General features: G+C 48.4%; 1 protein-coding gene across 3 annotated transcripts; it reads left to right on the top strand.

The window, feature by feature from the left end:
- Positions 1-41,481: 41,481 nt before the first annotated feature.
- Positions 41,482-137,422, top strand: TCF20 (transcription factor 20). 3 transcript variants are annotated; one of them, XM_082849707.1, is made up of 6 exons: positions 41,682-41,754; positions 84,231-85,896; positions 87,037-89,957; positions 122,165-122,258; positions 130,133-130,182; positions 137,218-137,422. In XM_082849707.1, the coding sequence occupies exons 2-6, from the start codon at positions 84,267-84,269 to the stop codon at positions 137,233-137,235; spliced, it is 4,713 nt and encodes a 1,570-aa protein (XP_082705833.1). In that variant the 5' UTR covers positions 41,682-41,754; positions 84,231-84,266; the 3' UTR covers positions 137,236-137,422. The 3 variants fall into 3 exon arrangements, with proteins under 3 accessions (XP_082705832.1, XP_082705833.1, XP_082705831.1); XM_082849706.1 differs by having other exon boundaries at positions 41,482-41,754; positions 84,231-89,957; XM_082849705.1 differs by lacking the exons at positions 130,133-130,182; positions 137,218-137,422 and adding an exon at positions 124,141-124,363 and having other exon boundaries at positions 84,231-89,957.
- Positions 137,423-142,353: the final 4,931 nt, after the last annotated feature.

Raw genomic sequence — 142,353 nt, 5'->3', positions numbered from 1 at the left:
CGGCAGCAGTGGGGTTGGAGTCGGGCCACGCACCAGGAAGCCCACCCACATCCCAGCAGCCACCTCTAGTCATTGCAGACCTACCAAGTGCCAGGCACCGAAGATGCTCTGGGCACCACCCACAGGGGGGCATTATCACCTGCACTCCCAGGTGGGGAAGCTGAGGCCCAGAGAAGTTAAGAGGCTTGTCCAGGGGCCATATGTGGTGGTGGTATGAGCCAGGCAGGGGAGCCAGGAAGTTTGCAAGAACCTGGTTTTCCTGAACATTCCTGGACAGGGACTGATGACCCACACCTGACACCCGTCCCCAAATCCAGCTGTCCTCCGGGCACCTTTCCCCTGAGCTATGTGGACATGTGCTCGGAGGCCCGGGCGTTGGGCTGTGGGGCAGGGGTATGGGGAGCTTGGAGGCCAGGAGCTAGGCACCCCATGCCCTCACGTCCTGCTCAGACATGGGGAGGGGAAGGAGATGCTCCGTGAGCTTCCGGCGATCTGTGGCCGCCTGGCTTTTCATGGCCGGGGTGACCGTTTACATCTTTCACATGAGGAGCCCGAGGCTCAGAGCAGGGATGGGAGGAGTGGGGCTTCACAGCAATGGTGGCTGAGCCAGGGCAGCCATGGGCTGTCTGTCCCCATGGTGTACAGTGGGGGATGGTAATGAGGATGGTGGTGGCCGTGAACGTGGGCTGTCATCTTGGGCTTCGGTCTTGACACTTGTTTTGCCAGGGCAAGGAGAGGGGATTCCAGAATTGAAGGTCCCTCAACCCCGGGTCCCCTGCGCCCACCTTCACGGCTCCCTTCGTGGATTCTTCTAAGGCCTGGGGCCCCACTTGGCCTGGCTTTGTCAGACCCCCATTTATAAGGTCAAATCCAGCCAAGGGATTCGCCTCTTCTGCGCCCATTAGGATCCCATTCCCAGCAAGTTTGGCCAGAGCAGGTGGGGCCATGGCTGAGTGTGCTGTCCTGGTGCCAGACAGGCAGCCTACTGACCGGCAGGAAACAGCCAGTGGTGGAGTCCTTGATCCTTTAAGCCCCAGTCACCTGCTTCTTCATTCATTCTTGATGGGCACCTCCTAGATATCTGAGATTCTCCATTTTCTCTACGGCCCCTGTGCCTGGTATATTGCCAGCCATATAGTGCACACCCTGTAAATTACTGCCCATCTCTACAAGGTGATTTCAAAATCCTAGGAAGGTCTTTCCCCAACCTTCAGTGTCTTCCTCCCTTGTCTGTGCCAGTTGGCAGAAATTTTACCGTTAATGATTCATCCCTTGGGCATAACTATTGCCCTGTCCAAGTTCCTCTTCTAAAATGCAGAGCCTCAGTACCCACTTCAGGGAGGAGACCCTTTTTGAGTCCCAGTTTCTGGGTAACCCATGTGCCTAGGAGGCTAACACCGTCTTGACTGTACAGGGCTGCGGCTCAGGGGGTTACAAGAGAAACGGGGAAAAGAGGCAGAGTCAGGAGGACAGGTGGCAGGTTCTGTGCACCTGCACTGTGCCTGGGATTACATCTCCTTGCTCTTACCTGACACCACAGCCCTGGGCTGAAGGTGTTTTTGTTCCTGTTTTGCAGGGGAGGAGGCTGAGGCCCCCCGCAGGTTCCTCAGCTGGACTTGGGTCCGTGTGGCTCCCCTCCACGCCCTTTACTGCGCCTCCCTCCTGCCCAAGACATTGTGGGGCACTGGCAGGGCACCACGGGCAGCTCCTCTGGGCTCGCAGCTGCCGAAGGAGGGCCCGATCCTCCTGGCCTCGTAGTGAAAGGCAGTCACTCCAGAATCTGGTTTGAGCCTGGCAGCCACCCTCTGAGGCAGAAACATTCCCATTTGTCTGATGAGGAAACAGGTACGCAGAGGCCCGGGACCTCAGGCATGGCCCTCCAGCGACGGGGTGTGAGAGCCAGAGCACCCATTCGTACACTGCACCACCCGCTGCCTCCCCCCACCCCCTGCATCGGGGGGTGAGGGGCTCAGGGCTGGTGTTGGTGCCAGGAGATGAAGCATTCAGACAGACCCCTTCGGTCTCCCTGACCACAGGCCCAGTTGCTGTCCCTGCGGGGCCTCCGGCGTGGCGCCAACTACAGGTCGGGGAGCCGGCCTGCTGGTTCTGGGGCGGCAGCACAGCCCGACCACCTTCCCCGCTGCTCCCCGTCTTCTCGCCCTCCGTGTCCACTGTCCTGAGGGGAGCGGACGCTGCTCTGGCCGGCCCTTGGTCAGCTGTGCAGCTCCTAACTGGTCCACCCTCCAGGCTGTATTTCCTCAAGTACTGATGAGCCACTGTCACCCAAGGCACAGCCGGAGCTGAGCTAAACTCCAGACGGAGCGGGTCTCCACCCCATCAATCTGCCCATGGCCACTCTGCTGGGGAGGAGAGGGCGGGCCTGTGGGCTGGGCGGTGGGAGGTTCCGGGCTCCCGGTGTGGGAGTGTCTCAAACCACAGATCTACCTGTTGGGGCTGACTCCTTGCTCCCTGTCCAGGAACTTGCAGGGTAACCAGGACCTGGCAATCTTCCATTCTCAGGCTCCCAGCCTGGCTACCCATTGCCTGAGGGATAAAATCCACACTGCTCACCTCAGCCCCCAGGCCCTGCCCCTCCGGACCCCATTGCCACCCGGTGCCGCATTGTCATGTTCCAGCCATGCAGGCCACCGCTTCCTCCTGCAGGCCACACTCCTTCCCACCCCAGGACCTTGCCCATGCTGTTCAGTCTGCCTAGGATGTTGTCTTCACGCTCTGTCTGCTAACGCCCTGTTGTTAAGGTCTGGCTGAAACACCACTTCCTCAGAGCTCCCACCTACACCAGGCTGGATTTCTGTTATTGTCAGTGGTCTCATAGCACCACTTACCTCTCCAGCTGAACCCTCCAGGCAGCTGGAATCAATGAATTATTTATGAGAATCCCTGTTACTGTCTTGTCTTCCTCCACTGGAACATCAGCTCTGTGGCCCTAGGACCACATTCGTCTTGTTTTCCGAAGTATCCCCAGTACCTGGCACGTAGTAAGCCCTCAGCAAATGTTTCGTGAATGAATATCAGGTGACTGCCATAGCCCTACTTAAAAAATTTGTTTCCTATGGCCGCTAGGATAAAGTCCACACTCCTCAGTGTGGCATTTGAGGCCTGTGGGCTCCAACTGAAGCAGTTCTCTCTGCCTGGAGTTTTCTCCTTGTCTGTGCCCTTCTTGGAAAACTCCTATGCATCCTTCAAAACCTCAATAGGTACTGTTTTTTCTGTGAAGCCTTCCTGGCTGCTCCAGGCAGAGTTGTTCTGCCCTTTGATCCAGCAGCAGCTGGGCACAGGTCTTGTGCAGGGCACTGGGGAGACAGGGCTGGGAGGGATGGAGATTAGGATCAGTGAGGAGTTAGCTCTATGGACTGCAGCCTCAGAGCATCCTGATGGTGATAAAAGCCAGGCACTATTCCAAGCAATTGTCTTATGCTTTTCTTATTTCATCTTCACCACCACACTGTGAGGTGCCAGTATTACCCCATTTTACAGATGAGGACAGCAAGGCTCAGAGAGGTGACAGAACTTGCAGCTAATTCATGAAAAGTTGGACTTGAACTCAAAGCTGCATTCCTTGTCACTTGCTGCTCTGCTTCCACTGAGGGGAATGTGAAGGGCTGTAAGAATGTAGAGGAGCCCCCTCCTCCCGTGTCTGTGGGCCAGGGCCACAGAAGGTTTCACAGAGGAAAAACTGTCTATGGTGAGCGTAGAAGGAAGAGCACACGTTCTTCCAGGCAAAGAGGGTACTGCGGGCAAAGGTGTAGAGGGACGGGTAGGGTTAGGGTTGTACCGGAGGTGTAGGGGTGGGAACTCCTGAACGTGGGGAGGCCCGGGAGCCTGGGGGCTGCTGGGAGCAGGGAGAAGGGGAATGATAAGGATGGAGGCTGGGGAAGTGGGCAGGCCAGAGCAGGGAGGACCAGGACACGGGTGCTTGCAGAGGGCCTGGGTGATGGATCGGAGCTCCTGGCATGTGGTCTGTTGCTGTGGTCCTGGCATGTGGCCACTGTGGGCTCTGGTTTCTGGCAGCTTCCAGGCTCACAGTCCTTTGTTTCTGCTTGTCCGGCCTCTACCCTGTTCCCTCCAGGCTGACAGGGCAGGTGGGGGCCCCTGGGGATTGTTTGCTGTCTATACATCCTTGAGAGAGAACGGGAGAAGGAGCCAGTGGCTGTCACGCAGCATCTGCTGGGCCCCACTTCACCTGTCTTCTCATTTACGTGATGGTCACGTGCTGCCTGCTCCCCCCAGTCCAGTCTTGGGCCGCCTCTCTGAGGTCCATGGTCCATGCTTCTGACATGGCCTCCCACGCCAGTGGTCTGGGCCACCTGGCCTCTCCAGTGTGTCCTGTCACTCCTCTACCCAGGCTGCAGGCACCAGTGTCCACCCTGGGTACAAGTGGGCAGCCCCAGCCCATTTCATCCTCACCTCTGCCCAGCAAGGCAGGTGTTACCGTCCCCATTTTCACAGAGCTGGAAACTGAGGCTCAGAGAGGTTAAGTAACAGTGTGTGATCACCCAGCCAGTGAGGTGGAGCCAGGATTTGGACCCAGGTCTGACTGACTTCACGGTCCTGCTTCTTCCCGAGTGGCCCTGCCCTGCCCAGGGGAGCCCTCCCCCAGCCCCACCTCATCTCTGCTCACCCAAATCCAACCATCCTTCAAGGCCTTGCTTGGAAGGACCAGACTCAGTTCTGGCCTGTGGCTGGGGTTCAGTGTTCTTCCCTCCATTCTCTCCTTCATTCATTCCTGGATGCTATGTGCCCGCCCTCCACTTCAGGCACCCTCTGGGCACTGGGGGTCCTATATAGAGGTCAAAGCCCAGACTCTGTGGTTAGATTTCATGGCTTCGTTGTGGGACCTCTAATAAACCACCCCTCTGAACATCAGTTTCTTCATCTGTGAAATGGGGGTGACATTAGTGCTCACCCCCTAGGTTGTTGGTAGGATTGAGTCTCTGTGTGTAAAGTGCTGAGAACAGTACCTGGCACATAGCGGGCCCTCTGTCCATGTTACATGTTGCTATCTCCAATCCCAGTTTTCATGGGCCCCCTCCTCCAGGAAGCATCCCTATATCCTCCAGGTTGGTGAGCACCTCCCTCCTTTGAGCTCTGGCTCACTCGCTTCCTGTCCCAGTTGAGATGAGATCTGAGGGTCAGGTGGGTCCCCTGCTTGACTGTAGGCACCTTGGGGGCTGGGGCTGCCCGCACCATAGCCCCCTCACCCCACCCCAGCTACCAGACCAGGGTTCTGCACATAATAGACACTTAATACATGTTTACGGAATTGAATTAACGATAAAACGAGATAATGGCCTGGAAGGAGCCTGAGTTGTTAGGAGGGAATACACAGCATAAAAACCAGGCATATTTTTTTAAGCAGATTAATCTGGTCTTAACTCATTCTAATAGCCTGCACCCCTATTGGCCAAGGCCATTATAATAATATACGGCCAGGGCCGTGGAGCTGGGAGATAGTGCCTCAAAGTTTGCCTTCTGAAGGGTATCACAGCAGGCTGCCTCCTGGCTCTCAGAGCTAGAGCCCAGGGAGGCTGAGTGACTTGCCTGGAGTCACACGGTTGGAGAGGGGAGGATGAGAGGAGACTCAGGCTCAGAGAGGTCGTGGGGCTTACCCTAGGATGCACAGCCAACGAGGATGAGCTGGCAGAGGAGGCCTGGTCTTCCTCTGGGGTGGTTGCATTCTGCTGTGTTTGATGCTTGGTGCCAGGAGTGGAGCTCCCAGGTTCTTATGTCAGGGGGCTCTTCACCCATGTGAACCATCATCCTCACAGTTAGGAAGTCAAGTTTAGTGCCTCCAAATGCATAAACCCTAGAGGAGGGGAGATGAAGCTCGTATCAGTCATTCACACCTTAGTCTGAATTCATATGCTGATGAGGGCTGAGATCTGAGGGAGATCTGTGGGCTGTTGGAAGGGAGAAAAGGTCTGACTCCTGTCAGATTAGGTGGGGCAGTGGGACCTAGACCAGTGGCTCTGAAGTCATCCTTCTGAGTTGTCCACTGCCCTAGCCCTGGATACAGAAAGCAGGCCAGGATCAGGGAACTTGGCTTGATTATGGAAGGAGAAGGTTGGGGTGGTGACAAGGCAGGGAGGGAGGATGGCCGTGATTTGACAATTCCGTGCCCCTCGTCAGATGCAAGTCGTGGCTACTGCAGTGGGTGTCCTGTCCAACTGTCCTCCCTCAGCTCATCTCAGGAGCTGCCCTCTGCTGTCAGCAGAGTCCCACTGTTGCCACCAAATGGCTTGGGTTGGCACCCAGCCCTGGCTCTCCCTCGTCCTCAGCCTCGGACAAGTGTTGGTCTCTGAGCTTCCGTTTCCTGGTCTGTGAAATGGCCACAGTGGGTTCATCCCAGTGGCATTACGGACTCAGTAGGTAGAGACACCCAGCACAGCCCCAGGCATGGGTGAAGCCCCATCAGCGCCATTTCCCTGATTCTCCCACTGGCCTACGAAGAACCCAGCACCCGGGGGTGGAGAGGGGGGTGTACTTTTAATCCATGGGGCTCCATGGGTCACAACGGAGGCCCACCGACTGCCTGTTGGTAAAGGGGGCAAGGAAGTTTCTCTCAGCTGGAGGTTTCCTCAGTTCGGAGGTTCCCAGGGGGTGCTGTATAAGCTTGGGGTCCCCTAGCAATCCACCCCCCATTGCTTCCCACCTGCCTTCTAGCAGGCAGACAAGGTCCTCAGCTGCTGGCCCAGCCGGGCAGGGCGGCTGCTGCTTTAATCAGCCATTGCGCCACTTTCCTTGGAAGGAGAAATTGCAGGTGGCAACTCGTAATTTCCCAGGCTTCTCCCTTTCATTAATTTCTCCCTGCAAAATGGAGGCTTTCCGCTGAGCCGGGGAATTGGCGGCCGTGCGCAGCATCTCCTGGCCAGCCGAGCTCTCTCCTCGAGGCGGGTGGGGGTGGCTGTAGGGGCCGCAGCAGCCACTGTGTTCACGTTGTTCGCTCTGCCGCCTCGCAGAGGCCAGAGGTTGGTCCCACGTTCAGGTTGTCTTGCCGCGAGCCCCACTAGGTCTGGAAAATCGCTTGGGTCGCCCTGCACTTGCTGCTCCATCGCCAGCGGGGAAGGGGGGTGGAGGCCGGGATCTGAGGGGTCTGAGTGGACCGTGAGGGGGCAGAGGCCCCTGAGCCCCCAGGGGCACCCCTGCCTCTGCGTTTGATTTCTGATGGGATGAGTGTGGGGCAGCCAGTGCCTCGAGCATCCCTCCTGAGAGGCTCTTCCTGCCTTCCAGCATTTGAGCGCCTCTGAGGGCCAGGCCCCATGTGGGGTGGACGTGGGGAGGCAGATGAAGGGCAGACATCACCTGGTCCTCAGAGAGCTCCGGCCATGGGGAGGCAGATGACATGCCAGCGATGACACCTGGCCAAGGGTCATTGTCAGACCAAAGGGATGAAGACCAGAGAATGGGGAGGCCAGGGTCTGGAAGGATGGATGGGAGGGGCGCGGGGACAGGACAGAGATTCCCCAGCTCTGGGACAACATGTGCCGAGGAACTGGGCTTCGTCCATCCTTTCATCCCACAGATGTCAGTTAAACAGCTGCTGGGGAAATAATGACATGGACTTGAGGGCAAGCCAGGTGTCCATCCCGGGCAAGGAGTTTGGTCTCTCCTGGGAGCTGGGGGAGGCTTGGTTTGATGTACAGTGTAGAGAGACTGATGGGATGGCCAGTGTGGAGAGTGTCTGGGAGGGGGACATAGGAAGACCAGGGAGAATGCTGTGGGTTGAGGGGGTGGGGTGCCCCAGGTAGATGACAGTGCTGTTTCTTTCTTTCTTCTTTTTTTTTTTTTAATAAATCTACTCATTTGTTTATTTATTTTTGGCTGTGTTGGGTCTTTGTTGCTGCGCGCGGGCTTTCTCTAGTTGCAGCGAGCGGGGGCTACTCTTCGTTGCGGTGCGTGGACTTCTCATTGCGGTGGCTTCTCTTGTTGTGGAGCACGGGCTCTAGGCGCGTGGGCTCAGTAGTTGTGGCTCGCGGGCTCTAGAGCGCAGGCTCCGTAGTTGTGGCGCACGGGCTTAGTTGCTCCGCGGCATGTGGGATCTTCCCGGACCAGGGCTCAAACACGTGTCCCCTGCATTGGCAGGCGGATTCTTAACCACTGCACCACCAGGGAAGTCCTGACAGTGCCATTTCTTGAGAAGGAGGCAGGGAGATACAGGGGAGGGAGGAGGGGTGTGGTCCTCATCAGGAGGAAGGGGTCAGCCACTACCTAGTATGAATTAGGGAATTGGCCGAGCTCATTAACTAAAACTCACCCACAGCCTTAGGGCCCAGGAGACAGCGCTGGAGGAGCAGGGCTGATATTTGCTCTGGTTGTGTTTTAGGACCCAGAGGGTGTGCAGTAAAGGTCCTGCTGTCTCTCCCTCCCTACTGGGCGACCAGGGAAAGGGTTTATTGTGTGCCCAGAGCTCCCCAGGGGCTGTGCCTCATCTGTAGGTCTCTGGGCCTCTCTGAACTTATTTCCTTGGTTTGGAAAGGGCACAAGCCATGGAGACAAACCCTAGGGCATGGGGCCGCTGGTAGAAGCTATACAGGTTAGCTGGAGACTCCGGGGACTCGGCCTGGAAGAGGGTCCAGTGCCTGCCCCCACTGTATAGGACATGGTGTCAGCTTCTCTGGGGAGACTGACACCTGGTTCACATCCCACCAAGACCACCCTGAAGCGAGGGTGTTCCTCAGTGGAAATCTTGTGCCTCGCTATGGAAGGATGGACACTGGGCAGCCCCAATGTGCAGCTGCTTGCCACCCTGGGCAAGTCACCCAAGTCCTGTGCCTCAGTTTCCCCAGCTGTGAGATGCTTCTGCCCACCTCACAGTCTTGCTATGACACTGAAATGTTCATCCAAGTGCCTACCTGGCATAGGCCTGGGCCGCAGCCAGCCTGAGCTGTGATGTGCTGATTACAGTAGATACGGGTTGATCTGTAGCTGTCCCTCGCCCCCAGCGCTTGCAGTGGGGCCAGGGGAGATCTCAGAGGGCATCATGGACATAAAGGCAACCAGCTTTGTGAGCCAAGGGGGCGGTGAGAAGGGAGGGCTCGGGGGAGCACTGTGGGTGGTGCTGGCCAGGTAGGCACCCAGGACCCAGGGTGAGATGTGACCCTCCCCCCGCCACAAAGTCCAGGGCTCTCTCCCCGCCAAGCTCCTGAGCCAGCCACCCCAGCACCCACCTGGAAGCCTGCTGCCACCTGCCCCTGCCCAGCCTCCCCAGTTCTGGAGGCATCACGGCGTTGGACTCTACCTGCCTCTCCCCCAGCCTGTGTTCTGGTTACGGAATTCCTGGGCGGGAATCTAGCACAGCTTTGATCTTTTCCGAGGGAGGGAGGAATGGGCAGCTGAGGCCAGCGGGAGCTGACTGTATATTTTCTTCCGTAATGGGGTATTAAGTAGACAATCCAGATGGGGATCTTGGGCAGGAGGGGGTGGCTGCAGCCTGCTTTTTATCAGCCTGAAATATGGCCCCATCTCTGCCAAACCTCAAAGGACGCTACCTTGGGGCTGGCCGGGAACCAGCTTTGATGTTCTAGCGGCAGGGGGACTGGGCAGATCTTCCTTGGCACAGAGGGGGCTGGGGCCTTGGTCCCCGTTGGGCTGGAATGTGGCCCCTGAGGGAGAGGGGCCCCCTCTTCACATTCTTCTCCCTTCCTTCCCTCCCCCTCTGCTTCCCCTTTGTCCTTTCCCCCGCCCCCCTCCCCCCTTTTCCCTTCTCTTGCCTCTCCCTCCCCCTCTGCTTTCCCTCACGCCCTCCTCCCCCTCCTCTTCCTCCTCCTTTGGCCTGAGCCAGTTCGGAGCTGTGCACACCTCCCATCCACAGGCCAACCCCCTGGCATCCGTGAGGGTCCCCTCAGTGACTTTGTGGAAATGGCACAGGCCTCGGAGACCAGCCAGGGTGCGAGTCCCGCTTCCTCCCTCACCAGGAGGCTGATAAGGGGAGAAGGTGGTTAAAGGTGTAGACTGGGGCCACACAACCTGGGATTGAATCCCAGTGCCCTTGCTTGTCAGGCAAGTAAGTTACCTAAATTCTCTGTGCATCCAGGTCCCCGTCTGGAAAATGGGGACACAGTAATAGCTGCCTAAGGGGTTGTGGTGAAAGTAACGTGAGTCAAAATGCAAGGTGCTCGGGTCTCTGCTGTGTGTTGGCTGTAAGTCACTGCTTCACTGTGACTGAGGGGAGTAGCTGGACCTCTCTGGGCCTCAGTTTCCTCCTCTGTACAATGGTATGAATAACATACTCCCCACCCACTCCCTCATAGGATGGGGTGGTGAGGAGAAAAAGGATCATGTGTTCCAGGACTTAGCACATGGGGGTTTCCATGAATAATTCACCCCAGTGTTTAGGAACCTCCTACTGTGTGCAGGGCTGGAGGCTGCGGTTAAGCCAGGTGGGGCCTCAGCGCTGGAGCAGGAGGGCTTCTACCCAGTGAAGAAGTCATTCCGGAGCTGCCAGGCAGGAGGGGGCTGTGTGCTCCGTAGGTTGAGGATGGTGGAGAGGTGCCCTGGGAGAGGCTGTCTGGGCCAGGACCACCAGCAGTGCCAATTTCTTTCCTTTTCCCTTTTCTTCCTTTCCTTCTTCACGCTCCCACCCCCAGCGTGAGACATCCAGGAATCCCACTAATGAAGGATCAGGGTACAGAGGGTTGGCACCTGGCTCTGCCTCTCATTGGCTGGTGACCTTGGTAAAGCATCCTCTCCTTGCCTTGTTTTCTTCATCTGTAAAAGGGGGGTCGTTGGTGGCTGGCAGGTGGGGTGGGAGCTCTTTGAGTACAGAGATTGGTCTCCTGAGCTCCGCCTTCCCCGGGGCTGGGCACATGTCAGCCCCCGCTCCCAGCCGTCCGCGGATTGTCCAGGATTGAGGGGAAAGCCGCCCACCCTCTGGATGCTCTCTGAGGCTTTGTCCCAGAGCAGCCCCTCTGCTGGGGCCCTTCTGCCCTGTCCTTGTCCCTTCCAGAGACCCTGACTGTGGTCTCTGCCAGCCGCAGTGCCTGTCCTAACGCTGGTGTGGGAGCCCCGCCTCAGTTTCCCCATTTGGAGAACAGGGCTCATAACACCTTGTAGTGTTGTTATTGGTGGCATCAAGGCTCCTGCTCAGTGAGGGCTACCCTCCAACTCCCCCCAAGCACTGACCCCTTTCCCCACTGTCCCCTTAGCTGCCCCTGGATGCCGGCTCCGGGGTCAGGGGCCAGTGCCATGCTAGGTCTATTGTAGGGGTTCTCTCGAGCCCCCCAGTAGCTCCTCTCCTGGGGCTCAGGTTGAGGGACCTGCAGAGGTCATCCAGCTGTCTGGGCCCGGACTTTGAGCCCGTCAGTCTGAGTCCTGCTCACACCAGCCCGTGTGGCTGCCCAGCCAAAAGGCCGTGTGCACTAGAAAGTTTTCTTAACTGGAAGTGAAGTCTGTCCGCAGGAACAGCTGCCCATCTGCTCGGGTTCTACAGATAGAAACCCCGTGATGGCCTTCAGGGGGCCAAGGCATGCGGCCAGGTCCCCTCACCCTGCAAGCATCAGCTGTCCTGCTCCCTCCCGCACTCCCCCCATTGCCTTTGGAATAAAGTCAGGAAGCTATGTCACCTCAGCCTACTGAGCCACGTCTACTACTGACACTTGGAAAAGCCCTGCTTCTTCTCATCTCTGGGTCTGTGCACCTGCCGCTCCCTCGGCCCTCTCCTTGCAGGTGGGCTTCTATGCCAGGTGGGCTCCGAGTCGCCTGCCCGCCCAGTCCAGGCCTCACCACAGCCCTCTCACCCTGCAGTGGTGTCTGTGGTGTTCACGCGGCTTCCCCCACCACCTGAGGGCCGGCACCCGTTTGACTGCCTCTCCTCCGTCTGCCTGGGGCCTGGCGCAGAGTCAGTGTGCAGTGAATACTTGTGGAAGGAACAAGTGGAGGAACGAAGGACTTCCGTGGCAGCGAGGATCTAAGCTAACCTCCCAGTGTCCTCAAGAGAGATCTCCTGAGCTCCTGAGTGTGGTTTCTGAGGCTCCCACATCCACCTCCCACCCAGCCTTACCTCTAGACGCCAACAGCCCTTTACACTCAGCCCCCCATCACCTTCTGCCTGGAGTTCTTAGTCGCCTGCCCTGGACCTTCCTTTGGAGAGACCCCCCCCGCCCCCAGTCACCACTCCACAGAGGTAGCTGCTGCCTCCTTGGAAGCCCAGCCTCTCCGTCCCAACCATAGTCCCCCGTCCTGGCCTTATTTGTGGGGTGGGAGTGGACAGCAGAATGAATAACTGAGTGAATTAATAACAATGCAGCTGAGCCTGGGGCCTTAGGGAGTGAAGGAGTTGGCCGATGGGTCAGGACGGAATGTGAGAAGTGGGCAGGGAGAGCAGGCCGAGTGGAGGCCAAGGGGCAGGTCTGGGGGAGATGAGTGGTGGGCGCATTGGGCCCCGGCTGGACGCGGACGGGGGGTGGGGTTCCGACACCATCCCCTGCCCAAGGCTTTCCCTATCAGCCACAGCCCTGTGTGCCCCTCGGGCTCCGGGACCCTCGCCTGTCTGCCTGACCTGGAGGCTCCAGCCTGACCTCGACAAGCCCCTTCTTCTCTCTGGGCCTCAGGTGTCCTCACCTGGGATACAAGTGGTTTGGAGCCCAGCAGACTGGGGTCATGAACCCCGGTCAGCACTTGCCCTATTTGGCCCACGTGGTGTTCGTTTTTTCTTTCTCTTTCTTTCTCTCTCTCTCTCCAATATTAAAAAGAGGAAGCCTTCACCTAAAAAATCCGGATTTCCGGCTTCTCTGGATAACTGGGCTGGCCCTGCCACCGGCCTCCCACCAGCGGGCTCGGCGTCGCTGGGTGGCCCTGGCCCTCGGCCACCTGCCCAGCGGCTGACCAGAGGCCCCTTCTGCCCCGACAGCCTCCTTGGAGGGAAAGGTTTCAAAACCTGCTTTGAGACAAAGCTCTCGGACTGCACCCCCCACCCCCCAATATTCCAGGCAATCTGCCTCGTTTTAAAATTCCTTCAGCAGCCCCAGGCCCAGCGGCTTCTCCCAGCGAAGGAACGAGAGGAACGAGGCCGAGCACGTGACTGAGCTCTGCGGCTGGGAAGGCTTTGATGTTGCGGGATTTCAGACGCCCCTCCTCCCTCCCCCTCCCCCCTCCCCGGCCCTCCCCTCCTTCTCCTGGCCCCTTCCCCTCCTTCCCCTCCTTTCTCTCCTCCCCTCCCCCTTCACTTTTCCCTCCTACCCCTTTCTCTCCTCTCCCCTCCCCCCTCCTCCCCTACTTCCTCCCCGCCTTTCTCTACTCCCCTTCCTCCCTTCCTCTCCCTCCTCCCCGTTCCCCTCCACTTCCTCTCCTCTACGTTCTCTCTTCCCCACTCCTCCCCCTCCAGGTGCCTGCTAATTGCTTTCCTTTCCTGACATTACAGACCTGGCCAGTCACCCCAGAGGTTGAAGTTTTGGGGAGGGGGCTGCCTTGCCGGGGAGAGGCGCAGCGGGGTTGGAGAGTTGCTGGCTGGGGAAAGGGAGAAGAACCCCTGACCAATGAGGGTAGTGTCCACTGTGGAGGAGTGACCCCCCTCGTCCTGTGCCCCAGTCCTACCTGTCCCTGAGTGACCCACCACTGCCAGCATCTTTTATTCACGAGGTCTTGAGGCCAAGATTGCCCAGTTCAGGGCTGCAGCCTTTTTGTCCTGGCGGGAAACTGGGGCCTGGGGCCTTGGAGGCCCCCTGTCAGGACGGAGGGGAGAGGGGAGAGAGTGGACTGGCAGGGAGTGATTTGGGCGGGGGGGAAATAAGCAATATAGGAGTGCGCAGTGCAGAGAGCAGACGGGGTGCAGGTGGGAGGCGGGTGTGAGAGGCAATCAGGGAAGGCTGTGAATGCCCAGAGGGGGCTGGAGGGAGGGGAGGGGCAGAGCTGGGAAGGAGCCCTCCCCCTTCCTGCCTGCCCTCTCCTGCCCAGTGGATGCTCTCTGGGATCCCCAGTTGGTTGCCATCTGCCCACCACCCCTTCCTGTCTCCCCAAGCCTTCTAAAGGCTGACTCCCCAGGGCCCATATCCAGATTTGTCTGGTGGCCTCATAGAGCCCCCTCCATTTTTCTCCCCGTCCCCAGAGGGCAGGGGTGGCTGTGATTCCCCCCCACCCCAACCCGGGTTATTCACTGCCCAGTGCACTGGGCCGCGGTCACAGGCTGAGGACGCAGGAGCGGGGGCCTCCTCTAGGCCGACTGGCAACTGGGATGAAGTCCAGGGTGCTGGGCTAGCTGCTTCCAGACTGGCCTGAGGAGGGTGATCTGTGGGGGGGGAGGGACATCCACCAGCCGGCCCCCAGGCTTTGGTCTGTCCCTGCTCCACTTTCTGTGGTTAAATTTGTCCTCCTGGCAGGCGAGTCCGTTAAAGGCAAGTGCAGAGACGAAGCAATTAGGGCAAAACTGTAATTGTGCCAGCAGGCCGGTAGGCCTACTGTGTGCCCAGTGCGTCCCAGGGGCAGTGAGGGGGTCGTGTGTCCTGCTCCACCGCGGCACAGTTGAGGAGCCCAGGCTCAGAGAGGTGCCAAGACTTGCACAGTCACACAGCCGAGCCGGAGACCAGACCCTCGTCTGCCATCCCCACCCCCACCCCGGATCAGGGTGCCTTCTGCTGCCCGGGTGTCTGGCAGGAGGGCACAGAGCAGGCTTCTGTGATGCCACTGGGACTTTGGGCATTTCTCACCAGCTCTCCCATTGTGGAGTCACCAGGAGTGCTCCTGGCATCTGCCGGGTTTCCCTCCTCGAAACCTCAGTCAGTGACGCTGGGGCTGGCTCCTGCCTCTGGGTCCCACTGGGTGCCCCCGGCCACAGTCAGCTTGTCAGGCTGACTGCCCGTGTGCCGATCCTTACCTACCCTCTCTCCAGAGGACCTCTGCCCACCCGGAGGGTCATCCTTCGCAGTCCTTCCTCTGCTCCCCTCAGCCTCTCGGAGGAGTTGCTCTGGGAGCTGAGCAGTGGCTCTGAGCGGAAGGGCGTGGCCCTCCCTGGGTTAGGGTATCTGGTGATAGGTGTGCCAGGTTTGCACCCTGATTAGCTGTGTGGCCTAGGGTAAGGCACTGTCTCTCTCTGGGCATGTGGGAAACGGGGACGATGGCAATATCGTCTTTCCCATGGGCTTGTTTTGAATTGAACGAGAAGAGAGACGGTAAAAAAAAAAAAAAAAGCCCCCAGCACTTTGTACAGATGTGAGCAGCTGGGCTGAGTGGTTGCCTTTGCACCCTCAGTGCCCAGCCCTGAACCTGGCACACACTCACCACTGACTGCTCTGTGCCCTTTCTATGAGACCTTGAACTAGGAATGGTGGGCCCTACTTGATGGTCCCCAGCTGCTGGGGGGACAGAGGATCTGGGCCGAGAGACCAGAGAGATCACACAAGATGTGTCTGCACATGTTTGTCTAAATCCGTTAGCCTGTTATCCTCTGGCCACTTTTTCCCGAGTTTACCCTCTTGGGGTGGGGAGAGGCTGATCCTCAGGGCCCTGGCTTGGTGGACTTCCACCGTTGGCCCTGGGAACTGCCCCTCCCCAGCGCCCATTCCCTCTAGCCAGCCGTGGCCGTGGAGGGTGCCCTGGAGGCTGGGAGGGGGAGGTGGAGGCAGGTTGTCAGAGACTCCGATGAGATGGGTTTCCTCATCCCGGGGCTCACTCCTCCTCGTTTTGCTGCTCGATGGACATGACCATCCCCCAGGCTGTACTTAGGGAACACATCCTCTGCCCAGTCCTGATTTTCTGTCTTCAGCCCCTGGTCAGCTGTACAGAGTGGTCCCCTCTCTGATGGTGCCCATTTCACAGATGGGTGGCTTCCTTGCCAAAGGTCACCCAGCTGGACAGTCCAGTGTGGGCATCTAGGCCTGCCTGAGCCAGTGGAGTGGAGGGGTTGGGGCACGGGTTCTGGAGCCTGAGTTTAAATTCCGAGTACACCCCCAGCTTGCTGTGTGGTTCTGGGTGAGTTGCTGCACCTCTCTGAGTTCAGTTGCCACGTCGGCGGAGGGGATAATAATAGCATCTCCCTTTGGGAGGAGTCAGTGCAGTCACACATAAAACACCTGGCACAGAGTAAGTGCTTGCTAAATGTCAGCTGTAGTTGTTGCTGTTTTTATTATTATTTGACTTGAAAATTCCCTCTGCTCCACGTGCTACTTCCACAATAGTGAAAAGCTGAGCTGAGTAAATGCAAACGAGTCCTCTTGGGTCCCCACCCGGCGACATTACGTCCCGAGCCCTGCTTGGGGCTGGCAGCCACAGGGGCCCCTTGTAGCTGTAGCAGTGAGAAGCTTGGCCCTGTCCCGGTAGCCTGGCCAGGGCCCCGTTCAGGGGCGGGGGTCTCGGCCCTGCCTGGCCTGCCTCCTGGCTGACAGCTCGGGTACTGTGAGCTGGCTGCCAGCCAAGCTGCCTCCTCTCCCGGCTGGCTGGCGGCCCGGGCCTGATGCCAGGGGGCCGGCTGGTGGGCAGCAGCTCGAACGCCGCAGGGCTGTGATCCCAGCCAGGAGGCTCCAGGCAGGGCTGGGTGTTGGGGCCTCCAGCCACTGCACACAGCCCTTGGGAGCCAGGCACAGCTGCGGCGGCTCTCAGCACCGCCCCCGAAGTTGGTGCCTCCGAAGAGCTGAGAAGAGCCGATTCACAGAAGCAGCAGCGAAAAGAGCACAGCCGGGCAATGGGTTCACAGAACAGCGGCAAGCCTCTCTGGCAACCTCCGTTTCCTCATCTAGAAAAAGGAGCCAGTTGCACCTCCATGGCCTGTCTCACAGGGTCAGTCAGCTGACAAGCACTCACCGATGCGCACACGTCTAGGGCTTGTGCCGGGGCCAAAGGATGCAGCATCCAGTTAGCTGAGGCCTGGCGGGGAGAGGATGGGCTGATGGTGATGGTGACGATGGTTCTAGGCAACACCACGCACTCACCAGGCACTTACCTCTACAAATAGAGGACTTACCCCTTTTATAGATGAGGGAACAGATTCAGAGATGTTCATACAGCTAATAAGTGACCGAAGCGGGATTTGAACCCCAGCCAGAGGGCTTCAGAGTCACCCTCTCAAGGATGCCTAGGGTCTGAGTGTGGAGGGAGGCCTGTACCGTGTGGGGAGCTGGTCACTCTGCCTGGGTCACGGGAAGGCTGCCCAGAGGAGGGGATAGACGTGGGGCTGGGGCCGGAGGCTGCACAACATTTCTTTCGGCAGGTGCTCAGGGCCTTTGACAGAGAAGGACGAGGTAGGGAGTTCAAGGAAGGTTTATCCGAGACAGGGACCTTTGGGCTGTGACCTGAATGACATGAGGCAGTTGTGTAAAAATGTAAGGGGGGACCGTCCCAGGGAGAGGGAACAGTGAGGTGGGAACAGGCTCGGCAAGTCGGAAGGCGTAGAAGGAAGGCCCCTGGCTTGGGAGTGTGGAGTGGGCAGGAGCCGCAGAGGGCGGGGCAGGGCGGGCTTTGGGGTTGTGCTGGGACAGAGGCAGCCATGCAAGTCCCTTCAGGTGTTATTATCAGAGAGGGAGTGCTCAGGCCGGGGGTGGGAGGCTTGGCTTGGGTACTAGGCTGTGCCACACCCTCGCCTTTCCCTCTCTCCATCGTCTCCCTCGGTGGCAGCGGGGGTTCCTCGTGGGGGTCCCTGAGCCCCCTTGCCCCGTAACTGGTGATGTTCTTCTCCCGCCTTTAGGTCCTGCATGGGTCCCCCTGGGCAGCCTCTAGCCAGCCAGCTCCTGGCTTTGCTGTGCCCATGGCCCAGCCCATCTTACTGCACAGAAGCCACTGCGCACCGTTAGACCTTTCCTGAGGATCATCCCTGTGCCCCCAGACCCTCCAGCCACTCCCCTGGCTTGTGTTTCCTTCTGCAGGCCGCCAGACACTCTGCCTGTCACCAAGTATAGCTGGACAGTCCGGGCTTGGCTGTGTGACCTTGTGGTTGGCTGTGAGGCTTAAGCGAGATAATCTTCGTCAGGTCCCTGCCAGGAAACTAGCCTTGCCTCCGTCAGTGGCCGCTGTTGCAGAGAGATGAATCCTAAATCCTTGTGGCCGCCAGACCCAGCACCCTGGACAGCTGCCCTCTCCCTGGGTTGGAAGGGAAGCTGCTTCCCTGCCTCCGCCTCTCCGACCTCCATCAGCCTCCCCTGGCCTCCCTCCCGCTCCCGGAGTCTTTAGTCTTCGGCACAGTCTGGTAATTAAAAACCTTCAAGGGGGACTTTATTGAGTTAGCATTAGTTATTTTGTCAGGCTGGGAGAGCGAGAGAATTATCTGCCCTCCGGGAGAGGGGGCTGGGGCGGGGGCCGTGGGCTGAGATTGGCAGGTGCCTGCCTGTGCCGTGAGCACAGTGCATGTGCTCCCTTAATGCGCTGCACTGCAGGCTCTGCGTGCAGGAGGCTAGCAGGGGTGATTCCCCACCAGGAGGCTCATCCTGCGGGGATGTTCCCACTTCCCAGCCCCTTCCTCACTTCCACGCTAGAGCTGATATGCTCCTGGCTTTCAGAACAAGCCCCCGCCAGAGCCCAGGATGGCTGCAGGCTCGGGGATGCAGGCGGTGCGGGCTCTTTTCTTCCTGAGCTGGGGTTTGGGGCCAAGCTAAGCCTTTTGCCTCCCTAGCCTGGCCCTCAGGCTGGGGTTGGCCAGTGGGCTGGGTTTTGGCGCCTCAGGCCTCCCTGCCACCCCTTTGCAAAGCCTGAAAGCGCCCACTTAGAGAATCAGGCAAGGAACACCTGGGACTTGGAGCTCCGTGACGTTGGGCAAGCCCCCTCACCTGCCTGCCCTCAGTTTCCCACCTGTAAAATTAGAATAGTAGTTCCTCCCTCTCCAGGCTGTCACGAACCATAAAGGAGGTCAATGTGAATTCCCTTGTCCAGGAGAGGACCTGTTTTTATTTCTCTGGGTCTCTTTAAATGCCCAGCCCTAGGGAAGCAGCCGACATTTACCCCCTCTATTTGTCATTCACTTTCAAACAACTAATCACTCGGAATCTTCACGATAACTTCGATAACTTCGCAAGATAGGTGTGGCCGGTCCATGTTTCAGATGCACAAACTAAGGCTTAGAGCCAAGAGGTGGTTTGCTCAGTCTCAGCCAGGAGTGGGGAAGGCTGGGCCTGGACCCGGGTCTTTCCCTGGTTGGAGGAGCCGGGAGCCAACACTTGATACTGTTGAATCTCTTGGGGGTTGGTACCCAGGAAGGACACCTGTCAGCCTCCTCCAGGAACTTGGGCCTGACCAGGAGGCCTCCTGTGAGGGGACTGGGCCCCTGGTTCACCCAGGCTTCATGCCCTATCCCCTGCCTTGCTTTAGAGCTGAATCTAGGGAGAGCCCAGAGCCTGACTCCCTGGTCCATCTGCCCTGCCTGCAGGGACCCAGCACCTGAGACCCAGGCCCTGCCACTCATAGTGGTCAGTGCCACATGGGACGTGGTATGTGGGACTGGAGCCCAGGGGCATGCCAAGCACATGTCTGTCATTCCGTTGGACTTTCCTGGGATTGGGCCTTCACTGGGTTTGGCCAGGCATAAGGTACCCTGGAGGCAGGAGATAGGGGTGCAGAGAATGGGGAGGGGCTGGCCTGGAATGGGCCTGGGAGGGAGGTGAGGGCTGAGAGTTGAACCTGAACCCAGTCTCCCACGAAGTCATGGGGCCCTGTGTCTCACGTGTATGGAGCTTTGGAGCTCACACAGGCTTCCTTGCCCTCTAGGCTGCTGCCAAATGCCCCCTTCTCCAGGCAGCTTTCTGGGATTTTCCCAGGGTAACTTGCTGCCCACCTTCCTGGGGTCCCATGGTCCACCTTGGTTACAGTTAACAGGCTGGGATGTTATCTCCTTGAGGGCAGGGCTGGGACCTGGCTTGCCCCCAAGTCTCGGAGTATCTACTGGGTCCCAGCTAAGTCCCAGCCCTGCCTTGGATTTCTCAAAAGTGAGTCCAAGGCATGGGACTGGTGCTTCGGGACTGTAAGCGCAGGAGCTGGGCAGGAAGCTGTCATTCTACTGCAACCTGGCCTCTGTGTGCATGTTCTGATCGGGAAAGCGGGGCCTGGGGGACAGGACAGTGCACACACAGGCCCACACGTAAGAGCCATAAAAAGCTGCCTCCTGCTGCCTGTGGGACCTGAGTGAGCTCCCTCCTTGTAATCCCACCCTGTGAGATTATCTGCAGAGAGCCCGGCATGTAGGAGGGCCCTGAGTGTTCATTTCCATCCGTGCTTTCTCTCCCAGCCTCGTTTCCTTATCTGAGAAATGGGTGAGAGACCCCTTGGTTCTCTAATGCTCATGAGGCTTATGTGAGGGGTAGTGTGTGAGGGGTGCCGGGCACCTGCTCAGGTCAGGCACCTCGTGTTCACAGGGGAATGGGGGGTGACTGGTGGCCCTCAGGCTGGACAGGAGCTGGCTGCTGTGGGGGAGGCCCGGGGCTTGGACTCCATCCCTCACCTCTGTGTGTTTCTGTTCTTTTGTTTTTAATATTTATTTATTTATTCTTTGGCCACACCACGTGGCCTACAGGATCCTAGCTCCCTGACCAGGGATTGAACCTGGGTGCAGAGTCCCAACCACTGGACTACCAGGGAATTCCCACCTCTGTGGTTTAAACCTTGATTCTCTTAACCTGTCTGTGCCAGAAAGGAATTGGGTTGAGCCCCAAACCCTCACGTAGGCCCCTTTTGCTCACCTCGTTAGGCTGGACCCACCTTTTTGGGTATTCTTACAGGCCCTGCCTCCCAGTCAGATCACTGGACCAGGAGTCAGGAGACCCGGCTTCAAGAGGCCCCCTCCTCAGCCCTCCGTGGCCCAGGGCCCTGCCCTTGCCTGGCCTGGGCCAGCCTAGACAACCTAGTAGGTACTGGTTCAGCCCACCTGGATCCACGCCAGGCCTGGGGCCCTGCCCAGCCCAGTACACCATCCCACTGACAGCCACACCCCTCCTGTTCTCATCTGACTCCTCACACAGAGGCCGCCTTCACTGTACCACTCACAGAAACCACTCTCAGCCCGATCTGTCCACTCTGGTCCAGACTCCAGTGCAGGGATCCCTTCCCCACCCACTTTCTCCTCAATGATTGCCTCCTCTGGGAAGCCCTCTCTAACCCCAAGGCCATGGGGGAAAGCCCCTTCCCCCACGGTTCAGACTGGAGTGTGGTCACTGGTTTACTTTTCTTTCCTCCCACCAGACTGTGTAACTCCTTAAGCAACACAACCTTGTGCAGTTCTGGATCCTTGGGCCTGGTATAGAGTAGGTGCTCAATAAATGCTTTTGCTTGTTGGCCAGGATGTGGGAGCAGGAAGGACCCTAAAGTTCATTTCAGAAAAGAGGAGATGGAGCCCTGGAGAGGGGAGGGACGGGGGTGTGGAGTGAGGCTGTGCCCTGGAGAGGAGAGGGCACTGGCTTTGAATTCTGACAGCCTGGGGACCCATCTGGCTGGGCCATTGACTTCACCTCTCCGTGCCTCAGGTTCCTTAGTTGTGAACTGGAGTATTAAAGTTGCTTCCCATGGTTGTACTGAGTTTGAACCAGGATAAGGTAAGAGGGGTGTTTTGCAAAGCCCCTGAGGGTGCGACTCTTCCCAGCGGTGTTCTAGGAGTCAGGGTGGGCAGGAGGCGTGCTCCCAGGGCCTGTGTGCAGGGGAGCTCTTGTTTTTCTTGAATTGCTGGGCGCTCCCTGAAGACAGGCCAGTGTCTCTGTCCCCAGACCCAGCAGCATACGCTTCGACCAGAGCCAGTGGGCTCGGGACAGAGGTGTGGTCCGTCTCCTCAGGGACCCTCCAGAAGCTAGACACTGTCCCCGCCACCCTTTCCTGGGCCCCTCTTATTAGTGGCCACACTATGGGGAGAGGGTCCCCTCCTTGTGCTAGGCAAGGGTCAGGTGTTGCCGGCAGCGGAGGCCTGCCCCCTCCAGGCCGGGACAGGCCCACAGCAGAGCCCAACTTCCTTCACCTGAGTCCCTTCCACACCCACGGTTTTATATTTTGAGCAGATGAAAGACTTTCATTCCTTTTTTTGTGTGTTCTTTTTTTTTTTTTTGGCTGGGATTAGCTGGTCCCTAGCTGCCCGTTTCCTCAAAGCTCTGTTGTGTTGAGAGGACATCAGAGGACTCATGCTTTGTGGCTTCTCAGGGGACCTGAGCCTCCTGCAGGTCCTGGGGCAGGGGGCTTGGGGGCAAAACTGGGAGAAAAGACAGGGTGAGCGGGGCGACCCTCACTGCAGGCATGAGCCACCTCCAGCCCTGCGGTGGCGCAGGTTAAAATGTAAGCCAGGCCTTGGGGCCACCGCTTACCACCGGGCAGCCCCCAGCCCCCGGGGAGGGTTTCTGACCTGGGCACTGCCTCCTGCCGGCCCCCTGTCCCCCTGCCCGGCCCCCTGATCCCCGAACAGCAGCCGGCCATGCAGGGGGCGCATGCGTGCGGCGAGAGTGAGCCGGCGGTGGAGAATTAATATTCCTGGAACATCGCCCCGGCCGCCTGCACACGCCGAGGAGAATATTATGGCGATTAGCGGTGGGAGTTCGGCCTGCACACAGTATCTGGATGGAGAATTTGGTGTGATTAATCTGGCGCTAAGTAGCAGCCTCCGGGGTCCGCGGGGCTCTGGCATGTTTGGAATGGGAAAAAAGCTCGGGAGTGCAGAGATTCTTTGGGGGACTCTCTGGGGGTCTGCCAGGGTGGCAGTTGTGCCCAGGGCAGGCTGCAGGCCCCTCATGGCCCCCGGGGGGGACAAATCACCCTTCATTTGTGGCCATCAGCAGACTGCCAGCAGATAAAAGTGTGCTTGGTTCAGAATCTCAGGCCACCCCAGACGTTTCTTTCCTTTTAGCCTCCTGCGTTGTGTCACAGACCCATGTTCGAGTTGTGGCTTCAGTGCACTTCACACCACCTTTCTGGGCCTCGGTTTCTTCATCTGCAAAATGGGATGCGTGATTCTTGTCCTGCCATCTCAGGGAAGAATAATCACTATTATTCCCGTTTTATGGAAGAGGAAACTGAGGCTGGGAGCCTTTGCACAGCCAGGACGTGGCTATTATGCAGATGTTGGGGATTATTATTAATAATTCTACTAATAACCTGATTTCAGTAGCCACCCAGTTCCTCTCGCTTTGTCTCTGCTTTGGGGCAATGGCGGATGATGTTCAGAACGTCTCAATGTGTTGGGGGAGGAGTGGCGGGGAGAGAGTACTTCCCTTACAGATTTGACTCTATAGCCCCATCTGTAGAATGGGTATTAAAATACCTCACCTCCCTGAAGTGGATTTCTGTTTTAAGATATGTCGTTCTGGGGCTGTTTAGTGGAGGTGAGATGAAGGTGGTGGTGGTGGTGTGGGTTGGGGGAACGCCTGCCGGCCCTTCGTCCTGTCCTTGGCACCAATCTTGCAGCCTTGTCAGATGGAAGCACCGAATGCCAGGGCTGGAAGGGAGCTCCTGCTCTTGCTTCTCAGTGTTTTCACTTCAAGGAAGAGGAAACTGGAGGCTCAGAGAAGGCACAAGGCCTGCCCAAGGCTGCACTGAAGTGGCCATGTTGAGGGCGGACCACAGTCTTTGGAACCAGCCAGGCCTGGTTTGTGTTGACTTTGGGAAAGTCTTCCTTCTTCTGTTTCCTCCTCTGGGGAGTGGGACAGTCATGCCAGCCTTTCAGGTAGAACAGTGTAGTGGGCCTGGAGCAGAGCAGGCAGTCTGGTATTAGCAGGAGAAGGTCTGGGTCTTCTGGGAGCCCCGAAGGCTATCTGAAAGGGTACCCAGTGCATGCGACTGGGCTGCGTCCTCCTTGCCCAGGGGGCTGGACTTGTGGAAAGCTCTTGTGGTGGCAAAACTCAACCATTAAACTTTTTCGCTCGACTGCTTCAAGCCCCGTGTACTATTTCCAAATCTGATTTGCAGGATCTTTTTTTTTTTTCCCCCTGGGCCAGTGAGGCCTCGGACATCCATGCAATTCACCATTCTACCCAGAAATTGATACTGGATCAATCGTCTTCACTCCCACTTTCCTAAGCAAGCGACATAATGGCTTTTAAAAGGGGGGTTGGTTTGTGGTTTCCCAGCAATAGAGCGGTCTGTGGTCTTGAGCAGCTAAATTTGAGACCAGGCTTTTCAGGAGGACGGTTTTTAGTGAGCTCTGAGATGGCTGGGCACAGTACAAGGCAGCGTGGGTCACAGAGAGGCGGGCAGGGCTCCGTGGGGTTGGCTGTGCATTCACTGCTGATTCTTGAGTGCCTGGAACAGTAGGAGCTCAAATAAATACTGCTTGAATGAGTGCATGCATGCCTGATTGGGTGGATGGGTGCACGCATGCACGATGGGACGGATGCATGCTATGATGAGAGCAGTCGGGTGTATTGGTTAAGTGCCCAGATTCTGGGGCTGGATACCCTGGGGTTGAATCCTGGCTCTGCTCTTTATTGGCGGTGTGATTTTGGGCAACTCAGTTGAGTTCCCTAGGCCTCAGTTTGCTCCTCTGTAAAATGGGGGGTAATGGTAGACCCTTACCAGAGGGTTGTCGTGGGGCTCAAATGAGTTCATCTTCCTAAGAAGCTAAGACACAGGTGCACACAATAAGCACTACGTAAGTACCATTAACTTGTCTTTGCCGTTACCATTAAAAGAATTCTGACCTAGGGGTTATGAGACTAAGCGTAGGCAGGTAGGTCCCTGCCACTGACCTACATGTGACCTTGGTCAAGTCCCTTCTTCTCTCTGGGCCTCAGTTTCCCCATCTGTAGAGTGATTGGGGCAGATGATTCCAGCATCCCACCCAGCTCAGTTATTCTGGTCTCTGTGTTGTTGGCCTGTATCCATGACAACATGCCCAGCACAGAGGCTTGGTGCTCATGGAGCCCTCCAGCTCAGCCGCTGTGCTACCAAAACCCCATGTTCCCAAACAGAGGCGACAGTGCCCCCTCTACCTTCTGAGTTGCTGTGTTGAAATGTGCTTTGCCTTTGGGGGGTTGGGTGCCCCAACTCTTCTGTCCATGCACTTACTCCTTCCTCCCTTCCCCTGAACCTTCCTGACCCAGCTCACACACCTCCTCCTCCAGGAAGCCTTTCCTGGTGCCTCCCCCAGCTGCCATCCCTTCTAAGCCTCTTCTCTGCATCTGTTGCTCCCTACTTGGTGATCCCACCTCATCCATGTTGAGATATTTGTGAAAAGTTACTGAATAACTGTCCATGTGTGTCCATAGTTTGAGGGGACTGAAGGGAACCCGTATTTATTCTGTATCTACTAAGTGGCCGGTAGGCTCACTCATATTCCTTGTCTGCAGTTTGCCACTCAAAAACTCAGCGAAATAAGGAGCGTTAGTTACATTCCTTCAAGAGTGGGAAGTTGAGGCTCACTGAGGTTGTGTCAGAGCCCAGTCTGTGTTCTTCCAAAGTCCACTTCCTTCCCACTTCCACCACGTCTCTCTCAGACTCCCCTCTGTTGTCTGTGGCACCTCGCAGGCCCAGATCACATAAGGTAATAATGATGGCATCTAACACGGATCTGGCCCCTGCTACGAGTCTGCACTGGTCTAAGCATTTTGCATCCCTTCTCTCATGTAACCTCACAACAACCTTATAAGGCAGGTTCTGTTCTTATACCCATTTTACAGGTGGAGCATAAGAGCCTCAGAGAAGTTAAGTAACTTGCCCACAGTCACACAGGAAGGAAGTGGTGAAGCCAAGATTTAAAACCAGGTGCCTGCCGAACTGAATTAAAGTTCTGCAATTCACTGTGTCAACCAACCTTGCTTGGTTTCCTCGGTGCATATTTCTTGAATGCCCACTGTGTGCAGGCACTGTGCCAGGGGTCAGAAGACAAAGCAGGCCCATCTCCTTGGCTGGTTTAGCAGCCTGGCTGGGGAGGCAGGCAGGTGAACAGGCAGGCACAGTTCTGCTGGATCTGGTGAGGGTCTGCACTGTGCTGAGACCCTCTCAATAGCACTGCTGTTCTTGCCCACATTTCACAAAGGAGGAAACAGACTTAGAGGGGTCAGGTGGCTTGTCCAGGGTCACACGGTGAGTGAGTTGGGAAGCCAGGATTGGAACCCGAGCAGTCTGCCTTGGAGCCCCCATCCCTTTCCACCACTTCCTGCTGCCTCCCGGGACACTCAGTAGGAGCTGTGATGGGGGATAAACATGGAAAGCCGCATCTCACTTGGACCTGGGGGTCAGGAGATGCTTCTCGGAGGAAGTGATGTTTCAGTCGAGACCCTCATGTAGCCAGGGAACGGGTGACAGTGGGGTGAGGTGTTCCGAGCAGCGGAACGGCAGGTGCGAAGGCCTGGAGACCAGAGGGAGCGTGGTTTGTTTAGGGAACTGAATGGAGGTGTTTCTTCTGGGCTTCCTCGCTGGTGTTTGCGCCTGTGCGCACATCTTTTGTGCCTAGGGTCAGTTTACTACAAGGCTTTACTGAGTGCCTGGTGTGGATTTTGCACCATGTCAGGTCCTGGTGGGGGAAGGACCGGTGCAAAGCATGGCCGGAGTCCTGAGAACTGAGGTGGGAACGTTAGCTCCAGGCTTTGGGGAAAGCCTGGGAGAAAGGGAAGTACTTTCCAGACCCTGGGAGCAGCCCGGTCTCCTGGCCTCTAACCCTGACATCCTGGACGTGGGAAGGGTGAAATGAGATAGCTGGAGTCTGGCGCTTAGTAGACCCTCGCCCAATGCCAGGCCCAGGAGCTCAGATGAAGTTGTGAGCCGAATTAGGGGCAGCCTGTGTTCAGCAGCCCAGGTGCTCCGTGGTGCCAGGGAAGAGGGTGCTGCGGTGGGATTGCCACACCGGGGCCTGGCGGGGCCTGGGTTGGGCTGGGGTCTTGAGCTAAAGGGAACACAGTAGAGCGGGTTGTGTGGTGTCTCATCTGAGGGCAGAGGCTAGACTACGCATGGTTTACTTAAAGCAAGTGGGCATCGGGGATGGTCTGCGCAGCTGTAGAGTAGGAGGCTCAGGCCGAGGGCACTACAGGGCCAAGGATCTGGCCGTGGTCTGGAGTCCAGGCACTGGACACCTGGGTCTCTGTTTCGTTTCGTCCCACCATGTATGGGGCCTCAGTTTCCCCACCTTGACATGGGGCTTTGGCGCCTACCTCTTAGGCATTGCCACGGAGTAAGAGGGGGAGCATGAATGCCCGGTGCTGGGACTGCACGTAGCAGTAGGTGCTCAGTCCACTGAACTGGTGCTGCTAGCCACATGCTGAGGGCAGGCTGCCTGCTGCTGCCACCCCTGGAGATGGGATTTGGGGTGATGGGGACTGCTGCATTCTGCCTACCCCTACTGAAGCCCAACTTTGCTGGGGGGTGGCCTAGGCTGAGTAATCAAATCCAAGGCCTTGATCCTGCAGCCGGTGAAAGGCTTCAAAAAGCCCCGAAGCTGCCTGGCTGGCCCTTCAGGCTCTGGGCCCCCTTGCTGGCTGTGACTGGCCCTATCCCACCCTCTTTGCCACCTGCCTCAAATCCCAGCTCATTTTCCTTCTGCACTGCCTTGGGGAGGCCCTTCCTTCGCTGAGCCACACCAGGTGTTTGCAATCACCGCCCAAGATGCTGGATGCGAATTCCCGCACACAGTAGGCGCTCCACGACCCGTCACACTGGCCTTGACCCACTGGGCTCCAAGAACAGCAGTGAGCTGTGATTCTTGCCTGTGGTGGGCGATCGGCCCTTTTAAGCCATTCACTCGGGGGCCAATTATAGACACATAATCGCCCCTATCTATAGAGATAAAACATATTCTTCAGAGATGAGCCACCCGCCCCTCCCCTGCCCCCCGCCCCCCACGCTGGCACGCGCTCTCTGCATTTGAGGGCGATGGAGGAATCTGTGCTCCCCTCCTTCCTCCATCCATCCCCTCCTCCCCGCTGCTCCTCCATCTCCGCCCTGCAGAGGTGAGATCTGGCAGGGGCCGTGATGTCAGAGGCTCGGCTGATGTCACCGCCCCGGCCCTGTGACTTCACTTGCCGGCTCGGGCAGGAGGAGCCGCGAGGAGGCTGAGAGACGAGAAACTGCCCCCTTTCCTTTTCCTTCTCCTTTTTCCCTTTCCCCTCCTCCCTAGCCTCACTCGGGAGTTGTTTTCCTCCGGCCGGTCGCCCTGGGCTGTTGGAGGGGTCTGGAGCAAGTGCCAGGAAGGATGCTGCTGCAAAGGTAACGCAGCATGCGCCGTGTCTCTCCCTCCGGTCACGAAAGTTTGCTCTGGCGTGCGAGGCGTGCCGGCTGGGCGCTCCGCCGTGCCACGCTGCCCGGCCCGAGGCTCCCGGGGAGGGGCGGGCGGGGGCGGGCGGGGGCCTCCCGGGCGGCCTTCACTGCCTTGTCCCCATCAAAGGCCGCAGCTGCTCGAGCGAGCGGCTGCAGCTTTGAAACTGCCATAAAGAGCGATGGAGGGAGGGGAGCGCGGGGGATGTTCAGAGCGGTGCCCGGGAGGGTGGCCGGGAGAGGAGGGGGGAGAGACGGCTGCTCTGGGAGCGCGGCGGCCGGGGCGTGAAGGGCAGGGCCCCGGGTCAGAGTCCCAGGGGCTGAGTCACTCTCGCTGCCCCCCGTCCCCTGAGGTCCAGCCAGCTTCCGTGGCTGGGACCCTGGCAGTGAGGGTGCAGAGGCGGCCGGGGGTGGCCAGGGGCTGGCTTCTCCCCCCACCATTATTTCCAGGCTTATTCTTCCACCTCCAGCAGGCCATTTGTCAGCGGAGATTCGGGACAAAGGAGGGGGCAGTGGGTGGTCTGCTGCAAGTTGGGCGAGGGGCACGGAGCGCGGGCCAGAGAGAAACGCCAGCAATTAAGAGGCAGATCGAGGGCTTTGCTCATTCAGGCTGTCGAGGGAGCCGTCATTTTGTGTTAGCGTGCGTGTCTGAGGTGGGAGGAGGAAGAGAGGGGAGAGTGACAGGAGAAGGATTATGACATTGTGTTGTCTCTGTTTGTGGTAAATGCAAATTTGGCACCAGCAGCTTCCCGGGAAAAGCAGCAGCAAGTAACCCAGGCCAAGGCCTTGGCCCAAACCCGCTGAGGGAGCCCATGTGGGGCGGTTTGGGGTTTTGTTTTTTTTCCTCCCTTTTTTCTGTCTGGTGTGTGCTTTTTCCATTTATTTTTACAGTGAAGTGCTGGAGACAGACAGGCCAGCATGGCGGGGAGGAGCTGGTCCTCCCTCCTCTCTGGCACACCAGCCCCCTCCTCACTCTGCAGGAAGCCCAGGCTGCTCTCCTGACCCCCAGCCATTGCCCCATCTTGGCTGCCTCCCTGCAAGGTCTCTCCATCCCCAGCCAGGGTCACTGTCATTCTCTTAGCCTGGGCGGCCTGAGGTCTCAGAAGGCTACTTCTGCCCACAGCTGCTTCCCAAGGGTAACCAGAGACAGAGAGCCAGGGACTGAGGCTCAGATGGGGTTCGAAGATACAAGGCCAGAGATGGGCCTGCCCCCAGCTGCAGGAGGGTGGCAACGGGTTCTGTGGCCGGGCTGGTGTTGGCAAGGTGTCCCAGGACCTTGTCTCCTCTGACGGGCACATGAGGGCAGAGAGCTTGAGCCTGACCTGGGCTGGGAAGCAACCACAGCTCTAGGCTCTGGGCTGCAGCGGGGCTCAGGCAGGAGCAGTGGCATGTACAGAGGTGGTCAGTTTCTAGAGGAAGTCTCCAGAGAACACAGACAGTGGGGCTTTAGTAGGGCCAGGCCATAGCTCAGGCCCCAGCAGGGATGGAGACATCTGAGATGAGAAGCCGAGGCAGCCCACCTCAGATGGAGGGTCAGGGGAAGGCCCTCTGGGTCCAGCCTGTCACACACTAGGCCTCAGGCTGTAGCCCTCATTCTAGCCCTCCTTCCGCAGCAGCTGGTTCCTCACCTGGACCTCACCGCCTCCTTTGCCTGGTCAAGTCCTTTTGGATTCAGTTAGCCTCCTCCAGGAAGCCTTCCCTGCCCTCAACCTGGATAGTCTGGGGGCCTGCGCCCTGCCCATCCCCATGTCCCCTCTCACAGTGCTGTGAGAGGTGTGGTCACTGTCAGGCTCTTGGGTACAGGATTTTTAAGGCATCCTTCTCGGTGTTCCCAGCACCCGCCCAGAGCTGAGTACAGAGGGAGTGTGTGCCTGGAAGCTAGGGGAGCAGATCCAGACCCGTTGATACCCCAGGAAGGTGGGCCACCAGGATGGAACAGTCACCCTGCCTCACACCCTGGAAGGGGTGATGGGCTCACTTCCTTTGGGCAAACCCACCGGAAGGGGAATTTTCCCCCACAAAGCCTGACATGTAGGGACAAGCCACAGCTATGCCTGTGACCGGGACATCTGCCCCAAGCAGGAGAGCCTCATGTGGCTAATGTCCCTTTGGAAACTGCTGGCGGGCTCGCTCATCTACCCCAGCATTTCCTTCAGGTCCTGGGCCCACAAGCCAACCTTCATAGAGGAGCCAGGGAGCTGTGTGTGAGGAGCACCTGGCCTTCGCCTGCGGGGCTCTGGTGCCCCATGGAGCCTCCTTCATCAGATGGAAAAGGAAGGAACAGTGGATAGACTCTCCTCAAGGCCAAGATGCTGGGTCCGTTCCAGGCCTGGGCTTGAGACCCTTCTCTCAGAGGTGTTGGGAGTACCAGTCGAGGTTCCAAGTGGCCGGTCAGCTCATTTCACCCAGCCCAGGCTCACAGAGCCTGCCCACTTGGAGCCGTGTGCCCACCCTCCTGGCATACATAGATGGAAGAAGCACAGCAAGCCCCTTCCCTCTGTATGCCCCCAATTTGATGGACCCCAGGAGCTGTGGAGTCAGCCCTCAGTTGCAGTCTTCCCTGGCCACTTTCTAGCTATATGACCTTAGGCAAGTTACTTAATCTCTCAGGGATGCAGTTCTAAAAGGCAGTGACCTGGTAGTAGTAAACTCTATCTGCAGGCTTGTTGTAGGGACTAAGGAGACTGCAGGTGCAGCACCTGTATACAGCAGGTGCTCAATTAATGGCAACTGTGGTTATGAGGGAGCTGGCTATGCCAGCACCGTAGAGGCACAACAAAAAAAGTTTTCCCTGGGGTACCCTTGTGAATTCTGACAGGTCAATCAAGAGCGGCTTCAGAGAGGAGGTGGCATTTGAATGTCTTGGAGGATGAGTAGGAGTTTGCCAGGCTAAGGCAGGGGAGGGTGTACCACCAGAAGGAAGGGTAAGAGCAGAGAGCTGCAGGTGTAACAGGCCAGTCACCTTGAGTGGCTGAAGCCCAGGAAGGGGAAAGGGGAGAGGGAACACTTTCTCTCGGCAGTGGGAGCCAGTTCTGGAAGAAGGGAGGGCCTGACTTGATGAGAGTGGGCAGGTTGCACACAAAGCTGGCTTGTTCTAGCTCCTCTCAGGGTGGCCTTGTGCTGTTGGGATTCCTGAACAGCCTGGGAATTTAAGAACCAGCCTGGGTCTCCTTTTAATTTGGAGTCTCAGGACTTCTGGCATCCAGGGCCAGCCCAGGCCCCGCTCTGAGACGGGGCCAACATTGCTGGGGAATCAGAGTAGATGCCTGGTCCCCAACTTGGGTGAGGGTTCCTGGAGCAGCTTCTCTTGCCTGGGACCCTGACGTGACTGGAAGCTCCTGCAAGAGATGAGGGCCGCTACTCCCCCCAGTTCATAGCGGGAGCCAGGCTGCCTGGGTTCAACCCTGGCTGTGCCATTTACCAGCTGTGTTGCCTCAGGCAACTCACCTGCCCTCTCTGAGCCTTGGTTTCCTGGGGTACTAATAGTAACTAAGTCACAGGGCTGTGGTGAAGATGAGGCGAGATAACTCTCACAAAGCAGTCGGCCCAGAGCCTGGCTCCCGGAGAGCACTCAACAACTGTTAGCTCAAAGAAAAGTCAGTGCAGGAGAGTGAAGGCTCTAGCATCTAGTGTCTGTGGGCCAGGATAATCATGCCTAGTAATAATAGCTAACATTGGGAACTCCCTGGCGGTCCAGTGGCTAGGAGTCTGTGCTTTCACTGCCGAGGGCCCCGGGTTCGATCCCTGGTTGAGGAATGAAGATCCCACAAGACGCCTGGCGCGGCCAAAAAAAAAAAAGCTGACATTTATGAGCACTTACTGCGAGTCAGGCAGGCTCTAATTGCACAACTACGTAGTAGCTTATTGAGTACAGTCTCCCCTCACTCTGCCTAACGTGTGAGGGTGGGGGGTGGGGGGTAGGGCACCCCAGAAGCCAAAAGCATGCAGGGAAGAGCCTCAGATATTTGGTGTTTTCTGCGCGAGGCTAAACGGACACCCTTGGTAACATGGGCAAGACAGAGGGAATTGGACGACGGCTGGGCTGTGAGGCATGAGGACCACAAGGGCCCGCCCACCACTGCAAATGGGCCACCTGGGACTGGACACCCCTCACATGTGGCAGAGCCTCAGATGTACCGTGGGGCCCTGGACCAGTCACGGCCCCACCCTGGGCCTTAGTTTTCCTATCTGCTTGATGGGGGATTGGGCTCGCTCACCTCTCTCAGCTGCTGTAAGGGGTGGCAATTCTCTCGTCTCTCGGATTTTCTTGGATGGCTTCCGTGTAGGTTGTGACTTGGGCGGTCACATCTGTCCATTGATTTTTCTGGAAAGGATGCTTTCTTCCCTTTTATTCTGCAGTCAGCCCACAGTTGAACAACTTCGATGTCTGGCCTTCCCACTGTTCCTCCTGTCCCCACCAGCACACCTCACCTGGGCTGGGGAAGGGGGCCGAGAGGGTCCAGCAAGATAGTAGTGGCTCCCAGGAGGGCACAGGACTCCCCCAACACCACTCGATGTGCACCATTTGGGGAGAGCCTTGGGAGTGGGCGGATACAGGACTCGGTAGCCAAATCCAGCCCACACCTGGCAGTGTGACGCTGAGTTGCGTGGAAGACCCAAACGTTTCATTTACCCTCCCTTCTCTCCTCCACTCATGCTTCAGAGTCAGACAGACCGCTCATTCCTTGTTCCACTGTGCTGTGCTGGGTGATCGATGCTGGGTGCCTGTGGGCACCGTATTTCCCTGAGCCTGCCTGCTCACAGGACGAGTGATTCCCCCTCAAGGGGTATCTGAGGCCAGAATAATTGGAACCAGCACTTAGGTGTGAGGTCATGGATTAAGCACTTGGGTGGATGCAGCCCTCTGTGGCGGGCGATGTTAATGTCCCCATTCTGCAGGTGAAAAAGCTGAGGCTCCAGAGCTTACAGAGCCTTCTCAAGGTAGCATCGCCCTCTGCCCTCCCTTTCTTTTTTTTTTTTTTGGTATGCAGGCCTCTCACCGTTGTGGCCTCTCCCGTTGCGGAGCACAGGCTCCGGACGCGCAGGCTCAGCGGCCATGGCTCACGGGCCCAGCCGCTCCGCGGCATGTGGGATCTTCCCGGACCGGGGCACGAACCCGCGTCCCCTGCATCAGCAGGCGGACTCTCAACCACTGCGCCACCAGGGAAGCCCCCTCCCTTTCTTTTGTACACCCCACCTACTACCAAAAAGGAGCTGGGGCGGGAGCCCATAGGTGGCAGGATAGGTAAAGGGAGCCCAGAGACCACGGGGTGACGGGCAGGGGAGGCTGGGGAGATGGGGTAGTTACCATGCCAGCTTGTCACTGCTCGCCCACACAGGATATATGGGGAATGGGAATAGCGGTCATCAAGTGTGCGCAGGAGGGGCACCCCACATGGTCGCGGTCCTTGAGAATGCACAGGTTTCTGCCCACCTTCACTCAGCCAGGGCATGGGGTTGCTTAAAGGCTTCAAATCCCAGCTCTGCCACTCACTGGCTCTGTGATCCCAGGCTAATTAGCTATTGCTCTGAGCCTCAGTTTCCACACATATAAATAGGGATAATTGGCGTACTCACCTCATAGCCTTGTTGTGAGGATGACCTGAGTTAATGCGGGTAACTCACTTAGCATGGTTCCTGGCACACGTGAGAGCCGTAGGAGTGTTCTCTATTGTTATCCCTCAAATCAGCTCAGGTTCCCCTGGAGAACACTCAGAGTCTCCTGAGCACCTGCTTTGTGCCAGCACCAAGCCCAGGGAGCCAAGGATTCATCACTCAGGCCCCTCCCGTGCCCTGGGCTAAGCCACCAGCCTCAGGGCCTGGGGCTGAGTGTGCAGATTTGACATGCAGGGGGAACGGCCTGTGAGAATTGGTGTGTTGGCTCCCACTGCTGGCTGACAGACATCCTGATGAAATATGTCACTTTAAAACATTTTTAAAAGAAATTTCCGGAAAGCTCTCTTAACCCCATGGGAGCCATAAGTAGCCTGAACTGGTGTCAGGTTCTAGTCTTGGCTTTGAGATGACTTGCCAGAGACCCTCCCTTGTCTGGGCCTCAGTTTCCTCATCTGTAAAACAGGGCAGCAACTGTATCCACCCGAGAGGGTTGACCCTGTGTGAGGCTGCTTGTGAAATGTGCTTTGTAAACTCGAAAGCACCTTAACAGTTGTTGGGATTTTTTGGTTCTGTTTCTGGTCATTCAGGACACGGTCACGGGCAGATGCCTGTGCGGTGTCATGCTGGCCCCGGGCGCAGGCATCCATGGGATGCCGGCTCTACTATCAAGGGCTCCCTGAGTAGTGACCTCACTAAAACCCTTGAATTTTGTGATTTCCAGAGAACGTGGAAGGCCCCCCAGGCAGCCTGGCCTCTTCCGGGGGAAATGCTGGTAAGTGTCTTGTCTTATCTGTTAGTTCGTTCCACAAATGTTTCTGGAGCAGCTCCACGTGCTGAGGATGACGCGGGAGAACCGGAGTTCAGCCCTGCCCTCGAGAGCTCAGTCCAGGAGGAGGGGTTTGAAAACTTCACCCCCAAACAACCAGACAGCCAAGGTTCAGGGGTGGCTGGACGCAAAGCCTAGGCTTTTCAGGAGACACTCAGCCACGGGGCAGGATCATTTATAAATGAATATTGACTATTTTCTCTGCTCAGAATCCTTCAGTAGTTCCCCCTTTTGCCTTTGGGATAAAGTCCCCAAGCCTTTCGTGGTCTGCACTGTCTCACTCCAACTGCATCTCCAGCTTACTCATTTCATTGAAATCGCACTGGCCTCCTTTCCATTCCTGGAAATCTACTCGCTCCCTCCTGCCTTAGGGCTGTTGCCTGTGCTGTGCCCACTGCCTGGAGCTCTCTTCCAACCTCATCACGTGGCAACTTCCTATCTGTCCTTCAGGTCTCAGCTCAAATGTCCTGGATCCCCAAGACCCAGGGTCCCATTATACACCCTCTGAGCACCTGCCCACTTGCTTACTAATGTGTTTCATGGCTGTTACCAAATGATTATTTATGTGATCATTTGTTTGCTCTAATGGTTCTATGGCACTGTAAGCTCCATGATAACAGGGACCCTTGGGCTCAATGCCTGGCATATGGTAGGGGCTCAATCAATGTTTGTGGAGTGAATTTATGATGAGTATTAAGGTAAGGCTTCGTGGAGGCGGTGGCATTTGAGTAAGACTTGAAAGAGGGTGTAATTTCACGCTGTAGGGAAGAGAGAAGGGCTTCCTGCTTTGGGTAGCAGACAGGCACATGGTAGGGACACAGCCCATTTGGTTTGGCAAAGAAGCAGAAAGGGACGTGTGAGAGAAGCTTGGAGAGGTGGCTGGGGCCAGGCGAGGGCTTTGTGTTCCAGGTGGATGAGAATTAACTTGAATTCTGAAGCTCCTTGGGGCCCACCAACAACCTCTGAGCCAGGGGTAGTAGGGTCAAAGCTGGCTTCTGGAAACTGTAATGAGTTTGCTGCAGGGATGGGTGGGCCGGGAGAAGAGGCTGCAATCAACAAGACCAGTTGGGAGTTGGAGAATCCATTGACTCTGCTGCTTTCTGTTTCCCCGGAATCACACATGGGCCTTGGAGTTATCCTGTGAGCTCCCGGGGAGATGCAGGGCAGTGATGAGGAACCTCACAGGGCATGACTGCTTCCAGAAGACAATCACCTTGGTGGCAGGGGAGCCATTCTTGAATCCCTGGAGGGAGAGATGGAGTGGAGGGGACATTGATGTCCACACTTGTCACACCTGTGTCCTGGTGCTTTCCCTGTGGCCCAGGAATTGTGACACTGAGGCGCCAGCCTGTGGCAGACGATGAGCAGCAGCATTTCCCTCAAAGCCCAGCAAACAAGACCCACCTCCGCGCATCCCACGGGGGTGCAGCTGTTGTGGTCAGAAGAGCCAGAATTCTCAAGAAGGACCTGGGGACGAGTCTCAGATCTACCACTTAGCAGCTGTGTGCCTCTGGGCATCTTGTTAGCAATTCTGGGCTTCAGTTTCTTTAGCTGTGAAGTGGGGGCTACTTGGGTGTTGTGAAGGTTAAGTGTGAGGACACACACGGAGCCCCAAGCTCAGGGAACACTGGAGGCGCAGGAAGTAGTGGCTGTATTATGGCCACATTTTTCTCCACGGTTTGAATTCTTCACAGGAAGCTGGGGTTTCAGGCTTAAAATGAAGAGCATGTCAACAAAGCAGGACGGAACAAAGTCTTTTCCCAGCATGCCTCAGCATGCAGCACTGCCTTCCCGTGGAGCCCAACAGTGATGGGGCTAAAAGTCTTGAGCTTTCAAGCAGAAATAATCCCAATGGAAAGGAGCCTCCCTATTGTTCTCTTGTGATAAAGCGATGCAGGGGCTCTGCAGCCTGACCTGCCTGGTTGCAGATTCCAACTCTGCCTAGCTGTTCGGTGACTCAGTTTCCTCATCTGCAGAATGAGGTAATAATAGGACCCACCTCGGAGAGCTGTTGTAAGGACTAAGCAAGTTAGAGCAGGTGAAGTGCTTAGACATGGCTTTGTCACTGCTATTGTTAGATCGTTCCATCTTCACTTGAACACTCTGCAGTGCTGTAAGTGACTCAGTGGGGGCTCGGGGGCCAGAAGCCTGAGTTCAAACCAGCTCTGCTGCTTGCTCGCTGTGTGACCTCCGGCAAGTCTCTTAACCTCTCTGTGTGTCCATTTCCTGCTCTGCACAATGAAGATGACAATCCCTGCCTCCCACTGTTGTTGGGAGCAGTGAATGGGGTCAGCCAGGTAAGGGACCCGACTTCCTGGAGGCAAGCAGACCACTCGGCCCCTCCTCCCACGCATTCCAATTTCCAGATGAAGAAATTGAGACTCAGAGCCATTGGATGATTTGCTAAAGGACACAGATCAGTGAGACCAGGCTACACTCCCAGCTCCGTGACCTGTGCTGGGCCACCATGCCAGGGACTTCCCAGGGAGACTTGAGGCACTAGTGGCAGGAGTGTTGAGTGGGCTGAAGGGTGAGCTTCTGTGAGGCCAGGCAGCAGGGGCCTCCCGTTGCTCAGCTGCATCTCCTCCAGTGTCCCGAGTGTGCTGATGCATCCTGCTGCTGTCGGTTAGGCCTGGGTCTTCCAGGCATGGGGTCTGCGGGTCCAACGCCTGCAAACTGCCCAGTCTCCAGGGCTTTACCATGTTACCTGTGGGGAGAGACTGGTGCCGACCCTGCTGTCCCCTCAAGTCTGTTTCCCTATCCACCTGCAAACTTTGGGACCCACCAACTGTCTGTGTCCATCCATCTTTCCAGTGTTTACCCAGTGCTGGGAAACTTGGTGGTTAAGAGTGCAACCTCTAAAGACCTGGGTTCAAATCCCAGCTTGGCCTCTTCTATGCTGTGTGACTTGGGACAAGTTGTTCAACTCTCTGCCCCTTAGTCGTCCCGTTTGTAAAGTGGGGATGAGAACAGTACCAACCTCATGATGTCGCTACAGACACAGTGCCTGTTCCCAGTAAGCTTGGATTCCTCTGGGCTGTATCGTCATTATTCATGTTATCATGTTTATGGTTATGGTGCCTTACCCTGCAGAGGATGCCAGAGACCCGAGGGAAGCAGGGGTGTCTGCCCTGTGAATACTCACGGTCCTGTGGGAGAGGCAGACACAGGCACAGGCAGCCCAGTGTGACCAGTGAGAGCTGAGGAGGAGGGAGCCACGACTTGGGGCCTGGAGGAATGAGGTGGAAGGCAGGGTTGAGGGGCAGATCTCCTGAGCAGAGGTCACTGTGAGACCCTGTGGAACCAGTTCATGCCAAGTGGGTCACAGATACAAGGCCCTGTAGGACCCCACCTCTGCAGCCTCATATCTCGTTCCCCTAGCCCTGCGCTGCACACAGCCCTCCTGGGACCTGCAGTGGCTGTCCCCACGTGGTTAAGGCTTGGTATTCCCGGACTCTCTATTTGGAGCCTTCCCCACCCCCTTAGCCTTAGAGCCTGCCCTGCCCTTGCCCCAGAAAGACTTATTCTGAGGCCCTGTGTTCCCTCCATCAGGGTTTACAGCCCAGCACACAGCAGGTGCTCTGTGTGGAATGAAGGCCACCCTTAGGTTTGTGCTTTGCGTGGGAAAAGTGCCTGGCTTGGGACAGGCTCTGCCGGACGCTTTGGGGGGTTCCCCACTCTGTTAAGCAGAGGCTTTTTCTGGTAACTTGTCTCCTGGAGGATTGTGAGCACGAGTTCAGGAGGCCTCCCTCCTGGCGTGCTAGAGTTAGCAGGAGGCCCCTCCTACGAGGAAGGAGAGCTGGGGCCACTGAAGGATAAAGGTGAGGGCGGTACTTGTGCTCAAGAGAGCCAGCGAGTGAGAGGAAGGACATCCGCCTGCCGCTGAAGGCACCGACAGCCCAGCTCACTTCGCACAAGTCACTGATCTGCCGAGCAGGGCCAGTCTCCTCAATCAATCCATGCTGACAGATGGTAGCGGAATCAGTGACCTAGAGGCAGAAGGCTCCATTTGTAATCCCGGAGTGGCCCAGGCGCCTGGAGGAGGGCAGAGGAGTTTGTAATAAAGGGAGTGACACAGGGTTTCCAAAAGCCATCTCGGAGCTGGAGGAGGAGGGAAAGGATTAATTTTGCTTCTGGAATTGAAAACACTGATTCAATTCAATATATTTTTTGAGTGGACTGGACTAGAAGAGAGAGAGAGAAGAAAAACAAAAACAAAAAAACCCCCAACTAATCTACTGTCCTTTCCATAAACTGTGGTAGGAAAAACAGGATTCTCTTGGGATTGACATATATACACTAATATGTATAAAATGGATAACTAATAAGAACCTGCTGTATTAAAAAATAAAATTGTAAAATTCAAAAAAAAAAAAGAAAAACAGGATTCTCACAGATGAGACAGTGAGAGAACAATAGAAGACACTAATGTGATCAAAGAGGAGGGAGCTCCCAGCTATTGTGCTCTGGCCATTATGGGATCTTGAGCAGTGACTTAACCTCTCTGAACCTCAGTCTGCTTGTATGTCGACATCATAGAACTGTAGCTATTGCTAATGTGTGCCTGGTACTGTACTGACTTTTTTATACATTTCTCTTTAGATTCCCAAAATACCTTATGGGTGAGGTCATATTATCCCCATTTTACAGCTGAGGAAACCAAATTTCAGAGAGGTGAAGTAACTAGTCCAGGGCCACACAGCCCAAGCGTAACTCAAATCTATCTGTTGGTCATAATGCCCACACATGTTCTTTTTCCAAATGGTACTGAAAGGGAAAGTGGCTGTTAGGGGTGAAGAGGTCCAGGCTGGTCTGGCCCTAGGACTGGGGAGGTTTCCAGGTGGAGGTTAACTAGCCATTGTTCCGGCAGGGTCCAAAGGGGTGGGGAGGGGGCTGTAGGGTCAGTCTCAGGACAGGAGGCAGGAACAAACAAGAGCCTGGACTTCAGTTATCTGTCTGCATTCCTTCCCTTCTGCATGAGGCTTTGCATGGCTTGTCACCATCCATTTCAGGTTCTGGTTCCCTAGTCTGAGACCCGAATGAGCTGAGGAAGAAGGGAAAGGAAGGGAAGAACGATGGGGCAGGAGACTCTAAGGAAATGGGCTTCCCTTTTCTTCATGAAGTCTCTCAAGAAATTGAGGGTGCTCCCAACACCAAGTGGAAGCTCTCATGCATCTTTCTGTGTTTGTCCAGAAAACATGGGTCTGTGCTGAGAGTTCCCTCTTTCCCTCTGTAGCTCTGACTCAAGCAGAAGCCAGCACTGGCCTTTTGGGTCTTGGTGCCAAAGAATTTGAAAATGAAACTCATAGAACAATGGGAACAGCCAGAGGGCAGGGCTTGGCGGCCTGTTCAGCTCTGCCCCGGAAGAGACCAGAAGAGACCGGCACCCTGCCTGGCATGCAGGAGGTGCTGGGGAATCAAGTCTCCAGGAATAGACCTGACCCACATTGGAGCCGGCCCCCACTTTGTGTGATTGGACAGAAGCCAGGAGAAACCACTGCCTTCCCCCGCCACATCCTCCTGGGGTGCCAGAACCAACTCAGGCCTTACCTTAGATCCCTTTGCTGGGGGCAGGTGCTGCCACAGCCAGGACCCTCTTTGCGTGGCCCAAGGCAAGGCAAAGCGTTAATGTCTCTGTCTAGGTGGGGTGAGAGGTGAAAGGGTAGAGCCAGGCCCTGGGGAGCTATGGACCTCAGATATACTGAAACTGGGCCCCCAGGCCACACCTGGTTCCTATCAGCCTCCACCTGCTACCCTCTTCTTCCAATTCCAATTTACTTTCAAGTTGGGTTGCTTCAGGAAAGGAAGCCACATACTCCCTTAACATCTAAGGCAGATGGGGTCTAATTTAGAATCAGTAATTTTAGTCAACGTCAGGGACATCCAGTCCACACTCTTCTCCTTCCCATTGTACCAACGGTAAACTGAGGCCCGGAGTGGGGAGAGAATTTGGCCAGGGCTCTGGGTGAGCCAGAGGGAGGATCACAGACACTCCAAGTACAACCTAGCCTCACTGGTCGTCTCACTTTTGATAGCAGTGGGTCAGGCCGCACAAACATCTCTGGTTGTTTTACAGCCGAGATTTTCTTTAAAAAAAAAAAAAGAAAAAAAATGTCAACCATTCCTTTGCTCCATAAAACATACATGAGATTTGCAAAAGAAGGCTGGGAACGGCCCGAGGCCTTGGCACCGCAAATCCTCCACCTTATCTCCAAATTAATTCTGGACCCTGGGTCCAGTCAGCCAGGCATGGCAGCTTTTTAATGCCGCCTCAGGCGAAGGCGGCTGGCGTTTGGTGAGCGTCTATTTTACACGTGAGGTTGGTGGGCCTCCCCACTCCTTGCTTGTATTGTGGAGGAAACTGAGTCCCAAGAGGGCCCAAGTCATTCATCCAAGGACACGGGGCGCCAAGGGGCGGAGGCGTTGAGGGCACTAGGCCTCAGGGCCGGGTGGGCGCTAGGCGGGCAGGAGCCGGCACCACTAAGCGGGTTACGGGGAGGAGAGTGGGCCCTCGCCCGCGGGCTCCCCAAGGCTGACAGAGATGCGATTCTGGCTTTGGCGGCTCCAGGGAACTCTAGAAATCCCAAGGAGAGATTCCGGGCCACCAACTCCCCAGAAAGTTGGCTCGCGGCCACTCCCAGGACGGCCGGGAGCTGCGGGCCAAGATGGCACTGATCGAGCGGCGAGACGCGCGCGACATCCCCCCCGGCCGCCGAGGGGACACCCGCGCGACCCCGGCCGCGGGGCGGATGTCTCCTGCGGGCCGGCGTGCACAGGCCTCGGCGCCGCCGCACGCGGGTGGGCACGCGCGCGCCCGCCGGCCCCGCCCCCTGCCGCCCCGCCCCCGCCGCGCGCCCTCCCGCCCGCCCGCGCGCCGCGGCCCGGAGCTTCTCGATTGGCCGCGAACCGTCACCTGACGCTCTGTTATTTCCTGTGTGTTGGGAGAATGGAGAGAAAAAACCCCGAGCCGAGCCGCTTTCGGCCCCTGCGAGGCGGCCGCGGCCTCCGCCAGGAGAGCCCGCCCTGAGGCGCGCCTGACCAGGGAGCGAGCGCGCGGGCCGGAGCGAGCCTCCAGGGGCCGCGGCCCCGGCCCGCCCCGCCGCCGGCCCCGGCGCCCGAGCTGGAGGCGGCGGAGGCTCCCCCACCCCCACCCCGCGCAGCGCCGTCCGCCGCCGCTCCCTCCCCTCCCGCCCCCGGCCGAGGCCGAGGGACCGGGCGGGGGGCTCCCACAGGTAACCGCTGCCCGGGCCTGAGGGGGAGGGGCAGAGGTCAGGGTTGAGGAGCTAGGGCCAGGCCGGGTGTCTGGCCTCTGGGGCTGGGGGCAGAGGTCTTTGCCCGGCCCGACCTGGGAGTGCTGAGCCCCAGGACTCCGAGGCCGGGACTCGGGTTGCTGAGGCGACTGTCCCTGCCCGGCCCGACCCGGGAGTGCAGAGAGGAGCGGCCTGCCCTGGCCTCGGGGCGTTGAGGGGAGAGGGTCCGGCCTGGCATCAGGGTGCTGAGGGGTCTCGGGCCGGCCTGGGAGTCTGGCCGGGCTTGGGCACCGGTCCTGGCCTGAGGGTGCCGGGGGAAGGTACCTGCTCGTCGCGGCCTCGGGTGCAAAGGCGGCGGATGTGAGCGGGCGGTGCCCGGGGATCGGCGGGGTCAGCGCTGCCCGCCCCGGGGTCCCTGGCAGCCCCGGGTATCCCGCGGCTCTCGCCGCTTCGCAGGGGGCGAGGCGGGCGGGCTGAGGGCCGGGCTTGGGGAGGGGCCGGGCGGGCTAGCGGGCGGGAGCGGAGCTGGGGCGCCGGAGCGCGCCCCTGCCACGGGAGGGCCGGGGGCCCGTTTATTGCCATGTGAACACCTGAAGCCATGTGGACGCGGCTGCTTCTCGCCTGTTGGGGGCGGAGGGCAGGTACCGGCTGGCAGGGCGCAAGGTCCCGGCCCTGGGGGCGGGGAGTGGAGCGCGGGACACACTTCCTGCGTGGGGTTTTCTCCCCCTCCCCCGCCGCGGTGAGCAGGGCGGGGTGTTTGATCCGGTGGTCCCCGTGTGCGAGCAAACGCTCTTCTGGGGGCCCGGTGGTGCTCTAGGCTTCTCGTCTTTTTTGGGGTGGGGGAAAGTGGTGGTGGAAGGAGAGTGGCCAATGCGGCCCAGCCCGCTCTGTCAGCGGCGGGAGGTGGAACATCTCTCGTGCGCCTGGATGGGAGTGGAATTTACTGAGTTGCGGGGGGCGGGCGGTGCAGAGGAGGGGCCAACTTCCTGGGCCCGTGGGTGGGGATTATTGCCTGTTTTTGTGGTTGTGGATACTAGCACTGTCTGCAACCCTTTAGTTTGCCCTTAGGGAACAGATAGAAATTGGGATTTCCCCCCCCCTTTCCTCTTTGCTTTTTTTCCCCCTCGAAGATTAGATGACTCTGATAAATGCTGTAAAATGGATGGAATTTTCGAGCTATTATCTAACAGACAGATCTTTGAATGATAATTGGACCCTTATGTTAACTGCCTCAGTGAGGAGCTTTATAAAACGTCTTAAATGGGGTGGCAGCTTGGTGAAGTGGGAAACTGCACTGAAGTTCGACTTGGAGGTCCAGGAATCTACTTCTAGCTTTACCACCAAATAAACTGTAACCTTGGCCAAGTTACCTACCTCCCCAAGGCTCCAGTTTTTTCATCCATTCAGTGAAGACTCTCCTTCAGGTCAAACATTACAGGGGTTTTAGGTAGTCCCCCCCCCCCGCCCGCCCCCATCTGTGCTTTTGTTTTAGTCATAGGCGACTTCCTGAGAAATGCAGGCTGTCCCTTACCTGGCTTTTAAAAGCCTGTCTCACTTTTTAGTTTTCAGCGTGTTCCTTCTCCAACAGAGTGTAAGACTTGGTCGGTGTGCAGTTTTTCCTCAAATTCCAGATGCTGGTCTGTGTTTCTCAGAAATATTCTGGCCTATGCTGAATGTGCCTTGTATTTTTTCTCTTTGCAAGAAGGAGTTATCAGGAAAAAGGTTTTTCAGAGAACATCGGACTCCTTGGAGTTGTGGCTAATGTGTGTTTGGGTCTGTGTGTGTTGGTTGGCTCCTAGGAGTTCCAAGATCTTTCTCTGCAGGGTGCTGTGGAGAGATCTTATTTAAAGTTCTTTCAAGGGATGTTTGGTGTTTGGCTAACTTCTGAAGTTTCCAGCTTTAGTATTCTCAGAGTAGGGACAAAGTGGAATTCCATAATATCGCCTGTGAAGTGGTGTGCTAGTGGAGTTAACTGTCACCTCAGGGTGCGCTAATTATTTGCATCCCCATCCCCAGTTTATTCCTTAATGGGAGCTGGACGTTTCCTCTCAGATGCTGAAGAGCCCCAGTCAGTTTCACTGATTTTATGGTGTGTGAGGGCCTTAGGCCCTGCGTTTGACTGGTTAGTTCTTCTGGACCGACCTCAGATGTTGGTCTTGCTTGTCTTAAATTTCTAGTACTGGGATGCTTGAAGGACATGTGCCTAATGTGGTGTAATATGTCTTTCTTGGACCTCTTTTTTATTCATTCAGTGCAAACAGTTTCAAAAAGGGTCACAGCATTGGGAGGGATGCTCATAATGCTGACTTTGGAGACGCCTTGGTAGACTTTTTCTTGTATGTTAACATCAGGCCTGTCACATAGGTAGACACTTTTATATGACTATAAAGATTGAGCATTTGGAATTTCCAAAACTAAACAATTTATTCTATGTTGGTATTTGAATTATGACCTTGTGTTTTACGTGGCCTTTTTAAAACCTTATAGTTACTTAAATTGTGAACAGTTACCACACGTTAATTTACATTTTTGTTGTAACTTATGTGAGGAAAAAGTTTATAAAACTCTTACAGAGGTAAAAGTTTGTTTGTGTTTACGTATGTGAGATAAGGTTGCCAAGGTGGTAAGATGTCAGGAGATGTGGGTTTTAGGTTCTGCAACCTTTTTTTTTTTTTTTTTTTTTAACCTTCATAAAATGTAATGAATGTAGACCAAGAAGTTAGGTTTGGACTTCTGGTGAGTTCAACCTTCTCTTCAGAAAGAGAGGAAAGGTTGCTAACATTCGTTTTAAAAAACAAAACCAGAAACACCTCAGAATGCTAGGTTCTGTCCGAGCTATTTTAACTTACCTTGCAAAATCCACCCAGCAGACCTGAGAGATATATCACCTCTCCTTTTCCTGAGAGGTCATAGAGCTAATGAGAGTCAGGGTTTGATTGTGACCGTCCTCCCCTTGGCTCCAGAGTCTTTACTAGGTCTGTTATAGCTCACTGCCAGCTCAAGACACAAATCAGCCAGTGGTAGGTTGGCTTTGGAATACAAATTTCCTGCTGTGTCCCCCTTCTTTTTTTTTTTAAGTTATAATGAATCTGAAATCTGGACTCGGGCAAAATACTGGAAAGGATGGTTTTTGTGACTGTGCCATATAGTTTAGTGACCCCTGGGAGTTTTCTAAAATTTCACTTTCCCTGTACCTGGCCAATTTTGCCAGTGCACCTGAGATTTAATCTAAAAACTTCTCTTTCATACCCAATTCTGTCGTTCTATCTTGAGCTGAAAACTTCTATCAGATCAAAGAGTGATAGGATAGGTAAGGGGCTATCTCTTTTCCTGTCTGTGTTACTACTGGTTTACAATGCACAGGAATCATTATCTGGTGCCTGCTCTCAGTTTGACCAGATGGGACTCAAAAGATATATTTACAAAAGACAACCCTTTCCCCAGTATGCCTTAAGCTCTCTTCCTCACGGGGGCTTATGTTCAAGGCACCTTAGTGTTCGTTAGATCTGTCTGGGGCTTCTGACTCGGCTGCCTTCATTTTCTTTTTGTGGAGGTGAGAGTAACAAAATAAAGCAAAACAATAAAACCCTATTTATATTGGAGCAATACTGTACATAAAAATCATACATTTGAAATATAGTGAAATCAAGGCTTTTATAGAGCATGATTTGGTCACATTGCACTTAGACTGAATAGTTTTTTTATATTATTAGGTAGCTTTGAAAGTTCTCTTAATACCTATGGTACATGCAGTATGGATGGAAAGATTCTCTTGGCAACAAACACAATCAGTACTTTCTGCATTAGAGCTGTGTTTGCTTTGTACGTAATGTGCATGACCCAGCAGGAAGAAGAACTATAAAGTGACTTATTGGTGTATCTGTGGCTTGTTATCTGATGCTTCATTGTGGGGAAGAAAGAGAAAACATTAGCTACAGGGGAAAATATCCTTGTTGCAGTCTGCATATGTAAGCTGTTCTGTGGGAAAGGGTGGAAGTTCACTGGAACACTTGAACATCATCCTGATTGGAAGGTGGTTACCATGTTTGAACATCACATCTGTAAACATGGATTAAGGTCCTCTGTTCTAATTTTCATTAACAAGCTTTTGTAGGCACTGTTCTAAACATGGTAGATGCAGTGGTGAGCAAGGTAGAGAAGGAGCCTGCTCTGGAGAGGGATTGTAGACAGTAAGTAAGAGTGTCTGGCGGTGATAATAGCTATGAAGAGAATAAGAAGACAATATGATAGTGACTTGAGGGATACTGCTTCAGAGTGGTCATGAAGATGTACCCTCTTATGAAGTGTTTTCTGCCAGCAGGGCAGTCAATCTTGATCTGTGGGATGGATGAAAATGGCGTTAAACAAAGTAAATAATTTCCTTTAGTCCTGAGCATCTTGAGAAGTTAATCCAAAGAGTAGAAGTGGGTTGGTTGAAGTCTTCCCTCTGTTTATATCTATGCTTTGTGAATGGGGACCTGGCTCAAAAGAACTTAAGAGGGGTCATTAGTGGTACCTTATAAAGGGTAAGAAAAAGGAACGTGTCTGCTTTATTAAAATTGTTCTCATAAAAAAGAGATGTGTAGGGAATTCCCTGGCGGTCCAGTGGTTAGGACTGCATGCTTCTACTGCAGGGGGCACCGGTTCAATCCCTGGTTGGAGAACTATGATCCCACAAGCCACGCGTGGGGCCAAAAAAAAAAAAAGCCAGAGATCTGTTATTGAGTTGATGAGTGCTAGGCATTATTAGAAACATCGTTTCATTATGTTTATGTTTCTTTGTTGAGGAGTTGGATTGGGGTGTTACAATCATTGTACTTTGTTAAAGCTTCAAATGAAGCCAGCAAAAGTTAGTGATATCTGTATGCAGGACACTCTACTAGGTATTGCTTCAGATGGAGGATCCCAGGTGACCTTGGGTTGGGGAGGGAGTTGCTGGGGGGAGCCCCGGTGGCTGAGAGTGGGGGCTCTGGCAGGAGAGGAAACAGCGCAGGTCAGACAGGCTTCGTAATCCACAGCCAGGAGGGTTCGTCCTCCGCACTTTTCCCAGCCAGCCAGTGGCATCCTACATACCTTCAACCACCCTTTCTGTGCTCTCTGGTAGAGTTATATAGAGAACTGAAAGAAACCTAGTCTGGCACTTTACAACTTCTTTTACAACTCAGGAAAGATGCCAAGAAGGTGGTGACTTGCCCAGAGTTATGCGGCTTTACACTGACAGTCAAGGCTAGGACCCTGTTCTTTGCCAGCGAGGCTAGTGTTCTTTCCACCGTAGCCCATGCTCTGACCAGAGGGTTGATAGTTAACAGTTGCTCCTGAATAGAAAAAGAAAGGAAGCTTCTGGGTGCTAATGTATGCATTTAGGAAACCTGTGTAGTTGCAATCTTAAGAAGTCAGGGAAAAGACAGTACATCAATCTTGAAAGCAGAGTACTACTGTTAACTTTTCACAAAGTTATGTAATATTGGTTTCTTTGGACCCCCTGAGATACAGTCTCACCCTGATTATATCTTGGTCCACAATGGACGACATGGAGAAGCTCTTTGCCACATTCAGCATTAGTTGTGAAGTTCAAATTAGGCCCTTTAGATGTAGGGAGAAATTTCTGGTATGTGGCTAAAATTGAGTTCTAGAACTGAAAAGAGGTAAGGCCCTAGCAGTCCTAAGTTTTTCACCTCTAGACCTCAAGTTTCAGGGAAGGTTTCACTTCTACATTTAGAAGCGTCCTAAGATAAAGCATTACTTTGGGAGTCCGGAGATTGTTCACTGTGCCTGACAAGAGTAGGGATTCTTGGGGCTTCCCTGGTGGCGCAGTGGTTGGGAGTCCGCCTGCCGATGCAGGGGACACGGGTTCGTGCCCCGGTCCGGGAGGATCCCACATGCCATGGAGCGGCTGGGCCCGTGAGCCATGGCCACTGGGCCTGCGCGTCCGGAGCCTGTGCTCTGCAACGGGAGAGGCCACAACAATGAGAGGCCTGCATACTGCAAAAAAAAAAAAAAAGTAGGGATTCTTGAGCAGGACTACTTCCCTGGACATTTTCCTGACTTAGTACTCTGGTGGGTCAGTTACCTGGGGACAGGTTTGTATCCCTTTGACAGTAATATGAGAGGACATTCTTGCAATAGAAAGTCCATGTGATGGGAAGTTCATGGAGACAGCAGAGCATATGAAGGAGGATGTGTGGCCTCAGTCTGGCTCCATCACTTATTAGCAGTGAGTGACCTTGGGCATTTTGCTTGAGCCACAGTTTCCTTGTCTGTAAAATGGAGATATATCTTCCTCAGGGCTGGTGAGAAAAGGAACTAAAATAGGAAAAGTATATAGTGGAGTGCACCACCTATAGGTGACACTCAGTGAATGTTAGTGTAGTTGTCCATTAAACAAACATTCCACGTTGTACCGTGTACCAATATACGGTCTAGAGCGGGGCTGGTTCCTGACAATCCTGTTGATTTTACATCCTCCAATATCTGCTCAGTAGAGAAGGGCAGCTAAACAGGGCTATTGAAAGTGCTCTGATGGGGGGAGTACATGGTGCTGTACCAAGATAGGTCCTCCTGACTTGAAAGGTCACAGGAGGCTTCTCAAGAGAGGACCATTCGCTTCCTCATCCAGGCGCTTGTCTTGTCTCAGCAATCTCTTCCCACCTCTATGGCTCGTTCCTCCCTTCTTCTGCTTAACCGTTGGCATTCTCTGGACCCTCTTATTTCATTGCCCTTGCTCCCTGGGTGCTCTCGGATATCCCTAGGCTTTGATGATTGCCGGTAAGCTGATGACCCGCATGTTGATACCTTCAGCCAGACCTTCCCTAGCTCCTCCAACTCCTGCTTGACGCTGCCATTTGGGTATCTCACTAGTAACTTGAGCTTCGTAAGTCCAGAACTAACACATATTCCTCAAACTCTCCTCCATTTGCCCCCTTCTCCATAAGTGGCTTTACCATTTACCCACTCTCTCAAATCACATTCCTCCTCTTCTCTCACTACCCTCCATATCTAATCCATCACCATGTTACTGTCAGTGCTGTTTCCATAGTACGACTTGAATCTGTCCACTCTACTGCCACAACCACTGAGCCACCATCCTTTCCTACCTGGAACATTGTGATTGCCTCTTAACACAGCCTCCCCATTTCTACCTGTCTGTCTGTCTCTATTCCAGTGTGCTCAGAGCAGCCAAAGAGTCACCTGTCTTTCCTCCCTTAAAATCGTTTAATGGTTTCTCATAGCACTTAATAGAAAATCCAAACTCCTTCCCATTTCTCCCAAGGCTCTGAGTCCCCTGGCCCCTACCCACCTCTCTGGCCACCTCTCTGCTGCTTTTGCTTGCCGTCCTTCAGACACATGGACTTTCTCTGTGTCCTCTGAAGGCTCCAAGCTCTTTCCCATCTCAGGGATTTCGTTATATGCTGCTGCTTCTGCTCAGAACACTGTGGCCAACCCAGCCTTTTCTCATCTTTCAGGATATTTGTTGAATGAAAATAAATAGCATGAGACAGGCAATAAATGGGATGGGGTAAGGAGGAAAAGTGTCCTTGGAGCGCATCTACAAAGGTCTTTAAAAAAAGAAAAAGAAATATAGAGAGAAATGTTTGAAGAGCTAAAAGAGTGTCATTTTGGCTGTGGTGTAGGTAGTTATTCAAGCGAAACACCTGGGAGTCAGGCAGCAAGAACCCACCCAAGTACACTGCTGATGAGGCTATAAAATGATGCCACCACTATGGAAAACTATTTTGGAAGTTTCTTAAAAAGTTGAACGTTATGTCTACCCTGTGACCCAGCAGTTCCATTTCTAGGTATTAATCCAAGAGAAATGAAAATATATGTCCACAAATAAGCCTCGTACAAGAATCTTCTTAGGAGCTTTTTTCATGATAGACGAAAACTAGAAACAGTCCAGACGTCCATCCAGTGGGAGAATGGATAAACAAAACGGTATGTTCATACAGTGGAAGACCACTCAGCAGTGAAAAGAAACAAACTACTACAAGGAAGAAGGAAGAATTTCACACAAATTATGCAGAGTGAAAAGCCAGACACAAAAAAGTACATAGTGGATGATCCCATTTATAAGACACTCTAGAATAGGCAAAAGTAGTCTGTGATACCAAAAATCAGATCAGTGGTTGGGTGGAAGGGGGTTCACTGGGAAGGGGACATGAGGGAACTTTCTAGAGTGATGGAAATGTTCTGTGTCTTAGTAGGCATTCATCACATCTTATTGAATCGTATACTGCATGTAATTTTGCTGTATGTAAATTATACCTAAAAACAACCTACGAATTGTCCTAGATTTCTTTTTCCTCTCTCACTTTCAGCATTTAATCTCCCAGCAAGTTTTTTTCATTTTATGTCCAAAATACATCGTAAACTTGTTCCTTCCCATCTCAAGCACCATCCCCTCTTATCCGGACAACTGTATTATTAGCTTCCTGACTGGTTTTGCAACTCCCAATTTTTTTTGCCCTCCCAAACCATTTTTTTCTGCTTTTCAGCTAAAGTGATCTTTAAAAATTCATATTGGGTTATGTCAGTTGTCTTCCTACAACCCTCTAGTAGCTTTCCATTGCTTTCATGGTGGCCGACAAGGGTCTCTCTGACCCCTGCCTCCCTCTGAGCCCATCTGGCCTGGCCTCCTTGCTCCCTTAAGTTCCAGCCTCTTTGACCTTCCTTCTGTTTCTTGATCACCTCAAGCTCAAAAGCTCATTTCTACCTTAGGAACTTTGCCCTCGGCCCTTCCCTCTGCCTCCTGGAATACTCTGCTTCCCAAATCTGTGTGAGACTTGTTTCTGTTTGTCATTCTGGTTCAGTTTATCTTTTTTTTTTTTTCTTTTTGGCCACACTGGCGCGCAGCATGGAGGATCTTAGTTCCCGGACCAGGGATTGAATCCATGCCCGGTGCATTGGAAGCACGGAGTCTTAACCACTGAACCACCAGGGAAGTCCCCAGGTTCAATTTAAATATTTCTTTCTCTGTGAGGTTTTCTCTAGCCCTCACAGCCTAAAGTAGTGCTCCGTCACATCAGCCTGCTTTATTTTATTCATAACTTTTATCACCATCTGAATTTGTCTCATCCTTTTATTTATTTGTTTGCCTGTCTCCTCCCTCTAGGATTAAGCTTGGCTTGTTCACTGCTGTACACTCAGCATCAACAGCAGTAGTGACACATAGTAGGCCATATGTATTGACTAAGTGAAGATCTTGAGGCTGGTGATGACGAGATGAGAGCAAGCCTACTAGGAGGTAGATCTCTGAGGGAGAAGGAGGAACCAAGGAGAGTCAAGACTTCTGGCTTGGAAATTAGGTGGTGGTGATACCATTCATTGAAATAGAAAACAGTGGAGAACAAGAAGATTGGGGTGGGGTAAAAGTGATGAATTTAATTTTGGACTTAAGTTTGAGATGCCTGTAAGGAAGGCATCAAGTGTTTGAGACACAGAACTGATATTTAGGAGAAGGAACTGGGCTGTGAAGTAAGACTTAGAGGTTAGCGTGTATGTTCCAGCCTGGGAGTAGATGAGATTGCTCTCAGGGCTAAACAGGGAATGTCAGTATGTGGAGAAGTGGTTCCTTCCTTTTTTCCTGCCTGAGTGATGGGTGTCTCCCATCAGTAACAGGGACTTTACAGACCTCAGCCCCTAGAAGGTTTTGTAGTTTTAGACACTCCCCACCCTCCAAGCCCATGCCCCAGTTATGTTATTGTTGCTAATAATGACAAGTGCTCAGAGGTCCAGACAAAATTCTGAGGAATGTGAACATTTAAGGGAGCAGGGCAGTGTTTAAAGAGCAAACAGGCTGCAACCAGACAGGTTAGGAGGAAAACCCAGAGAGCATGGCATGGGGAAGGAAAGTGTCTCAAGTCAGAGGCAGTAGCTGAGGTTATTGAAAAGGGTCAGTTGGGAGGAGGGGATAACTAAAGCCAGGTGGTTGTGTATCGATGAGAAAATGAGGTGAAGAAGTGGAGACAAGTTTGGAGTCAAACCTTCCTAAAATTTGGCTGTTGAGGAAAGTAAAAAGTAGCTATAGGGAAAATCTCGGGTCAAGCGAAGACTTTTTTAAATATAAGAGAACCTTAAGCATGTGTAAATTGAGGTGGGAAGGAGCCAGCCCAGGGCCGTGCTGAAGATGTAGGAGAGTGTTGGGTTGAGGACCTTCCAGTAGAACTCAGGGCCCAGTGTGAGCCAGGCGATTGGCTTTGGGTAGTAAGAATACCTGCTTCCAGGGGAAAGCAAGGTGTGTGGGCAGGAAACAGATGCGCATGGGGACAGGAAGGTAAGGAGTGCTTTTCTGTGAGTTCTGTGAAGGTCCTCTTTGGAGGGGCAAGAGCGAGGTGGAGAGTTGGAAGCTTGAAGAATACAGGAAAGGTCTGAAGAAACTGCTGCGGCAAGTAGATAGAGCCAGCTAAGGAAACAAGAACTGCAGGGCGATGTAAAAAGTAGTTAAGACGAGCTTTCTGCCTCCAGGATTTTAGAGAAATTGGTCAGACCTTTGCAGTTGTTTGCCTAGATTTGGATTCCAGTGATTTAGACTCAGCTTTTCCTGCCTGGTGTCCCCATAAGCTTCTGCCATTCCCATTCATTAGACCAGTGACTTATACATTATTCCAGAGCTCTCATGCTTTAGTTAACCAGTGCTTATGAAGCGCTCACTGTGTTAGGTAGGTGGCAGTGTTCTCAGTGTTGTATCAAAACAGGAAAGGTGGGGGATACTCTTATCCCCTTGGACCTGAGGTACCCCAGGTGGCCTGGCTGTAGTGGAAGAAGTAAGTCATCCTCTTCCCAACGCCACAGCTAGAACAACTCTCACCGTCTCTCTCTTCTTATCTTGGGTATCTGTGGAAGACTTTTGCTGGAAAAACTGCAAAGTATTTTCGAATACCACTGCACTAGGCTCTAAGGTTCTTGCGGTCAAGGCTGTGTTTTATTTTATAGTCCCAGCAGCTGGCACATTGCCTATCAATGCATTGAGAGTGAATGCACCATTTTGCTTCTGAGCCCCTGCCTGGAATGCCCTATCTTTCTCCTCTATCTTTATCCATATATTACAGTGATGTATGTCATATGTTACAGTTACTATGGAATGTGTCTGTTTCACCACAAGATTGTATTCTTAGATGGTCACCATGCCTTGTTAATCTTTATTTCTTTATGTCCCCTTCACATAGTATGTATTAAAGTAATGTTAAATTTGGATTTGTTGTAAAAAACTTGTAAAGCATCTTTAAGAGTAACTAAAATAGTTGAAGAATAGGGGGAAAATTCAGAGAAAATATCAGCCAAAGAAACGAGTTAATTTAGCCTGATAAAGTATCCTAAGCAATGAGTTAATGAGGGTCTTAGGGTATGTTAAAGAGTGATGGCCTGCTGTTCCTCAACTCTGAGAAGGAAAACAGCAGCAGATGAGGTCAGAGGGAGTGCTAGTGGCTTGGGTGGACAAACCAAAGAACTCCCTGCCCTGTGAGGAACTCTGGGAATTTCTCCTAGAGAGTTTTAGGCAGTAGAATAGACTCATTTATGTGCAATAATTCCTACTTGATGGCAGAGGCATGGCGAACATGCCTCCAAGATTCCAGCCAAATGACTCCTACACCCTCAACATACACAGTGTAAATGAACCTAAAGACTTATAGGCACCTGTACATTAGTGAACAGACATAAGCAAAAAAGTACACGTTGCGTTGAATTTAGTGCTGCTGTTCTGTTTTGCTTTTACCTAGTGGATATGTGAGTTTAAACATAACGGGAGTAGAATTTTCATCTTTTAGTTAAGAAGTCTTTGTGGAAGTGGGGTTAAGTTCTAACATATTGAATAAGAGAGGTTTGAGTTGGAGTGAAGGACGTTGCAGCCTGTGTCACTTATTAAATTTTTTTTTTAACTGAAATTTTGCTACATTGGTTAGCAAAGTGCTAAAAGTTGGCTATCACTAAAGATGAGAGACAGAGGCCAAGTGAAGCCTGTGGGAATGAAACATCAGAGGAAATACAAGGAAAAGAAAATTTCTATTTCGATTCATCCCAGATTGCTAAATCTATACCATGCTAGGCACAAAAAATGCAAAAGTAAATAAAACGTCTTCCCTTTCCCCGGAGTTCAGTGTCTGTGGGAGAGTCAGACATGGAAAATTAACATTCATAAAATCTATATAGGATCTGCAAGACTATAATAGTGGCACAGCCAGAGTTCTAGGGAAGAGGTTTACCCCTGATTAAGAATGGGAAGAATATCGGAGAAGACTGAGGGGAGGGGACCTGTGAGCAGGATCTGCAAGGATCGATAGGAGAGAGCATTCCAAGGGAAGGTCCTTCAAGAAGCAAGGCTTGGAAGTATGTGGCATGTTATATATATATATAGCAAAGTGCAGGCTCTTAGGGGGGCCTGGAGATTGCAGGGAAGGGACTGTCAGAAGGAAGTATGGGCCAAGGGTGAAGTGGGAATAGCTTGATGATGGGCCTTGAATCTTGGCTAGAGCACTTTATTCTTACTAATGAAACAAGGTTTTGTGAAGAGAGTTATGATATGTGGTTGAGAGACTTGTCGATTGTGAGGAGAGGTGGAGGTGGGAAGGAGATGGGAGGGCTGGAAGCAAATGATGAATTGATCATCTTTTCCTGTTCCTGTTCTGGAGGTTTTCCCATGGCCAAATCCCTAGTCTACATGAGAAGGAACTAAAGCTGGTTTAAACAACATGGACTTATAGGAAATGTTGGCATCAACCCACGTTAATTCCAACAGATGGGCAAGGATATTTTATTTATGAAAAACTTTGAATAAATAATAAAATAAATAATTATGTAATTAAACACTTGAAAATATTAACCCACTTAATTCTTATAAAAATCCTATGAGGGCATACTATTATCTCCATTTTTTCAGGTGAGGAAACTGTAACAGAGAGGTTGAGTGCTTTGCCCAGGGTCCCGTCTAAAAAGTAGCAGAGCCAGGATTTAGAATCAGGCATCCTAACTCCACATTCTGTGCCCTTAACTTGTGCACTGTGCGATTCTGTGCTTAATTTGATGAACTGGAAAATAACTCTTGCCCAATAAATTTGTGACACCTTTGAAGGGAAGAGTTTGGGTTTGGATTTAGGGGAAAAAAAAAATAGAGTGGAGTCCAGAGTTGCCATTTTGGGCCTACTTGTTAGAACAACATCTGTGTGAGGGCGGTTCCGCATCATATCCTCGGCACCTAGAATAGTGCTTGGTGTGTAGTTAGTGCTCAGCAAATAGTTTTTGTGTGAATTAATAAATGAAATAGAATTTTCCTCCCAGCTTTCAAAGGAATGTGCCGTGGAAGCTTCAGTTTCTTTTTCCCCTTTCTGAATTAATGAGTTCCATGCGTTTATTACCTGTTTTTATGGAACTTATCTTACTCAGCTTTCAAAGGATGCTAGCCCAGTCTACTGTTCTCTAGATTAAAAAAAATCAGCAACTTATTTTCAAAATCAAAATATTAGGTTTTAAGATTTCGGCAGAAATCTTTTTATATAAACAAGATTTCTTTTGTTGATGTTTTTTGCTTATATTTAAGATGTAAACCTCGGAAATGTTATTAAGAATTGAAATTGACTTCTAATTATAGTAGTTGATTATATGTTTATTGAATATTTTCTTAGCAGACCAAGTGTTATCTCTACTTCCCCTTTTTTGCCAATTCAGATATTCTTAGTATTCGATACCGGTCCTTCTGTATCTGCTAAAGAACCTTCCTCAGTGAATTATTTGTTAGGAAATCTCTTCCAGGAACCCAGTGATAATACTACTCAAGAGGTGTCTGCTAATGTAAAGTCACAACACTGACTATGTATAAGTCACATATCTGATTTCATTAGCAAATTAATAGGTAATATAGGTTCTGAGGGGGAGAGACATGTTTTCTCTCTGCTTTGGTTCATTCTAAATTAAATCATTTGGGATAGGAAAATGGGAAATTTTGTCTTTCCATCTAGAGATACATAAAGACTTGGTTCCATAAGCCAATATATTGTTTTTCTTGTTGACTTGATTCAGATTATTAATACTGTATTAAGAGATATACTTCATAATATTTTATTTCCTTTTAAGAATAAGATTTAACTCTACTAAATTAAAAATTTGAAAAAAATCCTACTACTCTTAACAGTATTTTTGTTCTGAGTTAAAATGGTCATATGAAAATAGTTACTTTTGTTGAAATAGTTATACATGGAAATAATTACATATGTTAAAGAAAAAATGTCAAGAATGTTAGCATAGTGTTTTAGTTGAAACAACTTTTAGAACTTTTTTTTCTTGAAATGTATCCTTTTATTACAAAATTAGTACATGCTCTTGTTGTAAAATTCAAACAATACATAGGTGTATAACTTTACTCTCCAGAGATAACTATTGTTTACAGTTTAGTGCATATCCCGTACTTTAAAAAAAAATAGGCTTTATTTTTTAGGGCAGTTTTAGATTCACAGCAAAATTAAGAGGAAGGTACAGAGATTTGCTACATACCCTCTGCCCCTGCACATGCACAGCCTCCCCCATTATCAACGTCTCCCACCAAATTGGTACCTTTGTTACAATTGATGAACCTACCTTTACACATTTTCACCCAAAGTCCATAGTTTATGCTGCAGTTCACTCTTGGTGTTATATTGTATATTCTGTGGTTGGGAGAAATTTATGACCTGTATCCATCATTATAGTATCATACAGAGTAGTTTCACTGCCCTAAAAATCCTCTGTGCTCTACCTATTCATCTCTCCCTCCCCCTAATCCCTAGCAACCACAGTTTTTTTTACTGTCTCCATAGTTTTGACTCTCAGAATATGATATAGTTGGAATCATACAGTATGTAGCCTTTTCAGATTGGCTTCTTTCACTTAGTAATATGCATAAGTTTCTTCCATGTCTTTTGATGGCTTGATAGCTCACTTCTTTTTAGCACTGAATAACAGAACTGTCTTTTTATTTGTAGATGAAGGTGGTTCTTAATACTGTTTTACAAAATATTCTGAGGTTTCTGTTTGTAGGTGGTTCATCTCCTGAAGACTTCTTTTTTTTTAAGATTTTTAATTAATTAATTTGTTTATTTATTTATGGCTGCATTGGGTCTTCGTTGCTGCGCGGGCTTCAGTAGTTGCGGCTCGCAGGCTCCAGAGCGCAGGTTCAGCAGCTGTGGCTCACGGGTTCAGTTACTCCGTGGCATGTGGGATCCTCCTGGACCAGGGCTTGAACCCGTGTCCCCTTCACTGGCAGGTGGACTCCTAACCACTGTGCCACCAGGGAAGTCCCTCCTGACGAGTTCTTAAGTATTTGTTTCAGACAGTTGATGCTAAATTATTACCTAGTTTTTAAATATTGCAGTGCAAAATTTTTTTCTTTGTATATTAAACCACTGATTTAATGACTAACATTTATACATCCTTTACCAAGTGCCAGGCACAGTGCACAGTATTTATTTTCATTATTTTATTTAATTCTGATGAAACATAGCTGGAACCCAACTCTGTGTGGCTCAAAACCTTTTTCTCCCTTTTAATATAAAGTGTGTACCTTGTAAAAATACATACTGCATCACTGCTTCCTTCCCCCGATCTGAGCTTAGAAGCCCCCCCCCACAGGTTTTCTCTCCCTGCGCCCCACTCTTTCTCCTCACAGCATTTAAATGACATTTTTGTCTTTTATCTTTTTTCCCCCCACTAAATGTAAATTCCATGGTTAAAAACTGTGCTTCCTTCACCTTTGCATCTCTGTTGCCTAGAGCAGTACATGGCACCCAATAGGAGCCCACATATTTGTTATGAAGAATATGTACCATAGGCTATATCAGTCTGTAAGATTTGCTTTTAATTACTTTTGTGGACAAACTGTTAAATTATTTTCTTTTTGTATAGTGATTTAAGTGAGGGAGTTGAAGGAGGGGTCTCTTGAAAAGATGCTGAGGAGCCAGTTGAGTAGGAGACAAGGCTGTTGTGGAAGTGGGGACTAGAAGTGGTTTGGACGAGCGTAGTGGGAGACCTGCCTGAGCTCTGTCAGAGCCTCTTTTTTTTAAAATTTATTTTATTTATTTATTTCTGGCTGTGCTGGGTCTTCGTAGCTGTGCGGTCTTTCTCTAGTTGCGGCATGCGAGGACTAGTCTTCATTGCGGTGCACGGTCTTCTTATTGCAGTGGCTTCTCTTGTTGCACAGCATGTGCTCTAGGCACACGAGCTTCAGTAGTTGTGGCACGTGGGCTCAGTAGTTGTGGCGCACTGGCTTAGTTGCTCCGCGGCATGTGGGATCTTCCCGGACCAGGGCTCGAACCCTTGTCCCCTGCATTGGCAAACGGATTCTTAACCACTGTGCCACCAGGGAAGCCCTGTCAGAGCCTCTTGAATAGTAACTCTTCTTCCCTGGGCCGTGGTTCGGTCTCTTCCTAACAACTGCCAGAAAATCTTTTAAAATACACCTTTTGGGCTTCCCTGGTGGCGCAGTGGTTAAGAATCCACCTGCCAATGCAGGGGACATGGGTTCAAGCCCTGGTCCGGGAAGATCCCACATGCCGTGGAGCAACTAAGCCTGTGCGCCACCGATACTGAGCCTGTGCTCTAGAGCCCGCGAGCCACAACTACTGAAGCCCACGCGCCTAGAGCCCGTGCTCTACAATAAGAGAAGCTACCGCAATGAGAAGCCCGCACACGGCAGTGAAAAGTAGCCCCCGCTCACCGCAACTAGAGAAAGCCCGCACACAGCAGTGAGGACCCAACACAGCCAAAAATAAAATATATAAAAATAAATAAATTAATTAAAGAAATAAAAAATAAAAATAAAATACACCTCTTGTGTGCTGAAGTAAATGTAGATGCCTTGCTTTGTTATCCGCAGTAGGACCCTTTCCTGCCTTTCCAGCCCCATCTCCCAGTTTCCCTACACGTATTCTCTAGTGCAGCTTCTGTGTTCCCATTTCCATGCATACATCTGTACCCCTTTTCCCATTCTCTATCATCTATTGGGATCACCATCTTTCAAGGCCTTTCTTAAATGCTCTTTCTTCCATGAAGCCTAACCTTCCCTTACCTGGGTGTTTCTCTCGTGACATTTTGTAATTTTCTTGTGTACATTTAATCTTCACTTTTTATTATACCCTTCTAAACATGTTCTTGCCTCCTTTCCCAGTCCTCTTTGAGGCCAAGGATTGTGGTTGTCAACACTCCTTATATTTTCTGCAGTGCATTGAATATGAGAGCAGACTGTAAATAGTTTTTGAAGTAGAGAAGAACAAAAGTAGGCAAAGCACAGAATTGGTGGTACAGTTGTCCCCCAGTATCTGCTGGGGATTGGTTCCAGGAGACACCACCCCACCCACCCCCACCAGGGATAGCAAAATCTGTGGATGCTCAAGACCTTTATATGCAATGGCATAGGTTTTGCATGTAAGTTATGCACATCCTCCCATATATTTTAAATCATCTCTAAGTTACTTATAATACCTAATACAGTTTAAATGCTAGTTAATAGTTGCCAGAGTGCAGCAAATTCAAGTTTTACTTTTTGGAACTTTCTGGAATCTTTTTTTTTCCTCCCAAATATTTTCAGTCTACGGTTGGTTGGATCCGTGGATACAGAGGGCCAACTGTAATTACTTTGGGCACAGGGAAGACTTGTCCATATCTAAGGATTGTTTTGGTGGTTAGGAACCTTTTGGAAAAGAAGTCAGGATGGAGGTAGGTAAAGAATGAAGTGTAGCAGGTCTTGCACATTAGAATAGACGACAGGAAGTCAGAAATGACTGGATGAGCAGCAGCAGTTGTTTTTCAGAGTTCTGGGATGAGTCCCAGCCAGCACTTGTCCTCAGGGTGTTCAGCAGTATAGTGAGGGAAGCAAACAGGTAGATCAGTGATTATACATTATAAAAAATTTGGCCGTAGAGAAAAGAAGGTGCTAGAAAACATTTGTTGATTCTAGAGAAGTGAGAGCAGTAAGAGCCAGCAAGCTTAGCAAGATTGTGGTCCTGAACAGGTGGGCAGAAAGGTTGGCATCATGCGGCAGGAGGCAGTCTTAGGGTCAAGACATCCATTGTCCTGTCCCCCTTAAATGAGCATCGCGGAAGGTATCACAAAGATATTTTAGAACAATGTTGGTGAAAGGTTAGCTTTTAGTGTTTGTGCTCAGATCTTAAGGGAGAAGTAGGTTAGTATTAAAAGAAACAATGGTGAATTTAGTTTGAAACCCATTTAGCAGCTTGTTCTTCAGTACTTCATGTGTTTGCAGGACTGGCGATTGAAAGTCACAGGAGTGAGCCAGGATTGAGGGAGATGAGTAAGGGTGGGGGGCACCAAGTAATGAGATTACTCACTCTTGGGTGTCCTAGGTTCAAGATACCTCCTTTGGGTTTTTTTTTAAATTTTATTTATTAATTTATTTATTTATGGCTGTGTTGGCACTTCGTTTCTGTGCGGGGGCTTTCTCTAGTTGCGGCAAGCGGGGGCCACTCCTCATCGCGGTGCGCGGGCCTCTCACTATCGCGGCCTCTCTTGTTGCGGAGCACAGGCTCCAGACGCGCAGGCTCAGTAATTGTGGCTCACGGGGCTAGTTGCTCCGCGGCATGTGGGATCTTCCCAGACCAGGGCTTGAACCTGTGTTCCCTGCATTGGCAGGCAGATTCTCAACCACTGCGCCACCAGGGAAACCCTGGGTTTGGTTTTGTTTCCTTTTTTTTAATTGATGTGAAACTCACACAATATAAAATGAACCATTTTTAATATAATACATAATTATTAACTATACTAATCATGCTGTAAATTAAATCTCTAGAATTTATTCATTTTACACCTGAAAGTTTGTACCCTTTGACCAAAATTAACTATTTTTAAGTGAACAGTTCAACGATTCAGTGGTGTTCAGTACATTCACAACATTATGCACCCACAACCTCAGTCTAGTTCCAAAATATTTTCATCACTTCCGAAAGAAAACCCCCATACTCCTTAAGCAGATGGTTCAGTTTTCCACTTCCCCCAGCCCCTGGCAACTACCAATCTGCTTTCTGTCTATGGATTTACCTATTTTGATTATTTCGTATAAATGGAATTATACAGTATGTGACCTTTTGTGCCTGGCTTCTTTCACTTAGCATGTTTCTAGGTTCATCCACATTGTAGTATGTATCATTACTTCTTTCCTTTTTTGGCTGAATAATACTCCAGTGTATGTATATATCACAATTTGTTTATCCATTTACCTATTGAAGGACATTTCTGTTGCTTACAATTTTTGGCAGTTTACTAAGTTGTTGTAAACATTAATGTGCAAGTTTTTGTGTTTATATAAATTTCAGTTCATTTGGGTAAATAGCTAGGAACCTGGCTGCTGGATTGTATAAGAGTATTTTAACTTTGTAAGGAACTGCCAAACTATTTTCCAAAATGGCTGCACGTGGGACTTCCCTGCTGGTCCAGTGGTTAAGACTCCACACTTACATTGCAGGGGACACAGTTTCGACCCCTCGTTGGGGAGCTAAGATCCTGCATGCCACACGGAATGGCCAAAAAAAAAAAAAATGGCTGCACGTTAACTTCTCTTTTTTTTATTTTGGTAAAAAAAAAAGTATATGACAAAGTTGCCATTTTAACCATCTTAATTTACTCTCTGTCTCTTTGAATTTGCCTGTTCTAGATATTTCATAAATGGAATCATACAGTATTTGTCCTCTGTGTCTGGCATATTTCATATAGCTTAATGTTCTTAAGGTTTGTCCATGTTGTGGTACATATCAGAACGTCATTCCTTCTTATGGCTGAATAATATTTCATTGTATGTATATGCCGCATTTTGTTTATCCATTCATCTGTTGATGGGCACTTGGGTTGTTTCCACCTTTTAACTGTTTTGAATAGTGCTGCAGTGAACATTGGCATACAGGCATCTGTTTGTGTCTCTGTTTTCAGTTCTTTTGGGTATGTACAGGAGTGGAATTGCTGGATCATATAGTAATTGTATATAATCTTTTTTTTTTTTTTTGTATATAATCTTTTGAGGAACTGCGGAACTGTTTTCCAAAGTGGCTGTACCATTTCACATTCCCACCAGCAATATATGAGTGTTCCAGTTTCTCTACATCCTGCCCAACACTTGTAATTTTCCCTTGTTTGATTATAGCCATCCAAGCGGGTAGGTGGTTTCTCATTGTGGTTTTGATTTGCATTTCCCTAATAATGTTGAGCATCTTTTCATGTGCTTGTTTGCCATTTGTATATCTTTGGAGAAATGTCTATGAAAGTCCTTTGCTTATTTTTTAATTGGGTTGTTGTCTTTATATTGTTGAGTTGTAAGAGTTCTTTATATATTCTAGATACTAGACTCTGATCAGATATCAGATATGTGATTTACATTGTCTGAGAATTTGGGATTCTTTTTTGCTAGTAACATTTGAACAAGTTAGTTTAAACACATTGTCTTAGTTCCCTGACCAGGGATTGAACCTGGGACCTGGCAGTGAAAGCTCTGAGTCCTAACCACTGGACCACTGGAATTCCTAAGACACATTAGTTTATTTTTATTTTTTTGACACATTGGTTTAGATATGAATAAGCCTGTATGCACATTTGAACAGTACTTGAATCCCAGAAACAGAAGAAATTTTGAATGATTTTGAAGATTGTTTGATGTCTGTATATTTATTTAGTCATTGTATTTTTTCCTGATCTCTTTGAAGCCTGTACAGCTCAGAAGACTCATGAGATCTGGAGAAACCAAGCTTTGAGAGGCAGACCTAGTATGCGTAAAATATTGTAAGCCACTTTATTCCTAAGACAGAGACATTTACAGTTACGTATTGAATCATGTCTTTGTGTTTTAGTCTGAAGGTCATATTCCAAACACAGAATCACAGGAGCGCTCCCAAGTGATGGACAGCCTATCCTGAAACTTCAGTAGCATTAGGCTTCAGAAAGGGTTTGCCTTATTTCATCAACACATTGCTCAGTATCACCTGCTTCTTTGCGTGTTAGCTTTCTGACTTGGGAGCAGGGTTGATGCATTAATGCCAGCTCCTCTCCCACTTGATTCCCAGTACGGGGATGTACATGCTACAGAAGCTTGAGGGAAGGGCAACAACAGAAGCTGTTTCCCTCCCTGTGTTTTATCTCCTTGGATTGGAGGGTTCCCTTAGCAGTTTGAGTTTTCTAGAAGGCAGAGATCCTTGGGCTTTTTACAAGATTGATTTTCATATAACTTGAGGATTCCATGAATTATATTTTCACATTATACTACCTGTAGTATACTTCACTACAGGTAGTCTCTGTTCCCAAATGACTGCTCTTCACTCAGCTCCTGGTGGAACTCTCCTTCCTCTACCTGAACTTCCAAGAGCCAGCTTCTCCACGTTGTCTCAAGTAATAGAGGAACAGATGCTCATTAGAATTATTTATGTCACCATGAATAGAGCCAAGAGCTAAGTCAGAATTGTCTGTTTAGATTTAACTTTTTTTAATTTAATTTTATTTATTTATTTATTTATGGCTGTGTTGGCACTTCGTTTCTGTGCGAGGACTTTCTCTAGCTGCGGCAAGTGGGGGCCACTCTTCATCGCGGTGCGTGGGCCTCTCACTATCGCGGTCTCTCTTGTTGCGGAGCACGGGCTCCAGATGCGCAGGCTCAGTAATTGTGGCTCACGGGCCCACTTGCTCCGTGGCATGTGGGATCTTCCCAGACCAGGGCTCGAACCCGTGTCCCCTGCATTGGCCGGCAGATTCTCAACCACTGCGCCACCAGGGAAGCCCCTAGATTTAACATTAAAAACAAATTTTAATTAGGTAGATTGGGGAGAAGGTATGAAGAAAAGATTCTTCTTTGAATTTCTCATGCCAAGGACTTTGAGTTTAGATTGTGAGGTATGCTTAATTAGCACAGTGAATGGAATGGAAATAGCATCTAGGCCTGGATCTTGGCTAACATTGGAGTGTCCTTACTTTTACTCCTGCAAGCACCTTTTTGTTTATTGCCTTTACGCTTAACCCATTTTCCTTTTAAATACTTCTCTCTAGCATTTTTTTCTGCCTTTTCCTTTTCTTTTCTTCCCCCCCTTCTTTTCAGTAGTGCAAAGGTAGAGAGAGTATTAGATTATTGTGATTTTACATATCTCTTCTAAGTGATTGACTTTGAGCTCTTCACATGCTGGGAGCGTGTGTCTTTACATTCTCTATGTCTGGCCCCTAGTTAATTAGTTGTGTCACTAAACTTACAGAACAGGCCATGTTATTTCTAGAAGACGTTCTAGGATAATAAAGATCACTGATTTTGTATTCACCAGGCTTCTTGAATCTGTGGCTTGATTTCTCTCATCTGTTCTGGAGGATTCCCAGCAAGTCTCTCCACATACTGCTTTGTCCCCATTCTTTTCTCGTTCTGCGACTCCAGTTATATGGGTATGTTAGACTTTCTCACTGTTTACTTTTGATCACTTATCCCTTCTCCTATATTTTTTATCCTCTTTATTTTTCATTTTGGGTGGTTTCTTGTGACCTGTATCCATTTAACCAGTTCTCTCTTTGACTAATCTGCGTTTAATTGAAATTAAGAACTCAGTGGATAGCTTTATTGTATTGAAAAATACAATAAAAACTGAAAAGTTTGGGTCCTTTCAAATTTGCTATGTTGTTTTTTATGGATTCCTGTTCCCTGCTAAATTTTTCAAGCTTGGCTTTTATTTCCTAAAACAGAGTGAATATAGTTGTTTCATAATCTCCTTTTCTCAGTTCATTTATCTGGAGTCCCTTTGGGTCTTTGACTGTTTATGATGGTTCCTACTCATGGTATTTTGTCTGTTCATGTGTTTGTGTGCTAGATGTAGTATTTGCAACATTATTTATAGAAATAATTAGAGGCCTTCATGTCTTTTTCCAAGGAAGATTTTCATTTGCTTTTTCCAGGTGTCTGAGGGCACTAGCGAACTAGAATTACTTTAATCTGGGTTGAGAGTTTGAGATCTTCTCCTGGTGATTTGAAGCTGAGTCCATGAGAAGACTGGTTTACTTCTAGTTCACTCTTACTCCTAGGATGCAGCCCTTTAGGGCCTCAGTCCCCTGGTTTGGGGCTGGGCCGAGGTTACCGAATGTCTCCCTATGCAGGGCCTAGAAGGGCAGGCATGCCACTGGGCCCCTTGACCACCTCTGGCAAATCAGCAGTCTTATTACATCTTTGGGTTTCCATTCCTTCTAGGATATTAACTTGGTAATTCCTCATTATCCTGTTAGCTTCTTGTTACTTTTTAAAAGATGTATATATATATATTTCATTCAGTTTTTTTCCCAAATTATTTTATTGAATGCAGAAAATAAGACCTTATTTTCAGGGGCTCATGTTATTTTAACATTCACCTTGAAACAAGTGACCATAACATGAGAGACACCACACTGTAGTCTTGGTTACATCTCAGTGTGACACTGCGTACAAGGTGGCACACTGGTCAGGAAAACCAAGCAGTGTTGGTCAGAGGATTCTCCAAGAATCAGTATCTAGAGATGGTCTCCAAAGCCAGTTACCCGATTTTTGAACCCCAGCTCTGCCACTTACTAACAGTGTGACCTTAAGCAAATAACTATTCTGTGCCTCTGTTTTCTTGTCTAAAAAATGAAAATATGAATTGTACTTACCTGTGGTCGTGCTAATTAAATTTGTTAATAACTAAAGCTTTTAGAATATTGCCTGACTCATAGTAATCAACAGATAAAGTTTAGTTACTGTTATAACTATCTAGAAAGTTTGGAAATTGCTGATTTTTCAGAAGATGTTTATGTTGTTTTGACTTTTATTTTCAGAATTAGGGATTGCAAGTGGTGATGCCTTTTAATCAGCCACCTGTTCTCTATGGGCTTATTTCAAAATAACTAAAGTTGGTGTTTGCTAATTCCATGCCAGTGGTCAGGGAAGGAAGAGACGCTCCCCTGCTTGTCAGAGACCAGCTGCCTCCAAGTGGGTCTTGACAGTCAAGCCGCTGTCCCTCAGTGGGGAAGGTGGGGATTTGTCTTGTGGCTTGCGGCTCCTGCCTATAGAATAAGAATGTGCTCCGTTGGCATTTTGATTGTGAATTATGAGCACTGATGAAGATTTAAATTTAACCCTGCTGTGATTTTTATGAATGGACTATAGACCCCAGGGTATGGGAGCTTTCTTAATTAGAGAATGACACAGAAATTAACTGTCACAGAGTGGTTTTCTATCAGTCATTTGTTATTTTGTTTTTTAGGGTTTTGTTGTATTTTGTTTGTTTGATTGATTGATAGATAACTTCTCCCAGTTTTTTTCCTTGTTGCTTGTCTCTTGCCTGTTTTGTCATTGGTTCAGATTTTTACCTGGGAAAGTGAGAGATGACGGTAGTGCTGATAATGATCACTTTAATTTATGTGGTACTTAGCAGTTTACAGATTTATTGTTGAGCATTCCTGTGAGGCAACAAGGTAGGTAATTTGCAAATGAAGAAAGTGGGACTTTCAGGTTAATTTGCCCAAGTCACAGAACAAGTGCGGCAAAACTAGTATTTAAATATAGGTTTCCTGATTCTAAATGTAGTATTTTTTCCAATGCATCACTCAGGAGAATCTATTGAAAACAGGTTTAATAGGGAAAGCAATTGTACCTTGCAAAAATAAAGTTGTATTTTTGCTCATTTGGGTTACTAAAATAAAATTCTATTTCCAGAAGTTTTTTTAAACATGTTTTTCTTGGTCTCTTTCTTCAAGACATTTGGTTTGACTCCTAGGTGAGAAAGCAAGGCTTGGTGCTCTCACTGTCCCGTAAGGGGAGAAATGGTTGTGTGCTGATTGGGCGGGGGCAGTCAAGGAGGGCTTTATGGTTATTGCTTTGCAAATCTCTCTTTTTTAAAAAAAATAAATTTATTTATTTATTTATTTTTGGCTGCGTTGGGTCTTTGTTACTGCATGCAGGCTTTCTCTCTAGTTGCCGCCAGGCCAGCGGGGGCTACTCTTCATTGCGGTGCGCGGGTTTCTCATTGCCTTGGTTTCTCTTGTTGTGGAGCCGGGCTCTAGGTGTACGGGCTTTAGTAGTTGTAGCACGCTCATTCAGTAGTTGTGGCTCGCGGGTTCTAGAGCACAGGTTCAGTAATTGCGGCGCACGGGTTTAGTTGCTCCACGGCATGTGGGATCTTCCCGGACCAGGGCTCAAACCCGTGTCCCCTGCATTGGCAGGCGGATTCTTAACCACTGCGCCACCAGGGAAGTCCCGTTTTGCAAATCTCTAGAGAAAAACAGCAAACAGTTGTCAGGAGTAGTTTCTTTTGTCTCTCAGTGCCTGTTATTTGTACACTTGGCACTCTCCTTGTTATGGTTCTGGCTTGCCCTTTTTTTTTTTTTCCTTTTTGAAATGAAATGAGAACATAAAATACAGTCGAGAGCTAAAGCCATTCACAAAGATCCTATGCTACTGAAATGATCTGTCTTTTTATTTCTTTAAAATCCTCCAACTCCAGATCAATTTGCTGATTCTTGAGGCTCTTCTTGGAGACTTAAAGTTGACTCTTTCTCTTTAGTTTGGAGCTGGAGTTTAGAAGTTTGTTACATGTTTGAAACGATTCTTCCAGCTGTTTATAGGTGTGGAATTTTTGTGGGTTTTTTTGTTTTGTTTTTTGTTTCTCTCTTTTTAAGTGGGAAGCTCAGTAATCTTTAGAAGGACACTTAGCTTATACATGCATTTAACAGGAACAAAAGCGTTGTCTCTCAGTATTTTCAAGTTGTGGTGAGTTTGAGGCAATGGTGCAAGTTGTAGAGTGTGTCCACTTGGCTCACCTCAGCTCCTCCTAATTCCTGTGCTCTTTCACAGGAATCAGTCATCCAGACAGTATTCCTCCCGTGCCTGCATCCCCAGCCATACGGAGAGGACCCCATAAACTGTAAAAAGGTCCATTGGCTTTTATCTGGAGTGGACTGCACCCATAGAGCTCAGTTCTGCCTCTGCTTCATTTGGCAGGTTGACCAGTGGTCTTGGTACCTCCAGTAAAATCAAGTCTTAATGCTTCAGTTGACTGCAGTTCTCATCGCTTTACCCAGGAAGCTAAGAACACGTTAAAATCTGTTCATCCCATCCTGTATTTCCTTTCTAAGATTGCTGGGGCAGTGCTTTTGTTTTACAGTGTGTTGTTCGTTTGGCCTCAACTTCTGCTCATAAATTCAGATGTGGTCAGATGGTGCTAAAAGAGCTTTTTGCATTTTAAGCATGTCTGATTGACTAGCTCTCGTCTCTTCGTGTTTATGTGTATGTATAGTATCTTTTAATATTTTTACATCTCTTTGTGCTAAACTTAAAAAATACTTTTCTGCAAAGGTCAGAGCCTTTAGAAAAAGGTAACCAATTTTCAAAACTATTTAAAATGTCTTAAAAAAAATTTTGATTTACACTATTTACATTTTTAAATAAGTTACGTGGCTTTTGTTCATCAGAAGTGGCGATCTGTAATGTTCAGCTTTTGTGGAAGAGGTGCAGAGAGGTGAGGCTGAAAGCGGGGGATGAGGGAGGGATCATAGAAACTCATTCTCAAGATTAACTTCCCTCACAGATGAAAGCTTTTGGTCTCCATCTGTTATCTTTGCTATTGTCAGAAGGAGAATTTACATTGTCAACTTAATTCACCCAGCCTTTGAATGCTTGCTACATGTATGGCAGTAGGAGAGCCAAAGCACTAGCTGTTGGGGAAATAGAGGGTTTAATTACTCTCAGGTAATGTTGGTAAACTCCTCTAGGGGAGTTAGGGGAAAAGCAGAATTTGCACTAGTCCTTAAAGGTGAATGGCATGTCAGCAAAGCTAACATTATTCAGGCAGAGGAACCAGCTAGAACAAAGGAAGGACTGCTGAGGTGTATGTGGGGGCACTGGGGAATGCACCGAACAAGAATAAGGACAGGAGAGGTTAAGGGCACATTCTTTTTAGACCTGGGTTTAAATCCCAGCATCTCTTCTTCACTGACTAGCTAACTAACCTTGTGAGTTACTTCAACTTTCTGAGCCTCAGTCTCTCCATCTGCAGAATGGCTAATAACTACATCATAGACTGTTAACATTAAATGAGACTATAATATATTGCCTAGCACATAGTGTAAGCACTCAGTAAAAATAGCTGCAGTCATTAAATTTCTTTGCTTTTTAAATTTTATTTGTTTTAAAGTTAACATGTTCATTAAACCAGTTCCTGGAAGGTGACTGTCCCCTGCAGTCTCACTCCAAAGACAGCTGTTGTCAACAGTTTGATGAATGTCTTCTTTTTAATTTCATGTCTATACATCTTTTTTCTTTATATTTGTTTTGATTGCCATTGTTCCAGCTTTAGAGTGTTCGGGAGGCAGGGAAGAGGAACGCTGTATGGCGTTCCTAGAAGACAAGACTGAGTTGTCTGTGTGTTGTACTAATGATTAGGAACCAGGGAAGGTTTTAGAGGTCAGGGAGTGACAAGATCAGATCTGTTTTAGTAATAAGGCTGAAATGTATTTAAATTGGGTTGTGGGGAAACAAGTCTTTGTTTGGCTGTTAGAATGCCAGGCAGATGTCAAAGAGGTTTGTTACAAAAAAAAAAAAAAAAAAAAGAGGTTTGTTACATGCTTTCAACCATGTAACCCTAGTTGGGGAAATGAGGCACTCAGCTGAGGTAGGGAAGTGAGGACCAGGCAGGGACCAGGCACTGGATAGTGGTGTGTGGACAAGAAATGCTGTAGCTCTTCAGGGAAGGCAGGATCACTGAGTGTTTCCTGAAGGCTTCAGTGAGGAGGTCAGATGTGAGCCAAGCCCTGAAGAATGACGCAGATTTGGGAAACATTTTTGGGAGGGGCAAAGCACAAGTCAAGAGGTAGGAGTACAGGTATTGACACTTGGTCTGGATGGAATGGTGGACTTGAGTTGGCCAGCAGTGAGCAGTGTGGTTGGAAAGGAGAATTGCCCATGCCCTCGTCAGATCTGTTACATGCTCTGCCTTGTGGCACTGATCTGTTTGCAGTTTTCTCCTTTCCAGAGTGTAAGCTTTTTCAAAAGGGCAGAATAGTTTTAGTCATCCCTGTATTCCCAGGCCTGGTAAAGAGCCCAGCACATAGTAGGTGCTATTAAAAAAAAAAAATTGAACGACTGAATATTTGCTGTTTATGGAAATTATAGACTGGATATCCTGTTGTCCCCTCAAAGTCAGGATCTAAAAATCCTAATCTCATTTCTCTCCCCCTCCCCTTTTCATTCTGCCCTCAGCTGTGAGGCCTTAAACAGGTCACCCACCCCTGTGCTTCCACAGCACCGTGTGCTTACCTCTCCATCCCATAATCATTTGTGTACACCTGTTTGGAATCACACTGCACAACCCTCACCAGCACATCTGGAGTCCAGCATGTCACACTCCCTCAGCTCCGGGATCCCACATTGCCTTTCTTCCTCAGTAGCTGTTTCTTCTCTTCACTCTCCTTTTCTGGCTTCTTTTCCTCTTTCCCAGCCTCTAAATGTTGGAGTGATTAAGGGATCAATCCTACACAAATCCCTAGACCAGTGACTTTAAACCTTTTTTTGACCAAACTACACACCAACCTGGTATATGCACACTACATTCACTTATGCACCTAGACACTCATGCCTGAAGCAGAAGTTTCATAAGAAAGTTCTCATACTTCATCTTACTCTGAGCCATGGACTGTTATTTTCCATTCTGTTCTATTTCATTTTTTTTAAGTACCGTTCATGACCCACTAAATTGATTTCACAACCTTCAGTTTGAAAAACTGCTGTGGGTGATCTCATCCACTCCTTTGGCTTTAAATACTATCTCTGTGCTGATGACCTTCCCATTTATATCTCCATCCCCACCTTTCCCCTGAGATCCAGACATGCCAGCTGTCTACCTGACATCTCCACTTGGACACCACTAGGAATCTCAAAGTTAACATGTCCAGCAAAGCACTGTTGGTTTCCTTCAGTCTCTCCCCCTCCCTGCCTTGTCCCTCTCCATAAACGGTGCAGTGGTCACAGTTGCTCAGTAAGGGACGGTGCTGGAGTATAAGCTCCCTGGACCTGGCGCTGCCGCCTGATGGGCTTTGAGGCCTTGGGCAGTTGCTGAACCTCTCTCTGCCTCACTGTCTTCATTTTAATAAAGTGCGGTTTTCCAACTATACCTTCCTCCTGGGACTGTTGTGCAGACCGAATGGACTTTTACCTGTAAAGGACATAGAGCAGTGATTGGCACATGGCTGCTGCTGTTTGTCATCATTGTTGGGTCCCTCACATCCAGTTCTGATCCATTAGCAATTTCCATTAGCTCTGACTTCAAAATATATCCTCTCTTTGACCACACATCACCACCTCCAGCAACACCACATCCATCTCTGCGGCCAACATCTCTTACCCAGGCGACCAAAATAGCTTCGTAACTAACTCCCCCCTTCTGCCCTTGCACCTCCCAAAGTCTGTTTTTCAAAAAACAGCCAGAGTTGCCATTTGAGAATTGAAACCAGAGTATGTTGCTCTCTAGCTCAAAGCCTTCTAATAAAATCCAACATCCTTATGTGGCTTAAAAGGCCTTTCATCTGTACTTCTCAGACTTTCGCATGTATGTGACTCACTGTTGAGCGTGTTAACATGCGGATTCTGATTCTGTAGGTTCACGAGGCCTGAGACTCTACATCTCCAACAAGAACCCAGACGGCAGTGCTGCTGGTCTGCAGACCCCATGATAACAAGGCCTGTGTGCTCAGGGTCCTTTCCTCTGGCTGCGCCTCCCTCTGTTCTCCCTGCACTTTGGCCACGTCGGCCACTTTGTTGATCCTTTCACCAAGCCCTTTCCTGCCTCACCTCTGTGCTCCTTTCCACAGGTCTCTGCACAGCCTATCCCCTCACCTCCTTCCAGTCACACATCACCTCCTCAGGGAGGCTTGTCTTCCTGTGTAAACCATCCTGTTTAAATCCCACCCTTTCCCCTACACCCTTCTCTCTGTCCCCTTAGGCTCCCTTAACTTCTCCCTAAGCATTTCTTAGTTCCTGGCGTGTATTTATTTGTAATTGTTTTGTCTTTATTTGCTGTTTTCATGGAAGGTTGGGACTTGAGACTTGTTCATAGCTGTATCTCCAGAACCTAGAATCAGTGCCTGGAACGTGATAATTTGCTCAAATGTGTATTGAAAGATGAATATACATATGTGTAAATGTTTCTCCTGTTAGACATGGGCCCCTTGAGGGAAGGCACCTTCCTTACTCCTTTTTGCATTTTAGGTGTTTAGCCTGAATCCTCATTCTGGTCCTCTCATACCCCTCCTCACCCCCATAGCATCAGTCTTTAGTGATTGTTAAGCTACTGTTTGCCAGACCGTTCTGGGGGGCTTTCAATAACCTTTTTTGTCTCATAACCAAACTTTTTTTATATAAGTAACACATGACTTTAGTCTTACTAAAAAAAAAAATAAATCAAACAAGTAAAAAGTTATTCCTCCCCTAGTTAATGTTTTGGTATGTATCCTTCTCAGCCATTTTCTAGACTTATTATTTTGAAATTTATCAGTAATAAAGGAAAAGATGGGACTTGCTTCCAGTATCAGGAGAAGTCTTCTTAGTGGAATAGTGCATTGTATCTTTCACCTTATCAAGGGCAAACTCCAGGGCAGTTCTGTTCTACAGTTGAAGAAACCAAAGCTTAAGAAGTGAGTAATGTGCTCAAGATCTCACTAACGGTATGATGCAAAACCAGTTCAGAATCTGACTGTGTCCGGGTTCAGAGTCCATGCATGCCCTTTCTGCTACATCATGCTGCCAGGAGCTGTGGGAACAGAGACAGGAGTGGTTGACTCACTGGAAGGAGGCTCCCGAGGAAGGGATGTTTGAGCAGGTCTTCACAGAAGCGTCTGAGTTAATCAGATGGTAGAAGTGGACAGAGAACTAGCATTCTAGACATGGTAACAGCTTGGGCAAAGACCTGAGGTCTGAAGCACCTTTGGGGTATGGAGAGAAGTTCGGTGTCACTGGAGTAGGAGGTGTGAAATGAGGTCATGAAAAGCAGAGCTGGAAATTCTGTTGGTGTCAGAAGCTGAAGAATCTTAAATTCCATGCTGTGAACTCTGTGGTGTTTCCTCAGACTGGTTAAGTGGGAAACCAGAATCTTGTTTATTTGCAAAATGTGTCAAACATACAGAAAAGCACAGAGTCTAATGACACCTGTGTACCCATCACCCAGATTTAACAGATGTCACAGTTGGATCCTCCTGAGTACCTCCCTCCCTTCACTTAGAACCATATTCCCAAACACCAGGCCTTTTTCGTATGTATCATTTCTAAAATTTATCCATGTTCATACATACAGAGCTAGAGAACTAGTTTGGAATTTTTCCATTGTTAATTCATCTAATATAGTAAAAGGAATAAAAGCTTGATCCTACAAAATCACAAGTACCCCCTCAGGCTGTTTGACATGTCTCCATTCGGCTGAAAGTATATCCTGGCTTTCTGGCACGGTTGAAGTTATTATAGGCTTATACCTTGTACTTTGCCCCTTGGAGGATCAGCCATTTTTCTAAGAAGCCTGGGTTCCATTTAGTGAGGAATGGCATTTATAAACTCAAAACTGAATGTCAGCTTGGTTCCCTAGGATTATTAGCGTTTTCTTCTAAAATTACAATGCGTGTGTGTGTGTGTGTGTGTGTGTATGTGTGTGTGTGTGTGTGTATGTGTGTGTAATGTTTAGCTTTCTAATTCACCTGGAGTTTATTTTTATGGTTATCATGAGATGGGATCTAACACAATTATTTTTCTCGCTGAAAAATTCCAGAAATGTAACATGTTATCCCAATACCCTTTAATTTATTTTAATTATAATTTAGAAAAAGTTATGATACATGGTAGGACAAATATCTTCTGACTTTTCAGTTTCCCAAATTTTCTTGACTAGCTTCACATCTTTTCTTTAATTGAACTTTAGAATTCATTTATCAAAGCCTCACAGAGACAGTGGAGAGTCCTCTGGTTGAGGGGGTGATGGTGAGGAGACTTGAAGAATGAGGCTTCAGAGCTTGGGAGATGAGTTATGTTGAGCAAAGTAAGTAAATTGATTAAGCAAGTATGTAAGTATATATTGAGGATAATGGGAGCCAGGTGTCTTAACTATCTGCGGAGGGAATTACAAACATGGAAAGATGGAAGGTTGGAAAGATCCTTGAGGGTTTTGGGTTGGAATTGGAGGTGTCAGGATGCACGTGTGGTTCTTAAACGTATATACAACTGTAGATATAGAAGTACTTATAGGTGTGGGTGTTCGTGTACATGCATAATATTTTCTAGCTAGAAACAGTGACATCCCAATAGCAATGAACAATCCTAGCACTCAGATCCTTGTTTCTAAATATTATCCTCCTCTAAAATGAATCAAGTGTCCTTGGAGAAATGGCTAGTTCCATGGGTGGGGGTGGGGAAAGTAAATGATGAGCCTAAAACATCTTGTGCCAGGAAGTAAGGGAATGCTCAAGGAATGGAACATGTCAAAAGGATACAGGGGCCAGTTTGAAGAGGTCTCCACTCGCCAAATGTGGATAGTTTGAGAATCAAATAGATGAATGAATACATGGGTGAGGAGGGAAAGTTCTGCCTGCTAATGATGGATAGAGAATCACCATTTGGCAACCATCCTAGAGGTGGTTGATTCACATGGGAGTCATCAATGAGTGGATGTTTGACAAAGAATAAGATGTTGGCATAATCTCAGGATTCTCCCATGAGATACTCAACCGGTTACAAAGGTAAAGTGGTAGCTTTACAGTGGAGAAGCCTGGCAGAGATGGGCTTGACCAGGTGAATGAGATTGACATCACCACCAGTGGAGGGATGGCTTGCCATCCATCCCTGATGTGATACACTGAAAAGAGCACAGCATCACGTCTCTGATACTACTGCCAAGATAGCGGGACCTGAGCCTGGACTTGCAGGTTGAGGACCATGCTACAGAATGAAAGGGCTATGCTCTGTTAAGGACATGGAAGTCAGGAAAACATTGGGGAACTATTTCAGATTGGTGAGACACTGGTGAGACATGACAACTTGTATTCCTGGATGGGATCCTGGGCCAGAAAGGAAAAAGAAACGTTGTTGGGACAGTTAACAAAATTTGAATGGACTCCGTGGATTGGATTGGTGGTGTAGTATGAATGTTGATTTCCTGGTGTGGAGGGTTTTATGCTGGTTATGCAGTTGAATGTTCCATTTTTTGGAAATGTACACTGGACTATTTAGGGGTGATGGGGCTTCATGTCTTCAGCTTACTCTCAAAGAGGTCAGGAAGAAGCTAATTTTTATACAGGCTGTATAATATTTATACAGGCTGTATATAGTCATCCCTCATTATTTGCAGGGGAGTGGTTCCAGGACCCCCTCAGACACCAAAATCTGTGGATGCTCAAGTCCCTTATATAAAATGGCATAGTATTTGCATATAAACTATGTACATCCTTCCATACATCATCTCTAGATTACTTACAATACCTAATACAATGTAAATGCTACATTACATGCACATAGTTATAAACTCAGTGTGAGTACTATATATTATAAATAGTTGCTAGGCAAGCAGCAGATTCAAGCTGTGCTTTTTGTAACTTTCTGGAATTTTTCCCCCCTAATATATTTGATCTGTGGTTGGTTGAATCTACAGATGCAGAGCCCATAGATAACAGAGGGTTGACTGTATAGGTAATGAATATGTATAGGTAGTGGAGCAAATGATATGAAATATCAACTAAAAAATAAAATGATATTATCAGTTGGGGAACCTTGTTGCTTTCCTGTACATGTGAAATTATTTCAAAATAAATTATTTTTTTAAGACCCTACTGAGATTTTGACCAGAATGTTATTAGTTTTATAAACTGATCTGTGGAGACTTGACCTCTTTATGATACTGTGTCTTTTCATCTAGATACGTTATGTGTTTCCCTGGTGGGTTGGTTTATTTTGTTTTGTTTTTGAGCTCTTCTTTGGAGTCCTTTGGTAAAGTTTATTTCGACATGTAGCTTTTGCCTACTTCTACTTTGGATTAGTCCTCTGGTATCTTTTTAATTTTGTTGCTGTTATAAAATGAAGCCATTTTTGCCTATACGTGGCAACACTGATTGCTTTCTGTTATCCTTTTTGCCTGTGAAGGTTTAGAAATTATGTACTCATACAACCTTTAAGTGAGAAAAAAAATTAATAACATCTCAGAAGCCCTCAGGCTCAACAGTTAGGAAAAAACCCACAGGGAGCCCCAGCTAGCTCCAGAGATACCACCAGCTCTACCCCTTTTCCAAAACTATTGGCCATCCTGCCCACAGTGGAGGTCATCTAGATTGATCTTGTGAATATGAGACAGGCAGCTATCTAATGGGAATGGGGTTGAGCCCCTTTGGCCTGTCCAGGAGAAGTTTATGGCGTTTCCATGCAGTTACAGAAACATGTGGTGATAGGATGCTGTGGTCTCTTAGCTATTTGAGATTATGTCTAAAAATAGGGCTGCCCACTCTGGGGTGGAATTCAGCTGTTTTTAGGTCTAATTCTGAAAAATAGCTCAGAGAGCCGGTGTTTTCTGTGTACACACTCACTTGGGCACCACAGTGTATGTGTGGTGTTGGTGCCAGGTTTTCTAGAGCCAGGATTCCTGCCTGACATTGCCTTTCTCCCCCACCTGCCCCTGGGCTTGTAGGGTCTCCTCTGCCTTCCTTTTTCCCTTCTCAGTCAGGAAAGTGCTTTGCTGTCAGCAGAACAAAGATATTTTTGAGATAGTGTGAGAGGTATATTTTTAAAATAAGGTTAATGAAATTTTAAGTGATTATTTTCTATGCAAGTATTAATGTCTATAGAAATGAAAATGCATCCACAATCCTGCCTCCCTGAATAATAGAAGGGTTTTCACTATTCCGTACTGTTTGGCCCTGGACCAAATGACTTCCAGATAGTTGTAACCATAGCACAGATACGGTTACTTTTCTTCATCTTAGTATGTAAAACAAGCATTTCCTATGGTGCTAGAATCTTCACAGTTGTTTTCAATGAATATGTACTATTTCATTGAGTGAAAATACCATAATGTGTTTAATCATTTTCAAATGCTAAAAAGTTAGATTCTTGCCCATCTTTTCTGCTTATAGATATCACTGGAGTGAATACGTTGGTACCTTGGTTTTTGCTTGGTTGTTTTGAGATTTCCTTAAGATAGAAATCTAGTAAATATTGATAGAATTACTGGGTCAAAAGATGTTAATATTTTTATTACCAAATAGCTTTTCCAAAGGGTTGTAATAATTTATGCTGCTTTTGCTATTGTTTGTACCAGCTTCACCCCAACCTCACCAGGTGTCATATCATCTCTGCTTTTTTTCTTTTTTTAATTTAATAGCTATGAATTTGTGCTCCCACTTTTTGCCAGCAATGTATTTGATCGTGGTTGAAGGTGAATGTGTTTTATAGCTTGCATGGTTAATACAAAACAGGTTTTGACCCTCAGAGCAAACTTCTTACATCTGTAGCACTCTGGTGGGTGTCTTTTCCTCTAGACGACAGACTTGCAAATTCTGAGTTGGTTCCTTAAGCTGCTTTCTGGGCTCCCAAGCCAGGGACAGGCCAGCACCATCAGCACATTATCTTACTCTTAAGGCCTAATTGTACTGAGACACCTGTCAGCCACCAAGAAAGGTCTAGGCTCTGTTCATCTGCAAATATGATATAGAATATGAAATATCAAATCAAAACCTTGAGCAAATCTTTTTGCCTGATCTACTTAGGAAGATTCCATGTTTGCACATACATAGAGCAAACAACATAGAACTACCCAGGTATAGAAAGTCAACTCAACTCTGGAAAATTTCAAGATTTCCTTCTAAAATAACTCCCAATCTGTCAAAGTCTTGCTGCTGTTTCATGGAAGGCTTCTGTCAGAAGTACAGGTTGGGTTCTGGGGTGGGCATTCCATATCCCACCTGTCTGTTTACTATGAATGTTTTGCTTGTTTAACTTCTCTGAGCCTCACTTTACAGAAAGGAGCACTAATACTTGTTAGAGCATGGTGAGGATTAAATACATTAATATTTATGTAAAGCGCCTGGTACAGTGTGTGGCTTGTGTTAGAGATGCAGGAAATAGGTGATAGCTACAGTTATTGTCTAAGTGTTAGGATTTTTTTTTTTTTTTTTTCTGGCTGTGCTGCTAGGTATGTGGGATCTTTGTTCCCTGACCAGGGATCAAACCTGTGCCCCCTGCAGTGGAAGCGTGGAGTCTTAACCACTGGACCGCCAGGGAAGACCCAAAGTGTTAGGAATATTTAAAACCTGCATTTAAGTGCTCCTTGCTCAATTTGTGGTACAGTGAAAGAAGGGAAAGTGGGTTTTAGAACCAAAAGAATTTGAGTTATAGGATATCAGCTTCAATTTATCCTAGAAGAGTGACTTTTGGCAAATTACATAATTTATCTGGTTTTTTTTTTTTCTCACCTGTAAGTTGAAATATATGTAAAACTACCCAGTGCCTGACACACAGAATAAATGGTAGCTATTATCATCAATAGTGCATACCTTTAGATAGTGGTTAAAGGCAAATGCACTTCACTAAGTTTGTTTTTACTAACAGAGAAAAGCTAACAAATGACCTGATTCAAGGAAGACTTGTGGAAAAGGTCACATTTCAGGAGCTCTTAAGATTCTGGGAACCATATGACCTGACTCAGTAGGAAGGAATTTGTGGACCTAGGGGTGTTTCAGAGATGGCTTCAAGGTGAGGGCAGGACAATGGCCCAGAGCGGATGGAGCAGGTTTGATTGAGAGGGTGGAGATGAGCAGAAATTGGGTTGGGAAGATGCCAGAGGGCTTCAAGGCATGTGGGGAGGCAATGCTGTCAAAACAGCAAGTGAAGAAAAGCTGTTCCAGGTGATTGGTTCTGGGAAAGAGACCTTCTAGAGATGTTATTCTAGTCCAAGAAAGATGAGAATGGCAGTGACAAGGCTGGAGAGGTAAAGGGCAAATCCAAGAGGTGGAAAAGTCACAGGATTAGGTAACACCATAAATACAAAGAGTTCAAGGAAGAGATGAGTTTGAGGTTGTTCTCAAGCAAAAGTGACTGTTCTGTCTCCCCACCACCACCAAAAGAGGGCTGGAGGCCTTGTCATTAAAACCATTACCATATGGTTAGTAAGTCCTGCACACCTGACCCACCCCATCCCTGGCGGTCAGAGTCCCAACCAATTTGGAATCCTGGGCATTTCTTTCCTCCTTGCAGCTTGGCTGTGCATTTTGTCTGACATTTATAGGTGTTTTGTTATGGGAGGATTTTTAGACCCTCTGGTATGTTGCATGAAATAGAAGTCTCTCCCTTCCCAAGTGATAATATTCTACTCTGAAATCCTAGGAATGAGAGAAGAACGATATTAGTCAGGGTCCTGGTGGGAAACAGATGGCACACTCAAACTGGGTAATTTAAGGAGCATTTAATTGTTTCATTCAGGCAAAAGGAAGCTTTCTATTCCAGGTAGGAAGAGTTTTGATAGAGGAATTAAGGATTTACCCAACCATTGGAAGAACTGGGATTGGGAAGGTCAGGGAAGCTGCTACCGATCATCTTACACTGAAACACCACAGTGAGTGGTTCTTGTGAGCTCATGGGGAAGCCGCTTAGGAATCCACGTCTGCTGCAGCCACCTCCGGGAGTATTACCGTCTCCTTTTCTTCTGCCTTTCAAATCTTTCTTATGCTCCTCTTTGTAAACTCTAACCCAGATTATGCTGGAAAAAGGGTTCTGAAAAGGTAGCTCCCAGGTTCTGGTCTGCAGAGGAGAACTTAGAAAGAGGGTGGTCACAATGCTGCTGAGTTGTCCACAGTGCAGAACTGGGACTATTTACAAAGGGCGAGCAGGGACTGGGGACACCAGTGGAGAAAGTGGAGTCTCCTGGACTAGCAGTAGCAGGAGGTGTTAGTATCCCTGGGCCTGGAAGGCAAGACGAGGAAGCCATTCCTCGAGCCTGGAGACGGTGGCTGCTGAGGTTGCCCACCCGGGGCTTGGCCATTGGTGGGTCATCTCAGCCAGCCTCAGCCACTGCAGGGTGGGAGCCAGGAGGGTAAATTCCTCCTCCTCACCCTCCTCCTACCTCTTCCAGGCAACTGGACCAGAAGCCAGAGGGGCAGTGGAGCCTCTTGACGGTCCCTATGGTGCCCCCTCCCAGAGACAGTAGGATGGAGGTGGGTGAGGAGTAAGGTTGGAGGGAAAGCAGAATAATCCACCAGACAAGGGCCATAACTACAAGTATTTGTGTTGTTAACATCTTGAAGATTAAAGCATTTTTTCAAGGTAAGGGAGGACAATAAGCAGAAAATCAAAGGTTAAACCTGAATAAAAGAGGAAGCAGGTACTGGAAAAGATCTCTCAAGGAAACTGTCTTGAAGACAGTTTGGAAAACTTCGTGGAGAAGAGAATGGTTTGGGGAGTGGGATGATATTGGACACCAGGAGGAAAAAGGACAAAGAAGGCTAATGTTGGTTTTCTACAAGATGGCAAGGTCGTTGGCCCTGGGGTAGGGTGGAGAGTGCGGCTGCAGGGGGAAGCAGTGCTTGTAGTGAGGTCAGTGTGGACTCTGGATCATGAACCATGGAACACAAGGCACTACGTTCTGGACTTCACCAGTGCACCTCCATAGCCCTCCCGAAACCATTCAGAAGGTTAGGAAAATGGGAGAGAACCAGGAAGGGGAGAGTTGGGGAGGGAGGCGAGTTGGTAAACCTTTTTCATATTAGGTATAGAAATTCCTTATGGGTGACTTTGCTTCCTTTTAGAGTGTCATTTTTTCTTTACTGCATCTGTACTCATTCAAACGAGGAAATTCAGGCATTTGCCACTATTAATCATGAAGCTATAAAACTGATTACACTGATGCTCTGCTTTTCTTAAATGATGGGACAGTATTGGAATTATCTATTAGTAGCTTATTTTATACACTGCTGCTAAAATTAGTACTTTGGGTTTACATTTTCAATTGCTGGTATACTTGGTTTTCCTAATTGCTTTACTTGGAAATACTAAAAAATGAACTTGCACCCACTTTCTGGTGATCAGATACTTCATGTGTACCGAGAGTGTTTAACCTGACTAATACCCTGCAGGAGATATCTGGCTGTGGTTTTTTTTTTTTCTCTAGTCTTTTTTCATCTAGTCCATAAACCAGAACAATAACAATAGGGAAGAGGATGACATCATACAGGACAGGAAACCTCTGAGAAGGGCTGAGAGCACACCTCCGAAGGAACTGTACCTAAATCTGTCTCCCACTCTGGAGATGGGATTCTCTGAGGAGCCAGGCAGCCGGAGGCGGAGGCGGGAAGTGCTGATGTTACAGTGTTCTTTACTTCTTAGCAGCTCTTGCTAAGGAAAAATTTGGAGCAAGTGGCAACATTGTTTATATACTCATTTTTCAGAAGACTGATTTTATTTACAGAAGGATTAATTAAACAACATGTAAGATGTTTATTTATGGAGAGATGATCTCTCAAGGAAGCTTTTCATTAAACTGCCAGATATAGTAGCTGCCTTTTATCATGTAGAGAAAGCCATTGGCATTAAGAGCTAGGGTAGGACACCACAAACAGGAAAAATACCTGTGTGGACAGAGTTGGTCCTGACAGTCTTAGTTCCTAAGGTGCTTACTAACTTACCCTAAGTGGCTTAGTGGGGAGGTCCTTGTGAGAGGGGAATAGAGAAGCACATAACTTCAAAGTATTGTTGGTGGGGTCATCCACTTTCAAGGTTGACCTCTGACAGGACAAGTGGCAGTTGTCACTGACTCATATTAGATCCTCTGGGTACTGTAGTGTTAAGAACGTGGCCTGAAGGTGCAGACTGCCAGGCCAGCCTTGTGAACTCTGTGCTTCAGTTTCCTCATCTGGAAGATGAGGATGCTGATTTTGTGAGGATTCAGTGAGTCAGTGCTTGTAAAGTGCTGGTACAGTATCAAGCACTACAGTAAGCACTCGAGTAGGAGTTATCTGTTGCCCAGCAGATGCAGTGGAACACAGAAAATAGCTGTCTGTTGCAAAGGCATTTTGAAGAGGATGAGAAGAGGTTTCCTTTAGATTCTGAGATTATTTGTACTTGAATGTTTAAAGGTGACTTTGGGTCATGTGATTATATAATCAAACTTAATATCCAAGTAGTAGACTCTTGTCTAGCTATTTAGACTTAAGATACTTCAGGAAGAAGTAGGTCAAGCTTTCAGAGTTTAGAGTTGCTGACCATCTTCAGCTGTGGTCCATGTTTAATTTCTGCAGTCTCCTCACAGCTCTCATATGGACTTAAGTGGGGTTTTTTCCCTCTGGAACTGGATAATTTTACAGGTAGGATCTCAGGCATCATCTAGCTCTGCTTTCAGATCAGTCATATTCTATTTTCTCTTCCTGCTCTCCTCTTATCTCACTGCCACACTACCACCTCTGAGTATGGAAGTTCTCGCCTGGTTCTCTGAGGCTTACTTCTTGTTCATTTACTGGTTTATAGAATGCCTGCTGTGTGCTCCTTACTGTTTTAATGACAGGAGGATTACAGCAAGGCACCAAGTCTCTGCCCTTGGAAGTTTACATTCTAGTGGGGGCTGGGGACAGATAGTATAGAAGTAGCGCATATGTACCTGTTGGGAATAAATACTGGGGAGGAAACAAGGCAGGGGAATCAGGAAGGCCCAGGTGAGGGTGTGGAGTTAGCTGTTTTTTAATAGGATGGCCAGGGGAAAGCCAAACTGGTTCCTGGAAGGAAGTAAAGGGGCAAGCCGTGTGCCTCTGGAGGAGGAGCATCGCTGGCAAGAGCAAAGTTCCTGTGTAGAAATGCTGGTGGCCCGGCCCAGAGGCAAGGAGACAGCAGAACTAGGGCAGAGAGTGGCAGAGGAGGACGTCAGAGAAGTTAGGAGGTGGGGGGTGGGCCTCCCAGACCAGCTTCACTTGGGATGAAATGGGGAGCCACTGCAGGGCTTGGAGATACGGAATCCAGCTTACCAACTCACCTTTTAAAAGAATCACTGACTTTCCTGCCGGCAACTTCTTTTTCAGCTCCCCTGAGAGGGAATTAAGAAAGTAGATTCATAAGCCATTGTAGGAAAACTTTGTCTTAACTTACCCTAGCCCATGTGTGTTTTGTAATTTCTTTTTTGAATAATTGATTCTAAAGTCATTTGGAGCAGTTTGACCTTGTCTTATTCATCTCTGACTCTGAGGAGACAGGCCCAGGCAAAAGGTGTAAAATAGAGAGCTAGTGGAAACCTGCGGTACAGTACAGGGGGCTCAGCTCGGTGCTCTGTGACGACCTAGATGGGTGGGATGGGGGGGTTGGGGTGGGAGGGAAGACCTAGAGGTAGGGGATATATGTATACATATAGCTGATTCACTTCACTGTACAGCAGAAAATAACACAACATTGTAAAGCAATTATACTCCAATTAAAAAAAACAGCTCTTGATTAATTGTTTAAGAGGAGTATTATATTACATGAGAATTACATTAGCAAAGGTAATGCAAAGTGTTGACCCAATCAGATGACTTTGGGAAGAGTCTAGGTCCTAGGCTTGGTGAATTCTAATTTTCCTCTATATCTTTTGCTGTTCTCCTGTGTGACTGAATTCTCTCTTTCATAGGAATGGCCAATAATAACTTTGTGAATACTAGATTGGCAAGTCAAAAACTACATGGGGGTCAGAGATGCTAAAACTTCTTGCAAACCTCCGGAAAGAATCTGGACAAATAATCACTGCTACTTTGGCTTATGATGCCTAGCCCTTTGAACCTGGGAGTTGAGGATGGGGGCGGGTGGTGGGGCTTGGACATACTTATGTGTCAAGAAGAGGTTAACCCCTAAGATTGTATAGCTGACTGAAGCAATAAGGAATCCATGCAGTGTTAAGAGTTGAGTGTCCCGGGGTCACCCACCATCACAGGTTGTTGGTAATTATAGTAAACCTGCAGTCACATGCATTAGGATATAAGGAGCTGACTTCTGTTCTCAGGCCAGTTCTATTTCTCAAAGTCGGGGAGGGGAGTAACTGCCTCATCATTAAGTGAGACTCTCGGTTCAATAATCAGTCTAATAATACATGAAACAAACTATATGAAAGTGTTTTTTTCTCACCCCTCCCCCACCATAACTGGAAGACTTTTAAAAAATTGTTGGATTTTTTTATTGACAATAATAATATAGCCCCATATTTAACCCGGTTGAATTTTGGGGGCTCATTTATCTAATAGTGAGATTTTTACTGTATTGAATTTGTATTTACCCAGAATGTTTCTTTTCATACTATCGTAGACTTCTGCCTCCCTCTTATGGATGTTTCTTTGCTTATTTGCAGCTTCAGAAATGGATAGGATAAGAAATAAAGGAGATGAAATTCAAACCAGTTAATTTCATCTGGGCATCTGAATTTTCACGTCCCCTCCATCTCTAAACTTGATTTTATTTGTACTGAGATGCATGTCTAATACTCGTTTTTTTTTTCTTCCATTTCCAGGAGGGCTGTTGGCCTGCTGCGGTGCTGCTGAACAGTATGCAGTCCTTCCGGGAGCAAAGCAGTTACCACGGAAACCAGCAGAGCTACCCACAGGAGGTACACGGCTCATCCCGGATAGAAGAGTTCAGCCCTCGCCAGGCCCAGATGTTCCAGAATTTTGGGGGTGCAGGTGGCAGTAGTGGTGGCAGTGGCAGCAGCAGTGGTGGTGGACGACGAGGAACAGCGGCTGCTGCTGCAGCAGCGGCAATGGCTAGCGAAACCTCCGGCCATCAGGGCTACCAGGGTTTCAGGAAAGAGGCTGGAGACTTTTACTACATGGCAGGCAGCAAAGACCCCGTGGCAGCCGGAACCCCGCAGCCTGCTCAGCGAAGGCCTTCTGGGCCTGTGCAGAGCTATGGACCCCCCCAGGGGAGCAGCTTTGGCAATCAGTATGGGAGTGAGGGTCATGTGGGCCAGTTTCAAGCACAGCACTCTGCCCTTGGTGGCGTGTCTCATTATCAGCAGGATTACACGGGACCTTTCTCTCCAGGGAGCGCTCAGTACCAGCAGCAGCCTTCCAGCCAACAGCAGCAGCAAGTGCAGCAGTTGAGACAGCAGCTTTACCAGTCCCATCAGCCTCTGCCGCAGGCCACTGGCCAGCCAGCGTCCGGCTCATCCCACATGCAGCCGATGCAGCGGCCCTCAACTCTGCCAGCCTCTGCCACTGGTTACCAGTTAAGAGTGGGTCAGTTTGGCCAACACTACCAGTCTTCTGCCACGACCTCCTCCTCCTTCCCTTCACCACAACGCTTCAGCCAGTCTGGACAGAGCTATGACGGCAGTTACAGTGTGAATGCTGGATCCCAGTACGAAGGACATAATGTGGGTTCTAATGCACAGGCTTACGGAACACAATCGAATTACAGCTATCAGCCTCAATCTATGAAGAATTTTGAACAGACGAAGATTCCACAAGGGACCCAGCAGGGGCAGCAGCAGCAGCAGCAGCAGCAGCAGCAGCAGCAACAGCAGCAGCAGCAGCAGCAGCAGCAGCAGCAGCAGCATCCGCAGCATGTGATGCAGTATACCAACACTGCCACCAAGCTGCCGCTGCAAAGCCAGGTGGGGCAGTACAGCCAGCCCGAGGTTCCTGTGAGGTCCCCCATGCAGTTTCACCAGAACTTCAGCCCCATTTCTAACCCTTCCCCGGCTGCCTCTGTGGTTCAGTCTCCAAGCTGTAGCTCTACCCCATCTCCTCTTATGCAGAGTGGGGAGAATCTCCAGTGTGGGCAAGGCAATGTGCCGATGGGTTCCAGAAACAGAATTCTACAGTTAATGCCTCAACTCAGCCCAACCCCATCAATGATGCCCAGTCCTAATTCTCATGCTGCAGGCTTCAAAGGGTTTGGACTAGAAGGGGTGCCAGAAAAGCGGCTGACAGATCCTGGGTTGAGTAGTTTGAGTGCCCTGAGTACGCAAGTGGCCAATCTTCCTAATACTGTTCAACACATGCTACTTTCCGATGCACTGACACCTCAGAAGAAGACCTCCAAGAGGCCTTCTTCATCTTCTAAGAAAGCAGACAGCTGCACAAACTCCGAAGGCTCCTCACAGGCTGAAGAACAACTGAAGTCCCCTATGGCAGAGTCGCTGGATGGAGGCTGCTCCAGCAGTTCCGAGGATCAAGGTGAGAGGGTGAGGCAGCTAAGTGGCCAGAGCACCAGTTCTGACACCACCTACAAGGGTGGAGCCTCAGAGAAAGCAGGCTCCTCACCAGCACAAGTCACTCAGAATGAAGCCCCCAGACTCAGTGCCAGTCCTGTAGCCAGAGAAGAGACCGCCTCACCAGGTGCTAAGGACATGCCATTGTCATCCGAGGGCAACCCAAAAGTCAGTGAGAAGACAGTTGGGGTGATTGTCTCCCGGGAAGCTATGACAAGTCGGGTAGAAAAACCTGGTGGGCAAGAAAAAGGCTCCCAAGAGGATGATCCTGCAGCCACTCAAAGGCCACCCAGCACTGGCGGGGGAAAGGAAACCAGTCATGCGTCACTTCCACAGCCAGAGCCTCCGGGAGGAGGAAATAAAGGAAACAAAAATGGAGATAATAACTCCAACCACAATGGAGAAGGAAACGGCCAGAGCGGGCACTCCACAGGGGGCTCTGGTTTTATAGGCAGAACTGAGCCTAGCAAATCTCCTGGAAGCTTGCGCTATAGTTACAAGGATAGCTTTGGGCCAGCCGTGCCAAGAAATGTCAGTGGCTTTCCTCAGTTTCCTACAGGACAAGATAAGGGGGACTTCACTGGCCATGGGGAGCGAAAGGGTAGGAATGAAAAGTTCCCTAGCCTCCTGCAGGAAGTGCTTCAGGGTTACCACCACCACCCTGACAGGAGATATTCTAGGAGTACTCAGGAGCACCAGGGCATGGCTGGTGGCCTAGAAGGAGCCACAAGGCCTAATGTGTTAGTTAGTCAAACCAATGAATTAGCTAGCAGGGGCCTTTTGAACAAAAGCATTGGTTCCCTATTAGAAAATCCCCACTGGGGCCCCTGGGAAAGGAAATCAAGTGGCTCGGCTCCTGAAATGAAACAGATCAATTTGGCTGACTATCCAATTCCCAGAAAGTTTGAAATAGAGCCTCAGTCATCAGCCCATGAGCCCGGGGGTTCCCTCTCTGAAAGAAGATCAGTGATCTGTGATATTTCTCCACTAAGACAGATTGTCAGAGACCCGGGGGCTCACCCACTGGGACACATGGGTGCCGACACCAGACTTGGGAGGAATGAACGTCTCAATCCAAGTTTAAGTCAGTCGGTCATTCTTCCAGGTGGGTTGGTGTCCATGGAAACAAAGCTGAAATCGCAGAGTGGGCAGATAAAAGAGGAAGACTTTGAACAATCCAAGTCCCAAGCTAGTTTCAACAACAAGAAATCTGGAGACCACTGCCACCCTGCTAGCATCAAGCATGAGTCTTACCGAGGCAACGCCAGCCCTGGAGCAGCTACCCATGATTCCATCTCAGACTATGGCCCACAGGACGGCAGACCCACGCCAATGCGGCGAGTCCCTGGCCGAGTTGGTGGTCGGGAGGGCATGAGGGGTCGTTCCCCTTCTCAGTATCATGACTTTTCAGAAAAATTGAAGATGTCTCCTGGGAGGAGCAGAGGCCCAGGGGGAGACCCTCATCACATAAACCCACATATGACCTTTTCAGAGAGGGCCAACAGGAGTTCTTTGCACACTCCCTTTTCTCCCAACTCAGAAAGCCTGGCCTCTGCTTATCACACAAACACTCGCGCTCATGCTTATGGGGACCCCAATGCAGGTTTGAATTCTCAGCTCCATTACAAGAGACAGATGTACCAACAGCAACAAGAGGAATATAAGGACTGGAGCAGCAGTTCTGCTCAGGGAGTGATCGCTGCGGCTCAGCACAGGCAGGAAGGACCCCGCAAGAGTCCAAGGCAGCAGCAGTTTCTTGACCGAGTACGGAGCCCCCTGAAGAATGACAAAGATGGCATGATGTATGGCCCACCGATGGGGACTTACCATGACCCCAGCGGTCAGGATGGTGGGCGCTGCCTCATGTCTAGTGATGGTCTTTCTAACAAAGGCATCGAATTGAAGCACGGCTCCCAGAAGTTACAACAAGAATCTTGTTGGGATCTTTCTCGGCAAACTTCTCCAGCCAAAAGCAGCGGTCCTCCAGGAATGTCCAGTCAGAAAAGGTATGGACCACCCCATGAGACCGACGGACATGGGCTAGCTGAGTCTACACAGTCATCCAAACCTACTAATGTTATGCTAAGGCTTCCAGGTCAAGAGGATCATTCTTCTCAAAACCCCTTAATCATGAGGAGGCGTGTCCGTTCTTTTATCTCTCCCATTCCCAGTAAGAGACAGTCACAAGATGTGAAGAACAGTAACGCTGAAGATAAAGGGCGCCTCCTTCACCCATCAAAAGAAGGTGCTGATAAAGCCTTCAATTCCTATGCCCATCTTTCTCACAGCCAGGAGATCAAGTCCATCCCTAAGAGAGAATCCTCCAAGGACCTTCCAAGTCCAGATGGTAGAAACTGCCCTGCTGTTACCCTCACAAGTCCTGCTAAGACCAAAATACTGCCCCCACGGAAAGGACGGGGGTTGAAATTGGAAGCTATCGTTCAGAAGATCACATCCCCAAACATTAGGAGGAGTGCATCCTCGAACAGTGCGGAGGCTGGGGGAGACACGGTTACTCTGGATGACATCCTGTCTTTGAAGAGCGGCCCTCCCGAAGGCGGGAGTGGTGCTGTTCAGGATGCGGAGATGGAGAAGAGAAAAGGTGAGGTGGTGTCTGACCTAGTCTGTCCAACAAACCAGGAATTGAGCGTAGAAAAGCCTCTTGCACGATCTTCGGAGGAGTGGCGTGGCAGTGGGGATGACAAAGTGAAGACCGAGACACACCCAGACACGGCCACTGCTGGAAAGGAACCCCCTGGTGCCATGACATCCGCAACCTCACAGAAGCCTGGGAGTAACCAAGGGAGACCAGATGGTTCCCTGGGCGGGACAGCACCTTTAATCTTTCCTGACTCAAAGAATGTACCTCCAGCGGGCTCATTGGCTCCTGAGGCAAACCCCAAGGCTGAAGAGAAAGAGAACGATACAGTGACCATTTCCCCCAAACAGGAGGGTTTCCCCCCAAAGGGTTATTTCCCATCAGGAAAGAAGAAGGGGAGACCCATTGGTAGTGTGAATAAGCAAAAGAAACAACAGCAGCCACCACCTCCACCCCCTCAGCCCCCCCAGATACCAGAAGGTTCTGCAGATGGAGAGCCAAAGCCAAAAAAGCAGAGGCAAAGGAGGGAGAGAAGGAAGCCTGGGGCGCAGCCAAGGAAGCGGAAAACCAAACAAGCAGTTCCCATCGTAGAGCCCCAAGAACCTGAGATCAAGCTGAAGTATGCCACTCAGCCACTGGATAAAACTGATGCCAAGAACAAGTCTTTTTTCCCTTATATCCATGTAGTAAATAAGTGTGAACTTGGAGCCGTTTGTACAATCATCAATGCTGAGGAAGAAGAACAGACCAAATTGGTGAGGGGTCGGAAGGGTCAGAGGTCCCTGACCCCTCCACCCAGCAGCACTGAAAGCAAGGTGCTCCCAGCTTCATCCTTTATGCTGCAGGGACCTGTCGTGACAGAGTCTTCTGTTATGGGGCACCTGGTGTGCTGTCTGTGTGGCAAGTGGGCCAGTTACCGCAACATGGGCGACCTCTTTGGACCCTTTTATCCCCAAGATTATGCAGCCACTCTCCCCAAGAATCCGCCTCCTAAGAGGGCCACGGAAATGCAGAGCAAAGTTAAGGTACGGCACAAAAGCGCTTCAAATGGCTCCAAGACGGACACTGAGGAGGAGGAAGAGCAGCAGCAGCAGAAGGAGCAGAGGAGCCTGGCCGCCCACCCCAGGTTTAAGCGGCGACACCGCTCGGAAGACTGTGGCGGAGGCCCCCGGTCCCTGTCCAGGGGGCTCCCTTGTAAAAAAGCAACCACCGAGGGCAGCAGCGAAAAGACTGTTTTGGACTCAAAGCCCTCCGTGCCCACCACTTCAGAAGGTGGCCCCGAGTTGGAGTTACAAATCCCTGAACTACCTCTTGACAGCAATGAATTTTGGGTCCATGAGGGTTGTATTCTCTGGGCCAATGGAATCTACCTGGTCTGCGGCAGGCTCTATGGCCTGCAGGAAGCGCTGGAAATAGCCAGAGAGATGGTGAGTACGAGAAATCCCTTACCAGTTGCTCTTTTCGTTACTTCTTTTTGATTCCTTTTCTTCCACCTTCATTTGTTTCAGCCGTATTTTTTATTCTTTCACATCACATGATGATTCCTCCAAATTAAAGCCCCTAAGCTCATGTACAACACAGGGAATATAGCCAGTGCTTTATAATAACCATAAATGGAGTATATAACATTTAAAAATTGTGAATCACTATGTTGTACACCTGTAACTTACATAATATGGTACATCAACTATACTTCAATTAAAAAATAATAATAAAGCTCCTAGACCCAAATAACAGACAGAAAATTAAGTTATTTGGACATTTGTTTCACTTTTTACTTTTATCAGCAATATGTGTTCACAGGTTACAGGGCCATGCTAGTGTCCTCCAGCTCATTAAAACAAACATCCCTGTTTCACCCGTTCTCAAACCTGATTCCTCTGCCAGTTTCCTGTGTTTCTAAACGATAAGTTTTTACTGCTACTTGTGTTATCTATGGATCTTTTTTCCCATTTTTCAACATCTGACTCTGTAGTACTTACGAAATATATACTGTGGATATAACTTCTTTCTTTTAAAACTTTTCACTTCTCTAGAATTATTAATTCATGTTTTTATTTGCTTTTTATTTTTTTGGACCACATCTTTCCAATCCAAACGGCTCCTTCCAAGGGGGTTTTTGTTCTTCAGGTCTTTTTTTTTTTTTTTTTAATTGGGGTATGGTTGTTTTACAATGTTGTGTTAGTTTCTACTGTACAGCGAAGTGAAGTAGAGTTCCCTGTGCTATACAGCAGGTTCTCATTAGTTATCTACTTTATACATATTAGTGTATATGTGTCAGGTCTCTCATAACTTTTCCTGGGGCGTTCATCATCACAGTCATCATCATTTACTTCTTCCCTCTGTGGAATGCTGTTACCTTACCCATGTCTTTACCTTACTTAGTCTGGGTCCTCATTTAATGGAGTGCATCATCCTTTAGTATTTTCCCGAGAAAAAGGATGCTTGGGAGGTTAAATACATTGAGATCTTATGTATCTAGACGTCTTTATCCCATCCTCACGTTTGATGGAGGGTTGGTTGGGTATAGAATCTAGTTGCCTCTCACGATCTTGGAGTCATGCTTCCTGACCTGTCCTCTGCCTCCTAGTGTTGCAGTCGACAGGACTGGAACCACTCTGATTTTCAGGCCCTAATATGTGTGTTGAGTCTTTCTCCTCTGGAAGTTTAAGGATCTTCTCATTTCCCTAGAGTTCTGAAATCTCAAATGATAGGCCTTGAGGTTGGCCTTTTCTTGCCATCTGTAACTCATGGCTGTTAGATCAGGAAGTTTATGTGTTACTTCTTTGATAATTTCCTTCCCTCTGTTTTCTCTATTCTCTCCTTCTGGAATTCCCATTAATTAGGAATTGTACCTCCTGGATTGATCTTCTGGCTTTGTCTTTTCTTTCCTATTCTGTGTTCTTTCTCTCTTTTTGTTCTGATTTCTCCATGCTTTCTACAACTTTATCATCTAATCAACCTTTTATTTATTTATTTTCATTTCTGATATTTTCAACAACTTTCTCTTCTCTGAATATCCCTCTGTGGGGACAGTTACATGGTTAAACTGGGTTGAGTAAGGGACCTAACTCCTCATACAGGCTTTGAGCTAATCTTCTGGTTTCCAGCCCCACCTTGTACCCCCCACTTTCTGAGACACCTGTGCTTCCCAGCCTCTGTGCCACAAGGTAGCTGGCTTTCTAGCGGCTCCTCCCCTGCACTCTCCCCTCTTCTTCCCTTCAGTCTGCTGAAGCACTTGCTCTGTTTTATTTCTGGTTTCCAGAATTTGGACATCTCCTGTGTGTTGTTTGTTTCCCCTCCCATTCTTCAGGTCCTCATGAATTTATAAGTTTATCCCTTTATTTTGTGGAAAGGAAACAGGTGTGTAAATGTATGTTCAGTCTGTGATGTTTAATCAGATGAGAGTTTTTTGTATTGATTTGTATTTGAAACTTTCCATGCTTGACAGATGTACAGGTGACTTTCAGTCATACTTAATAAGGGTTTTGTCAGCCAGGATCATAGTATTCTTGGACACTTCATACTGTCCTCTCCTCCCCACTACATCTTCCCCACAAAGCACTGTATTTTATCATTGCATTATCCCCAGAATTTATAACAGTGTCTGATGTAAAGGAAGTGCTTGTAAACTATAGTCAAAAAATGTAATTAATGTGAAATTTACATATATTTTAAATTAGAACATTCTAATTCAGCCACACAAGGAGTTTGCTTTTCCCTCCAAGACATTGTCCCCACCCCCCCACTTCCCCACAGGATCTTTTTTCTCCCTCCTTCCCCCTCTGCACCATCATTGTCACTCCTAAAGCCCCAAGTTTGAAATAGATTTGCTTTTTAGACACAGTGGCTTTTTTTTTTTTTAACCACACTGCTTGGCTTGCAGGATCTCAGTTCCCCGACCAGGGATTGAACCCAGGCCACGGCATTGAAAGCCCAGAATCCTAACCACTAGGCCACCAGGGAAGTCCCCCACAGTGGCGTCTTAAAATGCAGAAGTCCTAAAGGGACATAACATTTAAGACTCTAAAGTAAGCACAAAATTCTTTAGTCAGTTCTGAGAGCTCAGTAATCCATTAATCATCATTTTGCCCCAGTTGATGGCCTGCTTGCCAACTTTACTCTGATGGTTACAATATTTGGTGGGTTGGTTTGTTTTATTTGTTACTTTTTGGTGTGTGTCCCTATCTGCCCATGTTTTCTTTATTTCAACATAGAACATTATTAACATCTCTCAGAGTAATTTTTATGTGTAAACTTTTGAACATTCTCTAGTAATAACTGGTAACCAGTAATCAGCAGGCTAAATCCTTCTCAGCAAACCACTAGATCCCATGTCTCAATTCAAGTCTAGTTTATAGAAAGTAGAAAGCACCCTATAATGATGCGACCACCCTAAATCACAGCTCCCTCCATCCTCAAAAGGGCCAAACAGCAGGCCTGCCTTTTAAAACTCCTAGTCAGGAATCATGTCTTCAGAAAGTGACAATTTAGTCTTCTACTTGTCAGCTTTGATCCCAAAATAAAATCTGGAATGTTATAATTGGAACAAATACACTGAATATGATAAATCAGTCTCTTTAACCCATCCCTCATAGCTTTCATTGACTAAATGGTTAAAATAACATGAAGCACATTAGGTAGAGAACATTGAAAGTAGTTTTTGATTTTTAAAATATTAATTGCACCCTCAACTGTTTAAGTTGGAAAGTTTCATTTAAAGGGAGAAGGCATAAAAACAGGTATTTTTGTCCCTACACTTCTTCTATATAGTAGAGGCTGTAAACTTCGATCTTGGGGTTCTGTGATGGCACCATCAGGGCTGCAGATTCCACTCTCCTTTAGTAACAGGTTTCAGAACACTTGACCACCTTCTTTTAAAAAATTGAGATGTAATTGACATATAACATTATATTAGTTTCATGACCAATTTTAAATTAAATCTCATACTGCAGCTTTAAGCTTATTTTCTTATATTGTACTCATTCACTATACCAGTGCCCTTTAAGAATATTACCTTTCTCTTCCCTTGATCCCATTCTATTTTTTTTACATCCCTCTTTTAGAATAGAATGCTAGCTTTGTATATTGAATTTTTTAGTACACTGCACATCTGTTTTATTCTCACAAGCTACTCAGTGAGATAGGAAGAGAGAAGATACCATTCCATTACCCTCAGAATAAAGGATGGCTTAGCTTTTGTGACACATGCTCAGGTAGTATAGCCCAGTGATGTGTTGATTTTTAAAATGGTTTAAAAAGTTATGCTTCTTGGCTCTTGGAGCTGATGTTGTGCTGTGACTGCAAGATCCTTTTCAGTTTTATTTGCCTAGCTTTTGTTCTCCTTTTCTTAATGTACTCAAGAACAAATTATACTAACTTGCCTTCTTTTATTTAATTTGATGGATGCTGTTTCAATTTGTCAAGGTCACTTTGAGTCTAGTTTTATCTTGGGTTTTAGCAGATGCCTTCGATTTTGGTCTGCTTAATAAGCGTGCTCTCAATCCTGTCGTGTTGAGATAAGGCCACATACATTTGATTAAAGATCCATTTTGGCCTATGTATTTATCAGGTGTTTTGACAAGCACGATATTATAACAGAATAATACAAAGTCTTTGACAAACAATAGCTCCTCTCCCTGTAAGCTTCACACTAATCTAAAAATAGCTGAAAACTAGAACATTCCTGTACAAACGGCCTTCACCGTCTTTACTTTTCTGAGTGTCCTCTTTGGTTTTGTCTAACTATGACCTCTGATTATTTACCTTGATGTAATTATATATGTGAATCCTCTGACATGGATGGTATGACAGAAGTAATTGCCTCTAAATAGACATACAAATAATTTGTTACATAAAAACCTGTTCAATACGTTTAGGAGTGGGAAGGCTTTCAGGGATCTGGTGGCCATGGATCTCTGGTGTGTCCCTTGAGACTGTTCATCTCAGCTTTGCCGGCCTGTGCTTGTTCCCCTCCCCTCCTCCACTACCTAGGCTGGTGGCACCCCTTCCAAATAGATTGTTTTCAATCTTGAAAAATATATTAAAGATTATATTTAAAGGTTATTTAAAGTATTTAAAGTTTATTTTTATTACAAGTTTAAATAATGGGCAATAATAATTTGCCTTCATACAGCTAACAGGCTAACATCCTCCTTAATTTACTTTAAATTGTGACAAAAAACATAATTTGACAAGTATAAAAGTACTAATACATTGATTATGTTGTGAAAGTGTGACTGCGTGTTAAAATGTCAAAAACAGGTTAGTTAGTTTCTCCGGTTATTTGTAAAATAAAGGCATTGTCCCATATTCTCACTGAATTCCCATCTATGTGCTCCTTAAGTTAGCAGCCTGGCACGGATGCTGCCACCAGCCCAGGTCCTGCGGAAGCCTTCCGTAGACTCCTGGTCTCTGCTCTTAGCTCCAGTATCCCTCTTCCCCCCATTGACTCTTTCCTTTCCCTCCCCTCATCCCCGTACCCCCAGCTCATCACCCCTGTATGCTCCTCTACTCTGCCCCTCCCTCTCTCACATTCCCACACTCTCTCTCATTCTCCTCTTCCGTCTTCCTCACACTCCCTCCCTCCCTCCCCAGCGCCCATCACTTGGTCTTTGTCATCGCAGCGCTCATTTCTGTCACAGCCTGTCCACATTACACATTAAGGCACCGAGGCCTATTCATCTCTCTATTCCCATGACTTTTTTTTTTTTTCCATGACTTTTATCATACAGCAGAAAGTTGTGTAATTATCTTATTTCCTATTTTTCTTAACATTTACCTGTGTGATAGATATCTCTTTTTATAACACTACATGATGGCCTTGAGACTGAACCTACAGAGAAAGGGTTAATTTTCTTTCAGAATTTGGTTTTTCTGAATTCTAGGGAATCTCCTGTGAAATTTGAAGCTTAGAATTTTATTGTTTATATTACCTTACAAATGGAAAGACTTAGTGTTCCTACAATCTATTTCTTTATTTCTTTTAGGGATGAGAGAAGCATTACACCTGATTTTTAAATAAAATTTATAAGGGGCACACTCTTCTTTGAAAATGCTGAAGGACCATAAATAAGAATATTGACAAGTCACTGTATATTAGGCCAGATAATTCATCCCTGAGATGTTAAGCGAGTTATTGCTGATATGTTAAAAGAGCTCACATGATCAAATAGTATGTAAAAGTAAGTATTCATTTCAATTCAACAAATATCTGAGTCCTTGTTAGAAAACCAGTAGAAGTCTGAAGTTAGAATGCTGTGAGGGACCTTTGTCACTTCACAGGTGAGTGAGCCTCAGCCCCGGGCCCCAGGGCTGGTGCCTGAAGAGAAGCCCTGTGTGAGGGCTCCTGGACCTTGTCAGGAAGGTTCGCGCGCTTCCTGCAGAAAGCAGTGCCTTGCCCCACACAGCTCCTGCACGAGGGAGGCACAGCTTCCTTTACCCAGCTTTGTTAGAAAAATGGAGCTTCCGCCCCCTCATCCCAAGCCAAGGCCAGTTTTGAAGGCACCTGAAGGCCACAGCCGAGACCAGTTTCTTCCCATCTTCCCTTGTATTGGAAAGAAGTCTAATAAGGGAAAGACCAGTCAGCTTAATGGTTGCCCTCAAAGATCTTCCTCAACTTTCTGCCTTTGCCGTTCTGCTCAGCAGCTCTGTGTGTGTTGGCGGGGGAAGGGGCTAGGTCAAAGACCTGGAATCACGTTGCTTCCTGTGAATTTCCTAGCTGGTCACTTGCTCAAGTCACTAACCTCTGTACTTCACCTTCCTCATCTGTAAAATATGGAAGCTGATGGCACCTGCTGTGAAGAGGGTTGTCCTGAGCATTAAATGAGTTACTCTTTGGAAAGTACATAGAGAAATGCTTGGCATGTACTGTGGGCTGGTTTCTGCCCTAGAATGGCATCCTCACGTGTTGTTTTGGCGAAGATGTGTTCCTGTTATAAGCTCGCTCAGTAAGCTGTGGTTTATATCATTCCATCCTAGCACAGTTAGTGATTCGTCCCAGGAGTGTCCAGAACGTATCCTCCTGGATAGCAAAATTGCCCTGCATATGAAACAAACAGTTTCTCCTCATTTTTATTACTCTGGTGGGAAACTCAAGTTTGTGGGGAGCGGGGAGCGTGGTGTTTAAGGTGTAATTTTTTTTTTGCGGTACGTCGGCCTCTCACTCTTGTGGCCTCTCCCGTTGCGGAGCACAGGCTCCGGATGCGCAGGCTCAGCGGCCATGGCTCACGGGCCCAGCCACTCCGAGGCATGTGGGATCTTCCCAGACCGGGGCACGAACCCGTGTCCCCTGCATCGGGAGGCGGACTCTCAACCACTGCGCCACCAGGGAAGCCCTAAGGTGTAATATTAATTACTGTCTCATGAAATAGCATTAGCCCACGTGAACACTCTCAGGAATTAGAGTCCTCAAGGAGAGGAGGCAAAAGGAAGAGAATAAAATCTGTCTTCACATTAAGTAAAGACATTAATATTCTTGTGAGTTGGTAAATTTCTGATAATGATTATCTAAGGCCACAGTAAAGAGTCTACCTAGTAATGAAGTTTTTCAAATAAACATTTTTGACAGGTCAGCACCATAAAGGAGATCCAAAATAATTAAGAATTCATGGAATGATCCGAGACAACCACACTCCACCTCCCACCAAAAATAGTTAATATGTGTAGTATATATGGACCACAGAGGGCTGTATTGCAGTCTTGGGATTGAGCCTTTATAATTTATGGGCAGTGCGAAACCACCAGCAATTGGTGGGTTCCAGACTATTCCTGGAGGCTTTTGAGTTGTGGTTTTTAGATGAAATAAGTACTGTGGGCTGATGTTAGTCCTAGAAGGTGTCCTCACATGTCATTTTAGTAAAAATGTGTTCCTGTCATTAAGCTTATTGGGTAGAAGTCAAACCAAAGAGAAAATTCAGCCCTATATGACCCTGTCCCACTAATCCAGGTACAGTGGAGTGATTCTGGCTATGTGTGCTTATGACTGACACTTGATTTGAATATATTGGCAGCATACTGCTGTCAAGTAATGTGCCTTGTGAGAACAGAACTAAAGAGCTGCTACATAGGCAGACGCATGCGACCAAGGCCAACAAAATAACAAACTTAAGTCTGAAGTAGTGCAGGTCCCTTCTGATGGGAGTGAGACCCAGCTGCAGTGGAATCAACTTCTCTTTTTTAATTTTATTGGAGTATAGTTGATTTACAATGTTGTGTTATTTTCAGGTGTACACCAAAGTGAACCATTTAAACATATACATATATCCACTCTTTTTAAGATTCTTTTCCCATATAGGCCATTACAGAGTATTGAGTAGAGTTCCCTGTGCTATACAGTAGGTCCTTATTAGTTATCTATTTTATATATAGTAGTGTGTATATTGTCAATCCCAATCTCCAATTTATCCCCCACCCCTTACCCCCTGGTAACTGTAAGTTTGTTTTCTACATGTGTAACTCTGTTTCTGTTCTGTAGATAAGTTCACTCGTACCGTTTTTTTAGACTCCACATATAAGCGTATCATATAATATTTGCCTTTGTCTGACTTCATTCAGTGTGCCAATCTCTAGGTGCATCCATGTTGCTGCGAATGGCATTATTTCATTCTTTTTTATATGGCTGAGTAATATTCCATTGTATATATGTACCACATCTTCTTTATCCATCTGTTGATGGACATTTGGGTTGCTTCCATGTCCTGGCTATTGTAAATAGTGCTGCAGTGAACATTGGGGTGCATGTACCTTTTTGAATAATGGTTTTCTCCGAATATATGCCCAGGGGTGGGATTGCTGGATCATATGGTAGTTCTATTTTTAGTTTTTTAAGGAACCTCCATGCTTTTCTCCATAGTGGCTGTACCAGTTTACATTCCCACCAACAGTGTAGGAAGGTTCCCTTTTGTCCTGTGACATCACCTTTGAAGGCATTTTATTTCTCACCTGTTTCACTAAGCAGCTAGTAGAAGAGTTTCTAGTAAAACGTATGCTCATTTAATAACTCTCAGGCATACTCATTGTGACTGGCTCTGTGGAGATGCCAGGTGGTTCCAGACTTTGAAAATAGTGTCTGTGAAATTTAAATCTTGGTTCAGACAGATATCAGATGTAGGTCCTTTGTTTGCTTGAGAGTTACTTTTTTTTTTTCATTCAAAAACTACTTAAAACTGGTTAAGATAAGCAATAGGGTAATTGCCAGATGGTTCTCTTTGCTTATTTCTAGGTAGAGTTGTCTCTGGAAAGAATCAAAATATATTAATGCTTTGAAAAGGCAGCCCCTCAAAATATATTTGTTTGCTGACACAAGACCTTGCACCTCCCAACAGGCTTGGGCATATTAATCCACTGTTGTTCATGAAAAGCACATGGATTTTAAAAAACCAACTCACCTGTCACCTGGTTCCCCAAGCAGCAGGTCCCCAGCACTCCCATTATACCTGTTGCGCTACTTAGCACCGTGTACTGTGACTGTCTTCCTCACCAGATTGGTTCCCCAGGGGCTAGGTCAGCCCTGGGGCCACTGTAGAGAATGACACAGGGCTGATCAGCACAGCGTGAACCTGTGACTAAAGAAAGACATGTAATGAGCAACGTAATATCTGGTGGAGGAAGGTGGGCCTTTGGATGTCATTTAAAGTATTTTTCGAAGCATGTAATAATTGAAGAGAAATGTTAAAATGTGTTTTGGTAATGAGACTGAGTGACAGTTTTTTCTATATGCCACTTTATAGTTTTAGCAAAAAAATTAATGGTTGAGAGATAGTCAACCATGGTAGTGTTAATTGCTCATCCCGGTAGTTCTTTGTGAGGCACAGTATACAAGGCACTCACCAAAGGTTTTGTTGTTTGTGTGTTTTATTGTGTGCCCTTTGAGACAAAAACGTGAGATCCAGAGGTCAGTCACCCAGAGCCCTAACGCTGTTTTATTGTCCTAGACTGACAAACTAGAGGAGAGATTCGACTCAGAAGGGAGAGGAACAGTCCCTGTATGAGAATATGACCTAATGACACTCAGAACTCATGTTCCAGATCTGTCTATGAAGCTGCCCACTGGCCTCACTCAAAACCAGCATATGTGTCTCCTGCCTAGTTCTGTGCTCTCCTCTGCCCCAGCCAAACCCTTGGAGCCGTCATAGATTCCTTCCCTTGTTTCCTATTGAGACATTCATTGTTCTTGTTTCCTAGAGAACTCAAGTCTCTCATATCTTCATTGAAACACCCCTGACCCCCCAACCATCATCTTTTCAATTAGGTACCATCTTAATCAGTCTCTCTACTCTTTAGTTTGACCCCCTTCCATTTTCCACTTTAAAGAGATCCTTCTAAAACCCAAGTGTGGCCATGCCGTTGCTTACAACCTTGGTTTACTTACACCCTTTACTAGTTGGCATCTGATAGGTGCCAGGAACAGATTGGTGCACACAATTAAAAGAAGACAATGTGGTAGAAAGTAACCAGGTAGCTGCTTTAGATTAGGAGCCCAGGGGAAGTTCCTGGAGATGCTGAGGTGGCAGTGGTATAACGAGCCAGCCTTTGAGACCAGAGAGGTACAGAGGGTACAGGGGCTGCAGGGAGGAATGGAGCTTGGTGGGTTTGAGGATCAGGAAGAAAGCCAGTGTGGTGAGGCAGTAGCAGAAAAGCGGAGAGGGTAATGAGGTTGGAGAGGTCGGCAGGAGCTAATCCCCATGGCCTGTGTGGGCAGGAGTGGAAACAGCAACTGGGTGAATGCGGTGCCATTTCTCTAAACAGGAAGGCCTGGAGGAGGAACAAGTTTTGGTGGGGAGATCAGGAGGTATATCACGTCCATGTTAAGTCTAAGATGCCTCCCTTTTAGACATCCAAGTGACCGTTTACGAATTAATGAATTTCTGATGGATAGTTCCTTGCCACTAAGAGCAGCTCTAGATAAGCTTAGATCAGCACGTGTGTAAGGACTGTGAGGGTGTGGGGTCTGTGTAAACACCGAAAAGCTGCACCTAACTTGGGCGAGGGGAAAGGTGAGTCAGGAAGGCTCCGGAGGCCCGACCTGCCCAGAGTTACTGTGCGCTCGGACCAGCCCAAAGCTCAGAGTGAGTGGTGGGAAAAATAGGCCCACGTCACGATCCACACCTTCCCGCTTTCCCAAACCCTTCCATCAAGCCCTCTGAAACTCACAGTCCGCCAGGAGCACACTCTTAATTCTCTTCTCTGAACAGTGGCTTTCTCAGTGTCACTACCTCTGTCCCCTTACCCCTCACAGGTGGACACAAACAGTCATTAATATTTGCACCTTCACTCTGGTCCAGGTACTCTCCAAGAGCGACATGTCAGCCCAGGGCTATAAGCAAAGCACCCGCAGTAGAAACTGCGGAACAACATGCAAAGCTACCACGCGCTTGTGGGTGGCATCCCTATAAATTGCTGCTGCTGCCTCCTGGCAGGCGAGGCTTTGCAGTGCTGCAGACCTTTTCCTCATTAAAGCCAGTCACCTCCAAGGATGCTACCTCTCCAGCAAGGGAATTCCGTTCTCCCATACCATCTACCCCACCCACACTTTGCAAAAAAGAGAATTCCATTTAAGTTGCATATGCCAACAAGATCTCATTGCTCAGCTGTGGAAGACTCTCCATTCAAAACCTTCCAAATTAACTTTCAGAAGCCCAGGAAATGATCCAGCCACATACACACACACACTGAGACCACCAGCAAACACCAGTTGTTGCCTTCAGCTCCTTAATTTGACTTGGGAATTATGAAACCCCATCTTCTGTTGCTTCTTTGTAATCTCACTCATGAAAGAAAACCCACATATATGGTGGACCCACCTTTCATCACATAAATACTGTGTCCTGACCAGGCTGCCCAGAGAACAGGTAGCAGAAGGAGAGCAAAAGAGGCTCTTGGATTTACCCCACAAATGGTCTCCGAAGACACTAGAAGAGATTGTTGGGGAGGAGTGATGATTACAGAACGTTGTAGATCTCATTTTTTCCTTCATCCAAATATTGGTAGGGATTGACTTCTTGGAAAATTGTAATGGTAGACAAGTCACTTCAGCCTCTTCCAACCTAATTTCTTAACCTGTGAAGTGGAGATAATAACTGATCTACCCTGTCAGGTTGTAAGGAGTAAAATGAGATGTCGAACAGTCACTTGACATTAAAAAATTGAAGGTTGGGAGGTAGTTGTTGAATTTAATTAATTCTGATCTTGGTCATATTATTTCCGCGTTCCCATTTTCTCCATCTGTTGAAGTAAGGATTGGCCTCTTGCTGAGTATCTTCCTGCTCTTGAAATGAAGAAGAAAGTGTCCCCATCCACGAAGGTGGATTGAGTCAGTAGCTGTTAGACTTTCTTGGGGGTAAGAAACACCTGGAATGCTGCATGTTCAGTCTTTCTGGGTGGCGGCCACGACGCTTCTGGTGATGCCGGGACAAGTGACAGACTGAAATCAACTCTGAAAACTCAGTGTTTAGCTAGTCAACTAACTTTGGTACCAAAGTTTCCATTCTAGGTTTGGACCAAGTTTTTTTTTTTTCCAGTGCAGGGTTTCTGGGAAGTCAAGGTATGGAAGGACTTGAAATGCCCTGTGAGGTGTCTCACACATTATCACCTCATTAAGTGGCCCCATAAAGCCTGCTGAGAGGGTTAGCGGGATCTGGCTCTAGGGTGTGGGGACCAGTGACCCTATGGATAGTTGAATTGGCATGGCAGTAGCTTAAATATACCAAGATGTCCTCATTTTTTAAAGTTCCTTTCTGCTGGGACTATGCCCCCATATAAAAGTGCCTCTGCTGTCTGTCCCTTTTTAGGCTGCCCCTGCCCTTAAAGAACCTGCCACTTCCAGGAATAGGGTGGCTTTGCCTGACAAGATCTTGACTTGCAATACTCAGTTGTTCTGTTGGGAAGATGGGGATGGGTGAGGTGGAAGCAGATCTGGTCAAGAAAGTATAAAACAAATGCAAGTAGGAAGAGAGGCAGTGAAAATAAGGAAAAAGATCTCCAAGAGTTTGGAACTTCTTTGGAGCTTTAAGTTCCAGTATAAGCTGTACAAATTTGAAATCTTGCTAAAGGAGGCCTGTTGTGGCAGCAGGTTCATCATTTCTGCCACTGAAATTGTAAACAGTTGAATATAAGCGCCTTTCTGGATGCATAGACCCGACTCGGCATTGGATGATCAGTGGAGAGGAGCAGGATTATACTGAGAGTCACTTTCCTGGCAGGTAATTTCTTTTAAAAAATGCCTTTTTAAGGCAGACGTAGAGAATGGACTTGAGGACATGGGGAGGGGGAAGGGTAAGCTGGGACAAGGTGAGAGAGTGGCATGGACATACATGTGCTACCAAATGTAAAACAGATAGCTAGTGGGAAGCAGCCGCATAGCGCAGGGAGATCAGCTCGGTGCTTTGTGACCACCTGGAGGGGTGGGATAGGGAGGGAGGGAGGGAGACGCAAGAGGGAGGAGATATGGGGATATATGTATATGTATAGCTGATTCACTTTGTTATAAAGCAGAAACTAACACACCATTGTAAAGCAATTATACTCCAATAAAGATGTTTAAAAAAAAAAAGATGCCTTTTTAGATTCAGAAAGCGCAAAAGGCAATCATATCTCCTTGTAGGCCAATCCACTGTTTGAGCAAAGGGTAAAAAAATTAAACTAGTATGTAGTCTTGTGCAACTTAAATTTCAGTGTTTTAAACTCTGTCTATAAGCATTTATCTGTACACTTAGAGAAAGCTGTTCTCTTTCTTCTCACAGGGCTGCCGCAGGGCTCCTCCTCCTGCTGAGCTAGCCTTTCTCAGGTTCTCAGCTGCTATTCAGAGCAAACATGCTAATTACTGCCTTAAACCTCCTTTCTAACTTCTTAAAGGGCACACATCCCTTTTCTTCCTACCATGTGGAAACTCCCCTCAGACAAGATATATAATGTTCTCAACAGAGTTACAGCTTTCTTCTCCAGCTGTAAAAGAAAACCTCTGATTACAGTTGTTTTAATGGAATATATGTACCTGTGAGTTAGATAAAATGCAAACTGTTTCAGGAAAAAACCAAAGTCTGGTTAAGCCAAAGAAACATCATTAGTGAGGCCTGTGTTGACTTTCTTGTAAGTGGAATTATGAAGAATATGTATTTACATAGCAATGTACATTTTAAGATCAAGAGAAAAATGATTAAACTAAGTCTTCTTTTATAATGCTTTAATATTTTAGAAGGGGGGCAGGGATGAAGACTGGTTTTAACTTAATTGTGGCAGGTAGATACATTTTATCTGGGATATTGCTTTGTATTGCTTTGGTTTTGCCTCTGTAAACTTGTTATTGCTGAATCTGAAGACTGTTAACCCAGGAGAATGAGAATTAGACCAGGAATTACAGGATATTTAAAACCCACAGTGAATGGCCAGCATCTGTGCCCACCATATCCATGTTTGAAGTTCATTCCATATGTGATCATTAAAACTTTAAGCTTTGTGAGCACCTTGGTAGAAATAATGACTAGTACCTGTACTAATACATGTTTAGAGAACATTATCATCATTTTTAAAAAGTCGTTAAATACTGTGCCTGTCCTATTAAAAAAATGCTGTTGTAATAAAAAGATAAATGTTCAAAACAAGTGCATGAAAGTGGCGACATTGCTGGGTGTAAGCATTAGTAGTGGATTGTTTTACAAGCTAGCTCCTCCTGGATGCCTGCACTGCCATCCCCAGCTTCCTGTGTCCTTGCAGATAAGCCCAAAGGTCTCTGCTGTTCAGGAGGCCATCCTGGGATTGCTGCTAGGCCCTCATTTTCCCTACTTTTTTTTTTAATCAATTTTTTTTTTTCCTGGCCACGTGGCATGTGGGATCTTAGTTCCCCAACCAGGGATTGAACCCGTGCCCCCTGCAGTGAAAGTGCAGAGTCTTAACCATAGGACTGCCAAGGAAGTCCCATCCCTTCTGTTTTTATACAGAGTGTCTTAGGAATACCCTACACGTCATTTAAAAAATACTCTTCTCCTTCACCGTCGAGCACATTCTGGGTTGATTGGGGGGATTTTTGGTTTGTTTTCCTCATTGATTTTCTTAAAAGATTCTCCACCCTCCTCCTTTTTTCCCGTCTGGGTACTGTTCCCAGTTTACTGTTGAGACGAAATTGAGGCTGAAATTAATTAACTGGCCCAGGCTGGTCTAGCGGAGGAGGCAGGGCCGGACGCTGGTCTCCTGTCTCCTGTGGAGCCCCTGCTGCTGGTCCACCTCCACTGCCACTTCCCTGGACAGCTCCGCCCCAGGAAGGAACCCAGAGCCTCCTCTCCAACCCAGCTGTCTCTCCATTTTTCTCTTTTTGTGTCTTTGTCTCTTTTTAGGCTGCCTATATTTGAGGCAGGAACCAAGAAAAAGAGCCCACTGAATATAAGGCAGGCAAATCCAGGAGATGTCAGCAACGACTGGAACATGTCTTTAACTGGATTGTTTTCTCCCCTCCACTTTAGGATAAACAAGAAAATGATAAGGAAAAAAGCTTGATAGCAGAGATTTATTTTGAAAAGCAAGTTTTAAGTTATACCTCCAAGTCACTTTGATTTAAAAAAAAAAAAAAGCCTAGTCTCTACCTAGTATCTTACAAGAGTATTCCTAATAATAGAATCATCACTCTGAGGCAATAGAGAATAATCAGTTCAATTCAAAATAGTGTAGACTCATGTGTTCCAGAAAGGGTTTCTAGTTTTGCCTTCAGTTACCCAGAAAATGTCATTTGAAATTAAACCCTTTCCTCATCATTCCAGTTGAGATATTGCTCAAAGTCCACAACATTGTGTTCTTAAATGGAATTTTTCTAAGAGTAAGTAGCTTTTAGAGCAGGGGCCACTTGTGTCCTCTCCTCATCAGAGTCCTGCTGCCCAGATGCTGGAAGGGCTCCCCTTCCACTGTGCCTGCCAAGTGAGGGTCCCGCCACTTACACCACACACACCTAGGGCTCACGAGACACATCTCAGACCCCCGTGGCTGTAGCTTATCACCAAGTCCTATTGGTTTTATCTCCAGATCTCTAAGTGCAGCCTCTTGTATGCACTTCCACCCCCAAACCCCCGTACCCAAACTCTTCCGTGACATGCCTCACCCAACAACAGGCCATCTTTGACCCCACATTCCTGCTCACCAGCTCTCTGCGCCTTCAGAATCCTGCCCCACTGTGTCAGCTCTCCACACCCTGAGTGCTTGTTCCTGCAAGGCAGTTTGTTCCTTCTGCCCTGACATCTGAATGCTTTCCTGACCTGCCTCACTAGGTCAGGGATACTACCTCTAAGCTCTAAAGTACTATTTACCTCTTAACACATCACAGTTTTGGTGTCTTACCTACAGACCATTCCATAAGTTTCCCAGTGGCAGACTTTTGATCTTCAGTTCAGCCCCCTTGCCTGGCACATAGGCAGGTAAAATTGGTTGAATGAATAAGAAGGAAAGATGATTACGTTTCTGAAGTTGATACCATTTAAGAAAACTTAAATATCAAGGCAAAGACCACCGAGAATCAAAGGCACTTTGATCATACGGTCTCTTACAACCTTTAGAGAAACCAGGATATTAGAGGGAAAGATAAGGAATAGAGAAAACTTGAGCCGACACAGACCAAACTAATTGGGTTCTTATTAATTTTCTTCTAGCCCATGTCTCCATTTTCTCGACTTTGCAGTTCTATGCTGTAGACTCAGAATTGACGTGTTAATAAGGCAAATTAAAAGTCCCAAGAACAGCTCATTAGGAAGTCAAAATCCTTTCTTCATTTTCAGTAGGATCACTTGTATTTCGTGATTCTGTAAAGAAGCACCAGCCTGGCTTTTTACTGTTAACCAGTGGTTACTCACCTTCACCTATCATGGAGGCACAACAGATGCCTTACTTCCAGTGCACCTAACGTGTGAAAGTCCAGATTTGTAAAATAGCAACAACAAAAAAAGAGATGGGATAGAATCTTCTAGAGAAAAGACACCCTTCCCCAGCTGCATCTTAGACCTAATAAGTTTTCATTATTTGTTTGCTGAATGGTAAAGTGAACAAATCCATCGTAGAAAGGCATGTGCACTCTAAATGTATTCTTCATGTGCTCAAGGTTGTGGGTAAATTCTGGCCTCCTCTATTTGGCAGATGAAGTACAGAAAAACAAGAAAGGACATTGTTAATGAAGAAAAAAAGTCCTTTAATCCCAAACCTTGTAGCCTAATTCAAAGCATCAAAACTTCAGTGTAAACCCATCTGCAAGTACAAAGACAGTAGGAAGGGAATTCAGGGAACAGGCTTTTTCCTCGTGGATCGAAACAGAGGCCAGGGATGCAGCTGGGAGACGCTGCCAGAACAGCCACACTTAGATTTTGACCTTGGTCATGCTGTCATGCGTTTTGTTCCACTTCCAGGGCCAGTCACCCCTCAACTCCCACTGAGCCACAAAGACATTTTTTATATGTTTATAATGTGGTTTGAAAAGCTTTTCCAAAGAAGCTAATATTTTTCAGGGTCAGCAGCAGAACCACTTTTTGACTGGGGTTTTTATGGGAGGAAAATGGGAATCTAAATGAGTAATTTTATCCCAGATTTTTATATCTAAAAGATGACAGTTGGATTAAAGAAAGTTGTGCATGTGTGTTTCCTCTCCTGGTTTTGAGGGGAACAGATGACTATCCTGGAGGCAGAGAAGATGAGCCGCTAGGCTCTGGGTGTGTTGTGAGGAACCGTGCCACCGGCTGGGTCTCGGCCCCTCATCGTGAGGGGTCCAGAAGCAGAGGCGGAAATTATTGTAGATTATCCTAACGTGAGTGAGGGGTTGCATAACAAGGGTGGGGACAGGCTGGGAGAACTGTGGCTAGGAGCACGTGGCAGGTGACACTGGTGCAGACAGCCTGAGTCAGCGTCATCAAACAGGCAGGGGCAGTACCTACAGGGCACAGCAGGCCAGCCCGCAGGGCCCTTTTCCTCACTCTGGTTTTGCTCAGCTTTGGACGCTTTTGACCCCCTGCTAGTGTTTAATTTGTACTCGATTGTTTTTATTCCTTGTTTGTTAAATTTTATTATTATTTATTTTTTGGCTGTGTTGGGTCTTTCTTGCTGTGCGCAGGCTTTCTCTAGTTGCAGAGAGCGGGGGTTACTCTTCAGTGCATTGCGCGGGCTTCTCATTGCGGTGGCTTCTCTTGTTGCGGAGCACGGCCTCTAGGCCTGTGGGCTTCAGTAGTTGTGGTTCACGGGCTCTGGAGCGCAGGCTCAGTAGTTGTGGCACACGGGCTTAGTTGCTCTGCGGCATGTGGGATCTTCCCAGACCTGGGCTTGAACCCCGTGTCCCCTGCATTGGCAGGTGGATTCTTAACCACTGTGCCTCCAGGGAAGCCTCTCCTTGTTTATTTAAAACCTTTCTTTCCAATGCAAAAGTGCTTCACAAAACATTAAAAATACTTCCCATTAATCTGTATTGTTCAAGGATAGAATTAGGAGGGGAAATAAAATGAAAGTAATAGTGAATAGTAGCTAAGAGATGCAGTGTTCAGAGATTTGGCCAAGAGCTGTCCATACATTCCCTCAGAGGTGAAATACTGTTGAAACACACACAGCAACTCAAATTACAAAAAGACTGACAGCAGATGCTCAGGACCACCCAGGGTCTGCTTGTTTCAGCCAGTATTCTAAAGGAAAAAAATTAGTTCCAAAAAACAATTTTTAAACTTAGTTTGTCTTAATTCAATAGAATCTACTTGGTATGTGTTTTCTAATCTTGACATCAGTAACTGCCAAAAATATGACACATTATAGGGACTTCCCTGGCAGTCCAGTGGTTAAGACTCTGTGTGCTTACACTGCAGGGGGGCACGGGTTTGATCCCTGGTCATGGACCTAAGATTCTGCTTCCCGCACGGTGTGGCCCAAAAAAAAGACATGTAAGCCCTAACAATTATATAACTCTTTCTAGTTTATAAAACACTCTCACAGTTATTTCGAACAACTTTATGAGGAAGGAAAACAAAGTTGACCCTTGAACAGCACGGGGATTAATCTGAGTATAACTGATAGTCAGCTCTCCATACCCTCGGTTCCTCCACTTTTGCAGATTCGACCAACCACGGACTGTGTACTACTGTAGTGTTTACTATTGAAAAGCATCCACGTATAAGACCCAGCAGTTCAAACCTGAGTTGTTCAAGGGTCAGCTGTATTGTTAGCCCCATTTTGCAGATGATAAAATTGATGTGACTTTTTTGGCTTTCATGCAAGAGCTGACACCCTCAGGTTCTCTTTCCATTGGCCCCTGTGCTGCTTCACACGAGCGTAGTATTTACATTAGACCATCCATGTTTATTCTGAAAAGCCAGTCAGACCGGGAGCTTTTGTCTTGAGGCACAGTTAGCCGTTAGCCAGTGAATGCTGCTGACATGACTGATGGCATTTGAACTAGTATCATCATAATTTTTTAAGATTTAATGGTTTTGCTGGAACAGCTATGGGACATAGATGCTACTTTAAAATATATACTTCTCGTAGCACTGAGTAAATGGATGTGGAAGGACTGACTGGGTGTCTCTCCCCCCTGAGGGGGTCTCTGAAGCCTTAGTGGTGCTCTGGGCTGTGGTGTGGGCTCCAGAGGCTGGTGCCAATCCCTTCTTCCAGGTCTTGAGAATGGCAAACAGCAGCAGAACTTTCCAGCTGGTCTCATGAGCTTTCAGGGGACATAAAGAGATTAACTCTAAGGAAGCAAGAACCCAAAACATAGAGGGTTTTATATGTATTGCTTTGGCCAACACCTTGAAGTGCTCTTGAAAGAAAATTGACAGGGTGCGGAGTTGCCTCAAAGAAAGCTGCTCCCAGGGCAGCTCTACCTGTAAAGAGGGCAGCTCTTTACAGGTAGACTGTGTCGCTGCCACGTGGCTGGAGTAGACCGCTCGGGCGGCAGAGGCTTCTGTCCTAGATATGGAAGGCATAATTAAAAGGAAAAGGAAGATCTTGCTGGTGGCCAAAAATTAACACATACCTTGTTCCACATGTTCCATGCTCTACTAGCACCAGCTTTTAAACTCATGTTGAAGAGTATTCTCGTTAGTTATCTCCACGTTCTCAAGTGTGTCAGGCATCGCGTTCATTCCATCAGCCCACATTTACAGTTCCTACAGTGTGCCGGGCCCTGAGGATACAAGAATGAGTCTCGCAGTTTGGGGGGTGTGGAGGGTGGACAGACATGAAAAAGTTAATACTGTAAGCACGAGCAGAAGTGTGTGCAGTGCTGGCTAAAAGCCATCTTGGGCACAGTAGTGGCAACGTCTGTGATCTTTAAAGCTCTAACGGAACTGATCATCATCAACACTAACAATACCCTGACCTAAATGCTTCAGTGCACTGAGGCTGCTCAGAGATGCTCGTTAAGCAGAGCGACTATTCAGGTCGCCGTTACATCTCATAGGAAAGACATTCCTGTAAATGAAGAGGCATGCAAAATTCTCCCTCAGAGCTTCCTTTGGATATGAACTAAACTGCTTTTAGGTGATTCGGCTCCAGCAATTTGCCACCTCCAGTATTTCCCAAGATTTACAGTATCAAGAAATGCACAGTGGCTTAAAAATAACCTTTATTCCCCCCTAAATAAACGAAAGATTCACTGTTGAGATGATTGGACCGTTGCTTGTTGTAAAAAGTACTTTGATTTAGAAACCATGATTGAAAAGTCCCACTGTGTGTCTCACTTGTGTGGGGAACAGTATTGTGTGGACTTCTCTCTCCTGGAGATAAATATCATTAAACTTGTAACAACAGTGGCGTCAAAAACAAAGGACATTTAGCTGTACAGTGACTTTATTAAATTATTTGCACTATGGGAGAGTGGTAGTATACATAGTTTCTTCAGGTAAAAACTAAAGAACAAAAAATCCAGTTGGAAATGGTACTGGCCTGGGTATTGATTTTAGGATAGAAGGGGTGAATAGAAACAGAAGCTATTATACAGGTAAGTTTTTATATTGTCTTTGGCACCTGGCATGTAGGAAGTACTTTTCAAATGTTGGATAGTTGAGTAAATGAAGGGGACTAGAAGGCAGCACAGTGTGGTATAAAGAATGGTTGAACCTTGGGGTTCAGAAGAAGAGGCTTTAGTTCTAAGTTCTGGTACTTCTAGTTATGGGATCTTCAGCAGGTCACCTTGCTTCTAGCCTCTTTTTGAACCAGAAAAAAAAAATGTGTTGAAGACAGACCCAGTGTCCCTTCCAGTTGCAGTGTCACTGATCTGATGCCAGACAAGCCTGATGCCTAATAAAGAGTGATTGAAATTGTGGGGGTTTCCATGAGGGAGAAGCTTGTTACACTGAGGGATGTAACAGGAAAATGAACGGTCCCTTCTCTTACTGTGAGATTCTCAGGAAATCCCCACTTACTAGATTTCTATCACTGCTGTAACATATTACCACAAACTCAGTGGCTGAAAACACACACTTGTTATCTTACAGTTCAGATTAAGGCATCAGCAGGGCTGTGTTCCTTTCTGGAGGCTCTAGGGAAGAATTTTTCTTGTCTTTTCCAACTTCTACATTCTTGGCTCATGGCCTCTTCCTCCATCTTCAAATCCAGCAGTGCTGCATCTCTCTGACCCTGCTTTCATCATTACATCTCCCTAAAGCCTGCAGCTCTGATACTTTGGGAGAGGTTCTTTACTTTATGGAACCATGTGATTAGATTGGGGCCACCTGATAATCCAGCTTACCCTCCCCATCTGCACAGTCCCATTGCTGTGAGGCAAAGATTCTGAGGATGAAGTTGGACATCTTTGACATCTTTGGGAGTCAGTTCTGCCTATCATGCCCCACTGTCTACATTAGTCTGCCGGGGACAGAAGTATAATGGCGAAAGCACTAAATGGCTCCCAGGAATTCTGAAATCCTACCTCAGCCAGTCATAGCATCTCTCTGGGTCTTTGTTTTTCCTCATCTAAAAAGTTGAGGAGTTGACGGGACTTCCCTGGTGGTCCAGTGGTTAAGTCTCCGCGCTCCCAATGCAGGGGGCCAGGGTTCGATGACTAGTTCGGGAACTAAGATCCCACATACCGCAACTAAGCCCGCACACTGCACTAGAGAAGCCCGCATGCCACGATGAAGAACCAGTGCAGCCAAAATAAAATTAATTAATTTTTAAAAGTTGGGGGGTTGAAATTGGACCAGTGGTTCTCAAACTGTATTGGAGCATCAGAATTGCCTGGAGATTTGTTGCACATTGACATGGGGCTTGAGAATTTGGATTTATCTTTTAAATTCTTTTATTGTGCTGAAATACACTTAACATAAAATTTACCATCTTAACTGGTTTTTGTTTTTTTTTTTTTTGTGGTACACGGGCCTTTCACTGTTGTGGCCTCTCCTGTTGCAGAGCACAGGCTCCGGACGCGCAGGCTCAACAGCCATGGCTCATGGGCCCAGCCGCTCCGCGGCATGTGGGATCTTCCCAGACCAGGGCACGAACCTGCATCCCCTGCATCAGCAGGCGGTCTCTCAACCACTGTGCCACCAGGGAAGCCCCTTAACTGTTTTTTTGTTGTTTGTTTTTTTATTGAAGTATAGTTGATTTACAATATCATGTTAGTTTCAGGTGTACAGCACAGTGATTCAGTTATACATATACATATATATATATATATATTCTTTTCCAGATTTTTTTCCCTTATAGTTTATTATAAAATATTGAGTATAGTTCCCTGTGCTATACAGTAGATCCTCGTTGTTTATCTATTTTGTATATAGTATGTGTATATGTTAATCCCAACGTCCTTTTTTATCCCTCCCCACCCCCCCTTTCCCCTTTGGTAACTGTGAGTTTTGGAAATAAGTTCACTTTTATCTTTTTTTTTTTTTCTTTGAAGATTCTACATATAAGCGATATCATATGATATTTGTCTGTCTCTGTCTGGTTCACTTCACTTAGTATGGTAATCTCTAGGTCCGTCCATGTTGCTGCAAATGGCATTATTTCATTATTTTCTATGCCTGAGAATATTCCATTGTGTATACATACCACATCTTTATCAAGTCATCTGTTGATGAGCATTTAGGTTGCTTCCATGTCTTGGCTATTGTAAATAGTGCTGCAGTGAACATTGGGGTGCATGTATCTTTTTGAATTATAGTTTTCTCCAGATATATGCCCAGGAGCGGGATTGCAGGATCATATGGTAACTCTGTTTTTAGCTTTTTAAGGAACCTCCATACCGTTCTCCATAGTGACTGTATCAATATATATTCCCACCAGCAGTACAAGAGGGTTCTTTTTTCTCCACACCCTCTCCAGCATTTATTATTTATAGACGTTTTTATGATGGCCATTCTGGCCAGAGTGAGGTGGTGCCTCAGTGTAGTTTTGATTTGCATTTCTCTAATAATGATGTTGAGCATCTTTTCATGTACCTGTTGACCATCTATATGTCTTCTTTGGAGAAATGTCTATTTAGATCTTCTGCCCATTTTTTGATTGGGTTTGGTTTTTTGATATTGAGCTGTATGAGCTGTTTGTATATTTTGGAAATCCCTTGTCAGTCATATTGTTCGCAAATATTTTCTTCCATTCTGTAGGTTGTCTTTTCATTTTGTTTATGGTCTCCTTTGCTGTGTAAAAGCTTTTAAGTTTAATTTGGTCCCATTTGTTTATTTTTGTTTTTATTTCCATTACTCTAGGAGGCAGATCCAAAAAGATAGTGCTGTGATTTATGTCAAAGAGTGTTCTGCCTATGTTTTCCTCTAGTGTAGTTTTATAGTATCCAGTCTTACATTTAGGTCTTTAATCCAGTTTGAGTTTATTCTTGTATATGGTGTTAGAGAATGTTCTAATTTCATTCTTCTACATGGTAGCTGTCCAGTTTTCCCAGCACCACTTACTGAAGAGACTGTCTTTTTTCCATTCTATATTCTTGCCTCCTTTGTCATAGATTAATTGACCATAGGTACATGGGTTTATTTCTGGGCTTTCTATCCTGTTCCATTGATCTATATGTCTGTTTTTGGTCCAGTACAGTACTGTTTTGATTACTGTAGCTTTGTAGTATAGTCTGAAGTCAGGGAGCCTGATTCCTCCAGCTCCATTTTTCTTTCTCAAGATTGCTTTGGCTGTTCAGGCTATTTGTATTTCCATACAAATTAAAAATTTTTTTGTTCTAGTTTTTTGTAAAATGCCATTGGTAATTGGATAGGGATTGCATTGACTCTGTAGGCTGACTTGGATAGTATAGTCATTTTAGCAATATTGATTATTCCAATCCAAGAAAGCAGTATATCTTACCATCTCTTTGTGTCGTCTTCAATATCTTTCATAACCATCTTACAGTTTTCAGAGTACAGGTCTTTTGCCTCCTTAGGTAGGCTTTTTCCTAGGTATTGTGTTCTTTTTTTTTTTTTTTTTTTTTTTTTGCCTGTGCCATGAAGCATGTGAGATTTTATAGTTCCTTGACCAGGGATCAAACCCGTGCCCCTGAGGTGGAAGCGTGGCGTCCTAACCACTGGACCGCCAGGGAATTCCCTATTTTATTCTTTTTGATGAGATGATAAATGAGATTGTTTCCTTAATTTCTCTCTCTGATCTTTTGTTATCAATGTATAGAAATGCAGTAGATTTCCGTGTATTAATTTTGTATCCTGCAGCTTTACTGAATTCATTGATGAGCTCTCGTAGTTTTCTGTTAGCATCTTTAGATTTTCTATGTATAGTATATCATCTGCAAACAGTGACAGTTTTACTTTTCCAGTTTGGATTCCTTCTGTTTCTTTTTCTTCTTTGATTGCTGTGGCTAGGACTTCCAAAACTATGTTGAATAAAAGTGGTAAGAGTGGGCATCCTTGTCTTGTTCCTGATCTTAGAGGAAATGCTTTCAGCTTTTCACCATTGAGTATGATGTTAGTAGCTGTAGGTTTAACCGTTTTTAAGTATTGAGTTGGCCAAAAGGTTTGATTGTTTCCGTAAGATGGCTCTAGTAGCGCTTGGTTGTCTTTAACTTCATTCGAAACAGTTTTGTTAGATTGTATCATGACAGCTGTTGCATCAGAATGGATTTAAAAAATGACATCAAAATTGGTGAATTTTTGTGTAGCCATTTTAATATTGAAGATGGAAGAAAACAACATTTTGGGCATATTATGCTTTGTTATTTCAAGAAAGGTAAAAACCCAACTGAAACGCAAAAAAAGATCTGTGCAGTGTATGGAGAGGGTGCTGTGACTGATCGAACGTGTCAAAAGTGGTCTGCAAAGTTTCGTGCTGGAGATTTCTCACAAGATGATGCTCCAGGGTCAGGTAGACCAGTTGAAGTTGATAGCAATCAAATTGAGACTTTAATTTTGAACAATCAACGTTATACCACGCAGGAGATAGCCAACATACTCAAAATATCCAAATCAAGCATTGAAAATCATTTGCACCAGCTTGATTATGTTAATTGCTTTGATGTTTGGGTTCCACATAAGTTAAGCGAAAAAAACCTTCTTGACCATATTTCCACATGCGATTTTCTATTTAAATGTAATGAAAACATTCTATTTTTAAAACAAATTGTGACAGGCGATGAAAAGTAGATACTGTACAATAATGTGGAATGGAAGAGATCGTGGCGCAAGCGAAATGAACCACCACCAACCACACCAAAGAAGTTGTATATGGTGGGATTGGAAGGGAGTCCTCTATTATGAGCTCCTGCCGGAAAACCAAACAATTAATTCCAACAAGTACTGCTCCTAATTAGACCAACTGAAAGCAGCACTCGACGAAAAGCATCCGGAATTAGTCAACAGAAAATGCATAATCTTGCATCAGGATAGCGCAAGACCGCATGTTTCTTTGCTGACCAGGCAAAAACTGTTACAGCTTGGCTGGGAAGTTCTGATTCATCCACTGTATTCACCAGACATTGCACCTTCAGATTTCCATTTATTTCCGTCTTTACAAAATTCTCTTAATGGAAAAAATTTCAGTTTCCTGGAAGACTGTAAAAGGCACCTGAACAGTTCTTTGCTCAAAAAGATAAAAAGTTTTGGGAAGATGGAATTACAAAGTTGCCTGAATAATGGCAGAAGATAGTGGAACAAAAGGGTGCATATGTTGTTCGATAAAGTTCTTGGTGAAAATGAAAAATGTGTCTTTTATTTTTACTTAAAAACCGAAGGCACTTTTTTGCCAACCCAATACATAGTTTTTAATTACATAGTGGTATTAAATACCTTCACATTGTTGTGTAACCATCACCACCATACGTCCCTATAACTGTTTTCATCTTGTAAAACTGAAACTCTAGGGCTTCCCTAGTGGCACAGTGGTTAAGAATCCGCCTGCCAATGCAGGGGACACGGGTTCGAGCCCTGGTCTGGGAAGATCCCACATGCCGCAGAGCAACTAAGCCCGTGGGCCACAACTACTGAGCCTGCACTCTAGAGCCCGGGAGCCACAAATACTGAGTCCGTGTGCTACAACTACTGAAGCCCGCACGCCTAGAGCCTGTGCTCTGCAACAAGAGAAGCCACCACAATGAGAAGCCCTCGCACCGCAACAAAAAGTAGCCCCCACTCACCGCGACTAGAGAAAGCCCACGCACAGCAATGAAGACCCAACGCAGCCAAAAATAAATAAATAAGTTAATATAAAAAAAAAATCTGTGTGCAGGTTTAAAAAAAAACCCGAAACTCTATACCCATTAAATAAGACTCCACACTTTCTCCTCCCTCCATACCATGGCAGCCACCATTATACTATGATTAAATTATTCTAGATACCTCATATAAGTTGAGTCATATAGTATTTGTTTTTTGCTGACTAGCTTATTTCACTTAGCACAGTGTCCTCAAGGTTGTAGCATGTGTCAGAATTTCCTTCCTTTTTAAGAGTGAAAAATATTCCATTGTATGCATATACCGTATTTCGCTTAGCTGTTCATCCATCGATGGACACTTGAGTTGCTTCCACATATTAGCTATTGTGAATAATGCTGCTGTGAACATGGGTGTACAAATATTTTTCATACTCTTCTTTCATGTTGGTGGGATATATATGCAAAAGTGGACTTGCTGGATTATATGATAATTCTATTTTTAATTTTTTGAAGAACTGCCATACTGTTTTCCATAGTGTTTGTACCATTTTACATTCCCACCAGTAGTGCCCAAGTGTTCCAGTTTCTCCCCATCCTCACCAACACTGTTCTTTTCTGTTTGATAGTAGTTATTTTAATGGGTGTGAAGTGGTATCTCATTTTCGTTTTGATTTGCATTTCCCTAATGATGAGTGATGTTGAGCATTTTTTCCTTTGTTTATTGGCCATTTGTATATCTCCTTTGGAGAAGTGTCTGTTCAAGTCCTTTGCCCATTGTTGAAATGAGTTGGGTTTTTTGTTTTGGTTGGGGTTTTTGTTGTTGTTGTTGTTATTTGGTGGAGTTTTAGGAGTTCTCTGTATATTCTGGATATTAATCCCTTATCAGATATATGATTTTCAAATAGTTTCTCCCATCCTGTATGTTATCTTTTTACTCTGTTGCTAGTGTATTTTGATGCACAACATTTTAAAATTTTCATGAAGTCCAATTTGTCTACTTTTTGTTATGTGGGCCTTTTGGTGTCATAACCAAAAAATCATTGCCAAATCCAATGTCATGAAACTTTTGTTTCATGTTTTCTTCTAAGAGTTTTATTGTTTTAGGTCTTACATTTAGGTCGTTGGTCCTTTGTTAGTTGATTTTTATATATGCTGTTAGGTAAGGGTCCAACTTCATTCTTTTGCATGTGGATATCCAGTTTTCCCTGCACCATTTGTTGAAAAGACTGTCCTTTCCCCATTGGATGATCTTGGCACCCTTTTCAAAAATCATTTAACCATATACGGAAGGGTTTATTTCTGGGCTCTCTGTTCTATTCCATTGGTCTATACCTCTGTATTTATGTCAGTGCTACACTGTTGACTACTGTAGCTTTGTAGTAAGCTTTGAAATCAGAAGTATGGGTCCTCCGGCATTGTTCTTTTTCAAGATTGTTTTGGCTATTCAGGTTCCCTTAATATTCCACATGGGAATTACCTGCCAGTCTAGAGGCTAGGACTCTGTGCTTTTACTGCCAAGGGCCTGGGTTCGATCCCTAGTTGGGGAACTAAGATCCTGCAAGCTGTGCGGCACAACCAAAAAAAAAAAAGATTCCATATAAATTTTAGGATAGGTTTTTCTATTTTTGCAAAAAACATCATTGGGATTTGATAGATTGCATTGACTCTGTAAGGTCACCCTGTAGATCACTTTGTAAACATTTTAATAACACTAAGTTTTCTAATCCATGAGCATGGGATGTGTTGCCATTTATTCATGTCTTCTTTAATTTCTTTCAGCAGTGTTTTGTAGTTTTCATTGTACAAGTCTTTCACTTCCTTAGTTAATTCATAAGTATTTTATTCTTTTTGATGCTATTGAGAATCAGAAATGCAACTGATTTTTCTGTGTTGACTTTGTATCCTGCTACTTTGCTGAATTCATTTATTAGTTCTAGCAAGGTATTTGTTTTTTGTTTTTTTTGTGATCTCTAGTTTTCTACATATAAGATCATATCTTCAAACAGAGATAATTTTACCTTTTTCTTTCCAGTTTGGACCCCTTTTATTTCTTTTTTTTTCTTAATTGTTATGGCTAGAATTTCCAGTACTATGGTGAATAGAAGTGGTGAAAGCAAGTGTCCTTGTTTGTTCCTCATCTTAAAAGAAACACCACTGGTCTTTCACCATTGAGTATGATAATCCTTGTCGGTTTTTCATATACGTCTTTTGTTTCCTTCTGTTCCTAGTTTGTTGAGTGTTTTTATCATAAAAGGTGTTAAATTTTGTCAAGTGTTTTTTCTGCATATAATGAGGTGATCATGCATGTAGTTATTTCCCTCATGCTGCTGACATAACGTATTACATTGATTTCTGTGTGTTGTACCATCCTTGCATTCCAGGAGTGAATCCCACTTGGTCATGGTGTATAACCCTTTTAATGTGCTGTTGGATTCTGTTTGCTAGTGTTTTGTTGGGGATTTTTGCATCAATGTTCATAAAGGATATTGGTCTGTAGGGTTTTTGTGTCTGTGTATGTGTGTGTCTGTGTGTGTGCATGCACCATTTTCTGGCTTTGGTATCGGGTGATGCTGGCCTCAGTAGAATGATTTTGAAAATGTCCCCTTCTCTTCCATTTTTGGGAAAAGTTTCCCAAGGACTGGTATTAGTTCATTCTTAAATGTTTAGTAGAATTTACCAGTGAAGCCATCATCAGGTCCAAGGCTTTTCTTTTTCGGGAGCTTTTTGACTACTGATTCAATCTCCTTACTAATTATAGATCTATTCAAATCTTTATTTCTTTGTGATTTAATCTTGGTAGGTTTTGTGTTGCTGGAAATTTGTGCATTTCATCTAGATTATCCAATTCGCTAGTGTATAGTTGCTCATAGTACTCTCTTATAATCCTTTTTATTTCTGTAGAATCAATAGTAATGTCCCCACTTGGGTTTTTCTCTACTATTCTCTGTCTGTTCTCTGTTTCATTTATTTTTGTTCTAATCCTTATTATTTCCTTCCTTCTGCTAGCTTTGGGTTTAGTTTGTTCTTCTTTTCGTAGTTCCTTAACTTGTATAGTTAGGTTGCCTGCCACTTGGCTGGGAGTGGGAGATGGGCAGAATTAACTGCTGTTTACCACCCACATCTCCCCTGGAAGTTGCAGGTCTTCAACAGACTCCAGAGCTCCAGAGCAGTTACATCAGACAGATTCTGCCAGTGCAGTTATTTTCCAGGTGTGGGGACAGATTCCCAGTGCTACTACTCTACAGTCTTCCCAGAATCCCAAAATTTGCATTTCGAACAAGTTCCCAGCTGATGCTGCTGGTCCAGGGACCACACTTTGAGAACCACTGACCTAAACTCTTTAAGGTCCTTTCTCTAAGGCCCTACCTAATAGGTCATGCAGGGTCTTTCTCCTCTGGAAGTAATATAGTAAGTTAGTTGTGCTTTTTTAATTGAAAGAAGCATGCATCATTTTATTGATGTGATTTCCTGGTGAGGGATGGGTTTGCTTTCTTTATGAGAAAAATGGGGCCTGTGGGCTGGTTCAGGGCAAGAAGCTTTGAGAAGCCCTACCGGGGGCAGAGGGGTGTGTCGAGGTAGGAAGGAAATGGACAGTGTTCGGATCCGAGGGTGATGACAGGCCTGCTCCACAGGTGGCTGTTCGTCAGTCTGTGTCGTGTGTCTGGCACATGGTCATCTTGGGTCACATTTACGGAGCGCTTTTGATCCAGCCACTGTTGTAAGCCTGGATTAACACATTTAACCCTCACAATATCTCTGTGAGGTAGATCGTATTACCAGGTCCACGTTTGCAGCTTGAAGAAACAAAGTTTAGGACTTTGGCCAAGAACAACACAAAGATGGTCAGTGGTGGAATCACTTACCAGGGAGTTATTTAGGTTCCAGAGCCCACATCCTTAACCTTATACAGCAGGGCCTCAAGTACTAGGTCCCTTTCTGTATCAGTCAGGATATTTTGACTGCAAGTTACAAAATTAAACGAAAAAGTAATTTTTTTTTTTTTTTTTAAGAAAAGTGTCCTCCCCCTTAACAAGTCTGGAGATGGGATGGTCCTGGGGTTGGTTACTTTAGTGCTTAATCATGTCACAGAAATCCAGGTTCTCTCCATCCTGTCACTCTGCAGCCCTCAGCAGGTTGGGCTCTGTCTTCAGAGCTGTCCCCTTGTGGTGACGAGATGGTTGCTACAGATCTCACCATCCCCTTCTCACAGAGGTCGAGCGAGAAGATGACCTGTTCCTGCCTTTCTGTCTTGTGTCCTTGTTAAGAGAGCAAAACTTTCCCAGAAGTCCCTTTCCCTGCAGACTTCACTACCAGAAATGCTTGACACACCCATTCCTAAATGGCCACCACTGAGATTCACCCCCCAGGGGCGTGGAGAGGGCCTGGAGCATGAGTCCTCCGGATGGCTGACCGTTCGGGGCTCCTTTAGGAAGAAGGGGTGTAATGGGAATGGCTGTGGGTGACCACTGAGAAATTAGCCATGTTCATTCCCTCTGGTTGATGGTGAGACCTTTGTACTGAAGGTGCCCTGTGGCACTGATAAAAGCAGATAAAGTCTAGGGCTGCCCAAGAAGCTGCCAGCTGTCCTTGGTTTACTCTGGGCCAAGTAGTCTTTTGTTTCTTGGCAAGGGTATGAGGGCACATGATAAACATTTACTGGTTGTCGGCACCCAGAAGAATGTTGGTCTTCTAGGGCTGTCTTACAGCCCCGTTCCTGCTGCATTTGCCTCTGGAGGATGCCAGGCGTGGTCAGCTGGGATCAGCTCTGACCTGGAGCAGGTTACTTCCCCTTATGGTGCTTTAGGAACCTCATCTGTAGAGTAGGGATGTCACAGGGTAGTTATGAGGACCAAATGAGCCGCATCATTCGGGTGATGCCTGACGCATGATTCAGGGTGCGCATTGGGCTGTGCTGTTGCTGGCATCTGTGTGGTTTTCCATCAGCATCAGCATTAGGGAAGCTTGATCCAACTCCCTGTCATCCTGCTCCTGCTGCTGTGAGTTGGAGGTGTTCATTCCATGGCACCGTCCAGGTGGGCCTCACTTCACTAGGTGAGGCATTCCTGACTGCTGCAGGCCTGCAAGCCACACAGACTCTGATAGGCTGACATCGCAGGCAAAAGAGAAAAGAGGGAAGGGTGCCCTTTGGTCACTTTGCCCCAGGAAGGGTGTAGTATGTGTTGGGGAGCCATTTTCCACAAGTGTAACTGCTTATGGAGCACTTTTATTTTCCCTAGAATCAGGAATCTGATTCCCTAGAATCAGAATCTGTATCATTCAAGTAGCCTTAGCTGTGTGTCCTCGGCCACCAGAAGGGTCTGCATCTTTCCTCAGTAGGGCCAATGTGGTTTTTCCAAGTACGATTATTGTTGACAGGACACAGGACTGAGCGATCATGGCAGCCACATCACATGATAGAGATGTGCCCCACTTTACGAAAACCTGACCGAAGAAGGAGGAGCATCTCAATTACAGAATAATGTCTCAGCCAGAAATTCATGGCAGGTTTCCTAGTGCCTTTAAAATAGGATTTGTGTGTAAAAATACCGTTTGCACACAGGAGCCCATATTTTCTGAAAAGAGAAATATACTTGTATTGGGCATTTGGGATAAGCAGAATAAAAATAAAATCTTCTTACGAAAATAAAAACTAGAAACCAAATTCCACTCTTAATTCTAAAAGGTTTATATATAACTCTACTATCGTACCCTCTTCTCCTACCCCAGACTTCCACAACAGAAATAGATGGGCAAGATCTGTAGGCAGTTCACCATAGTGGTGAGGACTGAGGAAAGGACAGGCAGGCTCACAGGCGGGTGGACAGTGGGCACACCAGGGGCAGGGCTGGGTGCCTGTGTTGTGCTGTTTGATTTATTTGTGAACATTTGTAAGGCCTGGCCTAAAACATTACTGCTGGATCCCTTGCATGGTGTGGTCAGTGAGTGGTGGTTAGAAATTGACAGCCTGTCCTGCTGCCAGACTCCTGTAACCGCAGAGACATGGGCTGAGGTCTGACCCACGGGGTCTGGGGAAGGCCTGGGGGAGAGGGGTGAGGTTGGGATGGTGACGCTCCTGACTTCTTCCTTCCTTTCCAGAAATGTTCCCACTGCCAGGAGGCAGGCGCCACCTTGGGCTGCTACAACAAAGGCTGCTCCTTCCGTTACCATTACCCGTGTGCCATTGACGCAGGTAAGATGGGACCACAGACCCTTGTTCAGAGCATCCGAAGGGTAGGAAATAACATTTTGATTCTCTCTCCTTCATAGTTCTTTTTGTCTCTTCTGACCTTGTTCTGTTTGTAAATTCTGAAGGAATGCAGAGAAGATAATAAAAAGGAATTAAATGGGGTGATATTTTTTATAAATTTTATAATTCACAAAAGATTTACCTATTTAAGTATACAATTAAATGATTTTTACCATTATATTCACAGAGTTGTGCAAGCACAATCACAATTAATTTTAGAGCATTTTCATCACGTCTTAAACTACTACCTTTTGGTGGTCTCTCTCCCTCACCCCCAGCCCCTGGCAACTACTAATCTACTTTCTATCTCTGTGGATTTGCCTTTTCTGGCCATTTCATGTAAATGGAATCACACAATATGTGGTCTTTGTGATGGGTTTCGTGTGACTTAGCTTCCTGTTTCTCTGGTTTATCCACATCGCAGCATGTGTCAGTACTTCATTGGTTTTATTTTCTAACAATATTTTATTGTAAGGATATACCGTATTTTATCATTCTTCAGTTGATGCACGTTTAGGTTTTCCACTTCTGTATTATTATACAATAATAATACAAAATAATGCTGCTGTGAACATTCACAGACAAGTCCTTGTGTGGACTAAATGTTTTCATTTCTCTTGGGTATAAACCTAGGAGTGGAATTACTGGGTCATATGGTAACTCTATGTTTAACTGTTTGAGGAACTGTCACACTGTCTTCCAAAGTGGCTGCACCATTTTACATCCCTCCAGCAGTGTGTGAGGGTTCCAGTTTCTCCACATCATCACCAACACTTGTTTTTATGTCTTTTTTATTATGGCCATCCCAGTGGGCAAGAAGTGGTATCTCATTGTGATTTGGGTTTGCACTTCCCTGACAGCTAATGATATTGAGCATCTTTGGTGAAGTTCAGTTTATCTGTTTTTCTTTTGCCACTTAGGCTCTCTGTTGCTTGTTGCTTTTCTTATATTTAAGAAGCCATTGCATAATCCAAAATCACAAAGATTTATGCCTATGCTTTCTCCTAAGAGTTTTATAGTTTTAGCCCTTACACAGGTCTTTGATCCGTTTTGAGTTAATTTTTGTATGTGGTGTGAAGTAGGGGTCCAGTTCATTTCTTTCCATGTGGATTCCAGTTGTCCCAGCACCATTTGTAGAAAAGACTACTCTTTTCTCATTCGATGACCTTTGTCGAAAACCAGTTGACCATAGGTGTATGGACCTATTTCTGGACTCTCTCCAGTACCACACCATCTTGTTTACTGTAGCTTTGTGGTAGATTTTGAAATTGGAAAGTGTGAATCCTCCGACTTCGTTCCTTTTTTTCAAGATTGTTTTGGGTATTCTGGGTCCTTTGCTGTTCTATATGAATTTTAGGATCAGCTTATCCATTTCTGAGGGGGGGCGGGATTGCATTGAATCTGCAGATCAGGTTAGGGGTTGTCACCATCTTATAAAAAAAAATAGTGTGTCCTCCAACCCATGATCATGGGGTGTCTGTCTTGCCATTTACTTCAGTTTTTAATTTCTTTCAGCGGTGTTTTGTAATTTTCAGAGTACACATTTTGCATCTTTTTTGTTAAATTTATTCCTAAGTATTTTATTATTTTTGGTGTGGTTATAAATGGAATTGTTTTCTTAATTCCATTTTCAGATTGTTCACTGTGACTGTATAGAAATATAATTGATTTTGGTGTATTGATCTTGTATCCTGGAACTTTGCTCCACTCACTGATTAGTTCTAATAGTTTTTTAGTGGATTTCTATATACAAGATGTGTCATCTGTGAGTAGATTGTTTTACTTCTTCCTTTCCAGTCAGATGCCTTTTCTTTTCTTTGCCTAGTTGCCTGGCTAGACCTTCTAGATAATGTTGGATAGAAGTGGCAAGAGCTGGGACTTCCCTGGCAGTCCAGTGGTTAAGACTTCGCCTTCCAGTGCAGGGGGTGCGGTTTGATCCCTGATTGGGGAACTAGGATCCCACATACCTCAAGGCCAAAAAAACAAAACATAAAACAGAAGCAATATTGTAACAAATTCAATAAAGACTTTAAAAATGGTCCACAGCCAAAAAAAAAAGAAGTGGCAAGAGCTGACATCCTTGTCTTGTTTCTGATCTATCATGATGATAGCTGTGGGCTTTTCATGGATGTTCTTGACGCAACTGAAGAGGTTCCTTTCTATTCCTAGTTTGTTGTGTGTTTTTATCGTGAACTGGTGTGGGGTTTTGTCAAACCTTTTTTCCAGGTCTCTGGAGATGATCAAAGCAGTGTTCTGCAGTGTAATAACTGTTGAAAAAGGACACCTTTTGTCTGAGAAGTGCCATCCAATGAGCAATGCAGAAGACTGGAGTTCTGACTCAGAGCTTCAAGCAGCCTGGGAAATCCTCTTTCTTCCTCCTGACTTTTGGCTTTTTGTTGACTGTTTTCACCAGTTACTTTTTGAGCATCAGATGGGTCTGAGACCTTCACCTAGCAGGTTCTCATGCTTTCAGTCAGGATGGAGGAAGAGAAAATGGGAAGACAAACAAGAGTGCTCAAATGGCCTGGTGGCTGACCAGGTGATGGGAGCAGGTACAGAGGCATAAAGCACATGGAGTCGGATCCGACAGGCGTGGGAGGAATCTGAGTTCCTCTCGACCACCCTTCCTCCCAGCGCTCCTGACGTTTGCTTAAGTGTGTCCCCCTGCCTTTCACATCCTTCTCGTTGCCCCTCCTTTCCTCTTCCCTCTTTTCTTTCCAGGTTTCTGTAGGGGGTGCAGCTAAAAAGAACAAGAAAGGGAATTCCCTGGTGGTCCAGTGGTTAGGATTCCGGGCTTTCACTGCTGGGGGCCTGGATTTGATCCCTGGTCAGGAACTAAGATCCTGCCAAGCGACGCAGTGTGACGAAAAAAAAAGAAAGGTACAGAAAGATAACACTTATGCCGAAGTTAGATTCTCATGAAAGTTTGTTTGCATTGCTGAAGGGCAGCTGGTGGCCAGGGTGCCGTGTGACCAGAGGGATAAGTGGGCAGTAAGAAGAGAGCCTTGAGGGCTTCCCTGGTGGTGCAGGTGGTTAAGAATCCGCCTGCCAGTGCAGGGGACACGGGTTCGAGCCATGGTCCGGGAAGAACCCACATGCCACGGAGCAACTAAGCCTGTGCGCCACAACTACTGAGCCTGTGCTCTAGAGCCCGCGAGCCACAATTACTGAGTCCGTGTGATACAACTACTGAAGCACAACTACTGAAGCCCGAGTGCCTAGAGCCCGTGCTCCGCAACAAGAGAAACCACCACAATGAGAAGCCCGCGCACCCCAACGAAGAGTAGCCTCCGCTCACCGCAACTAGAGAAAGCCCGCATGCAACAACGAAGACCCAACACAGCCAAAAATAAATAAATAAATAAATTTATTAAATAAAAAAAGAAGAGAGCCTTGAAATGTCAGTTCAGGGAGTTTGGGTTTCAGTCTGTCCCTTCCATCCTCTGTCCTCCTCTACATGTTTACTTGTTGAGTCTGAGCAGTAATTCACCCTGGGTCGTGGTCTGGCATGTTCTATAGAACAGCCATTAAATCCTTCTCTCTCAGAAGCCCAACCACTGCCTTTTCTCATTTTCATGATACCACCCAGGGTTACCTCAGAACGTTTTGTTTCTTTTTCTAGTTTAAGCTTCGTGGTTTTTAATGAAGATGTTCAGGTTCTGGGTTTTCGGCAGTTGTGTGTAAGTCTTTTGTGGGGAATGCTGCAAGCATTGGCTTTCCCCGTCGGTGGGCGGTGAGAGGTGGTCTCCTGCATGGAGGCTCTGCCCAGCAGCCTGAGGTGAGAAGCAGGCAGGTGCCTCGTCCCCCCTGCGAGCGTGCTCCCTGTGTGCACACGGGGCACCTGCCTCCAGGTACAGTTTCTCCAGGGGTTGAGTGGAGTCGCTGGGTAGAACTTGCTGCAGTGAGGGAATGTTCTAGATCTGTACTCTCCAATACAGTAGCCACAAGCCATGTGTGACCATTGAGCGCTTGGAAGGTGGCTAGTGGGAATGAGGGACTGAGCTTTTTCTTTCGTTTAGACTCCCATGGCCGTGTGCAGCTGGCGGCTGGAACGCCCTGCTCTAGCCCAGGCTCTGGCGGTTCTTCGGGACAGGTACTGGGCTCTCCTCCCTCAAGTGGAGGCCCTCTAGCACGCACCACCAGCAGGGAAGCAGGGCCTGCTCTACCAGCTGAGTGTTAGGAAGCAAAGGACTTTCTTGTCACTCTGTTTGAACCTGCCTTGCATGGCCTGCCCAGATAAGTTGGTAACGTCTCTGTTTGGCAGAAGTTGGTGGCCAAGTATCCAGGGAGAGGAAGGCTGTCTGGGTCGGGGCCTTGGCCCTCTGGCTTTGCTGTCCCAGCTGCTGCAAACTGCTCCTCCATGCGGAGCTGGGACCAAAGAAGCAGCTTAACAAGGTGACCGTGTCTTTGTTGGTCTCTTGGATGACCTGAGTCACAGTGACCCAAAGCCTGCACTGCTCTGTGTAGCTTGATGCTTGTATTTATCCCACACAGTCTTCTCAGGAATTCTGTTCTATATGTAATGGATCTTTGTATCCAGGAAAGGCATTCATTGATTGACTTTCTTTCTAGTTATAATAAAAGTAAGTCCCTGAGTTTGAGTCCCCCCCATCTCTGTATGGAGTAAGGAACAGTTTGGCATTTTCATCTCTGCCTTACTGTCAGCTGCCCAAACCTTAAAGAGCTGTTCATAACGAAGGGAAAACTTTTATCACCAGGGACATCTCCATGGAAACATGAGGATCTGTGGCTCCTGCAGCGTTTCCCCTTCCTAATAGTGATTGCACATTTGTGACATCACAGTTTGCTCTGTTGTGCTGCTTGTTATGTCACAGGCATAGGATTTGTCTCCAGGTGGGAGAGTGCAGTAATAAGAACATGAGTGCTGTTTAAAAAAAAAAAAAAGATTTAATGTATTTAATGCAATAAGCCACAACAATTAATACCAAAGGAAAAAAGAGCTGTGGTAGCTCATTTATAATCCCACTGTGCATACAGAATCTTGCCTAGAGGGGCTTTTTCTTTTACCCTCATGAGGAAGCACAGCTGGGAATTTCACTTCTGTAGCCACCCTTCCAGCAGCATTTTAAAGCTGCTCTCTCCGCTGCTGACTTTGATCTTGCAGCAGTGGGTTCAGAGCCCCAGATGGGTCCTACGAAAGAACTGGTGGTCTGGCCTCTCCCTGGAGAGGAGCTCTCTGCATCCCAGGGCCTTGCTCCCGCCTTCTTATTCCCCTCCTTCGGCCCCAGGAGCTGAGGCTGCCTCTCAGCGAGGTGGGGTGAGGCTGGTGGGTCCCTGAGTCCCAGCCTGGATTTTGCCATTATGAGTACTAAGCGTAGCTCTGATGAGATTGTAGCTGAGTTGGAGACTGTCGGGGCCTGGCAGATCCAAAGGACGCTAGACATCCTTTCGTTTTCTCCCTTCCCGGGCTCACCATCCTCTGCATGGGGTATATACGGGTGCATGTGGGTATCTGAAGCTCCACGTAGCTTGTTATGAGGAGCTCAGCAGAGTCCTCTGCCTTTAAGCCCAAGAGAGGACTCAAAGTGGAACACTGTTCTGGGGTGCTGCTGTTTGTGTCTGGAAGCCACCCTGCCGACTGGACAACCTGGTGAGTCTCTTCCAGCCTGCGTGATGATCCAGCCATTGACTCTGACCTCACTGTGGGGAAGTGCTGACCAGGCCCTCTGCACAGTGCGGGGTGTTGCCAGGGGCTTAAAGGAATCAAACGAGAGGCTGGCGGGCCGGCAGTGTGGGGCCAGGCGCCTGTCCAGAGCCCTCAGGAGAGCTTTTACTGCACTTCCTGCCACTCTTGGCTCTTCCCCAGCAGAGCCTGGCTGGAGGCAGCCCAGGAGAGGCTCGCCGGCCCCTTGCAGGTGTCTAAGCCCTCCAGCTGTGGTTCTCACCCTGCCAGGAACAGGAAGTGCGGTTCCTGATGGCCGGTGGACATGACGAGAATGGGGACAGCCGCTGCCTGTTCGGGAGGCCTAGCCAAAAGGTGCACCCCGTCTCGTAGATTCGTTTCGGAGACTTCCATTCCCAGAAGTACCTGGCATTAGTTCCAAGTTGCCTTTAGTGTTTACTTACATTGTTTTATTTCTTCTTTTTAACTTTGAGGGAACATGTTTCCTAACTTTAAGCATGTTTTACTAATGGTCCATCACAGCTGGTCACTGTTTCGTGGCAGTGAGGGGACCTGAGCCACCTCTACCTTTCTGATGGCATCTTTTCCAGCTAACACGGCCCCCCTCCTTATTTCTGTAAACCCCTGTGGTGTAACGGTGGCCTTTCCCCACCGCGTGGCCTGTGCTGTTTCTCTTTGGCCCAAACTATAGACTCTGCCAGCATGCGCTGCTGCCACAGCCCAGGTAAGGAGAAGGTGCTTCCCTGGAGCTCCAGCTGTCCGTCTCCCGCTGTTCGTGAGCTCTCTGGCAGATTGGAGCAGCAGGAGCCTCGGTCACACCGTGTACTTGTGGGTTTTAAATTAACACATTTCATTTACTGCCTCGCTCTTTGCTTGGAGGGGGGAGGGGATAGGGATGCAAAGGTTAGCAGGACTTGCGGTTTCTCGTGCCCCGAGGCTTGCCCCGGGAACTGTGAAGACCAAACCCGTCTGACCCTAGAGATTCTAGGACTCCAGAAGGGGAGGTGGCTTAGCCGAATTATGAAAGGGTCTTTATTTATTTAAGATTATAGAGGACCTCAAAAGTTTCCATTTGTGTGCTCCGTTGCTTACTACTGTTTCACTTGAAATCTGTGGGTACACAGGCCGCTAATCTGGACCTCACTTTAAACCTGAGTTAAATTGTAAATTTAACAAGGCTGAGTACCACGGCCGCCTCCCGCCTTGGTGCCTGGGCGCTCTCTGAGAATGTGTGATCAATATTTATTAACATTCGGCCACTGCGTCTCGCACCAGTGACCTGGCTGTCGGTCTTCAGGAGCTGTGGTGTGCAGAGTGAGCTCGTTAAGTCGCTTTCCTCGCCCTGCTCCGCGCACGACGCTTGTGCCGCAGAGCACAACGCCCCTGGAGGCAGGTGCGCGTCCTTGCCGTCATGGAGGATGTGTCACCACCGTGTTAACAGTTGGAATGAGTGATTTCCCTCCAAGGATTAATCGCCCCCTCGTGGGATTTCACATTTCTCTGAAGCATTTAGCAGGGATTATGGACCTTCTGCAGTGTGTCCGTGGGTTGTGTGTGGGGCAAGGGTGGCAGCGGGGCTCACGGGCCTGGCCTCCTTGCTGTCTCTGACCTGTGACTCTCCACAGAGGAGAAAAGATGCCTCCAGATTCAAAGTGTTTTCACAAGGAAGCTTTGGCGTGGGCCTGTGGAATGGCCTTAGCCTAAGATAAGGAATTTTAAAAATAACACTTATTAGAGATTGTTTCTGATGATTAGAATAATAGGATATGATCATGGAAGTACAGAAAAAATAAAGAAAATTAAAATCACCTATAATATTACTATCCAAAGAGAATCACTGTCATATTTTGGTAGATTTCCTTTGTCCTTTTTTATGCATATAAAATATTTTGGTAAAATTGGGATTGTACTTGTACATTTATGTATCCTGGTTTTTTGAGCAATTTGCATCGTGTTCACTATTCTGAAACATTTCGTGTTGGGCTGACATTCCACCATGCTGAGGTGCCATAGCTTATTTGGGGGTGTCTTGCGTGGTTTCCTATTAGAAATCATAGTGTGGAGCCCTCTTATCTCCATGTGTGACCCTGTCTGCCCTGGCCAGCGTGGCCCCACGCCCCTCAGGCTGTGCTGCACGCCAGGCTCCTCCTGACTGTCCCCTTCTCTCTTGCAGATTGTTTGCTCCATGAGGAGAACTTCTCGGTGAGGTGCCCCAAGCACAAGGTGAGTCAGAGCCTGCAGAGCCTGTGCTCCCCTCCCCGCAGGACTTGGGGGTGGCGGCGGGGCTCCTCCTGAAAGACCTGGAGACGAGACATTGCAGGGTCACGGCCACACCACCAGGGCCCGGGCTGCCGAGCACTCCTGGCCCCGGGAGGGCCGAGATGCAAATGGGAGGGAGCCCTGTGGCGTGGGGTCAGCACCCATGGGGTGGCGCAGCTGGGGAGAAAGGTGTTTGTCTGTTAAGAGAAATTGGAAGAGAAACACACAAAACTCCTGGTTTCCCCCGCAGTTGAGTGGAACCCCAGATCACAGATTGGCGTGAGGTGAGATTGGTTGTAGGTCTAGGTACATAAGCAGAGGTGTCTTCCCAGACTAAAGAGAGTTGACTCCAGGCTTTTGGGGAAACTCACAGTCTCCTCCAGGTTTTACTTCAGCCGAAGCAGCCAGTGGTGCCTGCAGCTGATTGAGGAGGTGGTCTCTTGGTCACCTCTTAAATTTAGGAAAGGAACGAAGATGGGGGCGGGGGTGTGTGTGAATGGCCTGTTTCCAAGACACCACATGCGTGTATGGAGACGGGAGGGCGTGGAGAAAGGGACCCCAGGGAAGGACTGGGATGGTGGAGACCCGCCACCTGGCAGTCCCTGCAGCGGCGGCTCTCCTCCGGCTGAGGTCACACTGACCCCTGGTGGCCACTGGTGCTCACGGTCTTCAGTCTCTAAGTGGGGCCAGAAAGTACTAGAAAGAGGTCGCCCTGACAGGTCTGCCCTCAAAGTGCTTCTGAAAGATGCTTACTTATGCTTTTCTTTAACAATTATTTTCCAATATGGATCATAGGATCTTACAATTTTCTTTCCCATTTTTTACTTAATTTACATGTTTTTATTTTTAAAAACTTCTCTTTTTTAATGGTCACAGTTTACCTCAGAAGACCCTGTCTGAGTATCTCCTGTTTGTCACTCAGCACTGACTCTGCTTTTTCTTTCCTTTTCCATGTGCGTTCCTCTCCTCACCTCCGCCTGCCCTGACCCCCACGCTCGTTCTCTGTCCCTCCTGTCCTGTCTCCTTGGCTTTGCCGGCGTCAGCCTCCCCTCCCGTGCCCTCTCCCCGCCTTGCAGAACAAGACAGCGAAAGGCAGCCTCAGCACAGAGCAGTCGGAGCGGGGGTGAGGGGGGCAGTGTGCTCGTGGGAATGGAAAGTACAGCAAGCACAGGTGAGTCGGGGCCGCCACCCCTGCCAGACTGGGGGTGTCGGGGCCGCCACCCCTGCCACAGGGGGTGTCGGGCCGCTGCCTCCTGCTCGCCCCAGGCCAGGCTGCCCCACCAGCGTTTAATCGCATGGACTGCCAGCACCAGGTGGATACTATGTCTTTCCATCTGTTGCTCAGCTCCCCAGAATACGTGTGGAAAGGTGGCGTGGGGCTTTAAATTGGTCCCATCCTCCGCCGGGGTTCAGGCCTTGTGTGTGGAGTCCCCAGGGGCAGAACGCAGCTGGCTTCGGGACAGAGCCTCTGGGGGGGTGGCTCTCCTGCTGGCAGCCCTCACTCTTTCCCTGTCTCAGAAAGGCTTCTTGCCAGAGGCCTCTTCTTAATTTACTTAACATCTCTAAAGCTTATGATGGGTTCTCCTTTGAAAAACAAAAAATACCCCAAGTTTTGTTTTTTGAAATCTTTTTTTTCCCCCAGGTCTATGAAGGATTCCTTTTCCTAGAAGTACAAAGGGAAGGAAAATCCCCTCAACGATTTAGTAGACTTTAGCATCCCGTTTAACTTTACTTTTAAAAATCTCAGGAGGTTGAGTTGTGCTTTTTGTGAGTGTGTCTGGGGGCTCGTGGTCCGGGCTGGCAGCGTGTGCCTGTGAGAGCAGGATTATGGGACTTGGGTCTCTAGAAGCAGCAGGCCTGCAGTGCTCCCATTGCCTTCCTCACCCACCCCGTCCTCACAGAGCAAAACAGATCATGAGAAGAAAAACCAAAATGTAACTCGGGGCACTTGCTTCTGCAGGATGGGGTGGGGGGCTAGTTGTCTCAGAACATCTCAGAACTGTTCGTTAAGGGATTATTTCTCTGCAAGTGAGGGCGTCTGTGTTTACTCCAGACGGCTGAGACCCACACAGGTGTGCTAGGCCTGGCTCTCTGGGACAGCAAGCCCGTGTGCCTGAGTCTCTGTGGAATGTTCCCTCCCCCTTGTTACAAGTCGGGGTGGGGGGTGTCTGCCTTTCTCTGGAATGCCTAACAGTACTTTGAGGAAGAAACAGAATTCACCTCAGAATGTGGCAGTTTTCCTCTGGGAAGTCGTCTGTTTCTTAGGTGGGTCCCGGTACTGACCTCCAGAGAAGGTCCCTGTGCTGAGTGATGAGTGTCTGGGGCCAGTGGGGGTTACAGTGCTTCCTGAGGGGCTGTCGTGAGGACTTTGCACTCACACTTTTCTGTCTTGCTCTTCCAGGGAGTAGGGCTGGGAGTGGAGGGAGCGGAGCAGGGCGGGAGGGTGGGTCATCACACGGAGCCCCGTGCACTTCTAGAACCCGCGGGGTCCACTGACCCTCAGGGCAAGCAGCAGTCTGGGTGGTTTTCAAGAATGTTTCTGTTGGCCCTTCTGCTGTGTCTAGGGGGCTCTGCCACCTTCCTGGCCCCGGTGGTTAGGGCTGGGTTATATAGGAGGCCACGTGGAATGTTCCTGGAAGTGTCCAGGAAGAGCCAGTTAGGGAGAGAACCATTGGTTACTCAGTGCCTTTTGTTCCTGTCCTGGAATCCCAGCCCATGTTTGAGAAAAAGAAGAACTCTGGGCCCTGGGCCTGGTGGGCAAATCTCCTCTTGGAAGTTTTAATTTTGTTCATCATCGCTTTTCTCTCTGCTCATTCTTGGGCTCTGCCAGCTGACAGAGCCCTTGGCTCTTGTGGGACAGTAAGCTTCGTAGTTCATTCCTCAGAAGGTTGGTGTTATCGTTCCTGTTTACACAGAAGAAATGAGGCACTGAGTGATTAAGTGGCATGTCCCTCGGCTTGGGGTCGTTTCGAGTCTGTTGAGGGCAGACCATCACCTCTTGGAGGGAAGGAACGAACACGCGCCTCTGGTCTCGTCCACCTGAACTGCTTGTTATCGAGTGCTTCCCCGCGAGGCTGGACCCGTCGTCCTGGGTTCGCGGTTCAGCAGTCACATTGTGGGCCTTCGCTGTCAGCCCTCTGCAGACTGTGCGGAAGCCCCAGTGATTGGGGACAGAGACGCAGCCCCCCACCTCAAGGAGCATTCATTTCAGTATCCGTGCTGAGGACACAGAGCCACCATCGTTGGGTCTCCCGACAAGGCGGGGAAGGGACAGTGATTGTACATGTGAGTTCCGGTTCGTGGCGCCCCACTTTCTCACCCAGAGCAGTGTGGAAAGTGCTGTGTGACCAGGCTCAGGCCACTTAATGTCTCTGTGCTTCAGTTTTCCTTCTGTAAAAAGAGGGATAGCAGTGGCCAACCTTGTGAGGATTCAGTTAAGAAATGCCTCCACCATGCCCAGCGCAGCCTGGCCTGGGGTGCGGTGTCAGCAAATGCTGGGTGCACTGCCCTCAGCCATGCCCGGGAGGAGCAGGAGGTTCAGAGCTGCAAACCAGACCCTACAGCTGCCCTGTCTGGCAGAAAACCCCAGGGCTGGGGCAAGGAGACGTGAGTTCTAACCTCCTGCCACCATGTGAGATACCTGGTGCTTGTCCCTCACCAGGCCAGCAGTGCCACAGAGGACAGGTCCTCGGGCAGCTGTCAGTGGGCCCCCTCCTCCCGGCTCTGTGGATGATGGAGCCGTGTGGCCGGGCTGTGCTGCCCTCTCCCCGTGCTGAAGCCTCCCTGGCTCAGGGCAGCGAGTGGGCAGGGCTCTGACCGCGGAACATCCCCCCCCGCCATCTTCCATTCTCATCTGAGTAAACAAGGAGACCCCACCCCCCAGGTCTCCCGATCCAGTGGGCAGGAAGCAGTATCCTCCATCCATCTGCTGCCTTGTCCTGGGTGCCAGCTGCACACAGCAGCCTCCCTGCCCTGGAGCTGGGCCTTCCCGAGCAGCTTCTGTGGTCAGAACGTCACACAGCCGGCCTGCGTGTGAACAGCGTCATGTCCTGGGGCTCCCCTTCCCTCCCACCCCAGCCCCGGCAGCCCCTCACTGCCTCCCACAACTGCAGCTTCAGAGGTCCCATCCCTGGTAGGATTAAGTCCAGACTGCCCAGCATGCCTCTGAGGGCCCCTGGAGTCTCCAGCGAGGCTCCGTCGACTCCTCTGAGCTTCCTCCCGCGGAGCTTTGTGCTTGCGCTTAGCTCCCTGCGCTGGAGCACTGTGCCTCCGTCTCTTCTCTGGGTCTCAGCTTCAGTATCACTTCCTCACGGCAGCCTTCCAAGTCCCCTTGTCCCCACTCTGCAGCCTTCCTGGCATCACCACGATCTCAAGTCATTTGTGTGTTCACGTATTGTCTGCATCTCCACTAGACTGCCTGCCCAGTCCTCAGGGACCGCTGTCTCTGTCCCGTCGTGCACTGGCCGGAGGGGGCACACGGCAGTCCCTCTCCTCGCAGGGCGGACAGCCGTGTTAAATAGAAGAGCACCTGCAGCCCAGGGAGGAGAGTGCTGACCTGACGGCGCCCGGGTGGGTACAGGTTGAGGACGAGGCTGCCCTCCACACCCTGGCCAGGTCCCGTGGGGCTGAGGGGGTGCTGCCTAGCCGCAGGTGGAGAGGGCAGCTTGGTGTCAGACGCGGGAGGATTTGGAGGACAGACTGACCCGGCCCAGGTTCAGGCCACGGAGGTGAAGCTGAAGGGCAGCAGGAAGGAGGGTGACGAGGGCAGGGGTGTTGGAAGGCTTTGGCCCAGCATGAAGTCCCGATCACCGGCAGCTGAACGTGCAGTTGCCTTTTTACGGAGAAGCGTGCAGGTCCTCAGCACAGAGGGCCGCCCGCTCGCTCACTGGCGCAGCAGCTCCGCGCCTGCTCCGTGGCCCTGCCTGGGGTGCTGCCTTCTCAGCCATGTCCTGTGCATTTGGATGGGGCCCACAACAATGGAGGCTCGAAGGCAGAGTCCCTGGGGCCCAAGCAGAGGAGCTTTGCTGGATGTGAGCCCCAGTCCCACTTCTAACCAGCCACGTGGCCTTGGGCCACATGTGTCACCTCCCTCAGCTGCCTCATCTCCAAGATATGGGGGTCAGGCCTCTCAGTGTTACTGTGAAATAATGTCTGTAAAGCTCCTAGCATAGTGCCTGGCCCCTACTCGGTGCTTAAAGAATTTTCTTCCCATTCTCCCTACTGAAGGAACAGTTTTGAGGAGCAACTGAGAAGTTAGGGTCCCATTACATTCAGGGTATCATGTGTTTGGGCCAGTCTAGTATCAGACCCTGGGGAAGGTCCCTGCTGGGAAGGCTGGAAGGCAAAGCCCCAGGCGGGAGGTGCGGAAGGGCCGAGGCTGCCTGGACCACCAGGTCCCCCTGTGGCACCAGGGGAGGAGCCCAGGGTCAGCAGCGTGCACAGCCCACCGGCCGGGCAGACCCTGGTGCCAAGACAGCCTTCATTCTGAAGATGGGCCCTGGGCTGGGGCCTGCTGTTGTGAGTAATGAGCAGGATAGGAGTGCAGGCCCAAGACTGTGCCAAGCACTGGGGAGAGGGCACACCCTGCCCTGTCCCTCCCTCCACCAGCAGAGCTTTGCAGGATATGCATGGCACCTGTCCTCTGTCCTCACCTGAGAAGGCTGCTTGCTTCTCCCCGCCTTCCTGGCAGCCTTAGCCTCAGGAAACCAGAGTGAGGAGTGGAGAGTGTCCTCCTCCTCAGAGGGGGAAGCATGGACCACATAGGTGGGGCCAGAGCCACCATCAGTGCCGGGGAAGCCACACTGTGGCCGGGGACGTCCTGAGGATGGCTCAGCCACTGGCCCACGTCCCCAGGGCCTCCTGCTGGATTCCCGGGGTTTGCTTTTACCTGAGGGTGGCGACATTGTCCTGCTGTCTCTGTGAGTCTCTTCCTGTTTATTCATGTTTTCTGTCAAGCAGTTAGGAATCTCTTTATGGCTCATGCACACAGACCAGTCTTAACTATTTTGCATATAAGTAAGTTTTATGGAACCAGAAAAGGGGATAGTGGTGTCTGGGTTTTCTTGAGGTTTATTGGTTGGAGGAGGGAGACACACACACACACACCAACACACACACACACACACACACACACCAACACACACACACACACACACACACACACACACACACGGTTTCCAAGAGTGCTGTGATTGGCAGAAAGGTGAGGGTGCCACCACTCTTGGCTTCTGGTGTAATTTTTCTGGACTGAATTCCTTGGAAACTGCTGTGTCTCTCTGAGATCTTTGCACATGTAATGAATGACCCGCGAAGCATTCTGAGGAGGCCCTTGATACAACCCCACGTACCCCATGTGATCACCAGGATAGTCTTCCTGAGCCTGGAGCCTGGGCTGGAAGGAGAGACACCAGTGGCAGGGCCTGGGGAGCCTCAGAGGATGAGCTGAGACCTGCCTTCCGTCAGAGCTCCTGGGTGGAGTGTTCGCTGTTAGATGTAAAGAGCTGCCTGTGACTGGAGGCAGCCTTCACGTGGTCCTGAGCCGGTTCTTCCACAGACTGGCTGGGTACTCAGCCACCTCTGTGAGGACTGCTCCCTGCCACCAAGTGCCAAGCCCAGCCCAGCTGCAGGCCCCAGATGGTGGGGTCCTAAGCAAGGGGTCGCCCTGAGAGCCACTCCACTCCAGGGCAGCCCCACCTGGCGGGTCAGAGAACTCTCTCCTGGTCTCGGTTCCTTCCACACACCCGGGACGGGGCACTCAGAGTCCGTTCCTGGCGCAGCTGGCCGGGTCATTGCTGCCTTTACCCTGTTTCAGACCCAGAGCCACACGGCTGGCTCCGCCATTGGTCTTGGGTGTCTGCAGTGTGAGCAGTGTGTTCACAGGGGTTCTGCAGCTGCTGGACCCTGCAGAGTCCCCCTACCCCAGTGCCGCCACGGAGCAGGGGCTGTTGGCTACAGCACCACACGGGGTTTCCCAGCACCCAGTGTCTGCTTGTCTTGCAGGTGAGACTGTGGAGATGAGAAGGTGGTGGACCCTTGTGATGGAATGGAAATGGTCCTCCTGTGCAGCCACACCCCACCCCGCCCCACCCCGCGTGCCTGCCCGTGCCAGCACTTCCTTCCTAAGTTCTTACATCACTCTCAAACTGGTGACACCACAGGAAAGAAAGACCCAAGAAGTTGGAATGGCTGTTTCCATGGACACAATCTCCATAGTGACAATGTGGGGGGTGGGGGGAGGGGGGATGATGGGAAGGGGTGGGGGGAATTAAAAGAGGGAGGGATAAAAATATATATATATAAATCTATTTTTAGTCTGGAAAGACTGTTTAAATGAAAGGTGCGCTATCCCTTTTGATTCTATTTTAAAATTATCTAGCTTAAGAATTCCAAATTTGTTCCAATAACAGTGAAATTTAAATGTGAAATTGAACTGAACAAACTCTCATCTCACAAGGACAGGGCTGACTTAGATCCTTAGCCCAACTTACACAATTCAGAGGTTCTAGACCCGGGGTTGGAAGAGCAAACAAACCACACCGAACTCTTCTATTGTCAGTAATTTGTCTCAAAGTGGGAAGGTCAAGGGGGAGGGAAGCGGGGATGGTCCGTGTTTTCAAGAGTGGGAGAATGATGTTTAAACACAAAAATAAATTTTTTCATTTCCAGAAACACTATTTATTTATTATTTTTAAGATTTTTATCTTTTGGGGGGGGTGAAATTGGCACAAGCTCCAAGGTCACAGCTGCGTCCTGGGTCACTGTGGCTGGTGAGAGCCCCAAGCATCCCACTAAGTGGCTCAGCCGGCAGGGTCAAGGGATGGCCGCCTCTGGGCATGTTTCAGGCAGCTGTGCCCTGACCCCCAGGACAGACGGGACGGAAACCTAAGCTGTAGGAGTGGACACAGGGAGGGACAGTGTCAGGTATGATCATGTGAGGTAAGCTGACCAGGAACACCCACTCCACCCTTTGTTCTTTTGCTTTCATTTTTATAAAGGAAAAGGGGGCCTGTCGGTTGAGCAGCCCCATGCTACATGATTCTTTATGTTGTATTGTTTTGTTTTGTTTTGTAAATTGTACAGTTTTTAAATATCTGAGTTTTAAAAAAAGAAAAAAGTACAAAAAAAATCTTGTTAAGGCCTTAAGAAGGGGTTAGTGCATCTTTCAGGGGTCACTCTGCCGTGGGGATAAAATAGCTGTTTCACAAACAGTTTTATTTAAAAAACAAAACAAAAAAATCAAAAAAAATAATAAACTTCATTTTAACCTTGTTTCCTTTTTTGTTTAAAGCAAACGCGTCTCTTTTCTCCTCCCATCCCAGTCCCCAGGGTGGCTCTGGTTCTGCTGCAGGGGCGGCTGCCAGCTCACTGGTCCAGCCGTCCTGGCCTCCTGCAGGCCTTGCAGCAGAGCCTGGCATGAAACAAACCGAGGACTCCTGCCACTCACCCTCGAGGGTGGAACTCAGCCACGTATGGGGATGGCCAGATTGCTTAAGTTGATATGAGGACATATTTCCAATCAACATTAATTTTAAAGGTTATTAAAAAAATAATACAATGTTAACGGACTTTATTTTTAGAGAACAGTAATACTGGAAGGAATGTTGTGAAGTAGAAATAAGCAATTATAAATGAGTTCTTGTGTGCTCATCTATTTGAGGCTGCAGAAATGGCAGATTAATTTTGTTATAATAGCTACATCAAGCAGTGCGGTCCATTTATAATTTTGCTCGGCCAGGATGGAGCTGTGTGGGTGGGTGTGCTGTGTCGGCCACGGAACCTGCGTAGAAATGACAGCTTTTTGAGCTCCTTGGCTTCCCATCTGGTCTTGACTTGGCATTAACACAGTTCAAATGAAATTGATAGATTTCAGGTGTTGAGAACTAAGCCACAAAACTTGGAAGATATGCATCTTAAGGAAAATATTTTCCTGACAGCAAATGGTTCTTCATCATTTTGCCTTTTGTTCTTCTGTCCTCTTTTGACTTGCTGATGATACTGAGTAAGGCACTTTTGATGGTTCCTCAAACTGGCTACTGAAATGACCGTTAACTGGGGAGTGGCCCTGTTCCAGGCTCCACTCCTGACTCCAGCTTTCCCAGTTCTGCAGGAAGCCTCAGCTGTTCATGTGCATTTCAACTCCTGCCACTTTTGAGCTCTATGTATTTTTTAACAGACTTTATTTTCTAGAGTAGCTTGAGGTTCATAGTGTAAAGCAAAAGGTACGGCGGTTTCCCTTGTGTGCTCTGCCCCCACACAGGTGCACAGCCTCCCCCAGTATCAGCGTTACCCACCAAAGTGGTGCTTTTTCTTTATGACTGGTGAGAACTTCCATTGACACATCATTGTCACCCAGAGCCCATAGTTTACGTTAGGGTCCACTCTTGGTGGTGTACGTTCTGTGGGTTTGGACAAACGTTTAGTGACATGTATCCACCATTATAGTATCATGCAGAGTAGTTTCACTGCCCTAAAAATTCTCTGTGCTCCCCCTCTTCATCCCTCCCTCCCCTGAGCCCTGGCAACCACTGATTGTTTACTGCCTCCATAGTTTTTGCCTTTTCCAGAATGTCATATAGTTGGAGTTACGCAGTATGTAGCCCTTTCAGATTGGTTCCTTTCGTTTGGTAATAGGCCTTGAAGGTTCCTCCTCCATGCAAGTTCCTCTTTACATGGCTTGACAGCTCATTTCTTTTTTAGTGCTGAAGAATATTCTGTTGCCTGGACATACCACAGTTTATCCATTCACCTACTGAAAGACGTCTTGGTTTCTCCAAGTTTTGGCAATTATGAATAAAACTGCTGTAAACGTCAGTGTACAGGTACAGGTGTTTTTGTAAGGAACGGCCCAACTGTCTTCCACAGTGGCCGTACCATCTTACATTCTCTCCCCTGCAGTGAATGAGACTTCCTGCTGCTCCACATCCTGGTCAGCATTCGGTGTTCTCAGTGTTCTGGATATTGACCACTCTAATCGGTGTGCAGTGGTGATGTATTATTTTAAAGTAATTTTTACGCCGTGGTTTAAAAACACAGCAAAACTACCATCTTAACCGGTAAGTGTACTGTTCGGTAGTGTGAGGCATATTCATATTGTTGCGCACCCGAGCTCCGGAACTTTTTCATCTTGTCCAGCCGAAGCCCTGTTCCCGGAAAACTACGGGAGGGGCCGGCCATTACCACCACCACCACCCCCACCCCCCCGACCCCACCCCACCACCCCCCCCCACCCCCCCCCGCCCAAGACCGCTGGCTCGCTCGCTCGCCCGTGGCGCTCCCCGACCACGCCGCCCCCGCGCCGGCGGCTGCCGGGCCGGCCCTCCACCTGGATCCCAGCGGGGCCCGGGAGGGCAGTACCGCGAGTCAGATGCCAGCTCCCACTTCTGTCCCCCGGGGGGAGCGGGAATTGAGGGGTTTCTTCCGCGGGCTTGGCCTTGCCGGGGTGGGGGGGGGGAGCGAGCAAAATGCCACCAACTTTACAGCGCCCTCTCTGGGCGCTGCAGCTCCCTACTTGCTTTCTAGAGCTCTCTCCAAGGGGCTTGCTCCGCATCGCGTTGGGGTCCCACGGCTGGGTCTCCGTGCTTGGGGGCCCCAGGGCCTGGCGCTTTCTGGTCCGTCATCTTGCGGACGTCACCCAGGACTCAGTCTCAGGTCGCAGTGTCCAGTTGGGCCTTCCCTGCGCGGGCGAACACGTGTGACACGGAGATTGGGGGAGGGGAGGGAATGGGGGGGGGGCTCATCCCTCTAGCACCAGCAGCTTCACCAGAGCAGAAACCAGCAAGGGCAGGCTGAGTATGTTTCTAAAATAATTAAATTTCAGTAACTTAAATGCTGGCCCTCATAGAAGTCCACTGTAGAGCAGTGGCTCAGAGCATGAGTTTTGAGATAGACCATAATGGTGCTCTGTGACTTTGACCCCGTGATCCCTGAGACTCCAGTGCCTTGGGGACCATAAAGCCACCTACCTTACAGGGTGTGGGGAGGATGAGGAGTGAACAGCAGTGCCCGGCATGTGAGTGTGCACAATGATTGAAAAAGGCCGTTGGCCTCACGATCACAGGTTTTCCTCAAGGCCTGTCCTGGACAATAGGCACCCAGTAACGGGAGGGCACTGCCTGAATTACAGGCATGTCTGTCACTGCCCTTCGTATGTCCATTAGAGTGACTGTTTGGGGAGGGCGTAACACATCCAAAACAAAAGGGAGATGCAATTTATTGAGGGCCACTGTGACAAACCTGTGATAGACCATCCTGCCAGCCCGACTAACACCACCTGATTCTCTGGCTGAGCCCCGATGAAAGACCACGGGCTGGATCTGAGAAGACCCCAGGGTGCCCATGGGTCTTACCCTCTCAGTCTTTTGAGTGGCCTCAAAACTGGTCTCCCCGCCTCTTTGAGGCCCAGGAACCCCGTTTCCCACAATCCAGTCCTCTGCCAGACCTTGCAAAGCCCCAGCCTCAAATTGCCCCCGTCCTGCTGTTTTGCATTGGTGCTTTAGTCCCGCTGCCAGGTCACCTTGGCTTGCAGAGCCAAGCCAGCCGAAGTCCTCTGGGAAGTTTTCCCGGAAAGTGTGCTCCAGCCTCGGGCAATGTCCCCACAACCCTCAACGCAATCCCTGCACTGCTGGCCTGATGGTTAGCTCTCTGGCTCCCGCTCCTCTTGGTCATGAGCACCTTGAAGCAGGGGCCCACCGTCGCCTTCCTGCCATGCTGCCAGTGCCGTGCCCAGCCCAGCACCCAGCACAGGGTGCATCCAGACAGGGTGGGACAGAACCCAAGCCTTGGTCAAGGCAAGATGCAGGAAAGGCCAGATAAACTGAGGAAGGCCCAGTCAGGCCCCAGCCAGCTAGACCCTCTGGCCCTGGGCCTGGCAGGAGGGTGGAGATGTGGGAATTTAGAAGGGGGGGAGCAGCTTTCACAGACCAAGCAGGGATTGCAAATGTTGAAAGCCAATACCTGAAGGCCACAGCACTCTGTGTTGTCCTGCACCCTGAGAAGAACCTGGTCCTCCCCCGCTGGGGAGTGAGATGGGAGGGAGGGAATGGGGGTGTCGGGGTACGGGAGTGGGGACAGCTGTTTTCAGAAAGAGAGGTTGCCTCATATACCCCTGGGATGGGTGAGGGGGCTTGACCCCTACCC

The sequence above is a fragment of the Leucopleurus acutus genome (assembly GCF_964270905.1).
Source record: "Leucopleurus acutus genome assembly, chromosome: 11".
Classification (NCBI taxonomy): Eukaryota; Metazoa; Chordata; class Mammalia; order Artiodactyla; family Delphinidae; genus Leucopleurus; species Leucopleurus acutus.
This window is presented reverse-complemented; position numbering and strand designations above follow the sequence as displayed.

What these genes read in the sequence shown, in the direction of transcription:
- TCF20 (XM_082849706.1), top strand. Translation starts at nt 84,267, where the DNA reads ATGCAGTCCTTCCGGGAGCAAAGCAGTTACCACGGAAACCAGCAGAGC. An exon ending in TGGAAATAGCCAGAGAGATG is followed by an intron (nt 89,958 to 122,164) that starts GTGAGTACGAGA and finishes CTTCCTTTCCAG; the next exon opens with AAATGTTCCCACTGCCAGGA. An exon ending in CCCGTGTGCCATTGACGCAG is followed by an intron (nt 122,259 to 130,132) that starts GTAAGATGGGAC and finishes TCTCTCTTGCAG; the next exon opens with ATTGTTTGCTCCATGAGGAG.